At 43.3% G+C, this 131,232-nt stretch overlaps 1 protein-coding gene across 1 annotated transcript; it reads left to right on the top strand.

Moving 5' to 3' along the window:
• The first annotated feature begins 17,095 nt into the window (after nucleotides 1–17,095).
• On the top strand, nucleotides 17,096–85,088 carry CACNG3 (calcium voltage-gated channel auxiliary subunit gamma 3). The gene is made up of 4 exons (XM_069982072.1): nucleotides 17,096–17,306; nucleotides 79,644–79,727; nucleotides 83,575–83,715; nucleotides 84,571–85,088. The coding sequence occupies exons 1-4, from the start codon at nucleotides 17,096–17,098 to the stop codon at nucleotides 85,086–85,088; spliced, it is 954 nt and encodes a 317-aa protein (XP_069838173.1).
• Nucleotides 85,089–131,232: the final 46,144 nt, after the last annotated feature.

Genomic DNA, 131,232 nt, shown 5'->3' with positions numbered 1-131,232 from the left:
ACCCTGATGGATGAAGAGTTATACCTCCCGCAATGGCTTCTAATGTGTCTTGCAGTAACATTTTGCTTTTTTTTTTTTTCTAATTTTTTTATACTTCGTTTACACATCCCTTTAAGGGACGAAATATATGAAAATAAAAAGCGAAAAAATGCAAAAGGTTACTTGAACCAGGCACCGTTCGTCCGCTCTGCTGATCAGGGGGCAAATGGTTAAATGCTCGAATGTCCCATTGATTTCAGTGGGGTTCATTACTTTAGCACTCATTGAGTCTAGCACTCAAGCATTGAAAAATGTTTATCTTGAGTAAAGAGTAATCAAGTATTTCAGTGTTCGCTCAACGCCAATACCTCAGCCTGGGTTTTCTCTTGTCTTTACCTCCGATCTCAACTTTGCCCTGGATTACATCTTATTCCTGAACGTGTAGTTCAACTCCCTGAATACCCCTTTCATGATGCAAGGATAGCTCATGTCCTCCAGGAAGAGAACCAGTGTTATAGTACAGCCCCCAGTTCTGGCTCATAGAGTGGATTTCCTACAGGGGATGGAATATGGACAAGGATGTCATCATGAGACAATCCCTTTAAGGATCCACTTCTCTTGTGGGAGCTGTAACATAGAAGACTTGAAGGGAGTGATATCATGCACTTGTACCTGCCGTCATCCAGATGTACCTACCGTCATGCTATTTTTGAGATGGGTTTCTTGGAGATCTGCTCACTATTAGTGGTCCCACAAAACTGTCCAACATGTCCAATATATATATATATATATATATATATATATATATATATATATTTTCAACTACATCTCAAAAGAAAGCTTACGGTGGTGGCAGAGGCTGGGACTTTAGAATTGGTTACTTTCATAGACTGGACCTAGGTCAGTGGGTAGAGGAATCTCCAGTCTAGGTTTTTTCTGAACATAGTTGAAACCTCTCCATTCTTAACCACACAACTCCATTGAAATGTTGCCCATGATGATAAGGGTAATATAAAGACTACTGGGGAAATAGAGGTTAAGGTAAGTATACTATAAACTCAATCAATTGGGGAGAAGGAAACATCATGTAATGGAGAGGCACTGTGATCTAGATGTCTACAGGAAGCTTTCAGATCCTTCTACAAGTGCCAGTTATCGGCAGTGAGGGTTCCTGCCAGACAAAAAAACAGCTCATATAGCAGGGACAGCGATCAAGAAATCTCTAGTTTATCGGCTGATCACTTCTTTTATGCCAACACTTAAATCATCGGTAAAAGATCTTTCTGTGTAAACTTCAGATTCATCCAAACTTTTTGTGGTTTGTTTAGTACTCACTCATACAGGAACTGGGACTCCTGTCAAAAGACTTGTACAGTAAGTCTCCCCGAGGTAAGTGGCAATGTTATATGTATCTCAGCTCACACACTCACCACCAGGGCCGGACTGGGACTTAAAATCAGCCCTGGCACTCAAACCTCAGCAGCCCACATAATATATCCTCCCCAATATATGATAGATAGCAGTCTACATGCTGTAGCAAATTCTGCTCCTTACTCACTTACTTACTCACTACTTCATTAAATATATGAACCCTACCATCAACACATAAAAAACAACATAATCTGCTGTGGATTTGTTGTTGCATATTTATGTATTTCAGCTGCACCAAATCCACAATGTATCTGTGTGGTCCATACCAGGTACAAAGATGTAGATCCCAGAATACAAATGCGGGGACAGGACCTTTAGTCTAGTATATACTTTTATAATCATCCTTTTCATTACCAGCTAAAGTGTCACAGAGGCGGAGACAAGCCACAGCTGTACCTCCCCCCGTGCCTTCCTGCTCTGACTGATTTACATACACGGCGATGCTGCGGATGTCGCTGTGACACTTGAGCTGGTAATAAAAAGGATGATTATGAAAGGAGTGCTTATAGTGCAATTACGTCCAGTGACTTACAGGAGGTGTCTTCTCTGCATGAATTGCAAGTGACGTTTTTGCTGGATTTGTTCTCTTTTTCTTGCTCGGCTATCATGAAGACTTCTCCGGCCGTGACTCCCCTCTGTAGGATCTACCAGACAAACAATTTAAGATCCGTGCTCCAGCATCATTCTTCACACAGTAACCTTGCTCCCTTTTGACCCCCTTATAAGCAGTTAGGCCCAGTCTGTGTCTCTAAATAGTAGTCCCGCCCTTCTGCACCCCTATATAGTATTATAGTATTAGGTCCCCTCTGTACCCCATATAGTAATAGGAGTCTTCTGTGCTGTGTCTCCATATAGTAATAAAACATTTTCCCCTATAGTAGTAAGGCCCCTTCTGTGCCCCATATACCCTCTCTGTGCTCCAATAGATTACAGGCCTCCTCTCTATCCCCACATAGTATTGGACCACTCTCTGCATGAAGCATAGGCCCCACTGTATTGGACCTCTCTGGGCCTCCGTATAGTATAGCCAAGGCTTTTAATGATATATTAAAAGCTGCATAGCCCTTCAACTAATTTCATTTTGCAAAGAGCGTCATCAGGAAGAAGGCTTATTTCATTTGCTCCCCTGCTTCTGATGACACTTATTTAATTTGCCCCCCTGCTCCTGATGACACTTATTTAATTTGCCCCCCTGCTCCTGATGACACTTATTTCATTTGCCCCCTGCTCCTGATTACACTTATTTCATTTGCCCCCCTTCCTCCTGATGACGCTTATCTCATTCGCCCCCCTTCCTCCTGATGACGCTTATGCCATTTGCCCCCCCTCCTCCCGATGACGCTTATGTAATTTGATGACGCTCCTTGAGGAGAGGTTATCCAGAATTAGATAAACATGTCCGCTTTCTCCCAAAAACAGCACCACATTTGTCCTCAGTTTGGGTGCGGTACTGCAGCTTAGATCCAGGGAAGTGAATGGAGCTGAATTGTAATACCACACACAACCTGAGGACAGGGGTGGTGATGTTTTTCTAATCCTGGATAATCCTTTTAATTTTACAGTAATGGTTATAATTAGAGATGAGTGAGCCTGGCCGAGGTTTGGCTTCATACAAACCTGAGCCATCGGCCTTTGAATTCCGCTGTCTTCTCGTTCCTTGCGGCAGGTGGAGATGGCACAAGTCCCGCCTGGAAAACAGAGATACAGACTATGATCTAGGCTGTATTCCTGCTTAAAAATGCAACTTGTGCTATCTCTATGGAGCGGGATGACAGCGGGATTCAAGGGCCAATGGTTCAGGTTTGTATGAAGCCAAACCTCGGCCAGGCTCACTCATCTCTAATTATCACCTTAAAGTCACTACATGTTTGCATAGGCAGCCATTTTAATATCAAGTTTAATTGAATGCAATAAACTGTAAAGGACCATTTAGGACTTTTTGAGCAGCTACTGTATGGCTTAAAAAAGTGTGTGTGAACATAGCCTGACAGACAAAAGTCCAGCACCTCGTTCTGGTCTATTATAATTCACAGCTTTACAAGAGATCCATAATGCAAGACACCATTGTTACCAACAAATGCAGTATGTGATGGTGATGGCGTCTTGTATCAGGGATTTACTATAAAGTTGTGAATATTAATTCACTGGAAGAAAGTGCTGGACTTTTGTCTACGGAATAATTTAGTCACATTTGAATACAGATTATTGCAGTGGTGTAAGTGCTGTAGGATGTGCTGGTCACCTGCATCCACACATCACGCATTCTATACATGCATCATAAACACACAACACACACTGTGCATACATACATATATCATATATACACACACAAACACACTGTGCATACATACATACATACATACATGAACACACATTGTGCCTACATACATATATCATATATACACACACACACACACACACACACACTAGAGATGCGCGGAGCGTCGGACTTTTGGTCTGACAGGATCTGCGCTCGATCATGATGCCTGTGATCCCGGGTGCATAGTTGCGCTCCCTGGAATATGCGGCCAGGATATTCCAGGGAATTCATGATCCATTTCCTGGAATATCCTGGCAGCATATTCCCAGGATCGCAACTATGCACCCGGGATCACAGGCATCACGATCGAGCGAACTGCTATTGGACCAAAAGTCCGCACATCTCTAACACACACACTGTGCATACATGCATACATTTACACATACAGACAGACATACACACACCGTGCATATATATATATATATATATATATATATATATATATATATATATATACAGACACACTGGGGGAGATTTATCAAACATGGTGTAAAGTGAAACTGGCTCAGTTGCCCCTAGCAACCAATCAGATTCCACCTTTCATTCCTCACAGACTCTTTGGAAAATGAAAGGTGGAATCTGATTGGTTGCTAGGGGCGACTGAGCCAGTCTCACTTTACACCATGTTTGATAAATCTCCCCCATTATGCATGCATACATACATACACACACACTGTGCATACATACATACATATATACATACATACAGACACATTGTGCATGTATATGTATGTATATATATATATATATATATATATATACACACACACACACACTGTGCATACATATATACATACATACAGACACATTGTGTATATATATATATATATATATATATATATATATATATATATATATATACACACACACACTGTGCATACATACATACATATATACATACATACAGACACATTGTGCATGTATATGTATGTATATATATATATATATATATATATATATACACACACACACACACACACACACACTGTGCATACATATATACATACATACAGACACATTGTGCATATATATATATATATATATATATATATACACACACACACTGTGCATACATATATACATACATACAGATACATTGTGCATGTATACATATATACATACATACACACACACTGTGCATACATATATACATACATACAGACAGACACATTGTGCATGTATATACATATATATATATATACAAACACACACACTGTGCATACATATATACATACATACATACAGACAGACACATTGTGCATGTATATACATATATATATATATATATATATATATATATATATACACACACACACACTGTGCATACATATATACATACAGACACACACACACACTGTACATACATGAATCCTATATACACACATATATACTGTACATACATGCATCATATATACACACACACAGTATACATACATACAGAAATCCTTTCCTCACACAATACACATACAGGGCACATTACATACTAAGACACACTATATACACACTATCACTTTGGACACACACACACACCAAACAACAAGAAACAATCACTTACTGTCCATAAATCTGAGCTGCTGACAGGCCCGCTCTTCCTCACAGTCAGCATGGTGCTCCCCTGCCCCTCCGACTGCAGGAAGGAGATGATGACGTCACTGTGTGGGCTCAGGAGACTTGGTTGCCTGGTTACACAGCAGGGGGAGAGGGCAGGCTCCAGCTGTAGCTTGGTGGGAAGGACAGGTTTCTCCTCACCAAGCAGTGCTCTTTAATAGCAGCAAGGGCCCCCTCTGTGTCAGCAGCAGCCACTCTGTGCTGTAGGGGGCAGCAGCTGCTTCTCCTCTCTCCTCCAGGAAGCGGATCCTCTGCGGCAGGAAATGACGTCATCTGGCAGGTTGAAGAGTAGGTTGAAGCTGACGGTGCCTGTGCGGCACTTCCACTACACATGGGAGGGGGAGGGGGAGGGGGAGGGAGAATGTGCCGGCCCTGACCAATCCGGCAGAGGCTGAGGGAACAGCGCAGAGGCCAGCAGCGCTGCTCTCTCAGCCACTGCAGGGGCCGATGTAAGTGTGCAGGGGGACCAGCGGCCCCTCTGATTGGTAATCAGGCAGCCCAGCGGGCATTTGCCCGGCCTGCCAGATTACCAATCCGGGCCTGCTCACCACATCAGCTGGGTCGAGCCACTTTTACCTGGCACAGAAAACTTACACTCAATGTATAGATGCAGGGACTTCTGCTGTTGACAGGTGCTCCTGCTCCTGTATATTCTTTGCATGGGCAATGGCAGGGCATTCAGGGCACAACCAAATGGGGATTTGTAATGAATTTCAGGGGATCATCTCTAGTCACTGGATTGGCAGTATTGTGCAGCCAAATATATTTATTATTGTGCCTGCCCACAGTCTCACATTTACAGCAACAGATGGTTGCAGCAGAATATTTAACATTATTATATAATATTCTTTATTTTCATCACATAAATGAACAGCGTCACTCACAACCTCAGTATATTTCTATATGTTGCCTAGAAACAGAGGCCATAACTGGTTGGTGACTAGTGACTGTGATTGTCAGTAGAAAAAGCCGACCTGGGCCATCTAGTCCGCCCTTGTATTATTTTCTTTATTATTATCTTAGGATAGATACATGTTTTTCCCAGGCATGGGGGTGGGGGGATTGCCTGATTTACATATTAATTAAACTGAGGTAGTAATGAAATGGCGCTGAGGATGAAGGTAAAAAAAATTTTATTCTCAGTGCCCCATGCACTATAGGAACATAACAGCAGGTTAGCGTCATAAAGTCTTTTCTGGACACAGTATTCCAGATGTGATGTCACTAGAAGTCTATACAGCAGGATCACACTCTCCCTTTTCCCACTGGTTATATCTCTAGCTATATAGTCCAGCATACCATTATATATATACACAGTCATGCATACCATTAGCTTTCCCTACTGTTTGGTTGCACTGGTGACTCATTTCAAGGCTGTCAGAAATCACTACCCTTAAAGGGGTTATCCACCTAAGAGCTAAAAAATGAAATGCTAGCTGGTCTTACCAAGTTCCCCTGAGTATTTTGAGCCATCTCCTGTCTTTCTAGCTGCTGCCATTACTGAGTTACAAGTTTTTCTTAAAGCTGATCTATATCCCATACATCATGTTGTCAGAGTGGACATAAAGAAGATGAATTTAGACATCCAAAGTGGGTAAATATGAGAAAGAAAACAGGGAAAGGGTGCAAGATAGGTTATACATGTATATTAGACATAGGGGTATTAGGAATTAAGTATTAGGAAGGGGTATTTTTTAGAATATTGAAAATTTGTTACCTGGATAACCCCTTTAAAACCTTCTCTTTTGAAGTCAAATACAGAATTGCTGATACGATACTCAGATAGCTCCAAATTTTCCTGCAAGTACATGTAAGAACCCCTGAACGTCTCTCCTGCAAGTCTCCATTATTTCTTCCTCTGTCTAATAGAAGAGCTGGCATCATCTATTGATACCCACCACCAGCACCTCCATTGCCAACTGTAAGGGGGTGCAAGATAGCAGTGTTGGATGAGCAAAAGCAAAGAAAATCAACATAATTTCTATGCATTTTTGCATCCATATTATGACCACAAGTCGCAGCCTGACTGTAGGTCTGAGCAGGGGCCCGGGTTACTGCTCTTCCCCCCTATGCTTTATACTGCAGGGCTGCTTGAGTACAATGATTATTAAGCATTTCTAATTCCTGCAGGCTATGGAGACCTGACATCCCTTATAGAAAGCAGAGGATGGTTATAAACCACCAATGAGGAATGGGCTTGCACTGTGGGAACCTGACGTCACATCTGTGCTGTGGTCTCTGTATATTGTGGGCCACCTGTCATGTTTACAGTCCCGGACGCATTGTCTGCAGAGACGCCATAAAGAGCGGTCACTTTCATGCTCTGCTCATTTTACAGGCAACTATTCTAAGAGTCTATTACATAGACATTGGGTGCAAATAATGAATGGACAATGGAGCTGAGAGTGTTGTACTGATCCAGGCAAGGTCACTCCTGACCGCTAAGAGATCATGAATTATTGCTCGTCAGACATAAGCCAACGTCAGCAAAGAACTACAGAGCCTGAGCATCCAGGAGCGAGCGCCTCACCCCTGCCCTGCGGATCACTTAATTTGGTGGGCTTATGTACCCCACCAGACACCATCTCATATCTCAGAAGTGAGATGACAGTGAGAATAAGGGAGAGAAGAGATTTTAAAACACTGCCACCCTTGTGCATAGACCATGAGTGGTACTGCAACTTGGCCTTATTTAAGAGAATACTGCAATACCTGACACATCCTATAGATAAGTGCAGTGCCACACCAGCATTAAGATTATGGGGACTTAGAGGGTCAAACCCTCAAAATCATATAGTGATGCAATATCCTTTAAGTAAGCACAATTACCTTAAAGGGGAATCTATCATGCTTAAAATTCAAGAGTCAAGGAGGCGATGGCGAGTCTCAGCATGCAGGCCTCCTCCCTCCACCTCTTCTCCTTTCCTTGTCAGTGTATAAAACAACTCTCCTATTTGATCGTTCTTTGGTTTCAAATCTTCATCCACATCAATGTCTACAATATCTAGTGTGGGTGCACATAATGCTCCAATGACAACACTGGATTGTTAGGTGACAAGAAGTGTTGACATGGGGATGACGAAGTACTGAAGCTTCACATATCAGGTTTGTAGCATTAATAGTAATGAAATCACTAGAGGACACAGTAGCTTAAAGCTCTTTCCCTGAAATGTCTATATTTCTGGAGATGATGTTCGGTGGAGAACCTGTCATGACTGACAGCCGCATCACCTAACGCCTCACAGAGCCCCTTAATGGTCCTGTCAGCCAATGTCCAGAAAGCTTTCAGTGTCAGAGATGGGATCATCCTATTTCAAAGAACAGACACTTTGGCTTATTTCCCCTGAGCCGCAGTACTTTGAACTTCAGTCGCGCTCTCCAATGCTTTGCCTATGGCTGACCGCTGTAGGAATAGTCCTGTAATATCTTCCACTTGTGTCACAGTTGTGTGACCACATTCATTTTCATTAGCTGCAATGCAGGCATGCCATTCTTTTGAATGTGACCTGTCTTGAGCAAAGTTGCAGTGTAGCCTTAGGCGACCAATGCTAACCACCCATACTTTCATAGTGGGGGTCAAGGGACAACGGGGTTCCGAGAGAGACCTACTTAAAAGCATTAAGTTCAGTTAAAGGAGTATTTTGGTAATAAAAATATTATTTTTAAAGAAAAATATCATTACAGAAAATGTAACATTGGGCAGGAGCAGTAAGAAGCGACATGTTTCCTCTGCTGCCACCAATGGCTATGTTGGGAACTGCAGGGCTACACAAGCCCTGGTCCCAGCGGTTACATATCACTAATGATAGTGAGTCTCCCCTGATGTCTGTATAAGACATGTTAACATTAGAATAGACATTATCCATGGATAAGTTGTCTGTGTCACTAGCGCTGCAGCCATGGCACCCTGTATGGGCCCGTTTACACTACGGAATCAGCGCAGATAACCTCCAGTGGATTCTGTGCACTCGCCCTCCTGCGCTCCCACTTGAACATCTGGCCATCCAATAGGTTTCGTTCTGTGCCCAGGCAGATTCTGCCGTTCACCTAAAGAATTGATATGTCAATTCTTTTTTTGGGCTGACGGTGGAATCTGTCTGATTAGAATAGAGCCTATGGGACGGCCTGATGTTCAAGTGGGAGCGCAGGGGGGCGAGCGCACGGAATCCGCTAGAGGTTATTCGTGGGGATTCTGTAGTGTGTAGAGTAAATGGGGATAACTGTCAATCAACAGGGTGCCACTCCTGCAGCACTACTGACACAGACAGCTTCCCCAAGTGTAATATCTATTCTAATGATACCATGTAATATATAGACACCAGAGGAGGCTCAGTAATCTGTATGCAGCAGTGCTAGTGAAATATACCTGTGTTGGGACCAGGGCTTGTGCAGCTCTGCAGATCCTGACACAGCCATTGGTGGCAGCAGAGGGCCATGTTGCCCCTTACTGCTGCCGCATAAATGTTATAATGTTAAAAATAATTTACCTTTTCTTTAATAAAGTTATATTCCATTTAAAAAATCTAATATTTATTTGTCAGAATACCCCTTTAAGGAGATGCCAGAATACTAGCCTATACTATGCGACTACACCATTGATCACCCAATGAGTCCTGCACTCAACAAAATGGCCCTTAGATTTCCATTACAGCCATATTTCCCGCTGCAATGGCTGCATATTGCACATGTAAATCCGCCGCCGAGAAGAGAATTTTCAGCCACCTTCAGAGCAGTCACATTTCATGGAGAGATTACAGCAATTTCCTGCTCTTTGCCCACAATGCACTGAGTGACAAATGCCATAAAATCTCCTGTGATCTGTACACGCTTTACAGCGCCGCATCCGATCCGCCAGGAAAAGAAGAGTTTATATCAACTGCTCCAATAAAGAGGATCAAGAGGCATGGAGCTACATCGGCACTCAGCTTTCCCAGGCTCCGGAGTGGCCCGTCATCCTAATTCTATAATAATTCATTCCCTGCTCCTGTATTATATTGCTGTGCTGCTCAGGAGTCTGGGAAAGCTGGGTGGCATCTTCATGAGTGAGCTACGTGGGGACATCAGCCTCTAATATATTCATATAATGCTCCGCAGTTTTATAATCCCTATCAGTAAAGAAATTGTAGATTGGATTAGAGCAGATTATAACTATAAGGACTGAGCTTTAATCTGCGACTGTCCAGATGTTGTAGAACTACAAGTCTCAGTCTGGAGGGAAACAAAGGGTTAAAGCCCCCACCTACATAGAGGATAGATTCTATATTACATAACACAGATGTCTTCGATATAGCCCCCCATAACCGGCTATGCCTCAATGTGAGGGTCACCATCCCACCTACGGGTGGCACCCACATAAGCGCCAATTGTTTAGGGTGTAACTAGAATACATGGCTTAGGGAAGACTGGGAAAGATGGGTGATAGTATGGCTTTAATCTCTTAATAATCTGGTCCTGTCTGCATCTCCAAATTGGGGGCACAGACAAAAAATTTGGGATTGCCATACAAGGGTATTGGTATAGCAGGTGCAACCTTGGTGCCTACAGGAACCCAATGGCATAGTGTTATATATGGCACAAGGTAAGCGGAGACCCCATTACATATTGTACATTAGGGCTTCAGATCACATATGGCTGAATATAGGGTGCACGTGGTCCCATATCTAGAAAAGAACACTCCTTATAATAGTATAAAGACTAGAAATCCTCCTCATCCTCCTCTTCCAGATGGCACTGCACCGCGCGCACCGTCACTTTAAGTTTGCAGGATGTGTCTGGACATAGATTAGCGCGGCAGCCTTTACAAGTGATTGCACATTTAATATTCATCAGGTTAAATGCTACATACGAGGTTGTTTGTTTTTCATTATGACGCTCGGTTTCCTGCCTAATTGAAGGAGAAGCTTTTAAGAGCGACTCATGTTTAATTCATGCAAATAGTTAAACAATATGGAAAAGGTAATTAATGAAAGGGGATGGAGGGGCATCCTGCAGGTGAGACTGGGAAGCAGCTGCCTGTACCGACCAATCATCTATAGCCAGCACTGGGAGATTAAGAGCTAAAGCTGATTGGTTGCTGAAAATAAAAAAGGATTGCCAAGCATGCATGCCTCCTCCCTCCCCCACCCTGCAGGATTGGGCTGAGTGCTGGAAGACAAGCAGGGAGGCCTTATACTGAAAGGGAATCTGTCAGCTCTATATCGTGTTCACAGCTTCACTGTCAAGGAGATGGTCACCTGCCACCTACAGAGATGAGCGCAACTCGAGCATTCACACGTGCGATCGTTCAGCATTTAAATACCGATTGCTGAAGAAGTTGGATGCAGTCCTAGGGAGTCCAGGAAAACAGATACAGCCAATGCTTAAATTGTGCTTTTCTCTAGTCACGGTACTCTTTCTCCCACCCCTACCTGCTTGGCTTACAGCACTGAACCCTGTACATCAATAATGCAGGGGAGGGAGGAGGCATGCATGCTTCAGCTTGACACCACCTCCTTGACACTTGAGCATGATCTAGACCTCTCAGATTCCCTTTAATGCTTTTGTTGGAATTTTTTTTTTTTTTTAATTATGCTTTTTTGGAGTAAATATAATGTCTCATCACTGCTGTGTAATGTACACAATTTTTTTTCCCCGAACAAATATAGAAAAAACTATTTTTGATCTTCCTTTCTTATACCGTTCACATTTCACACTGACTAATCTGTTTCATTAATTCTTCAGGTAACTGTGGTCGTGTAAACACCTATTAGACTTTTTTTTGTTTGTTTTATGTGTAAATTTATTTTAAAATAAATAACGTATATTTTTGCACACTCTGGTTTTTTTTTTAATTTAGAGTTTTAATAGATAGATAAACTTATCTAATGTGTATGGTCATCTTCAGTGTAATCCAATCACACACCTCACGGTGTAGGGACCTGCCCCCCAATTGGTAACAGCAAGAATAACAGAGGGACAACACATCACACAGCTATACATATAGGTGGAGTAGAGTTCAAGGGCATTTAGTGTATTTGCTAAAACTGATAGGTCAGGACTGGTCAAAGATTGTCTTAAACAGCGGCCATAGAAAAAGGATTTAAGAACACTACAGGTAGCAATTCCTGCAAACAGAGAATAGATAACATCCAAAAATAGATGAAGAAACAGGCACTCACCCGTCGATGTGTGATCTTCTTTATTTGCAAAAACTTAACAGTAAAACACTGCAGGGAGAGGGAGCATGGCAAACAGGTTTCAGCTGAGATCTATTTGCCATGCTCCCTCTCCCTGCAGTATTTTACTGTTAAGTTTTTGCAAATAAAGAAGAAGATCACACGTCGACGGGTGAGTGCCTGCTTCTTTATCTATTTTTGGATATATATTGGACTTTACTACTATATAACAGAGCACCACCTAGATGAGTGCAGCTACGTGTCTTACCTGAGTAGCGATCCATTTAGGGATCTAGTAGTGCCGGGTCCGCTTGGCTTGTTGGACTGAACAATAGATAACACTCGACTGCATCGGATATGGTGGTACAACAGACCGCGCTGCCCCTTTAAATCACCCCGATCTAGAAATACCCGTATAATAACAGTGCAGGGCGCAGTACACGACTCCATGATCTCATAGGAATAAGAGTGACAGGAAGACAATAGATGAAATCTGCTAAATAATTGCTCCGTATTAAACTGTGAGCTCCATCAGACACTTAGTAACGCGCCTGAGAAGCCGGATAGGGTCTGATGGTACGGAGATATTTTATAAGATTATATCTGGACTTTTTTACAATTAAAACATGAAAAATTCATGAATGGGTTTAGTGTATTTTAATGAAATCAGCGGAGATAAGGAGTTAAGACGCTGGAGGAGATGAGAGCGAGCGTCAGATAATGACCCTGGAGATAAAGAGTTATACGGTATGGGGAAAGATTAGGAAGACGGCCGATTATGACACAAAACAAGGGCACATGTAATAATATGTGGGGTAAAGAGAACCATACATGGAGTAGGAATAGCAGAAACATACAGATGTAGCAGAGCTGAAGTCTTATTTTCTCCAGTGGCTACTAACAACACCATGATGACTGGCACAACTGAAGAGAGACTATAAAGAGTGTTTCTCACCAAGCAGGTCCATGAGATATATAGGCCATTGATTTCAATCAGAACCATGTAATGCCTCCTTTCACCTGTAGGGGCGCTGCAGGGAAACTGAGCTCCAGGTTCACTTATAGATTACAGATCATGTCTGAGGAGCTCAAATATAAGATATTGATATTGTGAGACCTTCTAACAAAAAGGATTGTCCCCTTTAAAATTTATGGCTATATATGACTCATTAGAGACTGTTAAAATTATCCAATGTTGGAAAAACATGGCCACTTCCAGAGATAGTTGGGGTTTGCATTTAAGCTCCATTCACTTCAATGGAATTGAGTTTCAAAACCAAAACCCAAACTGGAGACAAGAGTGGTGATGTCTCTGAAAAAAAGCGGCCATGTTTTTCTAATGCTGGATAAGGATGTGGATAAGAGTCCTTTAACCTTTTTAAAGTGGTGATGCAGCGTTAGAAAAACATGGCCACTTTCTTTCACAGACAGCACCACTCTTGTTTCTAGTTCAGGTGTGGCTTACAATTAAAGGGGTTATTCAGGGCTACAAAAACATGGCCACTTTCCCCCCTCTCTTGTCTCCAGTTCAGGTGTGGTTTGCAATTAAGCTCCATTTACTTCAACGGAATTGAGTTTCAAACAAGAGACAAGACTGGTGCAAAAGTGGCCATGTTTTTGTAGCACTGGAAAACCCCTTTAGGGTATATTCACACGGGCGGGCTCGCAGCGAGATTCTCGCTGCGAGCCCGGCAGGTCCTGGAAGTTCCCATACACTACATACTTGCTGCGGTCTAAACGACCGCAGCGAGTATGTAATTATACCGCCCTTAACCCCTTCTGTTCCCCCGCTGTGTATATACTTTACCTGTCCTCGCTGCACGGGTCCGGCGTCCTGCTCTCCTGTCCGGCCAATCAGTGTGTTGCCCAGCCGCAGCCACTGATTGGCCGGGCGGGAGAGCAGGACTCCGGACCCGTGCAGCGAGGACAGGTAAAGTATATACACAGCGGGGGAGCAGAAGGGGTTAAGGGCGGTATAATTACATACTCGCTGCGGTCGTTTAGACCGCAGCAAGTATGTAGTGTATGGGAACTTCCAGGACCTGCCGGGCTCGCAGCGAGAATCTCGCTGCGAGCCCGTCCGTGTGAATATACCCTTAGGGTGCGTTCACACTTACAAGATCTGCAGCAGGTTTGATGGTGCAGATTTAATGTTGTGTTCAGTTATTTAAATGAAATCTGCTGCGGATCTGCAGCAGAAAACCAGCTGCAGATCCTGTAGGTGTGAACGCACCCTTATGGTGCGTTCACACCTACAGGATCTGCAGCAGATTTTCTGCAGAAGATTTCATTTAAATAACTGAACACAGCATTAAATCTGCTGCAGATCTGCTGCAGATCCTGTAGGTGTGAACGCACCCTTAAGCGCCATTCACTTCAATGGAACTGAGTTGCAAAACCTGCACCCAAACTGTAGACAAGAGCGGTGCTGTCTCTGGAAGAAAGTGGCCATGTTTTTTCAATGCTGGATATCCGCTTTAAGGTAATCCTGCATAGTAGATATCTGTCAGATGAATACACAGCTATCTGTTATGATCACACATACATATATATATATATATATATATATATATATATATATATACGGTAGGGCCCGGAATGCATATGTTTTTGGAGGGGCTTATTACCCCAAAGTGCAAAAACTTTGGGCATCTTGAAATCCAACTACCCAAATCTTTCATTCTCCATTGTCATCTGTTGGGGAAGAATCAGGAGGCCACCATACACAGTATATGGTCCCAACACATTCATACTAGGTTATCTCCCCATATAACAGTGGGTTTGCTGAGACTTCCAGCAATCAATGATAACAACCTGAGAGCAAGTGTGTAATTTCCCTGCAGCGCCACCACAGGAGAAATCAAGCATTGCGCAGTGAAATCAATGAGCCTACCATGTAATATAGGAATACTCTAGCTTATAGATCAGAGTCCTCTCTCCATATTCATAATTCTCTAACAGCATTTGTTTTCCTAACCCTTTTAGGGTGATTTTAGTTCAATTAAATTTGAATGCTTACCCATTCAGTGTATAGACAATCATAGATCATTCATTGCTATGATCTAACGCTTTGGTTTCTGCACTTTGCGGGGTAATGGCTGCTATTTGGCCATCACTTTTATTTAGTGACATAGAGCAGCCAGCTGAAGATGTGCTGACAGGATGCATGGCCATGCTTTACCAATGACATTTGCAGCCCTCGCAGCAGAGTAGGAGACGAGCGCAGCTCTGGAATGAGATGTGGGCAATTATACACTGGACGGGTGTGTGCTGCTCCTCAGATCAGCAGCTCCCCAATCAGAACAGGGACACTGTCCCTTTAAAAACCTGCCTTCTCCAGGGTCTCATTCTCTCTGCATCAGTAGACTTCAGTTTTTGCATAATGAAAGTCTGAGTGTAGGGGCGAGGATACCAGATCGGGAGAATAGCTGTGTAATATTAAGTATCAGAGAGACAGAGAGAGAGAGAGAGAGGGTCAGGCGATGTGAGGCTGAGGGATAGAGAGAGGCTGGATGGAAGGACACAGAGGGAAGCAATGAGTGCACGCAAAGATTGGAGCAGAGGAAAGGAAGAAGAAGATGGGAAATGTTGAGTGAGCAACAGCACAGCACCTCAAGAGTCTATGAGCAAGTGGAAGAAGCAAGGGAAGACCCCCTAAAGAGACGGAGAGGTAGGTGTGACTTGGAAGACCCTGTCATCTTCTGAATGTACACTTTTCCTGAAACCTAAAACATAAGCTGGAAGGAGAAGAACTTGTAGAGGAGCATGCATCCTAGGTGAGCAGATCTAGGACCAGGTGTCATGTCTGCGTAGAACCCCCCACCAGAAAAAAGCCCCCCAGATCCCCCCCTAAGACCATGGAATGCAGACTTTGGAAATATATTTGCACTCAATCCCAGTAAAGAAATTGCAACAAGCTGTAGTAGGTGATGCTATAGTTTCCCCCCATAAACCTGAGGGTGCCAGGAGATTGCAGCAAGAACAACCTGTTTAGCAGCAGCTCGGGAACTTACTATGGAGCAATGGTGTTAGGGATTGACATCATGCACCATTTCTTGCGTCATTTGGGTTTGCACAAGGACAAGGCAGCTGGAAGATTTGTGCAGTGACTGAATGACGATTGGGGAAGGGGCAGAGAGGAGCACATTGCCCAGCTAGGAGCTGTCCCTTCAGCATCATCTCAGGAGCCCGGCTAGGAGCTGTCCCTTCAGCACCTCTATGAACCCAACCATGAGCTGTCCCTTCAGCACCACTGAGCCTGGCCATGAACTGTCCCTTCAGCAGCCCAGTCCCTGCACCTATCACACTGAGGAAGGAACAAGCTTTGCAGCTGGGATCACTGTGGCATCTACTCATGAGACTGAACACTAGGAAACTTGCAGCTCTGCCACTCCGAACCCAAGGAGATCATCGCAAAGTCCATTAGAACTTAGTCCGAGGGTCATAGGACAAGTGCAAAGAGCAAACACTGACTTCTTCTCAAGGTCACTGAACTAGTCCTCTTCTCCAAAGTTCTCCATTCTGGATTATTGTGAATTGCCACCTTTGACCTCGCGTCATCCAGGTTCCTCTCAAGCCAGGAGCCCAACTACCATGACCAAGAATGAGGATGTGTGACAGAGGTGTTCAGATGCTAATAACCACTGTGGGGGCCTTCGCAGCTTTCAGTCTGATGACCATAGCGGTGGGCACGGATTATTGGCTGTATTCTAGAGGGGTCTGTAAGGCAAAATCTACCAATGACAATGAAACCAGCAAGAAGAACGAAGAGGTGATGACTCACTCGGGACTGTGGAGGACCTGCTGCCTTGAAGGTATATCGCTATTATTACCATCATAGTAGACACCTCTGACCTTTGAACCATAGGGCGATTGCATTATAATGTTGTGTAGATAAATATATCATGAAGTTTGCTATTTAACCCTTTGTTTGCCATTACGTTTTATGGGAAAGCATGGTTGACTAACCTTAAGCAGGGGGCATGACGTTGGGTTGTCATAGGCTTGCCTTATCACTCTGTTGACTCAAGGGACTACAAGTCTCAGCATTGCAAGTGAGAACCCTAATCCTTGACACTCCTACCCTTTCACTTCCCCCAGGACTCTGCCCCCCTAACCCTCTTCCATTCCCCGTTCCCGACTCCCAGGCTCGGATCTCACTTTGACAATAACTGATTTCTGTTTCTATGTTGATTTTTTTTTCTTCTTCTTCAGTGTTGGATATCTTCTAATATTAGCTTCTGTGTGGGAGATACCTAACAGAGCATTGCTATGGAGTTCTGTTCAGCTGAAAGGGTTAACCACTTCGCAGCCAGTGTCCAGCTACCCAGCGGAGAATGTCGCCGGCTGCACTTTACCGCAGGCGCTCACTATCCCTATCATATACAGAAATACAAATATAAAATATCTGGGTTAGTTTTTGTAGTTTGGAGTATATACAATCCCTATATGGATCCCTCCGTAAAGCTATAGGATGTATGAACTACTATTCCTATCAGGGAAAGTTATATGATCTGTGCCGTGGTTGTTGCTTAATAATAGATAATTTTTGTACATTTTTTTTTTATTAATTCAAAATAAGAAAATTATTAAAGGGCTGGCGGCACCTTATAAGTCCCCCCCATGGGTGGTACGTAGCCCAGGAGCTATAGTTTGACTTGAGCCGGGAAGGGTTAAGAAGACAATAAAACTCCTTGCGTTGCCTAAGTCACAGATTCCCCCTGAATTTAATCTTCTTTTCATTGCGCAGATTAATCAAGCTTTCTCCAATCTCTCATGTTTCGACTTCCAGATCCGTTCACCTTCTATAGACTAAATAACAGAAAATGGAGCCGCACAAATATAACATGACCTCTACAATATAGGTTTTATACCCGGACTTCAGTCCTAAGGAGGCAATGCTGCACTTGAAGGTCACCCCTAATATCAAAAAGTGTCAATTTAGAGGGATCCTATGACAGGGAGATATTGTCACTCCAGGTGGTTGTTCCTAACCCCAGCAATATAAAAATATTATAAAGTAATAAAACCTCATAGGGAATGGTCTGGCTATGAGGACTGCTGGCCATCCTTCCCTGCAGGGAGCGGACTTGCTGGCAGTGCCTATCAATACACACCGCCAGCCCTGCTCTATAGTGAGTCCACAGTGGTAGGGGTATCCATTGGTGGCTCTCACTGGTGGTGGGCACTTGGTCCACCTAAAACTTAGCCATAAACTATTAGACGGTTTGAAAAAAGCTAAAGTTTTGGTAATGTTGATATAATATTATGTTACATTATTGCTTAGCCCCCCTGACATCAGTCCCTGGTGGGTGCAAATCAAAGTTCCATGACCCGAGAGGACTACAACACATGGGTATTTATTTACCTAGATTGGTGTATTATGGCTGTAGTGGTTGTAAGGGGGGGGGAAGCCAACCATTGTACATGGTTATGGTGGCTGTTGAGGGGTGCACAGCCCCAACCATTGTATTGTGTCTACATTGTTGATAAAGGGTCCATATCCTCAACCTATGTACTATTGCTATAGTAACAAGGGGCCCATAAATCTAACCATTGTACCATAGCTATAATAGTAGGGGGCCCATAACACCAACCATTGTACCATAGCTATAGTAATAAGGAACTCATACCCCCAACCTATGTATTACGACTAGAAAAGTAAGTGGCCCATAACACCAGCCATTGTACCATGGCTATAATGGTAAGAGACCAATAACCCCAACCTATGTACTATGGGTATAACAGTAAGGGGCGCATACCCCCAACGATAGTACCATAGCTATAATAGAAAGGAACTCAAAAACCCAACCTATGTACCAAGGCTATAATAGTAATGGACCCATACCACCAACCATTGTACTATGGCTATAATAGTAAGGAACTCGAAAAACCCAACCATTGTACCATAGCTATAATAGTAGGGAGCCCATAAGCCCAACTACTGTTCTATGGCTATAATAGTAAGGGACCCATTCCCCCAACCATTGTACTATGGGTATAATAGCAAGGAACTCAAAAACCCAACCATTGTACCATAGCTATAATAGTAAGGGGCCCATAACCCCAACCATTGTCCTATGGCTATAGTGGGTGGTAAGGTGGTAAGGGGCCCATAATTTTTGAAGCTCAAAAACCCCAATAAGTTGCCATCCATCCCCGGTCAATGCGGCCAATTGGGATCAAAGTCTTATGTCCATATCTAAAACACAGACAGATAAGGGTCAGTTTCAGAGGATTCCACTAAGCTAAAGGAAGGGCACTCAGAGCAAGGCCAAACAATAAGAGGTTAATCACGCTGCCATAGGTGTATTCAAGAATATAGATGTAAATGGTGTTAAACAATTGTTCCATAAGAATAGTAGCCTCTACAGTAGAGGGCAGACGTATTACAGGTCACTCTGGGTTCTTATTCCTCAGATTAGAGCACTTAGCCTGCGGCCTCTTGTCCCTGCATGGCTATGGAGCTCCTCTGTGGCCGTATAAAGTACAAAAGATGGACAGGCACATGATTCAGCGCATGATACTGTGTCAGGCATGCATTGCCAGGCTGATAGGCTGCCAGCTGGGTACAGCCCTATGGGGGCTTATATTTATAACTGGCAACTACTATAGAGTTTACTCTGACTTTCTGCACACAGTCATAGTCAATGAAGCCCACCTGCCCATGTTGGAAGTGTTACACTGGCACTACTGCCAACCCCAAACCATTATAGAATAACCTGCTAAATATTCTGCAGCACAGGGAAAATCCATCCATCCATCCATCCCATTGTAGAAGGCTCCTAATGTAGTATACCTTCCCAATTAATTGGTTATGATGAACCCTTTCTATTTGCAGGGACCCCTAGCGATTAGTTGTAATCTCTGGGGTGGATCCTGACAGCAAGTGTTCAATTATTCTGCAGCACCCCCACAGGTGAAATGAAGCATTACATAATTCCTAATAAAATCAGGAACATCTTCACTGGCTTAATTCCTATTCCTTTACAGAGCCTAATTCTTCTAGAATTTCCCAGAAGCAAATGTTCAGTTATTCCCTGGTGCCCCCATAGGTGAAATGAAGCATTACACATTTCCCATTTAAATCAATGTGATTGCCATGCAGTGTTCTGGCTCCTCCTGAGTAGGAGATGCTCATTGTAGACTCACTCTACTCCAGCTGGTTCTAGGATATCTAGAATGAAGGAACAACCCTTCTTTGTAGAACATTTACTCATTTTTCTAGAATTTCTTGGCAACCCATGCTAAATTATTCTGCAGCGCCTCCGCAGGTGGAATGAAGCATTACACAGTTTCTATTGAAATAACTTTTCCTGCCATACAATGCACACAAATGCTATCTTATTTCCAGTGTAGGGATTCTTTTTGTGGCCACCCTGGTCCTGCTAATTCATGGACATCCCAAATCCAGAATTTCTACTTATTTCTTATAGAATTTTTACTTTTTTCTTCTTGAATTTTTCTGCAATATATCCTGCCAGGAAGTTTTCTGCAGTTCTGCATTTATTCTGCGCTGCCTCCAAAGGTGAAATCAAGCATTACACGATGGGGTGTGGGGTGGGGATTTATTATCATCATCATACCTATGTCCTTTGATGTAAAAAAAAAAAAAAAAGTTTTTCCGCCTCATTGTGCAAAAAATTGCTTTGATTTTTTTTTTTTTTTTTAAGGTTCAAAAAAGACACAAAATGGCGCAAATCCACACCAGTCTGGCCCACACATACAAATAGCACCAATGATGCCTTGAAATGGTGCAAATGTGGCGATGCACCATTTTAATGGGTGAAATGGCACAGCTACTCTTTTGCTCCAAATGTATGATGGTGTCTGTGCCATTTGGTTAAATTTGGTGCCATGCATGAGCATGCAGGGTCTTCAAGAGTGGGGGACTCTCTGGAGGACATTTATCAAGACTGCCATGATTTCTGTCTATTCCCAGGCACATATCAGGATAAATCAGGAGGCCAAATGAGGGGAATCTCCTCTTCTTTGTAGTACTTCAACTAATTTCTGTTGAAACTTCCTGGTAGCAAGTGTTCAATTATTCTGCAGTGCCCCCACAGGTGAATTGAGGCATTACACATTACCATTGAAATCAATATTCTCTCCATGTAACATACAAATGTGCTGGGTCCTGGGGAGTGGGTGATGTCCTTTATAGCCACTCACGCTCACTGGTTATGGCATAGTGTTTTTTTCACACATTTTGCAGTTCTCCCTTCACACTCTTGGTTAGGGGATGATACTAGTCTGCAGCCCATGTATTCTAGTACCGGCTGAGGGATCGTTTCACTGGCGAGCAATATTCCGAAAATTGCTAAGTTTCTTTTTCTCATATTACAATTACAGTGCTGCTAGAAACAGGGGAAGGGCTGTTACAGTGTTTCATTGATATGCCGCATGTGCCGTAGACTCTTAGGGTCAGTCCAATATACTGTAGATCTCGATATAATCACTTTAGATGGTCGATCGTTATATCTTTTGCTTGCAAAACTGTGTTGCCCCTATAATTATTGTCATTTAACCAACCAACCTTACCCAGACTCCTGAAGGGCAATTTTAGTTATATAGGGGGAGATTTATTAAACATGGTGTAAAGTGAAACTGTCTCAGTTGCCCCTAGCAACCAATCAGATTCCACCTTTTATTTTCCAAAGAGTCTGTGAGGAATAAAAGGTGGAATCTGATTGGTTGCTAGGGGCAACTGAGCCGGTTTCACTTTACACTGTGTTTGATAAATCTCCCTAGAAGTGTATAGTGTATAGCGCCACCACAGGAGGAATAAAGTATTACACAGTGCTTATTCTGTGTCTGTGTGATGGAGGACATGTCAGGTCCTCCAGAGTGAGAGACGCTCTTTGTAGCCACTAATAGATAGGGGTAACTCAGCGGAGCAAATGACAGAAATAATAAATCTTTTTACTTGTTCAAAATTTAACAATTTTTGCTTCTTTGTCTCAAATATCACTAAACGGGAACAAAGCAGCCCCCCCCCCAAAGGTAAACAAGGAGAATGCGCCTGCCGCTACCGTGCGGATAAATACATATTAACTCTGAAATATGACAAACACAATTGACGGTTGTGACACATGAATTATATGGCAGAGCTCGGCTGAAAAGCGAGATGTGCACAAAAGCCGAACTTCTGGCGTATGGGAGTGATCTTTGTTCGCCAAAAACTATTCTTAGATGACGGCAAATTATTTCGCCACTTTGTCTCATCTCCATTTCCATCCAAAGCTGAATAACATATCGTTCTGCGGGTTCCCTGTTACCAGAGTGTGTTGGGGAAGGTCAGATAGCAATGACACAGCTAGGTTGTCAGGTTATGTGCCTGACAAAGGGGTGGAGCTAAACTGCTACGCCGACGGGAAAAAAATTGTTTAAAAAAAACAACCGGTGTCAGAAAGTTATACAAATTAGTAAATTACTTTAATTAAAAAATCTCAAGTCTTCCAGTACTTATCAGCTGCTTTATTTCCTGCAGGAAGAGGTGTATTCTTTCCAGTCTGACACAGTGCTCTCTGCTGCCACCTCTGTCCATATCAGGAACTGTCCAGAGCAGGAGAGGTTTTCTATGGAGATTTGCTACTGCTCTGGACAGTTCCTGACATGGACAGAGGTGGCAGCAGAGAGCACTGTGTCAGACTGGAAAGAATACACCACTTCCTGTAGGACATATAGCAGCTGATAAGTACAGGAAGACTTGAGATTTTTTTTTTAATAAAAGTAAACTACAAATTAATTTACAAGAACAACAGATTACAAAAACTTTCTGACATCAGTTGATTTGAAAACTTTAATTTTTTTTACGTTCATTTAAATTGAGAAATTTTGCAAGAAGTGGAATTACCCTGTTAAAATGTTCAATTTTCTTGTAATTGTGTCCTCATTTGGCAGATCCTGACATGCAGATTGCCTTCCTAGACAACATGTACATACATTGACCTCAAATACCCTGTCCTGGGGCAATCTGCCAGTGTAGTCAGAGGCTATGAGATCTGTTTATACCACACCGGCAGTCATACAGGGCCAAGAGTGATGTCTGACATGGTTCCTTCCAAAGTGAAGGACTCTTCCCTCAGGATGGACTAAGAAGACAGATAAAGACAGACTAAGAAGACAGATAAAGGGACAAACCCTCTTTATTGGAAGGGTCTCTCCATAATCAGCTGATCACGTGCCGAGCCACCAGTGATCGGCTAATGTGCAGGGAAAGTAGGAAGTGGTTAAAGGGGTTGTCCAGCGAAAAATGTTTTCTTTCAAATCAACTGGTGCCAGAAAGTGCCAGAGATCTGTAATTTACTTCTATTAAAAAATCTCCAGTCTTCCATTACTTATCAGCTGCTGTATGTCCTGCAGGAATGGGTGTATTCTTTCCAGTCTGGAGGACAAGAGAGGTTTTCTATGGGGATTTGCTACTGCTCTGGACAGTTCCTGACATGGACAGAGGCAGCAGCAGAGAGCACTGTGTCAGACTGGAAAGAATACACCACTTCCTGCAGGACATACAGCAGCTAAAAAGTAATGTAAGATTTCAGATTTTTTTTTAATAGATGTAAATTACAAATCACAAATTACAAAATTTTTTTTTTTACTGGAGAACTGTTTTAATTTCCCTGCAGCACCCCTACAGGGGAAATGAAGTATTACACGGTTCCCATTTAAATCAATGCTCTGTCCTTATAATGCAAGGACTTACCAGGTCTTCCATAGATAAAGACGCTCCAAGTCAGGGGTAGGAACCTTGGCTCTCCAGCTGTTGAAAAACTACAACTCCCATCATGCTTGGACAGCTGTCCAGGCATGATGGGAGTTGTAGTTTTGCAGCAGCTGGAGGGCCAAGGTTTCCTACCCCTGCACTAGGTGATAGTTTAAGATCCAGAATGTGATGCCTCCCCCTCCTCTATTTACCATATCTTAAAGTGAGTTTTATAAACCAGACATTCCCTTTAATAAAGAGGTATTATCGTCTCTATCAGTTCGGATGAGCGGAGCGGTGGTTTTCCACTATTTACGACCCTGAGGACATCTATGTAAATTATTAGCTGATTAATAAGAATCCGGGGCTGAGATTTATAGAGACAGATCAATGTAAACACCAGAATTCTATTTGCATATTCCACAAGCTGAATTAATCTTGTACGGTGATATAGTAGGGGCCGCTAATAAGTTAATATTTTATATCCGAATTATATACGCAGCGCGGGGAGCGCTCACTGACTCAGCACCGAGGAGCAAACAACACGGCCGTAAAACGTACAAGCCGAAAAGGTTTCACTTTATTCAATTAAAGTAAATGTGGAAAATTATAGATATCTCCCCAGGATGTGGTGACTCCACAGCGTTGGGCTATTATAATCTATTGCTTTCCGGTATGTGGATTTTCATAGAAACATTTCTAATAAAATGGTTCTAAAGAGGGAATGTCACATGACTGCATTAATGAGAACCCCCACCCACATACACACACTGACACACACACATACACATACACACACTGACACACACACATACACATACACACGCTGACACAAGCAAACCTGGCTGTGCCTGTGCCCATTTCCCTTACAGTGGCCACTAGTGGGGACAGGTAGTATTACATGTAGGTATTCAGACAAGTGGTTGTCTATACAGGGAAGCACAACATATGGTCCATTCTGTGCAGCCCCCAACCATCCAGACTTGACTTGCAAAGGTTTAGAATGACACAAGATATAGAAAACCGTATCGTCAGCTCCGTTCTCTTTTCCCTACACTGGCATCATTAACATATATACAGATACGCCACTGACATACACACATATATACGCTGTAATGTGATTACACTAGTGCAGATGTATACACCATGAGTAGACTGTATACAGGGAAATCATCCAGTGTAATAAGAAATACTCAACCAGAAATAAAAGAAAATGCAGCAGATATTAATGGTGGGTTCTTTTATTAGAGCCAAGCATTAATAGAAGCTGCTGCAGAATATCTTTGGGAGCAAACCTGTCAATCACTTGAGACACTACTGACATACACAAACACACACATATACACCAGTGTTACAGACAATACATTTTATATATATATATATATATATATATATATATACACACTGTATATATATATATATATATATATATATATATATATATATATATATAGCCACAGATACATGCACACACTGATATATACATGTACCCAGAGATACATACACTGACATATACATATATACACAGATACATATGTACACTCACTGACACACACAGCACTTACAGCTCCCAGGCTTCCCCCCTCCTCTTCCTGTAGTCCGGGCTGATCTTGACATAGAAGTATTCATGGGTCATGTGATCATAAGGTCCTTCATCCCTCTCCTTCTGTGCCGTGCAGGACCTGGCAAGTCCTGCTCCTCTGTTCCTCTCCTTTTGATGTTCAGCCCGCTCACCCGGCACTATAGTGAGGGGGCTGAACAGCACAGTGGCGGGTCCCTCTTCCTCTCTGGACCCCTGGGGGAGTGGGGTACAGTGGTTGGCTGTCAGTGGCATACAGTACCTACCATGAAGGCAGAGCAGGCTTCCTCGGGCCCCCTTCCTGCAGGGGCCCCATAGCAGTCGCCTTCCCTGCCTTCATAGTAGTTACGCCACTGCTCCTACCTCTCATTGGGGGGGGGGGGGGGGCGGCAATCGGAGCGGCGGGGATGGCGATCGGGGCGGCGCAGGGGGCTGCGGTTGAGCGGGGGGGTGGGCTGCGAGCGGGCTGGGCTGCGGGCGCGCAATCGCAAAACGATATATCGTACCGTCTAAACGCTGATTGTTATAAAAAAAAATTGTTACTTCGAAATCGTTAATCATATAATCGCCTCGTGTAAACTTAGCATAAGGGTCCATTTACACAGAAAGATTATCTGACAGATTATCTGCCAAACATTTGAAGCCAAAACCAGGAACAGACAATAAACAGAGAACAGGTCATACATGAAAGCCTGAGATTTCTCCTCTTTTCAAATCCATTCCTGGCTTTGGCTTCAAATTTTTGGCAGATAATCTGTCAGATAATCTTTCTGTGTAAAAGGGCCCTTAGGCTTCTATTACACTGAGCGATTTTTAACGATTAACAATAAACGATCGCAAACGAGATTGTTTATCGTAAACCTGAAATCGTTCACCATATTACACATAACGATGGTTGTTACTACGATCGTTTATTCCTTCTGATCCCAGCAAAACAATGGACAATGTGCAATTACACTGAACGATAAGTGAAAAAATGCGGAACTTGAGCCAAAGAATGTGGAATTACAGCAAGCGATTAGCGATAATTTTAGGTTTAGATCTAAATCAACGATCAACGACATACAAACGATTTTTCGTTCCCTGCAAATACACAGAACAATCATTGTTTAAATTCGACCGATTTAACGATTTTTCACACGATAATCGTCCCGTGTAATAGGGCCCTAAAACAGGAATAAATTGTGGCCCTTGGGAGCACTATATTCTGATGATCTGGTGCTCAAGCTAGAACGGTCGTGCACAGCGATTTAATACTTTACTACATGGTTCACCAGAAGGAGAGTGGGGGATCCTGAGTGTATGGGGGGTGGCCCTTTAAATAAATAAATTATAGGCCTATGCCCATCAATATAAGATCAGTGGGGTTCGACTTCCAGTGCTCCCTTTGGTCGGCCATTTAAAAGGGCCTGGCACATGTGTGAGCATTACCACCTCTTCAATGTTCACCTGTGTACTGTCACACTTACTGTATATTAGCACTAGTAAAAGGGCCCCTTCAAACAGCTAGGAAGTTAACCACCACAGTGTTAGGCTATGTTCACACAACGTATATTTTCATAAAATCACAGCCGTTGTACAACAGCCATGATTATTACAAGAATATATGTTGCATTGCTGTATATGGGATCCATAGTATACGCTCTGGCCGGGATCCCTAGCGGTGCCGCAAACAACTGACATGTCAGTTTTCTGCGGTCACTATTCAGGGAATATCGGCCGTAGAAAACCCTGTCAGTGCGCACTATGGAGCGAGGTGCTGCGGCTGCTCGCTCCATAGTGTGCTGTGGGGAGTTCTGATGCAGGCGCGCATCAGGACTCTGCGGCCATAAAGATCATCTAGCCCGGTACTGCAGTATCGGCCGGAATGATCTTTTCAGAGACCGGCCGTTCCGTGACCCGGCCGGGTCACAGAACGGCCGATCTCTTACAGCATGTGAACATGGCCTTAGACTATGTTTGCACTACGGAATCCAGGCGGATAACTTCCAGCAAATTCCGTGCGTGCTTTCGCTTAGAGTTCCGCCGTCCTATAGGCTTCATTCTATGAATAGGCAGATTCTGCTGTCCGCCCAAAGAATTGACATGACAATTCATGGGGTGGACTGCGTAATCTGCCTATTCATAGAATGAAGCCTATGGGACCTGCGGAATTTGCTGGAAGTTATCCATGCGGATTCCATAGTGTGCACATACCCTGATATTGATGGGCTATCCTGACAATGTAAGGCTTGATAACTCCTTCACATAGGAGAAAATACCCGAGCGCCGAATCAGTCAAAAATCACGCCAAAGCAAAAGAAAGTAACCTAACATTTCTCACAGCTGACAGTTTGTTACAGTGTATCAGCTGAGACAATCCTCTGTGAGCAATCTAGACCCCGGGCAGAGAGCTTTATACTTTAGGCTTATAGGTGTATAACGTTGCGTCTATGTTTATAATGTATGGGGGGAGGGGGGGCCAGGTAGTCTCCATTTCATTGCTCCTGTCTTCCCATGTCACCCTGTCCCTGTGTTCAGGAAAGCAGGACAAATAGAGCGCTGCTAGTTGCCCTCTATGTCTTGACAGCTGGGTTATTACACTGCACTAATCCCAGTGAAGTCTCATCTCATCTGCACAGTTGTGGAGATTAATACAAATCTTGTTTGAGGTGTATTTGTTGCTGTGTTGCAGTATATATTATAATACAGACGGCTTCTGCTGCCTCTGCCCCCCCCCCCCACACACACACACGTCGTGTTATAGGTCTGCTGACAGATCTGGAGGTAAAGGTGCAGCTCTGACAGGGAATGGCTGCTCTTCTCACTTCTTATGGAAATTACCGCAGTTCATCTACATGCAAAGTCAGGAGAAGCTGTCATCACCGAGCGTACAGGAGAGCAGGGGAGGAGGGCGGCACATCATAACCTGAGCACAAGGCCAAAACGACACAAATTCCGCTAAAATACATTTATCTCAAGGTGTCCTGCTACTGGGACCTCCAACCATCAACTGTATATTGTGGGTGACCCATATAGCAAGTGTCCAGTTTCCCTGCAGCGCCTCCGCAGGAAAAATGAGGCATTACACAGTGCCAGTCAAGATCAGTATGCAATATGTTAATTGCATAGACAGATGGACGGACGGATTGATGAACAGACATACAGACAGGTCTGTCTTATATATAACAGGTCCAGGTATAGGGCTCTCTTATATATAACAGGTCCAGCTATAGGTCTGTCCTATATATAACAGGTACAGGTATAGGTATGTCCTATATATAACAGGTACAGGTATAGGTCTGACCTATATGTAACAGGTACAGGTATAGTTCTGTCCTATATAAAGGAGGTACAGGTATAGGTCTGTCCTATATATAACAGGTACAGGTATAGGTCTGTCCTATATATAACAGGAACAGGTATAGGTTTGTCCTATACATAACAGGTACAGGTATAGTTTTGTCCTATATATAACAGGTACAGGTATAGGTCTGTCCTATATATAACAGGTACAGGTATAGTTCTGTCTTATATATAACAGGTACAGGTATAGGTTTGTCATATATATATATATATATATATATATATGGTACAGGTATAGCTCTGTCCTATATATAACAGGTACAGGTATAGGTCTGTCCTATATAACAGGTACAGGTATAGGGCTGTCCTATATATAACAGGTACAGGTATAGTTCTGTCCTATATGTAACAGGTACAGGTATAGGTCTGTCCTATATATAACAGATACAGGTATAGGTCTGTCCTATATGTAACAGGTACAGGTATAGGTCTGTCCTATAAATAACAGGTACAGGTATAGCTCTGTCCTATATATAACAGGTACAGGTATAGGTCTGTCCTATATAACAGGTACAGGTATAGGGCTGTCCTATATATAACAGGTACAGGTATAGTTCTGTCCTATATGTAACAGGTACAGGTATAGGTCTGTCCTATATATAACAGATACAGGTATAGGTCTGTCCTATATGTAACAGGTACAGGTATAGGTCTGTCCTATAAATAACAGGTACAGGTATAGGTCTGTCCTATATATAACAGGTACAGGTATAGGTCTGTCCTATATATAACAGGTACAGGTATAGCTCTGTCCTATATATAACAGGTACAGGTATAGGTCTGTCCTATATATAACAGGTACAGGTATAGGTCTGTCCTATATATAACAGGTACAGGTATAGGTCTGTCCTATATATAACAGGTACAGGTATAGGTCTGTCCTATATATAACAGGTACAGGTATAGGTCTGTCCTATATATAACAGGTACAGGTATAGTTCTGTCCTATATATAACAGGTACAGGTATAGGTCTGTCCTATATGTAACAGGCACAGGTATAGTTCTGTCCTATATGTAACAGGTACAGGTATAGTTCTGTCTTATATATGTTACAGTGAGATGATAGAATCCAGAGATTTGATCAAATCCCGGGAAATTATAAAATGACTGTGCCGTTCCATAATTCCCTAGGGATTTGATCAATTCACTGACCCCTTTCAGGGAAATTATGGAATGAACGATCGAGTCGCCCGGCTCTATGTTCATTACTAAGAATATGAAGCACTTATGGAACTCCATTTAAAGGGAAACTCTAATGATATTTGGAATTTCTCCTGGTTCCCTGGTAAGTATTCATTAGGGATGCAAGTATTTGTTAGGGCCATTTAACCGCATTGTTATCCTATTTAGATAGGAAGGATACTGATAATTTATGTGGCTATCCGTAGGAAAGAGGGTGATAGAAGGGTGGGCATGTCTGGATGCCGTCTGTTGGTTTACTATAAATTATATTGGTTGAAAAAGTGGCTAGTGTACGGTACCTTTTAAAGCTGTCAGCAATTTTAATCAGCTAACTGCTAAAAAAGGCCATAAAGAAGTCAGTTGGTGGGGGACTGTCCAGCTGTAATGGAACCGTCATACAGTTCTTTCTATGAGTGGAGTGCAGAGAAGGGAAAGAGAGAACTGTGCAGCTATAATTATAGGCACGAGTGCAAGGAGGGGCTAGAGAGAACTGTGCAGCTAAAATTATAGGCATGAGTGCAGGGAGGGGCTAGAGAGAACTGTGCAGCTATAATTATAGGCATGAGTGCAGGGAGGGGCTAGAGAGAACTGTGCAGCTAAAATTATAGGCATGAGTGTAGGGAGGGGCTAGAGAGAACTGTGCAGCTATAATTATAGGCATGAGTGCAGGGAGGGGCTAGAGAGAACTGTGCAGCTATAATTATAGGCATGAGTGCAGGGAGGGACTAGAGAGAACTGTGCAGCTATAACTGTACATCATACAGTTCTTTCTATGATTATAGGGATGAGTGCAGGGAGGGGCTTGTGACACCACCAAGCTTTTGCCTTCCCATTTATTTTTTTTTTTTTTAGAACTACACCTTTAATTTGCGGATCCACAAAATACGAAGCACAATATAGATGATTTTTTGTAGATTACAGATTAAAAAATTTTGGATCACAAATTTCATCCTTGAAAACATACTGACGTGTGAATGCGGCCTAACTGGTTGCACAGTTCAATGATCAGAGCTGAATATAGGGAAGGGATAGAGAGGTCTGTATGGCTACACTGACCTCTTCATGATCTGACAGAGCAATGTATGAATTTTCTGCCAGTAAAGAGAGTTAAAGTGATTCTGTACCCACAATCTGACTCCCCCCCCCCCCCCCCCAACCACTTGTACCTTCGGATAGCTGCATTTAATCCAAGATCTGTCCTGGGGTCCGTTCGGCAGGTGATGCAGTTATTTTCCTAAAAAATACTTTTAAATTTGAAGCCCCGTGCCAAACAGGAGTATCTGTGCCCTAACTTTGCACCACCCCTCCGTCCCTCCTCCCCACCCTCTTCAGCATTAGGGGTGCTCCAGGCAGATTGCCTCCTATTCCCCACCTGTGGCAGCTCAGCACATGGGCTGGATCGTTAAGGCACCTGTGCAATGTTCAGCATGGAGAAAATGTTTCAGTGGCATTCCTAATGCTGAAGAGGGTGGGGAGGAGGGACAGAGAGGTTGTGCAAAGTTAGGCCACAGATACTCCTGTTTGGCACGGGCTTCAAATTTAAAAGTATTTTTTTAGGACAATAACTGCATCACCTGCCGAACGGACCGCAGGACAGATCTTGGATTAAAAGCAGCTATCCGAAGGTACAAGTGGTTTGGGGGGGGGGGGGGGGGGGTCAGATTGTGGGTACAGAGTCACTTTAAGGGTATCAGGATTAAAAGAGTGTCCCTAAATGAAGGGTACATGGCAGAATAACATAATCCTGTCTACCTATAGTCCTTGTTCGGAGGAGGTCACTGTATGTGGATTTATAAACCTGGTAACATGACAGGAGAGGAGTCACTAAGCAGAGATCTATATGGCGGTGGAGGAGAGGGGTGGAGGAGGCTCCTCCTACACATCATGCAGTATTACTCGCTGGGATCTGCTACTTTTATGGCTTTTCTACGAATGTTCTCTTGATGCTGAACCATCACCGTTAACCACAATCGTCTGCTGCATTTTTAATCAAAGACAAGTCATGTTCTCATGACATAAATGGGAAATTAAAGGAGAATCGGATGAACACTGAACGTAATGGAATTCAGTAAATATAAACTCCTGGAAACATATGTCAAGTTTACCATAGCCTGAGGGGATGGCGGGACAGCAGCTGAGGATGTTAGTACCTCACAGAGATGTGTCGCTGACTAACGTGGAATAAATGCATAGGAACGGCACTGATCTGGCCATCAGCATGATATATAGGATAACGCTTCCTATTGAACCATGTGGGGGTCCCCTGCATGATATTCATCATCTATAAGCCAGGGTGAACGGACCAGCTCCTGCTCCAGCAGTCTTAACCAGGCCATGTATTACAATGGGAGCAGCCCCCAATTTTAGCTGCTGAACCCACAGGGATTAATGGGGCTGACTTAGGGTACTATTACACAAAAGCGTTTTTTCAATGATCAATGATAAACAATCTCAAACGACCGCTATTGCGAAGGACCCGAAAACGTTCGCCCAGTTACACGGAACAATGATCGTTACTTATGATCATTCTTGCGGTTGTCTTGTCATCACTATTGCGTTCGCCACTACTGCAAACGACCAAACGAACGACGTCCTATTCCATGTGAACGATTTGCGAACTATCAACAATAAAAATAGGTCCAAACTTTATTAAATGACTAACGATTTTTCGTTGGTCATTTAATCGTTGTCTGCCGACTGCTATTAAACTAAACGATTATCGTTCAAATACGAACGATCTAACAATTTTCCATGTAATAAGGCCCTTAGGGTCCTTTTACATGTACAGCTATATTTCTTTTTCAATTCAACTGGTGCCAGAAAGTGCCAGAGATTTGTAATTTAATTCTATTAAAAAATCTCAAGTCTTCCAGTACTAATCAGCTGCTGTATGTCCTGTATGAAGTGGTGTATTCTTTCCAGTCCAAAAAGCAGAAGAGGTTTTCTCTGGGGATTTGCTACTGCTCTGATGAATTCCTGACAAGGACAGAGGTGGCAGCAGAGAGCACTGTGTCAGACTGGAGAGAATACACCACATCCTGCAGGACATACAGCAGCTGATGAGAACTGGAAGACTTGAGATTTTTTAATAGAAGTAAGAGGGCCTTACTGTGTGGGGGGGAAGGGGATGTATACAGTATGAGGGAAGAAATACAGAGTTGGAGGGAGGTATACAGCATGGGGGAGCCTTGCTGCAGAGGGGGATATGCATACAGTATGGGGGGAACAACTACAGAGGGTGGGTGTATACAGTACGGGTACTACCTGCAGAGGGGATGTATATAGTATGGGGGAACAACTATGGAGGGAGGAGGGATGTATACAGTATGGGCACTACTTGCCAAGGGGGATGTATACAGTATGGGGGAAAAACTAGAGGAGGAAGGGGGTATACAGTATAGGGGGCCTTACTGCAGAGGGGGATGCATACAGTATGGGGGAACATCTACAGGGGGAGGGGGATGTATACAGTATAGGGGGCCTTACTGTGGAGGGGGATGTATACAGTATGGGGGAACATCTACAGGGGTAGGGGGATGTATACAGTATAGGGGGGATTACTGCAGAGGGGAGGTGCATGGTGTATACAGTTTGGGGGAAGAACTACAAGGGAACTTACAGTTTAGGAGCCAACAACAGTGGGACATACAATATGGCGGTTAACTACCACATAGTGTAGGCATACTGTTTTTCTAAACCGTCTACTGTGTCGCTAAACTGTCCCTAGTTTTTCAGCTACTGCATAACCCCCTCCAATAATGACTTTCCTCTTGTCCGACCTGTAATTGCTGACATCCATCCCACGTAGGAGGGTTTGGTTTCTCTTAGTACTCTTTACTAATGTCCTCTATAATCTCTTCTTTAACTTTCGCTTTGTTTCATCCTTGTTCCACTGCGCGTTTCATCCGCACCGTTGTCTTATCCGCATGTGGGATAGTAGGGCAAAACAAGATCATTGCAAAAAGTGACTTCTCCTTCAGGGGAGAACGTGACTGGAGGAGCAGCGAACATCATTAACAAGACATTGGTTGATGGCAATAAAGAATTCTCCCCCCGCTCCATGTAAAGCTGGGACTGATGAAGTCCTTGAACAAAGATGGCAAATGCATGAAGTACATTTGTAGATCGTTCTCTGGACTGAATAATAAAAAAACTAAAGTTAGAAACTTTGATGGTCCATAAACCTATAAACTCATCAATGATCAGAGCGACATAAAAGTTCTGAATGATGCAGAAGTCTCTGCCTGGTGCGTCTGTGTCTCAGGTGTTGAGAATGTCTTGGGTAACTACATAGCAGATTATAATGAAGAATTAGTGCTAATATAAGCATATAGGTGACTTTCTCCAAAAACATATAGAAATTTCCCTATAATCTTGGTTATTTTAGTTAAGACCAAAGAGAAAGGCCCCATTAGGATATCAGGGTGACAGGTAGATAAGATTTAGAGGTACTCTCTATGACAGATCATGAAAATTGGGATGAAGGGAAGTCTTAAAGGGTCACTGTTGTTTACTTTTTTTTTTTTTTTTTTGCAGAAATCCATAGTACAGGCGATTTTAAGAAATGTTATAATGCGTTTATTAGCCGAAAAATGCATTTTCATCATGAAGAAGCAGTTTAAAGCTTCCCCCCTGTCTTCATGGTTCTTTTATGGAGAGAGGAGTGGTGGAGGGAGATGAGGCACCAAAACAGGACAATAAAGAGTTAACTTACAGCTATATCACTGGGCTATCTCCTCTGAAGTCAGCACTGACCTCTCTGACTTCTGAATACCGGCTTTCATACAGCTCCCACTGTGTAATCCTTTGTTCTCTGCTTTCTGTTGGTGACTACTCTCCCTCCTCCCCCTCCCCTCTCCATAGAACAGACAGGGGCACGTCTGATGTAAACAAGACAGGATTTCCTGATAATGAGCAGTGAATGAGAGAGAGGAGGGAGAGGGGGGGATCCCTGGGGAAAGGCTTTTTGAATGCAGATAATGGCATATTTGCCTAATAAACCCAATTACAAAGTTTCTTTAAACCGCCTGGACTATTGATTTCTGCAAAAAAAACAAAAACAAAACGACAGTGACACTTTAAAGATGAGGTGTTAAGGAAACATCCCCTTCCACCTCAGTTAACCCTTCCCTGTCAAAGATTTTGAAGTAGGAGCTACCTATCATTTACTGTGCTGCTTTCTCCCTTTTCCTTCAAACTCTCTGCCATACTTGCGTGCTACCTTAAAAACCCGTCACCGAGGGTATAAGTGATGTAGTGTATAATGTCTCCACCTCTACACACCCTTACCCAGTTTATATATATAGGCAAAATCTAGCCACAGTGCTGCTGGTTATGACTGGACTTCTACTGGCTTGTTAACCTTCTTTTAACACCTAAGGGTATGTTCACACTGAGTAAGTATAGCAGAATTCCACGGCCGAGAGCTCAGTGTGAACATACCCTAAGGCTGGTTCACACTGCACTAATGAAGTCCGCTGTAGGTATACCTTAGCATAGCCAAATGATTTACTCTACACAGGGGACTGCTAGGCTCTATCGCCCAAGGGCCCACAAAAACCTGGATTCGGCCCTGTCTAGGGTACACCTTGTCCACGCCAGGGATCCTTCTCCAGTATTCTCAGGACAGTTACCGGAGTCAAGGAACTGTTCCCCAGTAACAACGTTGCTGAGAGCCAAAGTATTCTACTGACTTACACACGGCTATCCTGTGAAATCTTGGGAAGTCCGCTACAGCCAAAAGGCCTGGGGCAGAATACATGATCGCAGAATACTGTCTTGATAACCCTCAATAAAGGAAATTAATTTGTATTTTTCTAAGGGGCTATAAGTGGTGCCACCTCCATCCACAGTTTGTGTGTGGTATTGCAGCTAAGTTTTGTTGAAGCTGTAAAACCACAAAAGCTTAATTATCTCAATTAGGTTCGGCTTAGGCCTAATAAACACAGTGATGTCACAGAGCAGGGACTATGCATAAAATGATGTCACAGCACAGGCATTATAAACACAGTGATGTCACAGAGCAGGGACTACGCATAAAGTAATGTCACAGCACAGGCATTATAAACACAGCGATGTCACAGAGCAGGGACTACGCATAAAGTGATGTCACAGCACAGGCATTATAAACACAGTGATGTCACAGAGCAGGGACTACGCATAAAGTAATGTCACAGCACTGGCATAATAAACACAGTGATGTCACAGAGCAGGGACTACGCATAAAGTGATGTCACAGCACAGGCATAATAAACACAGTGATGTCACAGAGCAGGGACTACGCATAAAGTGATGTCACAGCACAGGCCTAATAAACACAGTGATGTCATAGAGCAGGGACTACGCATAAAGTGATGTCACAGCACAGGCATTATAAACACAGCGATGTCACAGAGCAGGGACTACGCATAAAGTGATGTCACAGCACAGGCATAATAAACACAGTGATGTCACAGAGCAGGGACTACGCATAAAGTGATGTCACAGCACAGGCCTAATAAACACAGTGATGTCATAGAGCAGGGACTACGCATAAAGTGATGTCACAGCACAGGCATTATAAACACAGCGATGTCACAGAGCAGGGACTACGCATAAAGTAATGTCACAGCACTGGCATAATAAACACAGTGATGTCACAGAGCAGGGACTACGCATAAAGTGATGTCACAGCACAGGCATTATAAACACAGCGATGTCACAGAGCAGGGACTACGCATAAAGTGATGTCACAGCACAGGCATTATAAACACAGTGATGTCACAGAGCAGGGACTACGCATAAAGTAATGTCACAGCACTGGCATAATAAACACAGTGATGTCACAGAGCAGGGACTACGCATAAAGTGATGTCACAGCACAGGCATAATAAACACAGTGATGTCACAGAGCAGGGACTACGCATAAAGTGATGTCACAGCACAGGCCTAATAAACACAGTGATGTCATAGAGCAGGGACTACGCATAAAGTGATGTCACAGCACAGGCATTATAAACACAGCGATGCCACCGAGCAGGGACTATGCATAAAGTGATTTTCCATCACGACTCACCCTATCTCCAACAAGATAATTTGTCGGTGGTTGCTCTAGACAGGCCCATACACCTTAGACTGACGGCCGATTCCGCTGCGACCTCCGGCTATGGCTTTACTCTCAAAGAACAAAAGGGTCAGGAAGTAATTTTCTATCAAGCCCCACCCCTATTTCCACTGAGAGAGAGACCAATACACCTTACATTGATGGCCTACCCAGAGGAGGTTAAAACTGACAAAAATATAAGGTATATGGGGAGCTTTAATGATTCCCTGGTTTTAACCTTTAAGCCCTAAAGGCATCCCATACACATCAGACATGTTACCCAAACCTGCTAATCTGGGTATGACCAAATGCCCATCTAATGTGTATAGGGCACTTAAAGGGGTAGTCCACCGAAAAAATTTTTCTTTCAAATCAACTGCTGCCATGAAGTGACAGAGATTTGTAATTTACTTCTATTAAAAAATCTCAAGCCTTCCAGTACTTATAAGCTGCTGTATGCCCAACAGGAAGTTGTATTATTTCCAGTCTGGAGAGCAGGAGGGGTTTTCTATGGGGATTTGCTCCTGCTTTGGACAGTTCCTGACATGGACAGAGGAGGCAACAGAGAGCACTGGGTCAGACAGGAAAGAAAACACTACTTCCTGCTGGACATACAGCAGCTAATAAGTACTGGAAGACTTAAGATTTTTTAATAGAAGTGAATTACAAATCTCTGGCACTTTATGGCACCAGTTGATTTGAAAGAAAAAATTTTTGGGTGGACTACCCCTTTAAGGCTCTCCCCAGACGCCAATAGATAATATGAGGAAAGAGAAGGCTTAGGCATGTTGAATTATAATTACTAGATCCATTTGTTCTTAGGAAGATAACCCATCACCAATAGAGTCTCACAGCAACTTACCTCTCCTCTCTACACACAGTCAAGCCAAGTATTCATGTGTATGGAGGTATTGGGACAGGTAGCTGTTGTCTAATGGGCGTTGGGCCTAGATATATATATAAGAAGTGTGGTGTACTTGACCGGTCACTTGCTAGATGATACAGTGTGACGCCAATACTGTGGTGGTTGGTCGGAGTATAGCTCAACCAGATGGTAGGTTGTCGTGACGCCAGTGCCATATGGAGGCACACCTGCTTTTATTTTAGAATGGCTGGCTATACCCTTTCCCCTGTGGTCGGTGACCTGCCGGGCTGTGAGGGGGTCCCTTGGGTGCTTATCACGGTGGTCCAGAGTGGAGTTATGGCCCACCCAGACTGTTGGTACCACCACCCACAGAAAGGGGAGATGACTACAGTGTAGGTGCTAGAGCAATAACCACTGAGTCCTGTTATCATAAATAAACTCTTCTTTACTGAAGGAACACTTAATACACCAGCTGACAATAGACTTTTGACTTGACTGGACAGAATCTGTGCTGAGAACTTCACAGGTAGACTAATAGTTCTGACTTGGTTGCGTGCTAAGAAGAGAACAGAGTTCAGAACAGTGGAGAGGAGTAGGTCATGAGAGTTCAGAGTAGTGGAGAGGAGTAGGTCGTGAGAGTCCCAACCCAGTTCAGAAATGTGCTCTGCCCGAACTTTAGAAGAAGAAGCAGAATACTTGAGAATACTTGAAAGTAGACGAATACTTGTGCCAGCGTTTCAACCTCTGCCATGATACCACCTATTGCCCTGCAGTGTCGGATGATCCGTCCTAACAAGGTGACACAAGCCCCAATCCTTGTTACCTGAGTTGAGCAAGGTGGCCAAGATTACCTGGTTACACCTGCGCTGTAAGATAGAGTATGTAGGCTTCTAGAAACTTTGCTCTATTCGGATCAGTTCCTCTAGCTTTAGGATACTGTCCAGCACCTTTAGAGATGTTCATGGCATGGGTTGGGATGATCCCTGACTTGTCCTGTCTTGAGTGGTTTAGCACTGCATAGTTAGAAGAAGGCTTACTTGAGAAGTAAAAGTCTCTGTGTTTTCCATGTGCGTCTATCCACTACCACACTCCAGACTAGACTACACTGGACTTGTTCTCTTGTCCCTGAAAGGGGACCTGGCAGAGCCAGGGCCCAGCTGAACTACAGCAGTTACCCTCTTGTCTTGCTTTCTCTCTCTATCAAGACTTGGGTATGACTGACTAAGTGTTGGTGTTTACTTACCTCCTCTCTCCATGTGACAACTTCCTACAGGGTATGTAATAACTCCTGTGAGTGGTGGAGGAGAAAGTGTAGGAAAAGAAGAGGATAAAGATAGGTGAAGAAAAGGAAGAGCTCTCATTGGTGCACAGATCAAAAATAAACAATTACCCCTTGCTCACTACAGCTGTGCAATATACAAGTACAGAGATACATACTGGCGACATCTAGTGGCAAAACTTAGGCATAACTTCATTACCACTTTACTTTGAGGACAGGCTTTTGCGAGGGGTGCACAGACTAGCAACACCCATGGTGGGACACCACAATCGGCTTAGCTACAAGAACATCCTCAGGTCAAAACACCAAGAATAGGGTTGATGTCCAAAGCGCTGACCCAGCACTAGCGATCAGTTATGATGGGGAGGAAGCAGCTGAGACTGTCTGCCAGTTTGTGGTGCCGAAACTGGGTGAGGTGAGTAACACTATGGACCATCTGATGTATGTAAGCTAATGCATTCCATGTCACCGCTCTGCCTGGACAATCCTCTCCTATTGTTCTACATATACTAGAATCTATAATTCATAAACCACCTCACCGAATATAGGCCACGGCTGAGAAAGCTTCCACATACATGGTTCCTACTAGTGCTAAGTCATGTAAGAGCCGGCTAAGGCATCACATCAAACCCCTGTACAAGCACAACCCCAGTAATGTCACACTGCTCATTAGAGGTGCCAGGCCGGGCACACCGCCAGAACGCCCGTAAATTATTAAAAAACTAATCTAAATGGTTGCTTTAAACGCCAACCATATGTTGAAGCGAGGAGGAACGATGCTCCGGCAGGAAAAGGCTGACGCTATGCGAGATACTTTCATGTCTGATCAAAAGATGCAGAAAGATGGAATCATTGAGAACAAACAAGCGCACAAGCCGGGTAGCACAGCGCCAGGGTCACCGGATCTGTGCGCACATCATGTCAATTATACTTATATGAGAAGAAACTTTGTGCCTGGTGCCCCATGGCAACACTTCCTGTCTCTGTATTGGAGAAGGCACCCTTGTAGTAAGGACATGGATAGATCTACGTTCTTTTAAATGTTTTCTAGTATAGGAGCGGTCCTCGTTACTTATGTCCGGCCACAGCTACGTCCTTTAAATGACTTCATAAGGCGTCCGTCAAACATCACATATGTCAGCTCGACCCAAGTCACTCAGGGATGGATTAATTCATGAGAAAAACGTCAAAATGACTTCAGTGGACTCCATCTAATTCGATTATAGAGTAAATGGAAGAACGAGGAGAGGACAAGTGTCCCAGCTGGATGTGTCATGGTGACATTCATGCTAATAGTCGTCATCCTCGTCTGAGCTCCTAAGAGGGCTGTATGTCACAACCCAGGGTCAGTCTATGGCGCACTATGCACCTGTCTGCACTTATCAGAGAATTAGAAGTCACAAGTCTCCTAAGAGAACAGAGGCTGTGCCTGGTGCCCCATGACAACACTTCTTGTACCAGTACTCTCATAGCTTAGTGGTATCATAATTTATTATCATAATTCATTATTTACATCAGAATAAGCAGAGAGAAAGGAGCCGACTGGTTGTTATGTGCATAGGTACTGGGATAGATAGATAGATAGATAGATAGATAGATAGATAGATAGATAGATAGATAGATAGATATGGGATAGATATATAGATAGATAGATAGATAGATAGATATGGGATAGATAGATAGATATATGATAGATAGATAGATATGGGATAGATAGATAGATAGATAGATAGATAGATAGATATATATGATAGATAGATAGATAGATAGATAGATAGATAGATAGGAGATAGATAGATAGATAGATAGATAGATAGAACTTTACTCTTTTTCTCAATAACATGCTTTTCTAAAGGACATTGTAAACATTGGTTGGGAGGCAAAGGGTTAATGCTTAAAAGAAAATATTACAAAATTGTAGCTGGCATCTTTAATCTCTACCACAATGCCACCACCATTGCCCAAACAGAAAACCAATCTTCTAAACACAGACAGGCACAGCGGACTAAGACTGCCACTAGCTGAGCGCACATATCAGTCAGCTGCAGACAGGTTTTAGGAAATTGGTTTATTTGAAAGTAATTAAGAGATTGAGCTGATCTGATTAGTGGTGGCAAATGCGTGTACGACGGGCGAGGGGGGCACCAGCCTGAGAGCCACTACACACTACACTTACTTACATAGAGACTGCTATATATGCGCCATCTCCTCAGTGACTCAAAACACCAGGATCAGTCTCAGCTACATCACTAATAAGCTCCCATACTGCAAGAACAGCATCTATCTATTTATCTATCTATTTATCTATCTCCTATCTATCTATCTATCTATCTATCTCTCTATCTATTTATCTATCTATCTCCTATCTATTTATCTATCTATCTATCTATCTATCTATCTATCTATCTATCTATTTATTATTTATCTCATATCTATCTATCTATGGTGCCCCCTCCCGGTATGGCCGGTCACTTGCTAGATGGTGAAGTGCGACACCACTTCTTTGGTGGTTGGCTGAGATACAGCTGGGCCCAAAGATGTTGTGTCGTGACGCCAGGGACGGTTGGGCACACAGGTATGATGGCACACCTGCTTTTAGTTTAAAGGGCCTGTTACACCTTGTTCCCCTGTGGACAGTGACCTGCCAGGTTGTTGTGGCGTTCATTGGGCTGTTATCACGGTGGTCTGGAGTGGAGTAAAGACCCACCCGGACTATTGGCACTGCCACCCACAGAAAGGGGAGAAGACCCAAGGAGTGTGTGTTGTGTTGGTGCTTGACGAGGAATCACAGAGTCTCTTTACCATAAATCGAATTTGTTTTACTCTGAAGATACCTTTAATGCAGCAAATAATACAGCTTTGCATTGACATAAGATGTTCACTTGATAAGACACTTAAAACGCTGCATGCTGAGAGGTATATAGAAGAATCAAGAGAGTAGAGAGGAGGCTGTCGTGAAAGTCGCAACCCAAGTAGTACTGTGCTCTGCCGGGATGTTGGAGGTAGGAATAGAAGAATACTTGAGAAAAGAGAGAGAGAATAATTGGGTGAAGAGTGCATATGTAAGAAGTAAAGAGAAAAATGATAGGATAGAAGGAGAAAGTAATCCCATAGGTTCACAGATCCATGTGACATACAAATAAACAATAACCTTTTCAATACTACAGCTGTGCAACAACTAAGTACATATACTTACAATAGCGACATCTTGTGGTGAAACTTTAAAACTACTACATCACCACTTGCATCCAAAAAGTACAGACTTTTACAAAGGGTGTAACTACCAGCAAAACCTGTGGTGGGATACCCCATATCCATCTCCTATCTATATATCTCCTATCTATCTACCTATGTTCTATCTATCTATCTATCTATCTATCTATCTATCTATCATCTATTTCATATCTATATAATTATATCATTATACATTTAAATATCTGTAGTGAAGATTGCACATAAAGGGATACCATACAATTTCAGGACCCCAGCTTTTTTTTTGCTTTTTTGGGTGGAGAGGTGAATTAGTTCCACCTAACAAAATTGACGATTATAGATGTAATATAGGGGGGTGTTTTATACATTATGCTTGTCTGTAAAAAAAATTCTAATTTTATAATGTGAAAGCTGGTGTTAGGTTTGCCCTCCAAATCGTATGGCTACATTGCTTTATCTGCCTGACTAGCAGTGTGGTGTCCCACCACAGAGTGCTGTCTATGGCATCTTAGTAAGTCACTCCCTTCAGTTCACACAGGTAGGAGACTGTTGTGTTTTCCCCACTAGATGTCTCTACTGTGTCTATCTAACTTACTGTACAGCTGAAGGAGCAGAAGGGTTAACTTATTTTGTAACACATATTACTGTATATGCTGACTAGTCACAGGTACGAGTTCTCATTTGTCCTATCCTGTCTTCTCTCTCTTACAAACACTCAGCCCCTATAGGAGGAGTTAGTTCTTGGTGGGAGGAAGAGTGCTATTCAGTGTGAGATAAAGCAAAACCAATTAGTCTCTGCTGAAGTTAAGCCCGGGCCTGGCTTTGGCCAGGACCCTGACAGGGACAAAAGATAGCAGTTACAGACTTTCTTCTCTATGCAAGTAACCAAGACAACTATGCAGTGCTAAGCTCTGCTTAGGGAAGAGAAGCCACCGCCACCTAGGAATCACCTTGCACACGCCAGGAACCTCTCTAAAACGTGCAGGGCAGTTACCTGAAGCAATGGGAACTGAACCCTGGTGGGACAAAGCTACCGTAAGGAAGGGAAACATAGGGAGTCTGCAACACCCAGAAACCGAAGACTGGGGCTCGTGTTACCCACTTAGGACAGGTATCCCGCAATTAGAGGAAATAAGGAAGTTGAAGGCCAGTGCAATCTTCTTCTACACCTGGTGTAGAAGTGCAATCTTCTTCTACACCTGTTCCGGAAGAGCACAGTTACTACATTGGGCAGGGCTCCTCTGGCAACTCCTTACCCTCTCTCTCTACTACAAAGCACCTACTATTGCAAGCACTGGTCCTACCTCAACTGTCAGCACCTACATTCTATGTAAAGATTTGCATTGTTAAAATACGTATACTGTTTGCACTTACTGACTATTCAGTAAAGTATTATATTTTTATTAAAACGCATGGGACTCTGGTCTACTCTTTAAGCACCTGCACCTACACATCTCAGTACACTTGGGCTGTTTTCTCTTTCTGTGTGTGTGTGTGTGTGTGTGATGGTACCAACAGTCCAGAGTGGGTCTACTACCACTCCAGGCTACTGTGACAAGTGCCCAAGTGACCCTAGAGGAAGGGGGGGACCACAACTGCTTCCCAGTTCTCTGATGACTGTTTTCTTATATTAACACTTGATGGCTGGTACTGACTCAGCCATAGTGCCCTTCCAAACTACTGCATGGATGACCTCCTCGCATGTCCTCTTACCTACTGCCTACCTCCCATTCACCATACTGCACAGCTAGGGAATAATCTGGTATATTAGGATCCCAATCAAGGATCCTGCTTTACATCTTAGTCCACACTAAAGACCAAACTTTGGACCACCTGGACTAAGAATTCCTCCTCATATCCCCAAATCAACCTGTATAGCCTCCCTTTAACCTAGACCCTCCACCACTGCCAGGTTACCTATACCGTGTTTGTCCCACCAGACTGAACAGATCTAGCTACTCTTAGGCCCCGTTCCCACTGAGCAAAACTAGCGGACAATTCCGCCACGGAATGCCGTTAGCCTCCCGCTCATAATGGGAGTCTATGGGAGGTGCGCGCTCCTGCCCTGTCCGCCGTGAAGAATGATCATGTTCATTCTTCAGCACGGACAGGGCAGGACGCACGCCTCCCATAGACTCCCATTATGAGAGGGAGGCTAACGGCATTGTCCGCCGCGGAATTCCACTAGTTTTGCTCAGTGGGAACAGGGCCTTAGGCTGACAATGTGCTCAGGGTACAACGCCTCAGGTAGGCAGAGGAAGGACATTACTGCATCTCCCATCACCACCGCTGACATTGTAACTCCGCACATGTCTGGATTCCCCTCTTTTACAGTAGCCTCCCCTCGGAGACCCATCACTGTCGAGCGGCTTGTTTTTCAGCATTGCATTTTTTCTGCCATATTAACCTCGGCCTAGTTCTGCCTGATCGCTGCTCCCGCAGAGCTTCCTGGGTTCACGTGTGATGTGAATTTCACCATTTGCATGAAACACATAGGATTGTTCTTATGGATAAATAAGCATTATTCTTTCTATGTATCTCATATTTATCTGTACTTATCACATCTCTACCTGTCTCATATCTGGCTAGCTATCTTACATCTATCTAATATTTTTCTAGCTCTCTACATGTACTGTATCAAGCAGTTTTCTGTCACTTTAAAAAAAAATTCACAAGTCACACAGACCTGTCAGACCAATTGCTAAATAAAGCCATCAGACTTATTATACAGCTCAGATGGAGCAGCGAGCCATGGATTCTATCTAGTGATCACCGAAAGCTGGAACAAATAGATCCTGACTGATCAAAATTGATCAAAAAGGTATTCTTCTGCTGGGACTCCAGCAATCTGCTCAGAGATCTGATGCAGAACCCATCAGCAAGTGTTTAACTCCCTGCCACCACTTACTTTTAATGAGAAATGCTGGAAAATTTGTTGTCCCTATACACATACACATACACATGCCTGGTGTCAACGAAAATGTATAGTCTGTAAGCTCCAACGAGCAGGTCTCGTTTATACTTTGTATTTTTGTTTTTATTTAGGTTCTTATTTATTCCAATTTAAGGCTGGGTTCACACTATGTATATTTGAGGCTGTATTTGGTCCTCATGTCAGGTCCTCATAGCAAACAAAACCAGGAGTGGATTGAAAACACAGAAAGGCTCTGTTCACACAATGGTGAAATTGAGTGGATGGCCGCCATATAACGGTAAATATCTTCCATTATTTCAATATAACAGCCGTTGTTTTAAAATAACAGCAAATATTTGCCATTAAATGGCGGCCATCCACTCAATTACAACATTATGTGAACAGATAATTTCTGTGTTTTCAATCCACTCCTTGTTTTGGTTGCTATACAGCCTCAAATATACGTAGTGTGAACATAGCCTTACTGTGTATTATGTACCTCTGTACTGTATGCATCGGAAAAAAAAAGCGCTGCGGAATCTGTTGGCGCTATACAAATAAATTTATTATTATTATTATAATGTTTGCTAATCACTTAAAGAAGATGTCCAGTGGATTATAAAATCCGGCAGGCGGCAGGAAATAATTTGATTACAAGTACTAACTTACCTCTCCCTGTGCCTGCGGTGAGCGTTGGGACCAGATGTGGGACTCCTGACGGGATACGGGATCTCCAGAGCTAACATGTGTGATGGACTGATTGCTCATCCAGTCAGTGACTAAAGGCGGCACACCGCTCCAGTCACTTATTGTCTGATTGGCCAGTCCGTCACAGACCCTTCCGGCGAGGGTCCCGCAGTCGGTCCTGCTGCTCACAGGGAGAAGAACCTTAGTACTTGCAATAAATTTCCCCCTGACCCTGACGGATTTTAGAATTCGCCAGACTTTCCTTTAAACTTCACACACTATATAGGGGCACAGTGGTAGGCATAATACTAAATGGAGGCATAGAGGGGACCCAACTGCTATATAGGGTCACAGAGGGGGCCTAATACTACATGGGGCAGAGAGGTGTACATAATACTACCAGGAAGCACAGAGAGGGCCTATATAGGGGTATAAAGAGGGTCTAATAATTGGGGCACAGAGGCGAGCATAAAACTAAATGGAGAGGAAGAGGGGGCCTAACTGCTATATAGGGGCACAGAGAGCAGACTAATACTAAATGGAGGCACAGAGGGGACCTAACTAGTATGTTTTTGAGTAACTACTAACTGTTTTTGTGTTAAGGTGGGCTTAATACTATATGGCGGCACAGAGTAGGACCTAACTACTATATAGGAGCACAAAGGGGACCAAATATATGGGGAGAGGGCACAGAGGTGGGCTTAAATACTATATAGGACACAGAGGTTGGCCAAATTATTATATGAGGGCACAGAGTTGGTAATACTAATCGGGAGTTTGTATATAGGAGAGGATGGTGCTGGAGCAAGGACTCTAAAATGGTTTCCGCACAGATTTTGCAGCAACAAGTCATGGTCTTCATTATTTCATGGGAAAATGAAAAGTTAATGACTGTAATCACTTTTATGGTGTGCAGAGCCTGTGTAGCGCTGGTATCTATGATTACATTGGTCACCAAATGTTATAATAATGGTCTCTACAAAGTGGATTTTCTTCGGTAACAGTGTCGTGGTATTATGTATTAACGTTATGAGGTGGTGATATGTGGTTATGATGTAACAGGATTATTTGCCCCTTGTAAACTGGTAATGTTGGTCTTTGTATACTGGATTTGGTCAGTACTGTGGTAATATGTTGATATATATGAGTTATTTACAGGTATACAGCATTATCATGAGTGGTAGGTTGTCATACCTATGTTAACATTTGAGATTGTGCTGAGTTACTGTATATAGACTTGTAGTGGTCAGAACTCTGCTTTTCTATTCCTATACAGATTACCAAAGCCCCTGCTTAAAGTGAAGAGACAGAGCACACAGCCATCTTCCCGCTCTTCATGCTTCTCCTACTATTTAATATTTATTGGACTGATAATTAAAATGCAACATTGTATAATGAAATGCAATAACTATGTGAGAATGGCGCAGGAGGCGACGCTGCGGCCTCCATCACTCTGTACTGCACCCAATAGACTAGAACAGGCAGGCAGCAAATTGTCCATGAAAACAATATTAGAACGCTGACAACTCTGTGGGCTGTGGTATATGATCCTGTCATTCCGTAGTAATAACCTCACTGCTTTGCTGCCAAACAGCCCTTAATGTGATTGCCAATATGTAATACATATTACACAGTGATGCTATGTATAAGTAGTGCTATGTATGATAAGTAGTGCTATGTAAGATAAGTAGTGCTATGTATAAGTAGTGCTAGGTATGATAAGTAGTGCTATGTATAAGTAGTGCTATGTATGATAAGTAGTGCTATGTATGATAAGGAGTGCTATGTATGATAAGTAGTGCTATGTATGATAAGTAGTGCTATGTATGATCAGTAGTGCTATGTATAAGTAGTGCTATGTATGAGAAGTAGCGCTATGTATAGGTAGTGCTATGTAAGATAAGTAGTACTATGTGCAAGATAATAAGTAGTGCTATGTATGATAAGTAGTGCTATGTATAAGTAGTGCTATGTATGATAAGTAGTGCTATGTATGATAAGTAGTGCTATGTATAAGTAGTGCTATGTATGATCAGTAGTGCTATGTATGATAAGTAGTGCTATGTACAAGTAGTGCTATGCATGATAAGGAGTGCTATGTACAAGTAGAGCTATGTATGATAAGTAGCGTTATGTATAAGTAGTGCTATGTATATGTAGTGCTATGTATATGTAGTGCTATGTATGATAAGAAGTGCTATGTATGATAAGAAGTCTTATGTATAAGTAGTGCTATGTATGATAAGTAGTGCTATGTATGATAAGTAGTGCTATGTATAAGTAGTGCTATGTATGATAAGTAGTGTTATGTATGATAAGTAGTGCTATGTATAAGTAGTGCTATGTGCAATATAATAAGCAGTGCTATGTATGATAAGTAGTGTTATGTATAAGTAGTGTTATGTATGATAAGTAGTGCTATGTATAAGTAGTGCTATGTATAAGTAGTGCTATGTATGATAAGAAGTGCTATGTATGATAAGAAGTCTTATGTATAAGTAGTGCTATGTATGATAAGTAGTGCAATGTATGATAAGTAGTGCTATGTATAAGTAGTGCTATGTATGATAAGTAGTGCTATTTATAAGTAGTGCTATGTATGATAAGTAGTGCTATGTATGATAAGTAGTGCTATGTATGATAAGTAGTATTATGTATAAGTAGTGCTATGTATGATAAGTAGTGCTATGTATGATAAGTAGTGCTATGTATAAGTAGTGCTATGTATAAGTAGTGCTATGTATAAGTAGTGCTATGTATAAGTAGTGCTATGTATGATAAGGAGTGCTATGTATGATAAGTAGCGTTATGTATAAGTAGTGCTATGTATGATAAGTAGCGCTATGTATGATAAGTAGCGCTATGTATAAGTAGTGCTTTGTGTGATAAGTAGTGCTATGTATGATAAGTAGTGCTATGTATAAGTAGTGCTATGTAAGATAAGTAGTGCTATGTATAAGTAGTGCTAGGTATGATAAGTAGTGCTATGTATAAGTAGTGCTATGTATGATAAGTAGTGCTATGTATGATAAGGAGTGCTATGTATGATAAGTAGTGCTATGTATGATAAGTAGTGCTATGTATGATCAGTAGTGCTATGTATAAGTAGTGCTATGTATGAGAAGTAGCGCTATGTATAGGTAGTGCTATGTAAGATAAGTAGTACTATGTGCAAGATAATAAGTAGTGCTATGTATGATAAGTAGTGCTATGTATAAGTAGTGCTATGTATGATAAGTAGTGCTATGTATGATAAGTAGTGCTATGTATAAGTAGTGCTATGTATGATCAGTAGTGCTATGTATGATAAGTAGTGCTATGTACAAGTAGTGCTATGCATGATAAGGAGTGCTATGTACAAGTAGAGCTATGTATGATAAGTAGCGTTATGTATAAGTAGTGCTATGTATATGTAGTGCTATGTATATGTAGTGCTATGTATGATAAGAAGTGCTATGTATGATAAGAAGTCTTATGTATAAGTAGTGCTATGTATGATAAGTAGTGCTATGTATGATAAGTAGTGCTATGTATAAGTAGTGCTATGTATGATAAGTAGTGTTATGTATGATAAGTAGTGCTATGTATAAGTAGTGCTATGTGCAATATAATAAGCAGTGCTATGTATGATAAGTAGTGTTATGTATAAGTAGTGTTATGTATGATAAGTAGTGCTATGTATAAGTAGTGCTATGTATAAGTAGTGCTATGTATGATAAGAAGTGCTATGTATGATAAGAAGTCTTATGTATAAGTAGTGCTATGTATGATAAGTAGTGCAATGTATGATAAGTAGTGCTATGTATAAGTAGTGCTATGTATGATAAGTAGTGCTATTTATAAGTAGTGCTATGTATGATAAGTAGTGCTATGTATGATAAGTAGTGCTATGTATGATAAGTAGTATTATGTATAAGTAGTGCTATGTATGATAAGTAGTGCTATGTATGATAAGTAGTGCTATGTATAAGTAGTGCTATGTATAAGTAGTGCTATGTATAAGTAGTGCTATGTATAAGTAGTGCTATGTATGATAAGGAGTGCTATGTATGATAAGTAGCGTTATGTATAAGTAGTGCTATGTATGATAAGTAGCGCTATGTATAAGTAGTGCTTTGTGTGATAAGTAGTGCTATGTATGATAAGTAGTGCTATGTATGATAAGTAGTGCAATGTATGATAAGTAGTGCTATGTATGATAAGTAGTGCGATGTATAAGTAGTGCTAGGTATGATAAGTATTGCTATGTAAGATAAGTAGTGCTATGTATGATAAGTAGTGCTATGTATACGTAGTGCTATGTATGATAAGAAGTGCTATGTATGATAAGTAGTGCTATGTATAAGTAGTGCTATGTATAAGTAGTGCTATGGAGGATAAGTAGTGCTATGTATGATAGGTAGTGCTATGTAAGATAAGTAGTGCTATGTAATAGTAGTACTATGTATGATAAGTAGTGCTATGTATGATAAGTAGTGCTATGTAAGATAAGTAGTGCTATGTAATAGTAGTACTATGTATGATAAGTAGTGCTATGTAAGATAAGTAGTGCTATGTAATAGTAGTACTATGTATGATAAGTAGTGCTATGTATGATAAGTAGTGCTATGTATAAGTAGTGCTATGTATGATTAGTAGTGCTATGTATAAGTAGTGCTATGTATAAGTAGCGTTATTTATAAGTAGTGCTATGTATATGTAGTGCTATGTATGATAAGTAGTGCTGTGTATGATAAGTAGCGTTATTTATAAGTAGTGCTATGTATGATAAGTAATGCTATGTATAAGTAGTGCTATGTATGATAAGTAATGCTATGTATAAGAAGTGCTATGTATAAGTAGTGCTATGTAAGATAAGTAATGCTATGTATGAGAAGGAGTGCTATGTATAAGTAGTGCTATGTATGATAAGTAGTGCTATGTATAAGTAGTGCTATGTATGATAAGTAGTGCTGTGTATAAGTAGTGCTATGTATAAGTAGTGCTATGTATGATAAGGAGTGCTATGTATAAGTAGTGCTATGTATGATAAGTAGTGCTGTGTATAAGTAGTGCTATGTATAAGTAGCGTTATTTATAAGTAGTGCTATGTATGATATGTAGTGCTATGTATGATAAGTAGTGCTATGTATGATATGTAGTGCTATGTATGATAAGTAGTGCTATGTATAAGTAGTGCTGTGTATGATAAGTAGCATTATTTACAAGTAGTGCTATGTATGATAAGTAGTGCTATGTATAAGTAGTGCTATGTAAGATAAGTAGTACTATGTGTGATAAGTAGTGCTACGTAAGATAAGTAGTGTTATGTATAAGTAGTGCTATGTATAAGTAGTGCTATGTATGATAAGTAGTGCTATGTATGATAAGTAGCATTATGTATAAGTAGTGCTATGTATGATAAGTAGTGCTATGTATGATAAGTAGTGCTATGTATAAGTAGTGCTATGTATAAGTAGTGCTATGTATGATAAGTAGTGTTATGTATAAGTAGTGCTATGTATAAGTAGTGCTATGTATGATAAGTAGTGCTATGTATGATAAGCAGCGTTATGTATAAGTAGTGCTATGTATGATAAGTAGTGCTATGTATAAGTAGTGCTATGTATGATAAGTAGTGTTATGTATAAGTAGTGCTATGTATAAGTAGTGCTATGTATAAGTAGTGCTATGTATAAATAGTGCTGTGTATGATAAGTAGTGCTATGTATAAGTAGTGCTATGTATGATAAGTAGTGTTATGTATAAGTAGTGCTATGTATAAGTAGTGCTATGTATGATAAGTAGTGCTATGTATAAGTAGTGCTATGTATAAGTAGTGCTATGTATAAGTAGTGCTATGTGTGATAAGTAGTGCTATGTATGATAAGTAGTGCTATGTAAAATAAGTAGTGCTATGTATGATAAGTAGTGCTATGTATAAGTAGTGCTATGTAAGATAAGTAGTGCTATGTATGATAAGTAGTGTTATGTATACGTAGTACTATGTATGATATGTAGTGCTATGTATAAGTAGTGCTATGTATGATAAGTAGTGCTATGTATAAGTAGTGCTATCTATAAGTAGTGCTATGTATGATAAGTATTGTTATGTATAAGTAGTGCTATGTATGATAAGTAGTGCTATGTATGATAAGAAGTGCTATGTATGATAAGTAGTGCTATGTATAAGTAGTGCTATGTATGATAAGTAGTGCTATGTATGATAAGAAGTGCTATGTATGATAAGTAGTGCTATGCATAAGTAGTGCTGTGTATGAGTAGTGCTATGTATGATAAGTAGTGCTATGTATAAGTAGTGCTATGTATGATAAGTAGTGCTATGTATAAGTAGTACTATGTATGATAAGTAGTGCTATGTATAAGTAGCGTTATTTATAAGTAGTGCTATGTATGATATGTAGTGCTATGTATAATAAGTAGTGCTATGTATGATATGTAGTGCTATGTATGATAAGTAGCGTTATTTATAAGTAGTGCTATGTATAAGTATTGCTATGTATGATAAGTAGTGCTATGTATAAGTAGTGCTATGTATAAGGAGTGCTATGTATGATAAGTAGTGCTATGTATAAGTAGTGCTATGTATGATAAGTAGTGCTATGTATAAGTAGTGCTATGTATGATATGTAGTGCTATGTATAATAAGTAGTGCTATGAATGATATGTAGTGCTATGTATGATAAGTAGCGTTATTTATATGTAGTGCTATGTATGATAAGTAGTGCTATGTATGAAAAGTAGCGTTATTTATAAGTAGTGCTATGTATGATAAGTAGCGTTATTTATAAGTAGTGCTATGTATGATAAGTAATGCTATGTATAAGTAGTGCTATGTATGATAAGTAGTGCTATGTATAAGTAGTGCTATGTATGATAAGTAGTGCTATGTATAAGTAGTGCTATGTATGATAAGTAGTACTATGTATAAGTAGTGCTGTGTATGATAAGTAGCATTATTTATAAGTAGTGCTATGTATGATAAGTAGTGCTATGTAAGATAAGTAGTACTATGTGTGATAAGTAGTGCTATGTATGATAAGTAGTGCTATGTATGATAAGTAGCGTTATGTATAAGTAGTGCTATGTATGATAAGTAGTGCTATGTATGATAAGTAGTGTTATGTATAAGTAGTGCTATGTATAAGTAGTGCTATGTGTGATAAGAAGTGCTGTGTATAAGTAGTGCTATGTATAAGTAGTGCTATGTATGATAAGTAGTGCTATGTATAAGAAGTGCTATGTATAAGTAGTGCTATGTATGATAGGTAGCGTCATTTATAAGTAGTGCTATGTATAAGTAGTGCTATGTATAAGTAGTGCTATGTATGATAAGTAGTGCTATGTATAAGAAGTGCTATGTATAAGTAGTGCTATGTATGATAAGTAGTGCGATGTATAAGTAGTGCTATGTATAATAAGTAGTGCTATGTATAAGTAGTGCTATGTATGATAAGTAGTGCTATGTAAGATAAGTAATGCTATGTATAAGTAGTGCTATGTATGATAAGTAGTGCTATGTATATGTAGTGCTATGTATGATAAGTAGTGCTATGTAAGATAAGTAGTACTATGTGTGATAAGTAGTGCTATGTATGATAAGTAGCGTTATGTATAAGTAGTGCTATGTATGATAAGTAGTGCTATGTATGATAAGTAGTGTTATGTATAAGTAGTGCTATGTATAAGTAGTGCTATGTGTGATAAGAAGTGCTGTGTATAAGTAGTGCTATGTATGATAAGTAGTGCTATGTATGATAAGTAGTGCTATGTATAAGTAGTGCTATGTATGATAAGTAGTGCTATGTATGATAAGTAGTGTTATGTATAAGAAGTGCTATGTATAAGTAGTGCTATGTATGATAGGTAGCGTCATTTATAAGTAGTGCTATGTATGATAAGTAGTGCTATGTATAAGTAGTGCTATGTATAAGTAGTGCTATGTATGATAAGTAGTGCGATGTATAATAAGTAGTGCTATGTATAATAAGTAGTGCTATGTATAAGTAGTGCTATGTATGATAAGTAGTGCTATGTAAGATAAGTAATGCTATGTAAGATAAGTAGTGCTATGTATAAGTAGTGCTATGTATGATAACTAGTGATATGTAAAAGTAGTGCTATGTATGATAAGTAGTGCTATGTATACGTAGTGCTATGTATGATAAGTAGTGCTATGTATGATAAGTAGTGCGATGTATAAGTAGTACTATGTATGATAAGTAGTGTTATGTATAAGTAGTGCTATGTATGATAAGTAGTGTTATGTATAAATAGTACTATGTATGATAAGTAGTGTTATGTATAAGTAGTACTATGTATGATAAGTAGTGTTATGTATAAGTAGTGCTATGTATGATAAGTATTACTATGTATGATAGGTAGTGATATGTATGATAAGAAGTGCTATGTATAAGTAGTGATATGTATGATAAGTAGTGCTATGTATAAGTAGTGCTATGTATGACAAGTAGTGCTATGTATGATAAGTAGTACTATGTGTGATAAGTAGTGCTATGTATAAGTAGTGCTATGTGTGATAAGTAGCGTTATTTATAAGTAGTGCTATGTATGATAAGTAGTACTATGTGTGATAAGTAGTGCTATGTATAAGTAGTGCTATGTATGATAAGTAGTGCTATGTATAAGTAGTGCTATGTATGATAAGTGGTGCTATGTATAAGTAGTGCTATGTATGATAAGTAGTGCTATGTATACGTAGTGCTATGTATGATAAGTTGCGTTATTTATAAGTAGTGCTGTGTATAAGTAGTGCTATGTATGATAAGTAGTGCTATGTATGATAAGTAGTGCTGTGTATAAGTAGTGCTATGTATAAGTAGTGCTATTTATAAGTAGTGCTATGTATAAGTAGTGCTATGTATGATAAGTAGTGCTATGTATAAGTAGTGCTATGTATGATAAGTAGTGCTGTGTATAAGTAGTGCTATGTATGATAAGTAATGCTATGTATAAGTAGTGATATGTATGATAAGTAGTGCTATGTATGATAAGTAGCGTTATTTATAAGGGGTGCTATGTATGATAAGTAGTGCTATGTATGATAAGTAGTGCTATGTATGAGTAGTGCTATGTATAAGTAGTGCTATGTATGATAAGTAGTGTTATGTATAAGTAGTGCTATGTATGATAAGTAGTGGTATGTATAAGTAGTTTTATGTATGATAGGTAGTGCTATGTATGATAAGTAGTGCTATGTATAAGTAGTGCTATGTATGATAAGTTGCGTTATTTATAAGTAGTGTGATGTATAAGTAGTGCTATGTATGATAAGTAATGCTATGTATAAATAGTGCTATGTATGATAAGTAGTGCTATGTATAAGTAGTGCTATGTATGATAAGTAGTGCTATGTATAAGTAGTGCTATGTATGATAAGTAGTACTATGTATGATAAGTAGTGCTATGTATAAGTAGTGCTATGTATGATAAGAAGTGCTATGTATGATAAGTAGTGCTATGTATAAGTAGTGCTATGTATGATAAGTAGTGCTATGTATAAGTAGTGCTATGTATGATAAGTAGTGCTATGTAAGATAAGTAGTGCTATGTATAAGTAGTGCTATGTGTGATAAGTAGTGCTATGTATGATAAGTAGTGCTATGTATAAGTAGTGCTATGTATGATAAGAAGTGCTATGTGTGATAAGTAGTGCTATGTATAAGTAGTGCTATGTGTGATAAGTAGTGCTATGTATAAGTAGTGCTATGTATGATAAGTAGTGCTATGTATAAGTAGTGCTATGTAAGATAAGTAGTGCTATGTATAAGTAGTGCTATGTGTGATAAGTAGTGCTATGTATGATAAGTAGCGTTATGTATAAGTAGTGCTATGTATGATAAGTAGTGCTATGTATGATAAGTAGTGCTATGTATAAGTAGTGCTATGTATAAGTAGTGCTATGTATGATAAGTAGTGTTATGTATAAGTAGTGCTATGTAAGATAAGTAGTACTATGTGTGATAAGTAGTGCTATGTATGATAAGTAGCGTTATGTATAAGTAGTGCTATGTATGATAAGTAGTGCTATGTATGATAAGTAGCGTTATGTATAAGTAGTGCTATGTATGATAAGTAGTGCTATGTATGATAAGTAGTGTTATGTATAAGTAGTGCTATGTATAAGTAGTGCTATGTATAAGTAGTGCTATGTATAAGTAGTGCTATGTATAAATAGTGCTGTGTATGATAAGTAGTGCTATGTATAAGTAGTGCTATGTATGATAAGTAGTGCTATGTATGATAAGAAGTGCTATGTATAAGTAGTGCTATGTATGATAAGTAGTGCTATGTATAAGTAGTGCTATGTATAAGTAGTGCTATGTATAAGTAGTGCTATGTGTGATAAGTAGTGCTATGTATGATAAGTAGTGCTATGTAAAATAAGTAGTGCTATGTATGATAAGTAGTGCTATGTATAAGTAGTGCTATGTAAGATAAGTAGTGCTATGTATGATAAGTAGTGTTATGTATACGTAGTACTATGTATGATATGTAGTGCTATGTATAAGTAGTGCTATGTATGATAAGTAGTGCTATGTATAAGTAGTGCTATCTATAAGTAGTGCTATGTATGATAAGTAGTGCTATGTAAGATAAGTATTGTTATGTATAAGTAGTGCTATGTATGATAAGTAGTGCTATGTATGATAAGAAGTGCTATGTATGATAAGTAGTGCTATGTATAAGTAGTGCTATGTATGATAAGTAGTGCTATGTATGATAAGAAGTGCTATGTATGATAAGTAGTGCTATGCATAAGTAGTGCTATGTATAAGTAGTGCTATGTATGATAAGTAGTGCTATGTATAAGTAGTGCTATGTATGATAAGTAGTGCTATGTATAAGTAGTGCGATGTATGATAAGTAGTGCTATGTATAAGTAGTACTATGTATGATAAGTAGTGCTATGTATAAGTAGCGTTATTTATAAGTAGTGCTATGTATGATATGTAGTGCTATGTATAATAAGTAGTGCTATGTATGATATGTAGTGCTATGTATGATAAGTAGCGTTATTTATAAGTAGTGCTATGTATAAGTAGTGCTGTGTATTATAAGTAGTGCTGTGTATGAGTAGTGCTATGTATGATAAGTAGTGCTATGTATAAGTAGTGCTGTGTATGATAAGTAGTGCTATGTATAAGTAGTGCTATGTATGATAAGTAGTGCTATGTATAAGTAGTGCTGTGTATGATAAGTAGCATTATTTATAAGTAGTGCTATGTATGATAAGTAATGCTATGTATAAGTAGTGCTATGTATGATAAGTAGCATTATTTATAAGTAGTGCTATGTAAGATAAGTAATGCTATGTATAAGTAGTGCTATGTATGATAACTAGTGATATGTAAAAGTAGTGCTATGTATGATAAGTAGTGCTATGTATGATAAGTAGTGCTATGGATAAGTAGTGCTATGTAAGATAAGTAATGCTATGTATAAGTAGTGCTATGTATGATAAGTAGTGCTATGTATAAGTAGTGCTATGTATGATAAGTAGTGCTATGTATACGTAGTGCTATGTATGATAAGTAGTGCTATGTATGATAAGTAGTGCGATGTATAAGTAGTACTATGTATGATAAGTAGTGTTATGTATAAGTAGTACTATGTATGATAAGTAATGTTATGTATAAATAGTACTATGTATGATAAGTAGTGTTATGTATAAGTAGTACTATGTATGATAAGTAGTGTTATGTATAAGTAGTGCTATGTATGATAAGTATTACTATGTATGATAGGTAGTGCTATGTATGATAAGTAGTGCTATGTATAAGAAGTGCTATGTATAAGTAGTGATATGTATGATAAGTAGTGCTATGTATAAGTAGTGCTATGTATGACAAGTAGTGCTATGTATGATAAGTAGTACTATGTGTGATAAGTAGTGCTATGTATAAGTAGTGCTATGTGTGATAAGTAGCGTTATTTATAAGTAGTGCTATGTATGATAAGTAGTACTATGTGTGATAAGTAGTGCTATGTATAAGTAGTGCTATGTATGATAAGTAGTGCTATGTATAAGTAGTGCTATGTATGATAAGTAGTGCTATGTATAAGTAGTGCTATGTATGATAAGTAGTGCTATGTATACGTAGTGCTATGTATGATAAGTTGCGTTATTTATAAGTAGTGCTATGTATAAGTAGTGCTATGGAGGATAAGTAGTGCTATGTATGATAAGTAGTGCTGTGTATAAGTAGTGATATGTATGATAAGTAGCGTTATTTATAAGGGGTGCTATGTATGATAAGTAGTGCTATGTAAGATAAGTAGTGCTATGTATGATAAGTAGTGCTATGTATGAGTAGTGCTATGTATAAGTAGTGCTATGTATGATAAGTAGTGTTATGTATAAGTAGTGCTATGTATGATAAGTAGTGGTATGTATAAGTAGTTTTATGTATGATAGGTAGTGCTATGTATGATAAGTAGTGCTATGTATAAGTAGTGCTATGTATGATAAGTTGCGTTATTTATAAGTAGTGTGATGTATAAGTAGTGCTATGTATGATAAGTAATGCTATGTATAAATAGTGCTATGTATGATAAGTAGTGCTATGTATAAGTAGTGCTATGTATGATAAGTAGTGCTATGTATAAGTAGTGCTATGTATGATAAGTAGTACTATGTATGATAAGTAGTGCTATGTATAAGTAGTGCTATGTGTGATAAGTAGTGCTATGTATGATAAGTAGTGCTATGTATAAGTAGTGCTATGTATGATAAGAAGTGCTATGTATGATAAGTAGTGCTATGTATAAGTAGTGCTATGTGTGATAAGTAGTGCTATGTATAAGTAGTGCTATGTATGATAAGTAGTGCTATGTATAAGTAGTGCTATGTATAAGTAGTGCTATGTGTGATAAGTAGTGCTATGTATGATGAGTAGTGCTATGTATAAGTAGTGCTATGTATGATAAGAAGTGCTATGTATGATAAGTAGTGCTATGTACAAGTAGTGCTATGTGTGATAAGTAGTGCTATGTGTGATAAGTAGTGCTATGTATGATAAGTAGTGCTATGTATAAGTAGTGCTATGTGTGATAAGTAGTGCTATGTATGATAAGTAGTGCTATGTATGATAAGTAGTTTTATGTATAAGTAGTGCTATGTATGATAAGTAGTGCTATGTGTAAGTAGTGCTATGTATAAGTAGTGCTATGTATGATAAGTAGTGCTATGTGTAAGTAGTGCTATGTATAAGTAGTGCTATGTATGATAAGTAGTGCTATGTGTAAGTAGTGCTATGTATGATAAGTAGTGTTATGTATAAGTAGTGCTATGTATGATAAGTAGAGGTATGTATAAGTAGTGCTATGTATGATAAGTAGTGCTATGTGTAAGTAGTGCTATGTATGATAAGTAGTGCTATGTATGATAAGTAGTGCTATGTGTAAGTAGTGCTATGTATGATAAGTAGTGCTATGTATGATAAGTAATGCTATGTGTAAGTAGTGCTATGTATGATAAGTAGTGCTATGTATAAGTAGTGCTATGTATTTTAAGTACTGCTATGTATAAGTAGTGCTATGTATGATAAGTAGTGCTATGTATAAGTAGTGCTATGTATGATAAGTAGTGCGATGTATGATGAGTAGTGCTATGCATGAGAAGTGGTGCTATGTAAGATAAGTAGAGGTATTTATATGTAGTGCTATGTATGATAAGTAGTGCTATGTATGATGAGTAGTGCTATGTATAAGTAGTGCTATGTATGATAAGTTGTGTTATTTATAAGTAGTGCGATGTATAAGTAGTGCTATGTATGATAAGTAATGCTATGTATAAGTAGTGCTATGTATGATAAGTAGTGCTATGTATAAGTAGTGCTATGTATAAGTAGTGCTATTTATGATAAGTAGTGCTATGTATAAGTAGTGCTATGTGTGATAAGTAGTGCTATGTATGATAAGTAGTGCTATGTATAAGTAGTGCTATGTATAAGTAGTGCTATGTATGATAAGTATTACTATGTATGATAGGTAGTGCTATGTATGATAACTAGTGCTATGTATAAGTAGTGCTATGTATAAGTAGTGCTATGTATGATAAGTAGTGCTATGTATAAGTAGTGCTATGTATGATAAGTATTACTATGTATGATAAGTATTACTATGTATGATAAGTAGTGCTATGTATGATAGGTAGTGCTATGTATGATAAGTAGTGCTATGTATAAGTAGTGCTATGTATAAGTAGTGCTATGTATGATAAGTAGTGCTATGTATAAGTAGTGCTATGTATGATAAGTAGTGCTATGTATAAGTAGTGCTATGTATGATGTGTAGTGCTATGTGTGATAAGTAGTGCTATGTATAAGTAGTGCTATGTATGATAAGTAGTGCTATGTATAAGTAGTGCTATGTATGATAAGTAGTGCTATGTATAAGTAGTGCTATGTATGATAAGTAGTGCTATGTATAAGTAGTGCTATGTATGATAAGTAGTGCTATGTATAAGTAGTGCTATGTATGATAAGTAGTGCTATGCATGAGAAGTGGTGCTATGTATGATAAGTAGAGGTATGTATAAGTAGTGCTATGTATGTTAAGTACTGCTATGTATGATAAGTAAAGGTATGTATATGTAGTGCTATGTATGATAAGTAGTGCTATGAATAAGTAATGCTATGTGTGATAAGTAGTGCTATGTATGAGTAGTGCTATGTATAAGTAGTGCTATGTATAAGTAGTGCTATGTTTAAGTAGTGCTATGTATGATAAGTAGTGCTATGTATAAGTAGTGCTATGTATGATAAGTAGTGTTATGTATAAGTAGTGCTATGTATAAGTAGTGCTATGTATGATAAGTAGTGCTATGTATAAGTAGTGCTATGTATGATAAGTAGTGTTATGTATAAGTAGTGCTATGTATGATAAGTAGTGTTATGTATAAGTAGTGTTATGTATAAGTAGTGCTATGTATGATAAGTAGTGCTATGTATAAGTAGTGCTATGTATGATAAGTAGTGTTATGTATAAGTAGTTCTATGTATGATAAGTAGTGCTATGTATGATAAGTAGTGCTATGTATAAGTAGTGCTAAGTATAAGTAGTGCTATGTATAAGTAGTGCTATGTATAAGTAGTGCTATGTATGATAAGTAGTGCTATGTATGATAAGTAGTGCTATGTATAAGTAGTGCTAAGTATAAGTAGTGCTATGTATAAGTAGTGCTATGTATAAGTAGTGCTATGTATGATAAGTAGTGCTATGTATAAGTAGTGCTATGTATAAGTAGTGCTATGTAAGATAAGTAGTGCTATGTATGATAAGTATTGCTATGTATGATAAGTAGTGCTATGTATAAGTAGTGCTATGTATAAGTAGTGCTATGTATGATAAGTAGTGCTATGTATGATGATACTTTTAGTATTTCCCTTCTTATTATCTTATGATAGATACATGTAGAAGTGTCACTATCATTACAAAAAACTTGTGACATGTTATATAGATATGTCAAAAGTTTTGATCGATCTGGGTCTGAGTGTTCTGACCGTTACTGATCGGGAGTAACAAGCCAGGAGAGGACGCCGCCCCCGCAGCGCGTCCACTTTCTGCTCTGCGTTCGGCTGGGTTAACACTACATTTTTGCAATCCGTTTTTTTCATCCATTTTTTTGCAAAAAACGGTTAAAAAAATGTAGTGCCTTTTTGTGCATTCGTTTTGATGCCTTTTTCCCTTGACTTTCATTATAAAAGAAAAACGGATCAAAACGAATCTGTTTTTTTTTTTTTTTTTAACGGCCACGAAAATGAGGTCGACTACAATTTTGTTTATGTAATGAAATAAACGGAACCGTTTTGATCCCTTTTTTTTTTTTATAATGAAAGTCAATGGAAAAACAGATGCACACAAAGGCATATGTTTTTTTCATCCATTTTTTGTAAAAAAAAAACAAAAAAAAAACAGCCTTATTAAAAACAGTCAGATTTATAACAGAGTTGTATGGAGCCCGACTCTTTTTTTTTTTTTAACTCAGAGCAGGGAGAGGATATGCTTGCAGCATGGTCCTCTCCCCGCTTTTTCTCCTAATCGGTACAAGTCTGAATACTTAGACCCAGACCGATTAAAACTTTTTACATGTCTCTATGAGATGTCAAAAGTTTTTATAATGACGGCGACAATTTAAATTCTGTTGTAGATTCACCTACCACATCTACTGGAAGTTTGCTCCATGCATCTACTACTCTTTTAGTAAAGTAATATTTTCTCATGTTGCTTCTGATCTTTCCCCAACTCAGTTTTTTTTTATTAAAAACACTTCCCTCCTGACCCTTATTTAGTCCTTTAACTTACATAAAAGTTTCGATCATGTCCCCCTTTCTCTTCTTTCCTCCAGACTATACAGATTATAACTTTTTAAATCTAATCCAACAGTAGTCATCATGCTTTAAAAAAAAAAAAAAACTTACCAGAAATCCAAGTCCAGTCTCCTGCAGCTTTTTAGTCTTGTGTTGGTTGAAAAAAAGAGACTAAACACATGAAGTCCCAGCAGTACAGAGAGTCACGGCTCAATGTGTCCATCAATCACATGACTGTCTTCTCTCTGTGAGCGCAGGTGACCTGGAAAGCATTGGATTTCTTGTAAGAAAAAAAAAATCTAAACACAGGAAGTGGAGTTCTCCTTTAATTATTGGGAATACACATGTATAGTACTTTTTAGTACTTTTCAATACAAGAAAACGATTGAATTATACAACAAATTGTGTGGTGAATCCCCCACTCTCTCTCAGGTCCTGGCATACACAGGTCTCATCCTCACGACGCCCACATACATCCCACGGCCGCCCGCCACCCCCAATGCCTTGTCCACACAGGCCGGCTGCGTGCAGCTTGTGAACACGCGTGACCTCCTGTCACATCAGTGTGAGATTTCCACCAAGCTGGCGTATTAAAGCAAAGCTCCTTGTTTCAGAACTGTGACCTTTAAATGATTCAGCCACATTAGAGGATTTAAAATAAAATAACCCTGGGGCAACCTATGCTGTAAACTCCGGCTGTATCGCTGCCGAGAGAGAGAGAGACGGGTGATGGTGAGCACTTAGCAATGTATTGTTAACCCCGAGGTTGGGAAGGAGCAAAAAAATGCATTATATATAATGTACATGGCCGACCTCACATTAAATGCTGTCCTGAGTAATATCTTCTATTTCCTCCAATATGGTATACCTATATATTGTGTGTAAATAACCAAGAATGTCACCCAAATAACAGCGCCATACTACACAGTGGCTAAGCTATTTTTTTTTTCCTATAATAAACTGATGTAATATACAGTGCCTCCATTGTGTCATACATTAACACCGCCATACAGTGCTCAACTAAGAGCAACACCAAATAACAGCCCCATGCATAGTTATAAAGAGTACATTAAGTGTCTTAAAGGGATGAAGTAAGAAATGTTTAAAGTGTGGTTATAAATAAGCAATACTCACCTGCCCTATCTCCCCTGCTGTTGGTGTGATGGTGCCCGCAGGAAATGCCAGCTCAGCCAATCAGTGACTGGCTAAGCAGGCGTTCACTGTGTGTTGAAACATCACCAGGAAGTGGTAAGCAGTGGGGACTTGGCAGTAGCAAGGGATGGGGAAAATGAGTATCATTTAATTTTTTTCTAAGCAGTGTGACCCCATAAAAAGTCTTTAAGGCCTTGTTTACCTTCAAGCTTTTTTTTTTTAAACACTTTTTTTGTAGAAAATAAATTAAACTTTTTCTGGTACTTTTTGCGCTTATTTTCGACACACAGCAAAAAAGAGTCCATATGCTCTATTAGGGTATGTGGATGTCAAGGGGGGGTCTCCCTCTCTGGGTGTGCTCTCTGTAGCAGAACGGCCCTACCAACTATAACAATGGACCTCTGGCTCTTTGGCTATTGTACAAGTGGAAGTTCTGGCAGCAGGCCATGACAGCCTAGGGCATGCTGGGAGTTGTAGTTTTCTAAAAGCTGCAGTGTCATCAGCTGGGCATCTCTGGCCTGTAGCATACTTGCCAACTCTCCTGGGATTCCCTGTTCTATCTCAATATTCACCTCTTATGTGCGGCCACATAAAACATCCTAATGTATTTCTTGATATAGGGGGCCAACCTGGAGTGTGGTATACACATGCTGATGAGGCCTTGTCTAATATCCATATATATTTAGATGTCTGGCGGTTTGTATATATTTAGGTGGTTTGTTCTAGACCAGCAGTAGCGGATTATAATAAGTCCGTTTCGGGCGATAGCCCGGGGCCCATGGCCGCCCAAACAGACTTAAAGAGTAACTGTCATGTTTTTTTTTATTGCAGAAATCAGTAGTATAAGCGATTTTAAGAAACTCTGTAATAGGTTTCATCAGCCAAAAAAGCCTCCTTCTGTCCTCAAGAAGCAATCTCCCAGCCTCTCCCCCTGACTTCTTATCTGTGCATTATCAGGCAAACATGTCTTCATTACAGAGAAGCCAGTGAAGATGGGCTCTGCTCTCTCCATTGTAAGCCTATGAAGGGGGGAGGGGCCGAGGGAGATGAGTGAGCAGGAAGAGGTGACATGAAGGTCAGCTGTTTGTAGACTCTCTGGGCACCTAAAACGCTAAATTTAGGTGTCCGAAAGGTCAGTGCTTATCTATGAACTTACTGAGAGAAGATTGCAGGGTGTTGTGCTGTGCTGAAATCCTCCGTGCTCAGTCATTCCTAACAGCCCCTCCCCTCTCCATAGCCACATAATGGAGACAGAAATCCTGCTTCATCTGATGTGAGGGGGGAGGCTGGGAGATTGCTTTTTCAGTCCAGAAGGAAACTCTTTTAGTACATAAAACCTATTACAGAGTTTCTTAAAATCGCTTGTACTATTGATATTTAATGTTTTCAGAAAAATGACCCTGAAGTTGACAGTTACCCTTTAAACGTTTAGTGGTGTATTGTCTCCTGGTTACAGTTCTGCCATGATTTGCAAAAAATCACAGATATTTTACCGCTATTTTGCACGAATCAGGGCAAAACTGTAGCCAGGAGACAATTCAGTAACATTAAAGAACATACTGAAGGACCTTATCATGTGAATATGATGTCACCACAGGTCCTGTACAGTCTGCACTATGGAGGGGCAATACTAAACATATAGTTACAGTGGGGTAGTGGGGCCCAGGCTTGGTGAACAGCCTATGGTAAAGTTAATCCGCCCCTGTAGGCCGAATCTGTATTTGCTAAGTAGTGATGAGCGAAGAGTGAAATATTCGAATATTCGATATTCGTACAAATATCTCCCAGATATTCGAACGTTCGATCAAATATTCTATCCCATTAAAGTCTATGGGAACAAGTATTTGATTATTGAAAAACATCTATTCGACCACTTGGAGGTTCACCAAGTCCACGATGACACCTCAGGAAAAGGGAAGGGGTATTTGTCCGCTTATCGAATGTTTATCGAATATTTGGGGTACTATTCGATAATATTCTATACGATTGAATACCTTACTATTCGATTAAACAGTATTCGCTCATCACTATTGCTAAGGCATTCGGTCTGGGGTCTGTATTTATTTAGGGAGGATGTTATGGGGTCTTTATTTGTCTTGGTGATTTGGTTTGTATTTGTTTAGAGGGTCTGGTCTGTGGTCTGTATTCATTTATAAGGACTGTATTTGTTGAAGCAATCTGGTTTGGGGTCTGCATTAGTTTAGGAAGTCTTGTCTGGGGTCTCTATTTATTTGGGGGTTTTATTTATAGTGTGTAGGGGGTCTGTAATTACAGGGTGGCTCTAGGTTTTGTCCTTACTTAGAAACTGGTCAGGGGTCTGTACTGGTTTAGGGGTCCAGTCTGGGATCTCTTATTTATTTAGAGAGTCTGGGGTCTGTATTTGTTTAGAGGGTCTGGTCTGGGGTCTGTATTTGTTTAGAGAGTTTGGTCTGGGGTCTGTATTTGTTTAGAGGGTTTGGTCTGGGGTCTGTATTTGTTTAGAGGGTTTGGTCTGGGGTCTGTATTTGTTTAGAGGGTTTGGTCTGGGGTCTGTATTTGTTTAGAGGGTTTGGTCTGGGGTCTGTATTTGTATAGAGGGTCTGGTCTAGGTTCTTCATTTGATTCAGGGGTCTGTTTTTATTGAGGGATTCAGGGGTCTCTAGTTATTTAGCTGTCTGTTTAGTATTTGGTCTGGGATCTGTATTTGTGCAGGGGTCTTGTCTGGGGTCTGAATTCATTTAGGAGATTAAGGGTGTCTGGTCTAGGGTCTTAAGTCGTTTAACTGATCAGGAGTCTGTTTAGTATTTGATTTGGGGTCTGTATTTGTTTAGGGGTCTGGTCTGTGGTCTGTATTTGTTCAGGGGTCAGTATTCATTTAGGAGATTTATTAGGGAGTACGGTCTAGGGTCTTTAGTTTAACTGGTCAGAGGTCTGTTTAGTATTTGGTCTGGGGTCTGTATTGGTTAAGGGGGTCTGGTGTCTATATTTAAGACACCAGACACCAGAGGGGGTCTGGTCATTTAGGAGATTTATTGAGGTGTCTGGTTTAGGGTCTTAAGTCATTTACCTGGTCAGGAGTCTGTTTAGTATTTGGTTTGGGGTCTGTATTGGGTAAGGGGTCTGGTCTGGAGTCTCTGTTTATTTAGGAGATTTGGACTGAGATCTGAATTCATTTTGGAGTGTGATGAAGGGAAAAACCTGTGACTCCAAGGTTGGGGGCGTACTTTCCATAAGTGGCGGGGTATGTGTTAAATTTTTTTGCAGCATCTCTGCCTTCCAGCTATGCCTCCGGCTGGGTTGGTCGTGCACCTGAAGGCCGTATTTCAGGACTTGATTGGTTGAGCCTGGATGAGCGGGCTGATGGGCAGTCCCTGAGTCGTCTCTCCACATGTGTGGAGCTGTCAGAGTCTGTTTGTAGTTTGCGTGTAAGAAAGATGCACATGAGTGTTCCCTAATACATAGTGCCACGGTTGCTATGGAAACTGGCAGTGGTTACCGATGCAGCGTTAACTCCCGGCGCACTGACAGACTCAGCATATTTTAATTAATATTGTGATCTTTCCTCTCCGCCGGGTTGTTACCTGTCTTCTCTTAAATACTCGCCAGCGTGCTCTTTCATGTCGTGTTCAGCGCTCACGCTGACTGGAAGAAAGGAGCGGACCCCGGGCATTGTATTTCAACAATACACGAGTAGGAGAAAAGAGACAGCGCTCTTTGTACCATCTCATACATGATGAACCCAATTATGCACAGTACAATTCCCTTCAACAGTCATCTCCGACATCACTAACAAACAGGGCCCCGTGCCCTCGCTGCATCACCAAAACCTCCTCCACCAGCTGGCGGACTCTTCAAAGGGGCGAGCAGCAACCCCTATTCCCACATGAGAGAGCGCTTCTCTTGTGAGTTCTGTAATGCCAATCATATTGGCTGTCACTCAACTTTCCCAGGCTTCTGAAAAGCCTGAATGGCAGTGCGCCATAAACAGTACATACTCTTTTGGTGGCACTAGGCATAAAAAAGCATAGGGTTTATGCAAACCCTGCCCCAAAAGGGTCAGAATTGGAGACTTAAAGGGGTACTCCAGTGGAAAAATTCTTTTTTAAATAACCTGGTATGAGAAAGTTTTATAGATTTGTAATTTATTTCTCGTCTTCCAGTACTTATCAGCTGCTGTATGTCCTGCAGGAATTGGTGGATTCAGATAAATTGGCTAAAACAAGAATTAGTCGTCGATATAGCGCGTCCTCAGCATTCCATGTGTTGATTCGTAACAATAATCATATGTATTTTCCTAACTGTGATGGCTTGTGAGATCGCTAGTTTTTCCTCCTTAGAGCGTTTACACACCTCCTGTCTTATTTCCACACTTTCCTTCTTATCTTCTAACAACTGGCAGATACCTGGTTACACAAGGGGATAGAACGCCAGCAAATGATAATTTTTAGGTCATCATAAAAGATTAGAACAACGACAAACAAATCCCGCTGATCTCGCTCCACATGTTTACACTACACAATGGGGGACATTTATTAACATTGCGCCACCCAGAAGGCGCAGATTCTTACCTTCTCTGTTGTGTACGCTGGCCGTAATCCCCCCACACACACCTGATAAAACAGGTGTAAACTCTGGCAGAAATCTACCCCTGTTCAGGAGCAGGGGCAAATCTCTACACCCACCTTGTGGCAGGTGGAGGTCCTGCCTGATTTACTAGGTGTAAATCTGACGGGGTTAATGGGGGCAAGAGACAGTACCTTTATTTGTGAGCTCTCTGGCTTGTACTGTTATGTGGACTCTCTGGTGGCTACTGTTATGTAGGCATTCTGTCCATGACACGGTTGTAAGAGAGTATACTCTAACAGGCTACTCTCAGTAACCTACAGAGACATTCTCTGGCAGCCACTGTCATAGGGACAGTAGCTGGGACTGTATTATGAAGTCACTCTCCAAAAAATATTGCTAATAGAGAGATTCTTTGGTAGGAACTAGGGATGGTCCGAACCTGTTTCGGTTCGGGTTCGTATGAACCCGAACTCTCTGCAATGATTCCCGCTGCCTGGCGGCTCCGTGGAGAGGGTGGATGCAGCGGGAGGACCGCCTGGAAAACTGGGATACAGCCATAGCCATAATCTGATGCCGAGCATTCGGGTCCATACGAACTCGAACCTCGGAAGATTCGGACCATTCCTAGTAGGAACTAATATGAGGACACTCTCTGAGATTGTTTTCTGAAGGCACTCTTTGTACAGCACTGTCATAGAGATATTCTCTGGCAGGCACAGTTGTGAGGACATTCTAAATGTGATTATATTCTGAAGGAACTCTAGCTGGCATTGTTTATATAAATATTCCCTGGAGGGCACTGCTATGAGGACACCATGGCTAAAGATTTAACAATAAAGGCACTCTCTATCCACAACTGCTTAAAGAGGGCCAGTGTTGGTCTGGGGTATCTGGGGCCCACCAGAGGAAATGATCCCGGGGGCCCACCAATGAAGAACCAGTAAGAAACAACATGTCAGTCAGTGTTTGTGCAGGTTCTAAAGCTGGGGGCCCTCCAGAGGATTCTCCGGTCCTCTGGTGGGACAGTCCGATACTGAAGAGAGCACCTTCTGGCTGGCACTGTTATTGGGAAACTCTGGCTTTGATGTGAGTGCACTCTCTGACAGGCACTGTTTACAGATAGTCTCGAACACGCACTGTGGCAGAGTCTTATTTGACACTCCCTAGCTGCTCTTACTACATATTTTTGACTGGGACTATTTTAGGAGACACCCTCTAACTGGCAATGTTGATTGTAACATCCTGGCACTGGGTATAGGAATACTTTGCCCCTGTCATACAAGAGAACTCAAGCCACACCTTTGGTTTCTCCCTTTGTAATACAAGGACCCTTCAACAGTAAGCTGATTACATTGTCCTTCTGTGATCCCCAGTGATTGGCTGTAATCTGTGTGTTCAATTTCTCTGCAGTGCCACCACAGGCAGAATAGAGTATTACACAGTTCTTATTAAAATCAATAAGAAGTCTGTGTAATGTAGAAGCTTGGCAGGTCCTCTAAGTAGAGAGGGGTGCTCACTTTCACTGCTCAAGGGATGAGGGGAACCTCTCTATAAATTTGGCGAAGAAGCAGGGCATTTAGTATATATATAAATATATAATAATATATATGTAGTGTCCCAGTACAGGTGTGTCAATAAGCTTTTATTCCACCTGTAAAAAGGAATGTCAGGTGTCACACTCTGGGATGATGGGTGTTGTATTGCACCACCACTTGGTGTCTTACTCCTCCCTGGCCTGACTGCACAGCTGAAGGTATGAAGGGTTAACTGTGTATATTGTACTGTGTTATATGTTGTCCAGTCAATGGCTTGGGTGACTTACACTTCACCTGTTACACTCCCACACTTCACCCTTTCTAGCACTTTGCCCACCAAAAGGAGGTTGGTCCCGGTCATCCCTATATAGGACAGTTGGTTCCTGGTGGGAGGGGGCTTTTACAGTCTTCTGTTAGTTGGAGTTGGAGACAGACAGTAGACAGTTTTGTTGGGAGTATTAAGAACAAGTATGCAGTGCTAAAACAGTGGGGTGACTGTCACCTGGGCACAGCTTGCCTATGCCTGGGATAACCATCTTGGATCTAGTCAGGACTATCCAGAAAAGGGATTAGTCTGCAGTGGAGCAAAGAGCCTAGGCTGAAGTACTCCACTGGAATCTGCTTGACCTACACAGGAAGCCTTGAGGGGCTAGCTATACCCAGTTGTTCAACCCTGGGACTTGTGCTACCAGACCTAACACTCTGTGGGCTCTTCTGGCAAAAGGCAGTCTTCTTCTCTCTTCTTAACCGTAAGTACGAGCTCCTTCTTCTACATAAGTCACACTAGAAGTTCTGCAAGGCCCCAAGACAGTCCCTTAACCTCATCTACTCAAGCTACACTTATCTACACTACGAACACTCAAGCCAATCCTTCTTTGTTGTCCATTAGGAGACAGGACATTGGGGGACATTTACTAAGGAGTCTAATTTATGTGACTCTTCTAATGAGGATGGGTGTGTATTTTGTTTCAATATGTTGTGACTGATTTATTAAAATGTAGCAATGCCATAGTGAATGCGTCTAAGTAAAAAAGTCGCAATATTGTCGCAAAAAATGAAAAACTGCACTAATAATTTCACCTGGTACTAACCAGACGTAGGCCTGAACCAGTTTGTGGGAGTTTTTAAAAATTATAAATTGGGTGCTTATCCTGCTTTAGGAAAACTTTTGGGTGAATACCCAAAACAGGTAGATTAAAAAAAAAGAAAAAAATTTGTGTCTAAAAAATATTCACCCGTCAAATACTGGTTCATAAATAGAACTTAGCCCAAAAATGGGCAAAAAATACAATTATTCACCTAAAAATAGATACAAAGCCTATGATAAATTTCTCCCATTGTTGTTTTGTGATTATCTTTTGCGCACTTTCACCTTTTCTAAGTCTTAACTTGTTTTGCAATGTAGATTCCTAAGTAAGGGTGCGTTCACACTACGGAATCCGCATGGATAATATCCCACTGATTCCGCCACTCGCCCCCTAACGCTTCAGATTGACTCTCCGCCCGTCCCATAGACTCCATTATATCCTCGGGCAGATTCCGCGGTCCGCCCAAAGAATTGACCTGTCAGTTGTTTGGGCGGGTGGCGGAATCGGCTTGAGGTTATAATGGAGTCTATGGGAGGGGCGGAGAGTCATACAGGAGCGTGAGTGGACGAGTGCCGGAATCGGTGGGATATTATCCATGTGGATTCGGCCGTGTGAACATGCCCTAAAGTTCTATTTTGTTTAAGTGCTGGACTCATTCCTCTACACTGCAGTTGCACCCACACACCTAGTGCCAGTATACCCGTGGGTGGGCATCACCAGTCCTGGCCACTGTGACAAGTACCCACTTTGGTATCACCACACCTAACCCACTGCTAACACCTGGTAATCCCAGGTTACGGCATATAAACCCCATATCTATACTATCATATGCGTTATAATACTGGCATTCTTTTGTGTGGCAGATGGGCCGCTGGCATTAGGGCTTCACTTCATCCTCTGCATTCCCATGTTGTTCCTCTGTGTCCCTCTCAGCCAAGACATGACTCACCTCCTTACAGCAGTCTGAGTGCTGACGCTCACATCTTCTTACCCTCTACATGACACTGCTCAAGGCCATTTACTATCCACAATTGCACCCATTAATAAGACATAACATACACACTCTTATCTCAACGGCACCTCCTGCAGGCAGGTCCCCTTTAACCCCTTCCATTACATGCTGCATAGGTAATTAATAATACTTTGAGCCAGGCAGGTACCATAGCATCTGATTTTTTGGCTTCTTAGATTTAGCATTGAATCCCAGATTGTAGATTTTATATACTGCGGTGAATGCTAGGAGTATTATTTAGGGAATAATGGTATACCGATGGTCTGCAATGTCCTGTGGGTTAGGGCCATTCTGTGGGCCCACATCCTAAGCGTTCACCGCAGTGATTTATCTACCATTCCAATGACTGTTGGATGTGAGTACAGGTACAGAATACCCAATCAGTCCCTTGTAATTGGGAATAGTCACCCTGACTTGTTCTTTGTCTCTTCATTGATGTCTCCAATGCTATACATAACAAGTACACAGAGGTCTCGGTCTCCTCTCCTCCTTCTTGCACTGAGGGCACAATTAGAGAAGAGATGAGAGGCACCGATCCTTGGTGACATGCCTTTCCGAGCTGCTAAAGCATCTGCAGTTCACCTAATGGGTTGCAGAGATGTGAGGAGACCGCCGTTCACTGACATGTGCCAGTTATATTGGTCTGTACAGCTAATTTGCCAATGGCAGAAAGTCTCCTTTGAAGCTGCAGCTCAGATAGCTAGAGCGAAAGATAGATAGATAGATAGATAGATAGATAGATAGATAGATAGATAGATAGATAGGAGATAGATAGGAGATAGATAGATAGGAGATAGATAGATGGATAGATAGGAGATAGATAAAAGGGAGATAGATAGATAGATAGATAGATAGATAGATAGATAGATAGATAGATAGGAGATAGATAAAAGGGAGATAGATAGATAGGAGATAGATAGATAGATAGATAGATAGATAGATAGATAGGAGATAGATAGGAGATAGATAGATGGATAGATAGGAGATAGATAAAAGGGAGATAGATAGATAGATAGATAGATAGATAGATAGATAGATAGATAGATAGGAGATAGATAAAAGGGAGATAGATAGACAGATAGCTAATAGAGAGATAGATATTATTTCCATTAACTTTATTGATAAACTTCTCAGAACAGGTAAATCTTTCCATCTATAATCCGCTTGCTCCTCCACTATCAGCGGACACCATCATTTGTCAGTGAACGCCAGCAATTTGCAGCATGCGGTGTATGAAGAGATTATACCAGGGACACTTTAGTTATAATCTGCGGGCACACACCATGATGCCACACACAGATGTAAACCCAACCCAGATAACAGCGGCCGCACTAGGTAAACACTTCCTCTTAATCCAACAAAAATGCGGGGGACTCGGAAATGCTCTCTGCTTCATTATGTCTGCCCTTCCCTCTGGCGAAGAATCGATTTTCCTCTCTTCCTCCCTCACACAATGGAAGGTGCCCAAATACACTCTAACACTGGTGCATTCAAGTGTGTTAACCGTTCCCACCCCAGCATTGCGGTGTTGTGATTGGAAGCTTATTGATATTTGTATAGAATTGTGCAAGGACTTTCCATGCCTCATTATCTTACTAAGCCCCCTGTTTACTATGGAGCATTCATGGCATTGCCATATGATGTACTTACAAAATACACATGGTTTTGAGTCATATTGCAAATATTATGTTCATATTTTACTCCATTCGCTCCCAGAGCTGCATTCAGGACTCTGACTTGGCTGCATGATCTCATATACCATTGCTGATCTCTGCTGACTACAAATCCTGCATATACAATGCATTCAGATAGTCTTCAGAGTCAGACCCCATCATTCTGCACTCAGTGCCCCATAGTGACCAAGTGAGAACAGAATGTGCTATATCTTTTATCTATATTGAAAAGGAAAAGCTAAACCATTGCATGGCTATCAGTATTCAGAGACATAACTCAGCATTAGGTGAAGAAATGTTTTTGTCCCCTTCTCCATATCTGTTCCTGCGTACAATCCTGTCTCTGAGCTCTACAGGCAGTTCTTTCCTCCTCATGGCTTGGTGTTCACTTACATACATATTATCAGCTGTGACACCTTATATAGACAGGGGGCGTGACACCCCAAATCCTATCCAATCAGCTGCATTGACTTTAGGTGACTCCAATGAAGGTTCAGTAACATCTCAAGAGAAATGGGAGGAGCCAGAGATGAATGTCATATGTCTGTAAAGGGTCTGACTACTTATGTCCATGAGAAATTTGAGTTGCAAACTTGCAATATTTCTAAAACTCTGATTGGGGTACTGATTGATATATATATATATATATATATATATATATATATATATATATATATATATATAATTTTAGCTCAAGGCCGCAACATAGCAAAATTTGAATACTTTCTGAATGTATTTTATACTTTGTACTGTAGGGTGCCATATAAACATTTGTGGAGATTTATCAAACATGGTGTAAAGTGAAACTGGCTCAGTTGCCCCTAGCAACCAATCAGATTCCACCTTTCATTCCTCACAGACTCTTTGAAAAATGAAAGGTGGAATCTGATTGGTTGCTAGGGGCAACTGAGCCAGTTTCACTTTACACCATGTTTTTTAAATCTCCCCCATTATGTATATCACCCTTTATTTAGTACATAGAGGAATGTTAATCTTTCCTTTAGAAGAGTGTGCATTGAGCGTCTGTCCTCAGACCCACTGTCCTGCACAGGATGTGTGTATACATGCAGTATGTGTCTTATAGGAGCTCTATGTAGTTGCTATGGGCCCTGTATCATGACATTGGTTGCGCTAAATGTAAACTTGCACGGTGTGCCATAAAGACTAATGCTGGCTCTGGTGTTTCTGTGTAGGTTCTAAACTTATGGGCCCAGATTTATCAAAGGGTGTAAAATATAGACTGGTGTAAACTACCCACGGCAACCAATCACAGCTCAGATTTAATTTTACCAGAACTGAAAGCTGAGCTGGGATTGGTTGCTGTGGGCAGTTTACACCAGTCTATATTTTACACCTTTTGATAAATGTTCCCCATAGTGTATCCAGAAAAAGCTGTAGGAGGTAGGAGGGAGGTCTTGGAGATGAGAGGAGAGAAGTTACATTTAGGCCATGTTAACACAACTTATTTTTTTTTTTTATAAATCATGGCCGTTGTTGCAATTTTCAACAGCAGACGTGATTTATACAAACCATACATTGTCTGTGAATGAATGGAATCCCAGCTGGAGTGTATATGCATAATATACGCTCCGGCCGGGATTGCATCTCGCCGCAGGAAAAACTGACATGTCAGTTCACACAATGGAGAGTGCGGCTCCGGCCGCATGCTCCATTGTGTGCAGTGGGGAATTCAGATGCGGGCGCACACTAGTAGTGAAGATCGTCCAGACGGTACTGGTCATCAGTCAGGTCACAGAACAGCCGGTGTTTTACTACATGTGAACATGGCCTTAGACTGATAGAGTTAGCAAAAGATTATGGGGGATGCAGGCTGGAAAGAAGTTCTACTCCTGTTTTGTAGCCAAAAGAAATTACTGCTCAGGAAGAAGGCTTAGGCTAGGTTCACACTATCTAAAAACAACGGCCGTATTTGATAACAACGGCCATTGGTTGCACAACAGCTGTTGTTAACAAATACGGCCATTGTTTTTACATAGTGTGAACCTAACCTTATACTGTATATGGAAGTGCTAAATCCAGAAGTGGGGATCAAGTACAAAGATTAAAGGTAACATGGTATATACAATTAATAACCACTATAAACAGTAGTAATAACTCTAATATAGAATATAGAGTGAACTGCAACATCTTGTGCATAGTAATAAGACACTGACTCCACGTAGTACAGTACAATATTACATGGCGCCTAAGTCCTCTAGCAGAACAGTAAAAGACATAGTAATAGACACTCTAGCAGAACAGAATAAAACTGAATCTAAAAGGCATGTACTGTATCTATTGGACAAAAAATACTAAATACTGAGGAACAAATAACAGGTTACAATCCATAAGCCGCTAAAACTAAACTCTAATAGGTTATTATATGTTGCCCTGCAACAGGACACTAATAAAGGTAACAAACAGATGTGTTTGGAGTCATATAGGTGTCCTTATAAATGAGCCAATAACCGAAGAAACAGAAGCCAGGCTGTGAGCATCGGACGCTAAGCAACAATAGGTTTGGTAAATCACTCCATGGCGTCCTGTAGTGAGAATGTTGCTATGTGTTACAAGGATACAGATATATTCAGAGCTTAACCTCTTAAGGACAGAGCCAATTTTCATTTTTGCGTTTTCGTTTTTTCTTCCTTGTGTTTAAAAGGCCATAGCACTTGCATTTTTACACCTAGAAACCCACATGAGCCTTTGTTTTTGGAGTCAATAATTGCACTTTGCAATGGCAGACTTAATTTTTGCATAAAATATGCTGCCAAACCAGCAAAAAATTATATGCGTGGTGAAATTTAAAAAAAAAAACGCTATTCTTTATCTTTTGGGGGGGGGCGGCGTTTTTATGCCGTTCATCCTATGGAAAAACTGACATGTTATATATGTTCCTCAAGTCGGTACGATTAAAAGGATATGCAACTTGCATAACATTTATATTACTTGATGGCTTTAAATATTAAACCTTTAACAGAAAAAAAACGTTCCTTAAAATCGCTCTATTCCCATGCTTATAGCGCTTTTATCCTTTGGTCTATGGGGCCAATTAAGGTGTAATTTTTAGCGCCATGATGTGTTCTTTTTATCGGTACCTTGATTGCTTATATGCGACTTTTTGATTGCTTTTTATTACAATTTTTCTGGATTTGATGTGACCAAAAAAGCGCAATTTTAGCACTTTGGCGGGTCTTTGCGCTTACGCAGTTTACCGTTCACGGGATTAAGCACGCGGCGATACCAAATATGTTTAAATTTTTTTCAGACTTTTATTAGGGGAGGTTTTTTTTTTTTTATTAATGAAGACACTTTTTTTTTTTTAAACTTGTCCCTGGGAGACTTCTGATACAACTACACTGATCTCCCATAGAGATCAGTGTAGCTGTATTATGCACTGAGTCGGGATCAGCATCATTCCAACTAGACCCCAGGGAATGCCGCATACAAGATAGTAAGATGCAGCTGTGATGTTTGACAGCTGCATCTAACGGTCTTAATTAGCGGGATCGGCGATCGCCTGCTCCTGCTAATAGCCGCGGTCCCGTGCTGCAGATAGCAGTTGGGATCGCGGCAATTTAGAGCGGGGTCGCGGCGAGGCCCTCCTCTGAACTCCTCTTGCACACGTATGCCGTACCCTTATGTCCTTAAGAGGTTAAGGTACTTCGATGGAAAGAAAAATTTAAAATTATTTTCAAATCAACTGATGTCAGAAAATTATATAGATTTGTAAATTACTTCTATTTTAAAATCTCAATTCTTCCAGTACTTATCAGCTGCTGTATGTCCTACAGGAAATGGTGTATTCTTTCTAGTATGACACAGTTCTCTGTGCTGCCACCTCTGTCTATGACAGGAATGGCCAGAGCAGGAGAGGTTTTCTATGGGGATTTGCTACTGCTCTGGACAGTTCCTGACATGGACAGAGGTGGCAGCAGAGAGCAATGTGTCAGCCTTCACAGAATACAGCACTTCCTGCAGGACATACAGCAGCTGATAAGTACTGGAAGAAAAAAGATTTTAAAATAGAAGTAATATACAAATTTGTTTAACTTTCTGACACCAGGTGATTTAAACTTTTTTTTCCTCTGGCAAACCCCTTTAATGGATCAAACAATTGGATTATTCTTGAGTCCCATTGTCCATAATAAAGCTTATTCTTATGAAGGACGTTCATATACAGCATGTGTTGTCTTCTTCTTCCTATGGGTCCAGTTTCTTTGTCCTAGTCAGTCACAGCTGAGGGAGCTGTAGTCCTATATATTCCTGCCATTCATAGAATTCATTAGCGTTGTGCCCCAGGTGGGTGATTTTCCTTTGCCCCCTTTCCTGAACATCTATAGTTTATCTGGATTCCCACTTTTTAGTGTTGTATATGTTCTTCTATAGTGGCCAATGGGGAACTTGCTATGGAGAAGATGGAGGGCGATCAGTGGAGCATAGAATGAGGATAGATTGTGAAGATACAGAACAGAATACGGTGTTGCAGTAGTCTAATTGAGATTAGAGAAATCCATTCCATAAGCAAGCTAAGTCAATGAAATGAAAAACCCAGATTCATATTAGTGCCATATTAAAGGTGTAAGAAAGTTACTGTAGCAACCAGTGTCGGACTGGCCCACCAGAGGATCCTCCGGTGGGCCCCCAGCTTTAGAATCTGCACTACCATTGACTGACATGTTGTTTCTTACCGGTTCTTCATTGGTGGGTCCCTAGGATCATTTCTTCTGGTGGGCCCCAGATACCCCAGTCCGACACTGGTAGCAACCATACAGAAGGTATATGAGAGCAAAATGGAACCAATACAGTAAGCAATGCAGAGCTCAGAGGGTGCATTTTACATGCCAAGAGTGTGTATAGGATCTCAGATGTTCTCCACCTCTACCTCCGAGTGTCATGGCATAGTCTTTATGTCATCATGGTCTGATGGAAGTTGCAGAGGCCTAATTTAAAGCTGGTGGGCCCCAGTGCTAATTCTGTCACAGGGCCCCTGAACTATAATGCTACATTTATAATACTAGACTCCTAATATGGGGACTTTATAGGCCCCTCAGGCTCCTGGGCCCAGGTGGACTCACGCCATCTGCACACCCTATAACACAGATGTCAAACTGCGGCCCTCCAGCTGTTGCAAAACTACAATTTCCATCATGCCTGGACAGCTAAATCTTTGGCTTTCTAAGCACGATCTGGATTATAGTTTTGCAAAATCTGGAGGTCCGCAGTTGCCCTATAGCTAGAGATGATCGAACTTCGGGAATTGTTAAGTTCGATCAAACTCGAACCTTCTCGAACCTTTGTCATTTGATTCCCGCTGCCTTCCCGTTCCGTGGAGAAGGTGGAGCAAGCCCGAGTACCGCCTGGAAAACAGGGATACAGCCTAGGTAATAGGCTGTATCCCTGTTTTCTAGGCGGTACTCAGGGTTGCTCCACCTTCCTTACAGAACGGGAAGGCATTGGGAATCAAATGACAAAGGTTCAAGTTTAATCGAACCTAACGATTTCCGATGTTCGATCATCTCTACCTACGGCTACACCACCAGGAAAACCCTTGGGAGTGCCACGTGACTAGACCCTAAGCTGACTGGACCTGCAGATTATGCCTAGACCTAACAATATGGTAGGTCGCCAATGGTTGAGGAACGTCATGCTTGATGCCTCAGTGTTGAGTAGAAGGAACCTCTGGAGTCAACCAACAGGGGAAATATAGAAATGTGTATGTAAAATAACAGCTAGACGTTCCCATCCCAGGCTGCTGAGTGTTGACGGCTTCCTAACTATTGTAAGATATGAAGTTGGTGCTTGAGTATAAAGAGTTAAGTAGAAGATGACGTCTGTTTTGCGTCTCTCCATGTTAATGCCTTGCAGGACCCTTCATCTCTGAAGACAGAGTTTTACATCCCGTCATTTTTTTTTTGGCACAGTGGCTGCTTTTGTGTAACTAGTTATCTCTCTCCCGCAGGAGCCTTCAGAGGGATGTGCAAGAAAATTGATCATTTTCCGGAGGACGCAGATTACGAGCAGGACACTGCCGAGTATTTACTGCGTAAGGACTTTACCTCGAATGATCACCCCGTCTGCTCTTCAACCTCAATACACGGCGGTCTAGGCTATTCACAGACAACTCATACATCCTCAGCAATTTCTCTGACAGGAGAGGGACGGAGAATAGAGGAAGGGGGGGGATGGTCCCGAATATCTAGATGTTATTAAAAGGAGGATGGGTCAGAACCTGAATAAAATGAAAAAATCAGCCTACAAGCAGAAAGCCTGTATAACAGCATGAGGGTCCTGGGGGTAAGGTGGTGGGCTGCAGCTTAGACACTGGCCTGCTAAACATAAAGTTCCAGGGAGAGAAGAAAGGAAACTAGCCCACCCATCTTTCCAGAGGGCATCAGATGAGAAGGTCCATGCGTAGTGGCGTTTTGCAGTGACTGTGTACATGGGATTAACTACTGACATTATGGTCAGGTAACAGCCAATGGTATTGTACCCATCACATTGCTTAGTATTGGGTTGAATACATTGTGAAACTCAGTGTATACTCATTGACCAGCTAATTGGCGGCAATATGGTCTATTATCTCTATGTGACTGCATAGTGGGTGGGATCATACTGGTGTGATGTCAGAGTTGTGCTGTGTGGCCTTAAAGGGATAGTTCACAAAAAAGAAAATCTTTCAGATCAACTGGTTCCAGAAAGTGCCAAAGACTTGTAATTTACTTCTATTAAAAAATCTTCAGTCTTCCACTACTTATCAGTTGCTGTATGTCCTGCAGGAAGTGGTATTCTTTCCAGTCTCGGGGACAGGAGAGGTTTTCTATGGGGATTTGCTACTGCTCTGGATAGTTCCTGACATGGACAGAGGTGGCAGCAGAGAACACTGTGTCAGACTGGAGAGAATACACCACTTCCTGCAGGACATACAGCAGCTGATAAGTACTGGAAGACTGGAGATGTCTTTAATAGAAGTAAATTACAAATCTCTGGCACTTTCTGGCACCAGTTGATTTGAATGGAAGTATTTTTGGTAAACTAACCCTTTAGCCATTTAGATGACTCTGCCTACTGCTCCTGCTCCTCTCTCCCATGTGGTGGGACATTGAAACACTGAAAGAAAATTGCAGCTGCATCCCCCTCCTTTCCGCTTATTATTTGATAGACAGAATTTTGAGGACCTAGGGAGTTTCAAAATATTTCCATAGACAGTGCAGACAGGGAAAGAAGAAATATAGGCCGCTAGCAGGTGGGGAACAGATATCTAAGACCAATGTTCCACGAGCTGATCAGCCACTGTAAAAGTATGGGGAGCAGGGGTCTATGAATTCATAAATCACCCATTGGATTCAGTCAGCTTGGAGATCCAAAGAATCCAAACACTATCCCAATCCATTCATCCTACTGACCAATAGGCTAAGTTCACACAACGTCAAAAATAGAGAAAAGGCGGACGATTTTGAGATTTAAAAAAACGTCTGTTTTTGCCGTGATTTAACTGACTGCAATGGCAATGCATTGAAGTCAATGGAAAGACGGACGTCCAATGCACACGATGCATTGAATAACGGACGTCAAAATAATAAACATGATCATTTTTTCAGACGTCTTTTGCAAACAGCGGACGGTTTTCATTAGTTGTTCACACACAGTTCTTTTTTTTCCACCGTTCTTTTCCGTTTTTACTAATAAATTCAATGGACTTTTCAATTAAGCCGCACCCGAAAGAGCAATTAGTAATCCCAGACTAGAATATTGTGCAAGCACCAGTCATTGCACTAAGAGGAGGCCAGACAGCTAAATGACGTCATTTTAGACGGAGCTGAAAAAACGTTGTGTGAACATAGCCATAGACTATATTCACCTGCATCACACATCAGGGGTTTATCTAGAATTTAAACTGATATTATAAATAAGGCTGGGTTCACACTGCGTTTTTTTCAAAAAAACGGATGAAAAAAGGGGGTGCATCCGCTTTGATCCGTTTTTTCCATTGACTTCCATTATTTAAAAAAAGAATGCATCAAAACTTTTTTTTAAGGACACAAAAACGTAGTTGACCTCATTTTTGTGTCCATTAAACAAAGCAGATCCATTCGTTTTTTTTTATACTGGAAGACAATGGAAAAAAACGGATCAAAACGGATGCACACAAATGCATAGATTGTTTTTAGCCCTTTTTTGAAAAACAAAACGGGTGAAAAAAAAAAAACGGATTGCAAAAACGCAGTGGGAACCAAGCCTTAGTGTGGCTCACCCTCTAATACATGCTAAAACCGAAGTCAGTTGTATTGTCCCTTTACCTCAAAGGGTTCAATCTCAAATTATACACAACTGGTTAAAGGAGTAGTCCAGCGGATTATAAAATCCGGCAGCCGGCAGGGGGGGAAACTGATTACAAGTACTAACTTACCTCTCCCTGTGCCTGTGGTGAGTGACGGGACCCCCGCCGGGCTTCGGGATCTCCGGAGCTGACACGTCACAAACCGGCTGATGGACTGGCCACTTAGCTAGTTAGTGACTGGGGTGGGCCTCTGCTTTTAGAGCAGAGTGGTGGTCGGTAACCTAGATAACAAAGCTGTCATCAATGGGAAGGAAATAGCAGCATATTAGGATGCTTGGTAAATGAATGATTGTAAAACTATTTAACATGAGGAGACCTATAAGTATAAGTATATTAGATGAGATAGGAGTACCCCTTTATGTAGAGCCCTGTGACTTATGTGATTACTGTGGCAGTGAGGACACATTACGGTCAGATCCGTCCTCTGATGCTACAATCGCCTACATGAAACCAGACCCAGCAGATGAGTCGCTGCAGAGCTCAGCCACTCGGCGGTCAATAATCAGTGACATCCATGTCAATGCAGCCTGCCGCTCCCCAGCCAATCCGCTGCGCTGCTCTATGTGCCCCGAGCAAGTTGGCTGATGGGAACAAGATGCTTGCTGGGATTCTGTATAAATAAAGATACTCTGTAACAAGTTTCTTGCAATCTGGATGCCCTGGGCATTTCTCGGCCTGGCTAGATAGCTTTTTATTTATTGAGAGACAAACGTCTATTTTTCTTTGTGTCTTTTTATACCCTGGGAACTTTGAACCTGTTCTCTTGCATTAAAGATAGCACAGAAGTAGATACACAATTGTTACAGAGGGAAAAAAAGGAAAAACCTGCAAGAACAAACCGCCATCAGGTAGCACATTCACAGCTGGAAAACGTTAATCAAAGGGACGGGGTTCTTATCCGTGTCACCCAGGTGAGGGATGGCAGGCTACAGGGAAGATGCTGTTCTGTCCTTAAGACTGAAGAAGAAGAGGTGCAAATAAAGGATGACTGCATCCATAGATAGATAGATAGATAGATAGATAGATAGATAGATGATAGATAGATAGATAATTAGATAGATAGGAGATAGATAGATAGATAGATAATTAGATAGATAGGAGATAGATATATAGGAGATAGATAGATAGATAGATAGATAGATAGATAGATAGAAGATAGATAGATAGATAGATAGATAGATAGATAGATAGATAGGAGATAGATAGATAGAAGATGGATAGATAGATAGATAGATGATAAATAGACAGACAGATAGATAGATAGATAGATAGATAGATAGATAGATAGATAGATAGATAGGAGATAGATAGATAGATAGATAGATAGATAGATAGATAGATAGATAGATAGGAGATAGACACAGAATAGATTAATACAGATAGATGGATATAGGGTAGATGAATGGATATATGGTAGATGGATGGATATATGGTAGATGGATGGATATATGGTAGACAAATTTAGCATTGAGGCCCAGTCACACCTCTGTATTTTATATAGTCCCTTCTCTCTGCTCTATATGAACATATAGGTCTTCTCTGTCCCCTGCAGGTGCTGTACGGGCTTCCAGCATCTTTCCTATCCTCAGTGTGGGCCTTCTATTCTTTGGGGGTCTTTGTGTTGCCGCTAGTGAGTTTTACAAAAATAAGCACAATGTCATCCTCAGCGCTGGGATCTTCTTTGTCTCTGCAGGTGAGTGGACACTCAGCATTAACAATCCAATCTAGTGGGTTCCAGTACTACATAAAGGAGACCTATATAATTTTTTTCTGTTCTTTAGAACAGGTCACCAATATAACATCAGCTGTGGCTTCAATATATACATAATGACTGGAAAAGGAAGCAGACAGCCATTACACACAGTGAAGCTGTCTACGTCTGGTCATTGTGTACATGTTAAAACCACAGCTGATGGGGGGGGGGGCCTGGGTTTTGGCACCCCATTGATCAGATATTGATAATTTATATTGAGGATAGGCCATCAATGTGTTTTAGGACAAAATAACCTTTACTTTTCAGTCTTTTTGGCCAATTATGTGACTAGACATAGGCACACTGATCCCAACATAAGACACGAGGACGGGAATAGTGCAAAATAATTGAGAAAAAAAACAGCATACGTAGACCATATTAGACATGGACCAGGAACAGATAACACTGCCAGGACTATTAACACCAACTCTATGTATATTTTTATATATATATATATATATATATATATATATATATATATATATATGTATATTTGTTTGTAATTACTCATTTCTGTTTCAGAAAGAGAAATCCCGACACTCACCAAGTCATTTTAGTAAATATATTCACATGACAGTGGTATACATAACAGTGGTAGGACACGTTTTGGCATGTAAGCCTTCTTCTACTTGCTTGCTGACACACTAAGACGTGTCCTACCTCTGTGATGTGATTAAATCTGCTAAAACCACTTGGTGAGTGCCGGGATTTCTCTTTCTGACTATGGGATTACCCATGCCACCAGCACCACCACTATGCGAAGTACCATCTAACACTACATAATTTCTTTTTCAGGCCTGAGCAACATTATTGGAATAATTGTCTACATTTCTGCCAATGCCGGAGACCCTGGCCAGAGTGACTCCAAGAAAAGCAACTATTCTTATGGTTGGTCCTTTTATTTCGGGGCTCTGTCGTTCATCATTGCTGAAATGGTTGGAGTTTTAGCTGTACATATGTTTATCGAAAAGCATCGGCAAATAAGAGCTAAATCCCATTCCGACCTCTTCAAGAAATCTGCCTTCGCCCGGATACCAAGCTACCGGTATCGTTTCCGCCGGCGTTCCAGCTCCCGTTCTACAGAGCCTCGCTCTAGAGACCCTTCCCCCGTAGGCAAAAGTTTCAACCCCATTCCCACCAGCGATATATCCCTCTACACATTGACCGCCCGAGATCCCACCAAGATGACTGTTGGTTCTTTACTGAATTCCGAAAGGGAGCATAACTTTCTTCAAGTTCACAACTCCATCCCCAAAGACTACAAGGAGTCCCTACACAACAATCCTTCCAACAGGCGCACTACACCCGTCTGAGGCCTATTTTAAAGGTGAAACGTGACCTAATAGAGAATTAATGTGGAAACCGGAGATGGTCACAGAGCTGTTTACTCTTTACGTGTAATTTCATTAAAACCACAAACCACATGGCGGCAGGATACAAAAATTCCACAATACATGTCACTTCCTGTTTGGAATGTCACTTCCTGTATGGAATGTTACAACAATGCTGGAGTCAAAGCAAGGAGCGTATATGATGACGCGTACGTTGTAACTACTGACCTTGTAGGACGTTGGGAAGACTGCCTATGTTATATAAGTGTTTGTGTTTTAGGAAGATGTAGGACCATTTTATTAAAGAATCTATAGGTATGTTTTGAAAGTACCTTATAGAAATCTGCTCTTTCAAAAGGGGAAGTCAACATTTTAAGGGGCTGAGCTTTATCAACAAGACAACCCTCCAATCCAATGAGAGAGTTCAATGTATTAGATAGTTCTGCATAATTTATGCTGTTTTGGGGGAAATTCTGCAATGGGATATGGATACCAATTTTTTTTCTCCCCTAAACTTCTTACTTCTCGAGCGGTGGAAACAGGACAGTAAAATATCCTCCTAATGATTGTATAGCCAAACTTTTGAGTTATAGATGAGTGGCGGTGGATTGCACTGCATGAGGGAGTGTGTAGTGCCTGTCTAGAATATACTATAATGTATCTTAGAGGTACAAAAATACACAAAGATGCAAGAGCGAAGAATCGACGATACCTTGCACAATTGGTGCTATCTACATTCAAAATTTTATTTATTTTCCTAAACCAAAAAAAAAAAAATTATTGTGCGTTGAGAAATGTGATGCTAGGTGATCTCCCCCACGCAACATTCAAGAGGATTTTAAAGTGCTGTTTTGACAAGTGTGGGGGTGGCACTGATGGGTACACTGTTGTTGAAGACACGTTGGGCCAATCAGAGATCGTAGACTGTGCATCGACAATTTTTGTTAAGGTTTCCCGACATAAGTTTTTTTTTCTTTTGACTGGAGCATGCAACTAAGCAAAATCAAGACTTTGTCAGGGATCACACATGTTATTTGGATATTATTAGTCCTAATACATGGTAGTGCAGTATAACAAATTCGATGCATTCCACACAGACAATGAAGGACTTTGTGGCCCGAGCAATGGCTTCTAGTGATCGTCTATGGAATGTCAGCTAGACTTGGAATGAACATCCATTTCCATGGAAATTACGAAGCAGATCTCCATTAGATACTGAACAGCGATGAGTGGGAGAGATTCCTGGTTGGGCTCCAAGTCAACATTCCAATATTTTTTGGTTATATAACTAATTATAATAAATAATAGCAAACATTCTGCTCTGATGATGTGATTTACTTTGCACAGGGAAAGCAGATTGTGAGCGCCATTTTGTGGTTTACACCAATATCAGTCTTCTATGCCTGGTGGTTTTTAAGGGTTCTCCGGGTAAATTACCTCTAGAATAGACTTTCAATGTTTGATTGATGGGTAGTCCAACCTTTATCATGGTGGGTACTGGATTCATACCCCTTCATTGTTTACCTAGACACAGTGGCTTATCTGTAAAACAGCTAACCTGGATACTGCAGCTTGTGGTATTTAGACAGTTCCTTTTATGTAGGAAGGTCACACTACAGTACCAGGGACCCTAGCTAGAGCCAATGTGCCTAGATGCCTTATCTATAGAGGACCAGGAGTGCAGTGATGTAGTGGCTGAGCCCATCAATGATTATCTGCAGAACTTCCCTGACTCATACAGTTTGTCTTTGCCATCTGTGAGTGCAGAATCTCCAGCGGATCCCACGAGATGCAGTTTCACACTGCTTCCCTGCCAGCTGTGTATAAGAGTTGACAGGGAGGAACCTATCATAAGCAATAGGCTGGGAAAGCAGTGGAGGCACCAGACAGAATACTTTGTAGTGTTTAGGAATTGCTATGTCAGTGACTTATCACTTATAAATGAATACCCCAACTTTACCAGTGGCATTCTACACTGTTGACATGGTACACTACATGCCATGCTATAAAAGAAGAGTTCGTTGTCAACCTGCTATATTTCCAAGGTACGTTGAGGGGCCAACTTGGCAAGTGTAAGGTGGAAGTCAAGAGTTCTGGTCCCGCTGAAGTTACTCACTTTGTCGATTAGTGCTCCAGAAAAGCTACACGATCCCCCCTTTGAAACTTCTAACCTGTTGTTAGTTTCCCTTTAGGGTGCCTTCACACGTAACGGATCCACAGCGGATTTCTCGCTGCAAATTCACAGTGAGATCTGCTGCGGATCCCTGCCCTGTGCACTCTATGGGCAGACAAACTCGCAGCGGGATAGATATCCCGCTGTGAGTATTTCAGCAGCCCGCCTCGTCAACACACACCCCTACGTGCGCCGCCAGAGCGTTTACATCACCTTCTCTACGCTCCGGCTTGCTATGGGGCTCCCAGCACGTCCCGCTCGGCCAATCACTGCGTTACCCTGCCGCATTGACTGATTGGCCAAGCTGCAGAAATCCACTGCAGATCGTTACATGTGAAGGCACCCTTAAGCTATGTTCACACTACGTATATTTGAGGCTGTATATTTGAGGCTGTATAGCAACCAAAACAAGGAGTGGATTGAAAACACAGAGAGGCTATGTTCACATAATGTTGTAATTGAGTGGATGGCCGTCATTTAATGGTAAATATTTGCTGTTATTTTAAAACAACGGCTGTTATATTGAAATAATGGAAGTTATTTACTGTTATATGGCGGCCATCCACTCAATTTCAACATTGTGTGAACAGATCCTTTCTGGGTTTTCAATCCACTCCTGGTTTTGGTTGCTATGAGGACCTGACATGAGGACCAAATACAGCCTGAAATATACATAGTGTGAACCCAGCCTTAAAGTGTACCTCTTGTTTTAACCTTCAAAATCTAAATAAACAGTAGATGTGATATAAAACAAGTTTGCAATTTACATTCATTATTTTTTTCTTAGTTATCATGGAAAACACGGCACTTCCTGTTTTCTGACACTTTCTTTTTCTCAAAGAGTCAGAAAACAGGAAGTCCAGTGTTTCCCAGGCCATCTGAGCGCTCACAGACAGAAGGCAGTCATGTGACTGATGGACACATTGAGCTGTGACTCTCTGTACTGGACAGAATTCCTGTGTTTAGTCTGTTTTTTTTCAACCACCAGAAAATCTGCCTTCTGGAAACTGGACCTGGATTTCTGGTAAGTACAGCTTTGTTTTACAGCATGATAACAAAAAAAATAAAATAATGAATGTATATTGCAAACTTGCTTTATTTCACTTATACTGTTGATTTAGATTTTGAAAGTTAGAACGACAGTGACACTTTAAGTCTATCCAACCCAGGGTTTCTGGGATGTAAACCCAGTCCTGTAGATAGGGTCTAAATTAGTCTTACAGGCTTCGACTTCTTGAAGACATCTTTTGCATACAGTCCCACATGGCTTTGTGCTATAGAGAGTACCGAGCATTTGATAGTTATCAGCTGCCAATATATCTTTGTGTGACAAAACAATAGTGTGATTTTGATTTATTACTGACATTGTTGTTCTGTCCCCGCTTTGTTTGCTGATGAAAGCCGAGGATTTGTGTGTGCGCCGTATGATCAGCGCAGCTATCATCAAAAAACATTTTGCTCAGATATGTTTTGGGGGAGGAGGGTGCAGCTGTTCATTTCTTGTTCCTACTCGTAAGATTTCTCTCACCCAATCTTTAGTGTCAGCACAGTGGAGATCTTCCTCCTGGTCCTTCTTAATTTCTGTCGGCTGTTTGATTCTTCCTGCAAACAGCTCGGCTTACTGCAAGAAGCTATAAATGAGTTATTTGTTGGGATTATAAAACTATTTCTTTTAAAGTGGGGATTAAGCTAAAAATCTTTTACGGTGTATCAGTGATTTTCTTAGGCTTTGTATTATAACTGAAACACCTGAATCCCTGCAGTTTTAATGAACCAAAGTTACATCCGAAAGTACGTCCATTTCCATACGTATGCCTATACTATAACTACTATAATACTGCTCCCTATAGAAGAATATAACTACTATAATCAAACACAGGTAGTGAAAAAGTAGCGGGCACTCACCACTCATATGCGTTTTCTGGCCGGTTTATTCTGGGGTAACTATATGTGCAGGGAGTGGGGAGAGTGGAGCAAACACATCCTCACAGGTCTACCTGTGATGACATGTTTGTTCCACGCTCCCCCCTCCCTGCACGTATAATGTAACCTTATAATAAACCGGCCAGAAAACACATGAGTGGTGAGTGTCCGCTCCTTCGACTACATGTGTTCCATGTTGTTCCTGCTTCAGCGGAGCACCACTGTGGATAGCTATACTGGCGGTTAGCTCGCAGCCTGTGTCTGACTAGAGCCCAGGTGCTGGAAATTGCATAGGTGGTCCAGTCCGTCTCTCCCACTATCAGTATAACTACTATGATACTGCTCCTATATACAAGAATATGACTTCTATAATACTGCTCCTATATACAGGAATATAACTACTATAATACTGCCCCTATATACAAGAATATAACTACTATAATACTGCTCCTATACACAAGAATATAATCACTATAATACTGTTCCTATATACAAGAATATAACTACTATAATACTGCTCCTATATACTAGAATATAACTACTATAATACTGCTCCCTATATACAAGAATATAACCACTATAATACTGTTCCTATATACAAGAATATAACCACTATAATACTGTTCCTATATACAAGAATATAACTACTATGATACTGCTCCTATATACAAGAATATAACCACTATAATACTGCTCCCATATACAAGAATATAACCACTATAATACTGCTCCTATATACAAGAATATAACTACTATAATACTGCTCCTATATACAAGAATATAACTACTATAATACTGCTCCTATATACAAGAATATAACTTCTATAATACTGCCTCCTATATATAAGAATATAACCACTATAATACTGTTCCTATATACAAGAATATAACTACTATAATACTGCACCTATATACAAGAATATAACTACTATAATACTGTCCCCGATATACAAGAATATAACTACTATAATACTGTCCCCGATATACAAGAATATAACTACTATAATACTGTCCCCTATATACAAGAATATAACTGCTATAATACTGCTCCTATGTACAAGAATATAACTACTATAATACTGTCCCCTATATACAAGAATATAACTACTATAATACTGTCCCCTATATACAAGAATATAACTGCTATAATACTGCTCCTATGTACATGTTTCTGACATACAGCCATTTCTTTTTATGCCATTCCCTGCTAGAAACGCTGAAGACGGAGTTCCCTGGTATCATGTGTCAATTGGTTTATTTTGGACTCCACCATTTTGGCGGTTCCCTCCGCGGTTGACAATGCCGCAATAAACACGTCCCTCGTCTCCAGCTGCTGTGATTAGTAAAATTAGAAAGGAAATCTGCTCTGAGAAGAGATATTCAGGATCTTGTTTCCTACAGCCAATATAACGCAGCAGCCAAGATCCTGAAAAACACAGTAATAACAGGAACTCATCAAGAGATGTTCAAAGAGGAAGCCGAGCTTCTCGCCATTCAGGGAGATAAATGCATCATTTGCCTCATACAAAAACAAGGATATTTCTTCCCTTTTTTCCCCTCTGCTCTATGTTTGGATTAGCTGCTCGGAGATGTCTTCCGTATCCCATTATTCGGCGCTGTGAGCCCGCAGCACCTTGATCCTTCCTTCCCGCATCGGCTCAGGTCAATGTAGAAAATCATCAAAGGATGTAAATGTCCATGGAATCGGCAGGCAGATAATGATGCGGCTCTTGGTTCTCTTTTTGTTTAGATTTTTTTATGACTATAATGGCCATTTTTATTGAGTAAATGAGTGTTGGATAAACAGAGACATACACGGCTCAGATATACAGTGCACACAATGTCAGGAGAGTGGCCTACAGCCTCTATTGTCTGCATATAGTGCTCACATACATAACACATACTACATTGCTCGGGACGTGTGCACACTTTGCTCACATACCGCCATACTGCATGTTGTCCATATTGCACTAAACGGTGCACAGAGAGCGCCATACTTTTCCTATTGTTTTGATTCTCATTGAAGAAATGGTTCCTTGTAGCACAATTGGTTTTCGTTCTGACTAAGCTAACCTATGGCGACCTTGTATTCACCAAGCCGCTATTACAATCCGTTTTGATGAGAGTAAATCCTTACTGGTTGTCTCTTCTAAAATGCACCCGGTACCTTGGTTAGAGAAAAAAGTGATCTTTTTAATCTGCATACTGTGTCATACTGGCGTGGCCTAGAGTGTCTGTGCCCCAGGTCTGTGATGCCTCTCCTTTCTTCCACCCCACCCTCCTTATCATTAGGAACGCCCCCAGGCAGGATTTGTATTCCTCGCTCATTTAAATTGCACCTGTGTCGCTATGGCACATGTGCACTGTTTAGACAAGTGATGAACAGAAATCCTGCCTGGGTTGGAAGAAAGGAGAGGCGTTACAGACCTGGGGCACAGACACTCTAGGTCACGTCAGTATGACACAATAAAAAGATCACTTTTTGCTCTATCCGAGGCAACGGGTGCATTTTAAAAGAGACACCCGGTAAGTACGCGGATGGAACTATTGCTTTGGTGGGGTGGGATGGTGGATACAGAGTCGCTTTAAAGAGTTGTCCCACAATTAGAACTCATCCCCTAACCACAGGATAAGGAATAGGTGTATGATTGCGGAGGTCCCTTGGAAGCCGTTGCAGACCTTTCATCACTTTTCATGCATGAGTCATCGGGTAGCTTCTCCCTTAATTGATGGATCTTTCTATTTTTATCAATTAATAAAGGTATAAAGGTGTGTAGGTAGGGAGAAGCCACAGGAGGCAATGCCAATGAGTCATGGTTCAGGCAGCATGAAAGTGATGACAGGTTTCTCCAATTAAATCTTATTTGTCCTCAAGTAAGAGATCACGGGGGGGGATATAGTGCTGCACTTGTCACTCTCTGGTGGCTCCACAGAGAATGAATAGAGCCATGGGTCTTGTGCTGTACCCAAAGCTATATCCAAAAGAAAGAAAGCGGGGCCGATCTGGAGATCGCTGGGGGGTAAGGAGATCGGACCGCCCGCGATCTCTTACTTGTCCCCTATCAAGTAAGTTTTAATTGAAGAATCCCTTTAGGAAAAGGGACCCAGATTTCTTTATTTTGATAGGAGACTTTGGTCCTCCTTGTCGAGATTGCTGGGACCTCCTGAGACCATACACTTAAGCCCCTATTACACAGGGCGATCTCCGAGAGCAAGCGAGTGCTGATCTGTCAGGTGAGCGATCACTTGCTCCTCGTTCCCAGCTCGCTACCGGTGCTATTACACATGCTGATAGCGGGCGGGAAAGTCAGTAGTTAGTTATATTGACCCGTAGCCAGTAGTAAGGCCCAATTTGGCAATAATCTGTCCCTCTGTAGCCAATAATAATGCCACCTGTAGCCAGAATGTGTTTCTGTCCATTTAGACTCTGCCCCCTAGAGCCAGTAATGGTGACCCTTACCCCCCAACCTTTACTAACAAAAATCCAAAAGCGCTTGTAGGTTGTGGGCATGAAAGTGACAGGTGCCAAAGTTTTCAGCAGAATCTGTATCCTGATGTCGGCTAATCGTTGTCTTTCAGCATGCTGAATAAAAATGACAATGCCTGCTGGCCACTGCTCTTTGTAATGGGAGCATCGAGAGTAGACCACCGCTATCTTCTATGGGCCAATCAGATAATCTAAAGATCGACCAAGCAGACCCTCCTGCGGCCCGGATGCACACAAATACATCCATTTTTCATTTTCTTCGTCTTTTGCATAAACAGATGGGAAAAAACAGACTGCAAAAACGCAGTATGAACCAAGCCTAAATAAAATAAAATTTGAGTGAATGATCCTGAGCTGCAATACCACACAAAGCCTGTGCACGAGGTGGCACTGTTTTTAGAAGAAAACAGCTAATTCAGACTCCCCCAGTAGGCTGCTGTAAAGAGATCTGTACAAAATTACAGCATCAGGTGACATCAGTAGATAGATAAAACTCTAGCTCCCTGTAAAAAGGTCACAGAGCATGCTCAGTAATGTTTCACATTCATCTCAAGGGGACAGACTCTGTCTATTGTCATCTATGTCTATGAGACTTGCTGTAAAGCATGTCTTCAGATGCTGTAAAAAACAGCTCAGGCAAGATAGATGTCCATTAAAATTCCAGTCAGAAAAAACAACAGGTTTCAGTATCTGTCTCTAATCAGTAAAAGAAAATCTAGGCCATACATGCCCTTTAAGGTAAAGTCACTTTGGGTTCTTTTAATCTAATTTAATCAAACAAGGATCAAGTTAATGGGATTATTACACTGAAGACCAGATTTTCGTTGGCACTAGTGCTTCGTTCCAGTCGAGTGTGCTTATCTTGGGTGTAATTACAGGCCCGGCTGCTGCCATAGTGATTTACTATACGTATTATCCACATTCTATTGTTGTAATTGCTGTATGTGTTACTCCAGATTGGCGAGGATTCCTGAGAATAAACTCCCCCCCATCATTAACACCCGAACCAAAATCAGCGGGCAGATTACAGAAGAGGACACGGCTGCAGCGGAGTCGCCAAGAACGCACAGCAAAGTATACAAGAAAGGTGGCAATCAGCATTTACACCATAGAGACATTTAATAATGCATGGAAGAGAGCTCGCCATGTGCAAAGTGGGTGTTAGTGAACTGCAACTAATGCTCCACAGTCTTAAAGGGAAATGAAAGTGTTATCATACGTGTCCTCTCCTGCATCGCTTCTAGCGTTATGAAAAATTAAAGAGAAGTTCCGGCCCGGAAAATGCAGTTTAAGTAGAATTTTTCTTCTCTTCTCAGTCCCAAAATAAGACATCTGATCGAATGCAGAGGCAGGTATTGTGTGCCAACTGAGATGCCAAGGATTGACACACCATGCTAATGGACAATAAGGACAGGGGTAATAATCCACTAGGACTGGAGAATAGGCACACTGGACCACCAGGGAGGTGAGCATGAAACCAGCAGACACCAGGTATTGGTCAAAACCAATGGACACCAAGCAAAGGAAACCAGGGTCAGGACAACAAAGCAAAGGACACCAGGGTCCGGGCAACAAAGCAAAGGACACCAGGGTCAGGGCAACAAAGCAAAGGACACCAGGGTCAGGGCAACAAAGCAAAGGACACCAGAGTCAGCGCAACAAAGCAAAAGAAACCAGGATTAGGGCAACAAAGCAAATGAAACCAGAGTCAGGGCAACAAAGCAAAGGAAACCAGGGTCAGGACAACAAAGCAAAGGACACCAGGGTCCGGGCAACAAAGCAAAAGAAACCAGGATCAGGGCAACAAAGCAAATGAAACCAGGGTCAGGGCAACAAAGCAAAGGAAACCAGGGTCAGGGCAACAAAGCAATGGACACCAGGGTAAGGGCAACAAAGCAAAGGACACCAGAGTCAGGGCAACAAAGCAAAGGACACCAGAGTCAGGGCAACAAAGCAAAAGAAACCAGGATCAGGGCAACAAAGCAAAGGAAACCAGAGTCAGGGCAACAAAGCAAAGGAAACCAGGGTCAGGGCAAAAAAGCAAAGGAAACCAGGGTCAGGACAACAAAGCAATGGACACCAGGGTAAGGGCAACAAAGCAAAAGAAACCAGGATCAGGGCAACAAAGCAATGGACACCAGGGTAAGGGCAACAAAGCAATGGACACCAGGGCAAGGGCAACAAAACAAAGGACACCAGGGTCAGGGCAACAAAGCAATGGACACCAGGGTAAGGGCAACAAAGCAAAAGAAACCAGGATCAGGGCAACAAAGCCAAGGACACCAGAGTCAGGGCAACAAAGTGATGAAGTACCTTTTAATTTGCCTGACTTTATGAAGCTAGACACTCTCCAGGATAGAATGGTTCCAAATGAGAGTTAGCAGCTGCAGTTCTGCTTACATCTTAAAATCCCAGACACAGACAGCTGATGTACGTATCAGTAACATAAGTTGGGGAAGTGCCCCCTTTATTGTTTTGTGTTAACTTTTATAGACAGAATATGGGGCGGTACTACTCATGCGCAGTGTATTCCCATGAAATATATAAACTTTCAATACAGATGGTGTTTCAAGGCTCAAGACACATACATATCACATACATATCACACTCTGATAGATGGTCAGCAATTTCCTTTCCTGCGCAGTCAAGCTGGTACAACATATTGTTTACCATATATTGTTTATATAACAGTGTCTCTTACTTGCATCTGTATTGTGGCTGCGATGTAAGTTCACATAACTAAGGGTGGTATTACACTAGCCGAGCAGGGCCCGATAATACCTGTAAACGAGCGCCGATCTGCTAGATCGTCGCTCGTTTACTGGGCCTATTACACAGCCGATAATTGTTTAGCAAGAGCTGCAAGGACATCGTTACCGATGTCCTTGCTGCCCTTGCTAAACTGGCATACATTACCCATTTACGTTCCAGGGCTGCTCCTGCCGTCCGCTTCTCCCGGGGTCCCACGCGCGCTCTAGCTTCACAGCGGCCTGTCAGCTGATAGGCCGCTCAGCCAATCACAGGCCGGGACCGCCGCGGCCTGTGATTGGCTGAGCGGCCTATCTGCTGACAGGCCGCTGTAAAGCTAGAGCGCGCGGGACCCCGGGAGAAGCGGACGGCAGGAGCAGCCCTGGAACGTAAATGGGTAATGTATATCGTTAGTAGCCGCCTGTGCACCGCTATTACACGCAGCGGTGCGCGGTCGGCGCCCGACAAAAATAGGTTCTAACCTATATCAACGATCAGGCGATGATCGTTGTCATCGGCTGATCGTTGCATTTATTACACGGAGCGATAATCGTCCGAATCGGGCCAATTCGGCCGATTATCGTTCCGTGTAATAGTACCCATACTCTTCCTCCTTCCTCCTTTCCCAGAACCCTGTGTACCAGACAGTCAGTTTAGATTGAGAAAGGGCCCTCAACTGTGAGAAACAGTTCATGAAGGAAACACTTCTTGTTGTGTCCATGTTTTTAAGGGTAAAGAAATATCCAAGATATTAGAATCATCCAGGTTAACCCTATCAAAAGCAAAGGACACCAGGATCAGGGCAACAAAGCAAAATACACCAGGGTCAGGGCAACAAAGCAAAGAACACCATTGTCAGGGCAGCAAAGCAAAGGACACCAGGGTCAGGGCAACAAAGCAAAGGACACCAGGGTCAGGGCAGGAAAGCAAAGGACACCAGGGTCAGGGCAACAAAGCAAAGGACACCAGGGTCAGGGCAGGAAAGCAAAGGACACCAGGGTCAGGGCAACAAAGCAAAGAACACCAGGGTCAGGGCAGGAAAGCAAAGGAAACCAGGGTCAGGGCAACAAAGCAAAGGAAACCAGGATCAGGGCAAAAAAGCAAAGGAAACCAGGGTCAGGGCAACAAAGCAAAGGAAACCAGGGTCTGGGCAACAAAGCAAAGGACACCAGGGTCAGGGCAACAAAGCAAAAGAAACTAGGGTCAGGGCAACAAAGCAAAAGAAGCCAGGGTCAGTGCAACAAAGCAAAAGAAGCCAGGGTCAGGGCAACAAAGCAAGGAGAACAAGGGTCAGGGCAACAAAGCAAAGGACACCAGGGTTAGGGCAACAAGGCAAAGAACACCAGGGTTAGGGCAACAAAGCAAAGGACACAAGGGTTAGGGCAACAAAGCAAAGGACACCAGGGTCAGGGCAACAAAGCAAAGGACACCAGGGTCAAAGCAACAAGACAAAGGAAACAGGGAACCTAGATGCTAAAATCACAGACCTCAAGGCCTGATACATTCAACTTATGGACAACAGGGATTTGGGGGCCGAACCACCAGGGGCTAAAATGGTAATTCCCAACTTTTTTATCATGAGAAAATACCTGAAACTATTTTATCCCTTATAAGACTGTTACCTTCTGACTAGCCTGAAAAGGGTGGAAATGATTTATAGTCTTCCAAAGAAATTTAGGACAGCAGCAGTAACTTACTAGATACCAAGGGACTGGTACACACTGCACTAGGGTCTGAACACACAATCACTGTATACTAGGAAGCAGGTACTACACTACTGGCCACCAGGAACTAAACAAGCCATTGTATACTGGGAAGTAGGCGTTAAAGGGGAACTCCAGGTATAGGTTAAAAAAATGAAACTTCTGCAGAAGCATATAACATTACGTACCTGTCTATCCCAGTTTTGAAACTACAAAAAATCCATTTGTTTGGGGGGTTATGTTCTGTATTGTGTTTCTGTCCTTCCTGGTTGAGCAATTCCCAGAATGCAATGCTTTCCCTCAGCTGATCATCACAGTCCCCCACCTATCACAATCAGTAAAATTAGTGCTTCACCTGCTTCTGGCCGGTCAGAGATGGTGGATCACTCAGGGGATTGGGGGATCCAGCCAACCTTCCTGTGAGATCACGCCCTGACCCCTGTCTGCATCATCAGTCTGTCCTCAGCAAACACACACAATGTGAGACAGAGGTATGGAAGATTTGTCTCCTAAGGGGGGAGAGCAGAGGGAACAGGAGACAATGTAAATTGGCACAGAGGCCATTTTTTTAACTTCCTGGATTTTTATCAGCTACCAGTGTGGCAGAACTGTACAGGTATGGTAATACATTATAGAGACACATCTATATAACCTTTAATGTACTTTTAATAGAAAACAAGTTTTTCTTATCCGGAGTTCCCCTTTAAGCCACTGATCTCTGAGACTGAACATACCTTTGTACACTAGGGAGCCAAGACTACACCACTGGCCACCTGGGAGTGAACACACCATTGTGTACCAGGGAGCAGGTAGTAAACCACTGACCACCAGGGACTTCCATAAAAGCATTGTACACTGGGAAGTGGGTACTAAATCAATGACCACCAGGGACTGACAATCAAACCCTTGTACACTGGGGATCAGGTACTAAACCAATGACCACCAGGGGGTGCTCATAAAACCACCAACACAGGTGAGTGAGTACTAAACCAATGACCACCAAGGACTGATTATAATACGATTGCACACTGGGAAATAGATGCTAAACCACTGACCACCAGGGACTGATCATAAAACCATTGTACACTGGGAAGTGAATACTAAACCAATGACCTCCAAGGACTGATCATAAAACCATTGTACACTGGGAAGTCGATACTAAACCACTGACCACCAGGGACTGATCATAAAACCCTTGTACACTGGGGAGTGGGTACTAAACCACTGACCATAAAACCACTGTACCCAAGGGTTTAGGTACTAAACCACTATCCACCAGGGACTGACCATAAAAGCAATGTACACTAGGGATCGGGTACAAAACCACTGCCCACCAGGGACTGAACAAAACAACAATGCAAGTTAGGGAACTAGGGCATTAAATCACTGTAAAGCATGATATCTTGCAGCGTATTACACTTTAACGACATGTTAATTTGCTCAATTTCCCCCAACATTAGAGACTGCGCACGTTTCCATCAGTCACACCAGTTTTATAAATGCTCCTCGCTGTCATTACATTACGTCGAGCCTAATGATGAGAAGAGAGACAGATGTGGGTATAATTCTGCCGATTTGGAAAGTCGCCCCATCTCATCCATCACACTTCCCCGTAATTGATTCTAGATGAGCAGTCTGATAATAACCGGGCCCAATACTGTACCCGTACCACGAGGTAGACGAATGAGAGCGATATCTACGTTTTGTTTTTTTTAGGGCCAGATATGCATGAGAAGCAAGAACATGAGCAAGAGTATTCCCTGTGGCGAATGTTTCCTCTGCCCTACAGTTTGGAGAAAGATTTAAGTGCCAGGAGAATACCATATGCTCCGCTCGGGTCAGCTCCCCATCCCCCAGACATAGATTTCACTTTACATCTTGTCAGTCTCCTCACTGATCTCCTGCAGCTCCTGCATGGTCAGCTGAGATTTTTGTCCTTACTGGCTCCTTGCTATGTGTCTATACATATAGTCCTGTGTTCCCCATCCTATAGCTCTCCAGCTGTTGCAAAACTACAAGACCCAGCATGCCCTGACAGCCAAAGGCCACTGTCCTCTTATCCCAGATCTGCCACCCTGTATTACAACTGGAAGAAATTTCACCTATAACTGGTCGCCTATTGGGCATTGTCAGACCTATACATGCGGTACAGGCACAGGCCAAGAGATTATGAGCATGGTTTAATGTTCTATATGTAAATGATAGAAGGTGAAGGTAGGAAATGTGGACACCTGGGTATGGTCTCATGTTCTAGATGTAAATAGTATAGAGACATAGATATCTTTTATGGGGTGTAACTAGGATTTATGGGGCCCCATGGAAAAAAAAAATGTATGGGCCCCACAAATTTTATGTCTGGGGGGGGGGGGGTGTATGTGAGCCCCCCCGATGGCACTCAAAGTGACTCTCGCAGCACCCCCCAGAGTTCTCCCCTCACAGGCCACCTCTGCTCCCCCTTCCCCAGGAAGCAGCTCTCTCAGGACGCTCTGAGCGCCGTTCGGGGGGGGTTAGGTTGGTCGTATGTTCGAGCCACTCTGAGATGCTGCTTGGGGGGGGGGGGGGCGTGGAACTGTCAGCGTTGCAGCTAGTATCATGGAGGCGAGGCAGGCCGTGCTCTGCTGGGGAAGGGGGACCTGACACTTAGGCCCCATAGCAGTTGCATGGTCTTCCTCCATGGTAGCTATGCCACTATATCTTTGGTACAGTTTCATGACCTAGACAGAATGAGTAGGGATGGCTTGGTGTTGAGAAGGGCCTGTGCAGTCTAAGCACCACTAGAAATTGCATGTGAGGATCCCAAGAAAAGAAGTCAACCTCTTACAGGGTAGATAACAATCCTAAGTGGTGGGGAGAACAACACTGTAATAAATAGGTTCGTATACTGCTGGAAACTTACACATCATGTATTGTCCCATATATCGTCCCAGTCTGAGTGCCGTTTGGTCATATGTTGGAGCTACTCTGAGATGCTGCTGGGGAGAGGGAACTGTCAGCGTTGCAGCTAGTATCAATGAGGCAGACCATGCTCTGTGGGGGGAGGGGGGGTGCCTGACGTATGGGCCCTATAGCAGTTGCGTGATCTGCCTCCATAGTAGCTACACCACTGTATCTTTGATATAGTTTCATGACCTAGACAGAATTAGTAGGGATGACAGGTAAAAACGTGGACTACTTTGGTATGGTTCGGTGTTCTAGATGGGAATAGTAATGTACACAATAGTGTGCATACAGTGAACATGTGAGTAACCGTTCAACTTCAGCCGTGCAGGCTAGACACAACACGAGTAAGCGCTTAACAGTAACCAAAATGGCTGCAGCTCACTCAGCTATGGCACCAGACCACCCACTCCAGTAGTCATATGGCAATTTTGCTGATGAATGAAGCACAGCTCACCAGGATGATCAGGTCACATAATCAGGATCACCAGGTCACGTAATCTTCTTTATTAGGTGCACAGACAATGCATGCCGGGATCGGATTCTGATGAAGAGACCAATCTGGTCTTGATCACGTAATCTTCTTTATTAGGTGCACAAACAGACAATGTGATTCAAGACCGGATTGGTCTCTTCATCAGAATCCGATCTTGACATGCGTTGTCTGTGCACCTAATAAAGAAGATTATGTAACCATCATCCTGGTGAGCTGTGCTTTATTCATTATCAAATATCTCCCTACATATGACTACTAGATGGGAATAGTACGGGTGCAGGTCAGAAATGTGGGCACATCAGGTATTGTGTGATACACTAGTTGGGATTACAAGGTAAAGTAAGTAAATAACATTTCATTTTACACTTAATTGTCTTGATTAGTTTAGTTTGACATATGGATAGATAGAAGATAGATCGATAGATAAAATAATATAAGAGAGAGAAAGATAAATAACAGGTGGATGATAGATAGATAGATAGATAGATAGATAGATAGATAGATAGATACAGTGGTTTGAAATAAATTAGAATATTAACAAAAAAAATAAATTTTCAGTATTTCAATTCAAAAAGTGAGCTCATTACATACAGTGTGAACTTTTTCAAGCGTTTATTTCTGTTAAAGTTGATGATTATGGATTACAGTATTTCAAAAAATTTGCATAGTTAACCCAAAACACCTGCAGTAGCTTCCTAAGTGTTATAAAAGGTCCCTTAGTGTGGTTCAGTATGCAACACAATCATGGAGAAGACTGCTGACTAGACAGATGTCCAGAAGGCAGTCATCCACACACACCACAAGGAGGGTAAGCCACAAAAGTTCATTGCTAAAGAAGCTGGCTGTTCTCAGAGTGCTGTATCAAAGCATATTAATGGAAAGTTGAGTGGAAGGGAAAAGTGTGGTAGAAAAAGGTGCACAAGCAACCCGGGAGAACCTCAGTCTTAACAGGATTGTAACGAAAATGGCATTCAAAAATTTGGGAGAGATTCACAAAGAGTGAACTGCTGCTTGAGTCAGTGCTTCAAAAGCCACCACATACAGACGTCTGCAGGACATGGGCTACAAGTGTTGCATCCCATGTGTCAATCCACTCCTGACCAAGAAACAACGCCAGAAGCTTCTTATCTGGGCCAAGGAAAAGAAGAACTGGACTGTTGATCAGTGGTCCAAGGGGCTGATTTCAGATGAAAGTAAATTTTGCATTTCCTTTGGAAATCTCGGTCCCAGAGTCTGGAGGAAGAGTGGAGAGGCAGAATCCAAGCTGCTGGAGGTCTAGTGTGAAGTTTCCACAATCAGTGATGGTTTGGGGAGCCGTGTCATCTGCTGGTGGAGGTTCACTGTGTTTCATCAACACCAAAGTCAGGAAATTTTAGAGCACTTCATGCTTCCCTCTGCTGAAAAGATTTTTGGAGATGGAATTTTCATCTTCCAGCAGGATTTGGCACCTGTCCACACGGCCAAAAGTCCCAATACCTGGTTTACTAACCACAGCATCACTGGGCTTGATTGGCCAGCAAACTCGCCAGACCTTAACCCCAAAGAGAATTTATGGGGGATTGTCAAGAGGAAGATGAAAGACACCAGAGCCAACAATGCAGACAAGCTGAAGGCTGCTATCAAAGCAACCTGGGCTTTAATAACACTTCTTATGCAATAGAAGAGCCTGTGGAGCCTCATTGAAGAGTCTTAAAACACAGGACTAGCCAGATATCCCTCTGGGAAGGACCCAGCCAGGGGGTGGGCTCCTGTAAGGAAACCACCAAAACCACCATATTAAGTGGCCCTATAAGTCAATGTAATGATGAGGGAAAAACCAAGGCCAGGTATCCATCCACAGACAGCTGTTTCGGGGTGTTGCCCCTCATCAGTGTGGAGTAGGATTCTGGCTAGGTGGGAGCAATGCCTAGTAGAGCCATAAAAGAAACAGATCGCTGATCTCAGGGAGACCAGCCAAATGATAACACTGCCGGCTGCTAGTGAAAGTGCTCAATGCAGTGAAATCCTAGGTGCATTGCTCTGTGGGAAACATGAATATGCAAAAGAAGAGCCCGTGGAGCCTCATTGAAGAGTCTCAGCTCTGCAGTGCCATCAGCTGATCGCCTCCATGCCACGCAGCATTGATGCCATCATTCATGCAAAAGTATTGAGGGCATTTACTGTACAGACTTTTCATTTGGTCGACATTTCTGTGTTAAAAACATTTTTTTCCCGTTGGTTTTATATAACATTCTAATTTTCTGAAATACTGACTTTTGGGTATTTCATGGCTGTAATCAGGGCCGGCGTTAGGGGGGGGCAAGCAGGGCAAATGCCCAGGGCCCCCATCCCCCAGGGGCCACCTACCGCAGTTCCAGCGGAGAGGAGAGCACAGACAGCGTCCTCCAGCGTCTGGCAGTGATCCCTGGCTGCTGCTATCAGGGGTCACGCAGAGGCTGCAGGATGCTGGGCTCAGTGTCTGCTCCCCCTCCCTCCAGCTCCTCTCACTGCACGCGACTTCCTGCTCTGGTGTGGAGCTGTCGGGACGATGGAGGAGAGGGCTGCCGGTGAGGATGACAGCCTGCTGCTGCAAGGAACATGAGGGGGATTCACCACTACAACCAGCATGCTAGAGGGAGTAAGTATTCTCTACATGTAGTGTGTAATGTGTGTGAATGCTATGTGTATAATGGATGAATGTAGTGTGTGTTACATGTCATGTGTATAGTGTGTGGACTGGATGGTTTGTATCTGTATAATGTGTTTTCATGCGCGTGTGAGTGTGTGTGTGTGTGTGTGTGTGTGTATATATATATATATATATATATATATATATATAATGGTGTGTGTGTATTAGCACTGATGACTCCAAGTGTAGAGGTGAATAGACTGTATATAGGAGCTGCAGCCATTCTCCGGCCTCATCAGTCCTATGTAATTGCTGCAGCTCCTATGTATAGTGTATGATGACATCACTAAGGCAATACGGTGTATTTTATTGAGAAAAAAATAAGGTGGTATTCAGTCCTTAGGTGGTGGTCACTGTATGGTGGTAATATTGGTCTGTATATAGTGTCATTATGCAGTGGTCACTCTATGGCGGTAATATTGGTCTGTATATAGTGTCATTATGCAGTGGTCACTTTATGGCGGTAATATTGGTCTGTGTATAGTGTCATTATGCAGTGGTCACTCTATGGTGGTAATATTGGTCTGCATACAGTGTATATAGAGTCATTATACAGGGGTCACTCTATGGTGGTAATATTGGTCTGTATATAGTGTCATTATGCAGTGGTCACTCTATGGTGGTAATATTGGTCTGTATATAGAGTGTATATAAAGTCATTATACAGGGGTCAGCCTATGGCAATAATATTGGTCTGTATATAGTGTCATTATGCAGTGGTCACTCTATGGTGGTAATATTGGTCTGTATATAGTCTGTATATAGTGTCATTATGCAGTGGTCACTCTATGGCGGTAATATTGGTCTGTATATAGTGTCATTATGCAGTGGTCACTCTTTGGCATTAATATTGGTCTGTATAAAGCGTATATATAGAGTCATTATTGCCATAGATTGACTACCACATAATGACACTATATACAGTACAGCCACAGTACAGTATATATAGTACAGCCATAGAGTGATCGCCACATAATATTGGTCTGCATACAGTGTATATAGAGTCGTTATACAGGGGTCAGTCTATGGCAGTAATATTGGTCTGTATATAGAGTCATTATGCAGTGGTCACTCTGTGGCGGTAATATTGGTCTGTATATAGAGTGTATATAAAGTCATTATACAGGGGTCAGCCTATGGCAATAATATTGGTCTGTATATAGCGTATATATAGAGTCATTACTGCCATAGATTGACTGCCACATAATGACTCTATATATACTATATACAGACCAATAGTACAGCCATAGGGTGACAGCCACATAATATTGGTCTGTATACAGTGTATATAGAGTCATTTATTATACAGTGGTCAGTCTATAGCGGTAAGATTGGTCTGTATATAGTGTATATAGAGTCATTATGCGGTGGTCACTCTATGGCGGTAATATTGGTCTGTATATAGTGTATATAGAGTCATTATGCGGTGGTCACTCTATGGCGGTAATATTGGTCTGTATATAGTGTATATAGAGTCATTATGCGGTGGTCACTCTATGGCGGTAATATTGGTCTGTATATAGTGTATATAGAGTCATTATGCGGTGGTCACTCTATGGCGGTAATATTGGTCTGTATATAGTGTATATAGAATCATTATGTGGCGGTCATGGTGTGGTGCTAATATTGGCGTGTATATAGAATCATTATGTGGTGGTCACTGTATGGCAGTAATATTGGTCTGTATATAGAGTCATTATGTAGTGGTCACTTTTATGGTGGTAATATTGGCCTATATATAGTGTGTTTTCTTCAATAACGGTATGGAGGTAATATTTGGTCCTGATTATAGTGATTTTTTTTTATTTATTTTTTTAAAGCAATTCATATAAATAGTTCTTGTGTTTACACCACTAGCGGCAGTCCTGACATTTAGCGGCAGTCCTGGCATTTAGCGGCAGTCTTGGCATTTAGCGGCAGTCCTGGCATTTAGCGGCAGTCCTGGCATTTAGCGGCTGTCTTGGCATTTAGCGGCAGTCCTGGCATGTAGTGGCAGTCCCAGAATGTAGCGGCGGTCCTGACATGTAGGGGCAGTGCTGACATGTAGGGGCAGTGCTGACATGTAGGGGCAGTCCCGACATGTAGCGGCGGTCCCGACATGTAGCTGCAGTCCCGACATGTAGCGGCGGTCCCGACATGTAGCGGCGGTCCCGACATGTAGGAGCAGTCCCAAAATGTAGTGGCGGTCCCGGCATGTAGCGGCGGTCCCGGCATGTAGCGGCAGTCCCAAAAATGTAGGAGCAGTCCCAAAATGTAGCGGCGGTCCCGGCATGTAGCGGCAGTCCCGACATGTAGCGGCAGTCCCGGCATGTAAACTTCTGAACTGAGTAAGGGCCCTAATACATGGAGCGAAAATTGTCCGAATCAGGACGCTATCGCTCTGTGAGGACACTGGGGAACATGATCAGGTAGTATATATCACAGACAAGGCCTGAGGACACCAGTGAACATGATCAGGTAGTATATATCACAGACATGGCCTGAGGACACCGGGGAACGTGATCAGGTAGTATATATCTTTATTGTTTACTATATACAGCAAGGATTGCACACACATCACTAATGATATACTGTATACACTCACCGGCCACTTTATTAGGTACACCATGCTAGTAACGGGTGGTCTTCTGCTGCTGTAGCTCATCTGCCTCAAAGTTGGACGTACTGTGTGTTCAGAGATGCTCTTCTGCCTATCTTGGTTGTAACGGTTGGCTATTTGAGTCACTGTTGCCTTTCTATCAGCTCGAACCAGTCTGCCCATTCTCCTCTGACCTCTGGCATCAACAAGGCATTTCCGCCCACAGAACTGCCGCTCACTGGATGTTTTTTCTTTTTCGGACCATTCTCTGTAAACCCTAGAGATGGTTGTGCGTGAAAATCCCAGTAGATCAGCAGTTTCTGAAATACTCAGACCAGCCCTTCTGGCACCAACAACCATGCCACGTTCAAAGGCACCAAATCACCTTTCTTCCCCATACAGATGCTCGGTTTGAACTGCAGGAGATTGTCTTGACCATGTCTACATGCCTAAATGCACTGAGTTGCTGCCATGTGATTGGCTGATTAGAAATTAAGTGGTAACGTGCAGTTGGACAGGTGTACCTAATAAAGTGGCCGGTGAGTGTATATATACATAGGGGGAGATTTATCAAACATGGTGTAAAGTGAAACTCAGTTGCCCCTAGCAACCAATCAGATTCCACCTTTCATTACTCAGATTCTAAGTAGGTGGAATCTGATTGGTTGCTAGGGGCAACTGAGCCAATTCTTCTTTACACCAGTTTGATAAATCTCCTCCATAGCTTTTGCTGTAGTAGGCTCTCTAAGCGAGCTCCATTCTAACAGATTGGCGCTCACTTCTGCAGAATATCAGGCCGTGTAATACGGCCTTAAAAGTGGCCGTATGCTTCCAATAACTGCTGGCTGAACAATCCTTCAGCTGACAATTATCTCTCCCATCCGGTCCCGTCCTCCCCATACACAGAAATTTGGCACATCTGAGTTTTCCTGTGTTTTCTATGAGAGGGGAAAGCCATAGCCATACAGATCTGATGGCGGCTTATCTCTCTTAGAACAAAGAGGTTGGGCATTGATTTTCCATCAAGCTCGACCCCCTATGTCCAATGATATCATCTGTCAGAGGACTGTCCAGAGAGCCCCATACACCTTACACTGATGGCCGAACCCACCACGAGCAACAGGTACCACCAACAAAAGAGTTAAATGTATGGGGACCTTAAATTGTTGCTAAAATATTTCAGCATTTGGGGCCCCACCTTTAACTTTGCCCAGGGCCACATCTAGTCTAAAACCGGCCCTGGCTGTAATCCATAATCATTAACTTTAACAGAAACAAACGCATGAAAAAGTTCACTCTGTATGTAATGACTCTAAAGAATATATGAGGTCACTTTTTGAATTGAATTACTGAAAAAAATTTTTTTGTTGATATTCTAATTTATTGCAAACCACTGTAGATAGATAGATAGATAGATAGATAGATAGATAGATAGATAGATAGATAGATAGACAGACAGACAGACAGACAGACAGATAGATAGATAGATAGATATGAGATGGATAGATTCACCTGTACCTCTTATATTGATATCTAGATAATCTCAGCTGTAGATTTCATGACACGATTCAGTGAAGCTGGGAAAATGTCTTGGATGACGCTGTTATAATGAGAGACAATTGACGCTCGATCGATTTTATCAGTAAATAACTTTTGAGCGCAGCGCAGCTAAACCCTATAGTTTACTGCAAGGTGCTGGTTATGAGCGGTGAAAGGGTAACGCACCATGAAATTACTGCTAAATGTCTGTTCTGTCCACAAAGGAAAATTGCATCACTGCAAACAAAAGGAATTGAGAGATTTAGTTTTTTGTTTTTTTTTGGGCCTGTGCAGTCTAAACACCGCCAGACATTACATGTGAGGATCCCATGAAAAGAAGTCAACCCCTTACTGCGCAGATAACAGTGCTAAGAGGTGGGGAGAACAACACTGTAACAAATAGGGGAGTATACCACATCATATATCATCCCATCAATATGAGAAGGTCCACAGGATCATCATGACCTCTGAAAGTCCACAACGGATCATCCCTGGCCCTTTTATTGGCACTGTAATGTGTACCAGTCACTTTAATAAACTTTGGTGGACATTCATGTTCGGCCAACAGCGTCCTCCCCATACACAGGAAAATTTGTAACCAGCAAACTCTGACTGCAGCTTATCTCTCCCAGAACAAAGGGGTTGGGCAGTGATTTTCTATCACACTCGACCCCTATCATCACCAATCATCAGTGGGCAGTCGGGAGAGCCCCATACTGTTTTTACCGCCATCTGAATCCCCCCCAGACAGCGAGTACAGCTGGCAAAAGTATAAGGAGCATGGGGACACAACAGTATTCAAAGTTAAAGGAGAAGTCTGGCAAAATTCATAATTACAGTACGGGCAGGGGGTGTGGAGAACACAATAGAGAACCTATACTTACTGTTCCCCATGCCCTCACAGCACCACATCACAAGGCTTCAGGACCCTTCCGGATGTCATCCACCCACCTTTTCTTGGTACGTCATAAGGGCCAGCTCCAGGATTTTGCGGGCCCCTGGGCAACAGAGCCTCAGCGACCCCTCATCTATTCACTATGCACTCATTATCCCATCATCCACATACTATACACAATCACTTGATAAACAAACAAACACTCATTATTGACACTGACTAAAGCCCCTATTACACGGGGTGACGGAGAGGAGGAAACAAGCGCTGTCAGCCCTCGCTTGCTCCTCTTTCCCCGCTTGCTGCTGCCTCACTTACATGCCTGGGCAGTGAGTGGGTGAGTACAGGGGGGGCCGTGAAGAGCTGTGGGGGGGCTGCCCGGTGATCGCTTGCCCATAGCACATAGCAGCGGTCTGCTGCCGCCGTTCCTGTTCCCCAGAGCGACGGCAGCAGATCGCTGTTATATTAGTCGTTTGTCTTTCAACATGTTGAAAGACAAACGACAGCAACATCATTCATGTTGGCTGATCGTCGCCTTCTATTACACACGATTATTACCAGACGATTATTGGCCTTAACAGCCGATATCGGACAAATACAGCCGATATCGGACAAATACAGCTGATAATCATCTCGTGTAATAGGGCCTTAACACGGAACCTGATAGGGCTGACTACCACACACTGACTGACACACACACTTACTGACACACACACAGACACTTACTGACACACACACATACACACAGCACTTACAGCTCAGTCCTCTACCTCTTCTTCTCTGTCAGGGTGATCTCCACCCTGTAAGAGGACTGTTGAGGACCTGTGTGTCTTGTGATCAGGTCATTCATCTCTCTCTCTCTGCAGGACACTCACAGGTCCTGCTCCTTCTCTGTCTTCTGGTGTTCAGCCCGCTCACCCTGCACTACAGTGAGGGGGCTAATCATTAGAACACCAGGCCCTTCTCCTTCTCATGGATATAGAGGTGGAAAGAGTGGGAGCCCACTCAGCCAGTCAATAACTGCAATGGTGTCCCGCCCCAGTCAGTGACTAGCTGAGCGGGGCATCCATCAGCCAGGTCATGACACAGTAGGGTAGAGAGATGGCAAACTTGGTGGAGGTCTGGGAGTGGGAACTCTGCTTTAAAGGGGGATACTGACACTGTAAAATACAAAGTCAGGGCTGTGGTCCCCCGCTGGTCCTGCCCACAACTTCCTTTGGGCTAGACTTTAGTCCGTATGGGGTGGGAGTGGGTCCAGGGGGTGACAGTCTAGGAACAAGACTGTGACTTTTTCTAGCCCCAAAAACACCACTAAAAAAAAACCTATACTCGTTGGCTATGGTATTTTATAGTGGAGCAGAAAACTTCCATTGAAGTGTATGAGAGAAAAACACCATAGTTTGCAAAAAAGTCGCCACATCCTCATCATGCTGCGATTTGGAAAAACGTCCACAGAGCCTTAAAAACGCCAGAAAAAGAGAGAAAACAGACACCATAAAAAACACCATGGGGGAGATTTATCAAACATGGTGTAAGGTAGAATTGGCGCAGTTGCCCCTAGCAACCAATCAGATTCCACCTTTCATTTTCCAAAGAGTCTGTGAGGGATGAAACGTGGAATCTGATTGGTTGCTAGGGGCAACTGCGCCAATTCTACTTTACACCAGTTTGTTAAATCTCCCCCCCCCCCCATGTGTGTTAGGCAGAACAGAAAAAAGGAATGAAACTTCCACCATGTTCTGACAGTAAATTTCTAACAACTGGACAGCCACAGGTTAGGGAACACTGGGTTAATGGATGCCCTGACCTAACCACAATGTCTGATCACCAGGGGCCTGACCCACATTTAGTAACAGGCACCTTCGTTCTCATGACAAGGCAGATTTCTTATAGGGCGACCCCTGATCTAGAGTGCAATAAGTGAAATTAAAGTCCTTTGTGATGAGTTAACCTGTCATTGACCTTATATTAATCCCTGTCCTTCTTTTGGGGCCAGGGATCACGGATGAGATTATGTTGGCACTCTGTGTGGATTCTGCGGTGTTCCTCTGCCCTCTAGTGGCAGAGACCTAAATTGACCTATACCAGGAGATGAGTGAAGAGATTGCTTCCTTTAGGTCAGTGTTTCCCACCAGGGGTGCCGCTGGATCCAGGGCATTTTCTAGGCCATTTTGGCAACAGGGCGAATCCTGATAAAAGCGCCCCCCCCCCCCCCTTCCTGGACCTTACTCAGTTCAGCGCAGGGAAAGGAACGGGGGCTTTTATCAAGATTCGGGTCCCTAGGAAGAAGCAGTGTGTACACACTGCACTGTCGGTTCCGTGTGACAGGAGCCGACAGTGCTCTAACTCAGCCCTGGCTTGATTTTTTTAAATTAACGTCCTCTCCTTTTGGTCCCTGATGCCTCATGCTGTACCCCCTCAAGCTGCGTGGCGCAGATTGAGAAACCTGGCTGGTCTAGAGCAGGCCTGTATTTAGAGTTCATGTTAGGCTCCTTGCATGCTGAGACATCTGTATCCAGGGCCGTCTTAACAGAATTATGGGCCCCTGGGCAGAGGTGCGAATTGCCCCCCCCCCCCAGCGTCCGCTGCCATCAAAACCCTCTTATCTGGTAAGGTATATTGCCTATATTAGTGATTGTCATATACTGTATGTTGCACACATACAGTATATCACTATTATAGGCAATATACCTTACCACCTATTTATCTACCATATAGATACAGGTATAAAGGTGGAGCAGTAGGTAGGTGGTTATATAGCCTATAATAGTGATATATGTGTACAACCATATATATATATATATATATATATATATATATATATATATATATGTGGGGTACAGGTATATGTGGGGTATACAGGTGGTGGGTAATAGCCTAATTAATATATATTGGTGCCCCTCTCTATATATGAGACATGTTGCTGTCCCTCTGCATATAGGCCATGTTGTCTCCCTGTATACTGTATAATACAGGGAGTCTGTGTATACTGTATTATACAGTATACAGGGAAACAACACGGCTTATATATAGAGAAGGGCAAAACAACATGTCTCATATATACAGAGGGGCAACAAAATGACTATTATATGTGAGAACCATGTTGTTTCCCTGTATGTATACTGTATACAGGGAAACAACATGGTTATCATATATAATAGTCATGTTGTTGCCCCTCTGTATATATGAGACATGTTGTTTGGCCCTTCTCTATATATAAGCCGTGTTGTTTCCCTGTATATTGTATTATACAGTGTAACGCCCGGAGTAGTGGATCCACTGGACCGGCACCAGCGATGGCACAAACCTCACCAGGGAGCGGAGTCTAAGGGGCCGCTGGTTTTCACCAGAGCCCGCCGCAAGGCGGGATGGACTTGCTGCGGCAGGCGACCCCCAGGTCGCTACCCCTGGCTTGGTTGCTGGTGACGGCAGGCGAGGCGTGACAGGAGCAGGTACTGACAGTGGCGTGTAAGCGTACCGCAGGTGACAGGCTGGACACAGGAACAGCAGAGAGACGGGAAGCAGGAACCAGGGACTAGGAGTAGGGACTGGGTAGCGGACAGGAATCAGGAACAAGGACTAGGGACCAGGTAGCGGACAGGTAACAGGAACAACAGGGAGCTGGGCCAAACGCTATGGGAAGCATGTAGAGGCTCCAACACAGGAGACAGGGCATGCTGGGATTTATAGGGAGTGATTGTGTGCAACTACCAATTAGGGGCGGACTGGCCCTTTAAATCTGAGACAGCCGGCGCGCGCGCGCCCTCGGCGGCGGGGACGCGCGCGCCGGCCGGCACAGACGGAAGGAGGAGCGGGACGAGGTGAGGCGCCCCCAGGGGCCGAACACACAGCAGCGCCGGGTCCCTGCACCAGGACCCCGGCGGCTGCCTGACCTGGATGGCGGTTGCGGCGGCGTCCCGGAGCACGGGACGCCGCCGCGGCCATGACAGTACCCCCCCCCTTTGGCCTCCCCCTCTTTCTTGCCTGCAGGAACCCCTTGATGAGCTCTTTATCCAGGATGTTAGCCTCGGGTTCCCAGGACCTCTCCTCCGGACCAAATCCTCTCCAGTCCACCAGGAAGAAACGTCTTTCACTCGGCTGGAGAGACCCTTCTTGAAGGTGGCTATTAGGGCGGCCTCATTCCAGTCCAATTCAGCTGCCAGGGTGCGGAACTGGATGGCGTAGTCACCGACAGAGGAGCTCCCTTGTGATAGGTTGAGAAGAGCAGTCTCGGCTGAGGTGGCACGGGCAGGTTCCTCAAAGACGGAGCGAAACTCGGCCAGGAAGGCCCGGAGATTGGCAGCAACAGGATCATCACGGTCCCACAGTGGCGTGGCCCAGGCCAGAGCTCTACCCTCCAATAGGCTGATGATAAAGGCCACTTTAGAGCGCTCGGTGGGAAACTGACTACTTAACAGTTCAATATGCATTGTGCATTGAGTCAGGAATCCCCTGCACAACTTGGGATCACCTCCATATTTATTCGGGAGGGCCAATCGAAGTCCCGAGGTGGTTGCAGGTGGTGGTGGGCGCTGGCCTGTAGTATGCTGCTGTAGGGCGGCAGTCAATTGCTGGATTTGCTGCGACTGCTGCTGGATCTGTTGAGCCTGTTGAGCGACCACTCTGGCGACGTCACGGAGATCAGGCACCTCGCCGGGATCCATGGTTGGAGCCTACTGTAACGCCCGGAGTAGTGGATCCACTGGACCGGCACCAGCGATGGCACAAACCTCACCAGGGAGCGGAGTCTAAGGGGCCGCTGGTTTTCACCAGAGCCCGCCGCAAGGCGGGATGGACTTGCTGCGGCAGGCGACCCCCAGGTCGCTACCCCTGGCTTGGTTGCTGGTGACGGGAGGCGAGGCGTGACAGGAGCAGGTACTGACAGTGGCGTGTAAGCGTACCGCAGGTGACAGGCTGGACACAGGAACAGCAGAGAGACGGGAAGCAGGAACCAGGGACTAGGAGTAGGGACTGGGTAGCGGACAGGAATCAGGAACAAGGACTAGGGACCAGGTAGCGGACAGGTAACAGGAACAACAGGGAGCTGGGCCAAACGCTATGGGAAGCATGTAGAGGCTCCAACACAGGAGACAGGGCATGCTGGGATTTATAGGGAGTGATTGTGTGCAACTACCAATTAGGGGCGGACTGGCCCTTTAAATCTGAGACAGCCGGCGCGCGCGCGCCCGAGGGGGGGGGGACGCGCGCGCCGGCCGGCACAGACGGAAGGAGGAGCGGGACGAGGTGAGGCGCCCCCAGGGGCCGAACACACAGCAGCGCCGGGTCCCTGCACCAGGACCCCGGCGGCTGCCTGACCTGGATGGCGGTTGCGGCGGCGTCCCGGAGCACGGGACGCCGCCGCGGCCATGACATACAGTATACAGGGAGACAACAATGGAGTGATATATACACACTCAGGAAGAAGATAAGTATATAATACACTGCTGTATACACTGAATGGAGATATATACATACTCAGGAGGATAAGTATATAATACACTGCTGTATACACTGAATGGAGATATATATACACACTCAGGAGGAGGATAAGTATATAATACACTGCTGTATACACTGAATGGAGATATATACACACACTCAGGAGGAGGATAAGTATATAATACACTGCTGTATACACTGAATGGAGATATATATACACACTCAGGAGGAGGATAAGTATATAATACACTGCTGTATACACTGAATGGAGATATATATACACACTCAGGAGGAGGATAAGTATATAATACACTGCTGTATACACTGAATGGAGATATATATACACACTCAGGAGGAGGATAAGTATATAATACACTGCTGTATACACTGAATGGAGATATATATACACACTCAGGAGGAGGATAAGTATATAATACACTGCTGTATACACTGAATGGAGATATATACACACTCAGGAGGAGGATAAGTATATAATACATTGCTGTATACACTGAATGGAGATATATACACACTCAGAGGAGTTACACCCCCGATCCCTCCCCCTCCCTGTTTACCAGTTCACCCACGGCCCTGTCTGCATCCCTGCAGAGAGCACTCCCATGATTAACACCTTCCCTGCCAGCTAGCCTCCCCCCTCTGGTATCAGCACATACTCACTCAGGCTTTGTGCTTCAGGCCTCCAGCTTCTTCCTCTCAGCGCTCTGCTGGTGACGTCACTCTCCTGCTCCGCACGGGAATGCAGGGGGTGAGAGAGACCTCTAGTGACCGGAAGCAGAATGCAGCTTCCGGCCACAAGAGCGAGCTGTGCACAGCCCCTATCTACCAGCGCTGATCAGGAGCACTCCCAGTTAAAGGGCCAGGGAACATGTCACAGGGCAGGGGCCCCCTAGAACGCATGGGCCCCCGGGCAGCCGCCTACCATGCCCAATGGGTAAGACGGCCCTGTCTGTATCTGTGACAAATGCCATGTGTTTTCAGTCTAACTAAAACTCTGAGAACACCCTACATTTATACAGCTCTCAGGGTATGCTGGGAGTTGTAGTTTCTTAGCGGACAACCCTTTAACAAATCACTGTGTACAGAGGCTCCCGGTAGCGGCAATCTGTGGGTGACAACCATCAGCCCTGAAGGTAGAGCAATAAATCTGTCTACACTGTACTACAGCTCCCAGCATATCCTGAGGGCTGCAGACTGTCAGCATATGCTGGGAGTTGTAGTGCCTGCAGCTGTTGTAGATGGATCCTAGGTGCATTATACACTGGATGCTTTGTGGGAGATAAGAATACATAGATCTGTGGGGGCTCAGTGTAGGGAAGTGACCCCAGAACATCACTAATAGGGGATAGGGGTAGATGTTTTTCTTCTGTCCCCTATTAGTAATGTTCTGGGGTCACTTCCCTGCTCTGAGCCCCCATAGATCTATGTATTCTTATATGCCACAAAGCATCCAGTGTATAGGACCCAACTACAACAGCTGCAGGTACAACAGCATGTACTGACAGTCTGCAGCCCTTAGGATATGCTGGGAGGGCTGTAGTGACCGCGGGGCTGTGTCAGTACACTACCGCAAAAAATACACTGACCCATTTAGACACCAATGGTACACAGGCTCTGCACACTATAGAAGTGATTACAGTGCAGTTACTAATGACTCACAGGTGACGTCTTCTCACTCACTCTTTGCTTTCCTCTCCATCTGGCGCAGCCATCATGAAGACTTCTCCGACCACAACTCATTTGCAGAGGGGCAGCTGGGGGTGACTGGGGGAGCAGCTGGGGTGACAGGGGACAGGGGCCAAGAAAGTAGAAATCCCGGCAACTCACCACTAGATCATCATATAGTATAGCTTTATTTCAGTTCCATAAACCAAGTGTGAACATATTAGTCGCAGGACGCGTTTCGGCGATATGCCTTTATCAACTGCCTGGGGACAGGGGAGCAGCAGGGGTGACAGCGGGAGGGGGAGAAGCTATGGATGCAGGGAAAGGGGGAGCAGCTGGGGGGCAGGGACAAGGGAAGAAGCTAGGGGGGCAGGGGAAGCAGCTGGGGTAACTGGGGGAGGGGGAGCAGCTAGGGGGCAGGGACAGGGAGAGCAGCTAGGGTGACAAGGGGAGCAGATGGAGTGAAAGCGGGAGGGGGAGAAGCTATGGGTGCAGGGAAAGGGGGAGCAGCTAGGGGCAGGGACAAGGGGAGTGGCTAGGGGGGCAGGGGAAGCAGCTGGGGTGACTGGGGGAGGGGGAGCAGCTAGGGGGCAGGGACAGGAGGAGCAGCTGGGGTTAGAAGGGGAGCAGATGGGGTGAGAGCAGGAGGGGCAGAAGCTATGGGAGCAGCTAGGGGGGCAGTGGGAGCAGCTGGGGTGACAGGGGGAGGGCGAGAAGCTGGAGTGACAGGGACAGGGTGCGTAGCTGGGGTGACAGGGACAGGGTGCGCAGCTGGGGTGACAGGGACAGGGCGAGAAGCTGGGGTGACAGGGACAGGGTGCCCAGCTGGGGTGACATGGGGAGGGCGAGAAGCTGGAGTGACAGGGACAGGGTGCGCAGCTGGGGTGACAGGGACAGGGCTCCCAGCTGGGGTGACAGGGCGAGAAGCTGGGGTGACAGGGACAGGGCGCGCAGCTACGGTGAGAGGGGGAGAAGCTGGGGGGGAGCAAGGGGAGCAGCCAGAGGGCAGGGAGGGGAGAGGGAGCGGCCGGGGGGCAGGGAGAGCAGATGGGCAGAGGGAGCAGCTAAGTTGGTAGTGGGGGCAGCTGGGAAGGCAGGGGGGAAGATGGGGGCAGCTGGGGTGGCGGGTGGTAGATTGGGGCAGCTGGGGTGACAGGCAGGGGGGCAGCTAAGGTGGCAGGGGGGAAGATGGGGGCAGCTGGGGGGACAGGCAGGGGGGGCAGCTAAGGTGGCAGGGGGAGAAGATGGGGTCAGCTGGGGTGACAGGCAGGGGGGGCAGCTAAGGTGGCAGGGGGAGAAGATGAGGGCAGCTGGGGTGACAGGCAGGGGGGGCAGCTAAGGTGGCAGGGGGAGAAGATGGGGGCAGCTGGGGGGACATGCAGAGGGGGCAGCTAAGGTGGCAGGGGGAGATGGGGGCAGCTGGGGTGACAGGCAGGGGGGCAGCTTAGGTGGCAGAGGGAGTATAGGGAGCAGAAGGGGGCAGTCTGCGGGGAGGGGGAGGGAAGGCTGAGCAACAGGGGGGCAGGAGGAGCAGTGGGGGGGGGGGCAGGGGGAGCATCCCGGGTCGCCTCTCTGATGCTGTTACAAGGCGGGGGTGAGCTGCTTCCGGCACAGACAGCCTCTGTCAGGCAACCTGGAAGCTCACAGCTGCAGCCCCGCGGTCCCGGCACAAATGACGTCATCGAGCAGGAGAGAGGTTCGGGGCTGCAGCTGTGCGCTTCCGGCTTGTCAGACAGAGGCTGTCTGTGCCGGAAGTTCACCTCGGCGGACCCATCGCACCCCCGCACCAGCACCACTACCCCCCGCCCCCCCTCCTGGGGGGCGCACGATAGCGGCGGGCGATGCGGTGCAGGAAGCCCTGCTGATTTAGTGAGTGCGGCCCTGGCTGGATCCCGGTGGGAAATGTGCGCTGTCACTTTAAGCATCCCGAGTAGCTGCGGCCGCACAGCTTCTCGGGATGCACAGATGACTTTGATGTTCGAACATTAAAGTGAGCATAATGAAGGAGGAGGAAGTGTCAGCATCCTGCTCCTACATTTACTCCCATAGGCCGCCGGCACTTCATGCCAGCAGCCTATGGGAGGCCGGGACGTGACCTCTCCGGCAGGCATGATGATGTGACGTCATCACACCTGCCGGACGTCCCATCCCCGCGGCTCGCAAGATGGAGCCAGAAGAGGAGGAGGAGAGTTTCTGCCTGCAGCCACAGCGCGGATTATGTGAGTAGGATGTTTGTTTGTTTTTAGGGGCAGAGCAGGGGGCATTATTAGTTCATGGGGGGCACCTCTGGGGGCATTATTAGTTCATGGGGGCACCTCTGGGGGCATTATTAGTATATGGGGGCACCTCTGGGGGCATTATTAGTGCCTGGTGGCACCTCTGTGGGCATTATTAGCTCATGGGGGGCACCTTTGGGGGCATTATTAGTTCATGGGGGGCACCTCTGGGGGCATTATTAGTTCATGGGGGGCACCTCTGGGGGCATTATTAGCTCCTGGGGGCATTATTAGCAGGGCCGGATTAAAGGGAGGGCACCAGGGGCAAGTGCCTCGGGGCCTCCACCACTTAGGGGCCCCCACCAGCAGGAACCCTAATAGATCGGTGGGCAACAGCACACAGAAAGTGCTGTGTTCTCACATTGCGTTATTAACACAAACACAATGTGGGAATACAATCTGATACTTAGCCCTCCCCGCTCCTGTCTCTAGGATCTGGCATCTTCCTCTGCACTGCAGCCTCTAGTGACCATCACGTGTGCAACAGAGGAGGATGCTAAGCAATACAGCCAGTAGCGAGGAGGGCCTGTGCTAAGTAGCCTACAGTAAGCTGCCATCTGTATAGATCGTGGCATAGTTAATTTATTTATTGGGGGTGGGGGTTGTCGCCTGGGGCCTCCACCAACCTTAATCCGGCCCTGAATATTAGTTTATGGGGGCACCTCTGGGGGCATTATTAGTTCATAGGGGGCACCTCTGGGGGCATTATTAGTTCATAGGGGGCACCTCTGGGGGCATTATTAGCTCATGGGGCACCTCTGGGGGCATTATTAGCTCATGGGGGCACCTCTGGGGGCATTATTAGCTCATGGGGGCACAGCAGGGGATCCTACATACAAGGGGCATCCCACATTCCTACTCGCTTTACTGCACATAACACCAAACAGCGCAGTTACTATGGGAGCCGACAGGAGGGAGAAAGGAAAGGAAGTTGCTAGAAATGTGCGGAGCCTAAATTGTTTGTCTCGCAGGTTCTGAAAAGATGAAACATATCTGGAAGGAATCATCATGGAGGACTGGACGGGATGGAGAGGAAATGGGAAAGTGACTCCTCAGATCAAAGAAGACGTCACCTGTGAGTCACTATATGACGGTTTTCTTATTTTGTAGAACATCATTTAGTAGGGGTGCCCCGAGGAAAAAAATTTTTCCAAGGGGTGCACCGAGGTGGAAAAGGTTGGGAAGCACTGCTTTAGGTCATAGGTCTCCAAACTCCCGTCCCTCCAGCTTGTGCAAAAATACATTTCGCCATCAAGCCTGGACAGCCAAATCCAAAGCTTTAGCTGTCCTGGCATGATGGGAGTTGTAGTTTCGCAACAGCTGGAGGGCCGCAGTTTGGAGACCATAGTTGCAGGAAGGGTGCAGTGAGTTCCCCAGTACTGTGATCTTTTCACAATGTTTGGTGCATTTAATATGAAAATTTTATTCATATAGCATGATTGTTGTAAAGTGAGTCTCTAAATATTCTCTTTGTATACAGATTTAGATATAGATGGGCTCACTTATAAGAATAGTTACCTGTGCCTGACCATACATGATATACACATATACACACATGCACATTACATATACACAACAGTACACACACACACACACATACACACACACACACTCATACATACAAATAGGCACATGACATAAATACACACATATACAGTACAGACACATGACAGATACATACATATATACATATACTGTACAGACACATGACAGATAAACACATATATACATATACTGTACAGACACATGGCAGATACATACATATGCACATATACAGTACAGACAAATGAGATAGATAGATAGATAGATAGATAGATAGATAGATAGATACATAAATACATACATACCTATGCACATATACTGTACAGACACAGAACATAGATTAACACATATGCACATATACAGTACAGACACATGACATAGATAAACACATATGCACATATATAGTACAGACACATGACAGATACATACGTATATACAGTACAGACACATGGCAGATACATACATACATATATACAGTACAGACACGTGGGATACAGTACATATGCACATATACAGACATGACAGATACATACATATACAGACACATGACATAGATACATACATACTCACATATACAGGACACTCACATTACCTATAAGTGCACACACACACACACACACATATACAATACAAGACAATACAGACACATGACATAAATACACACATATGCTTATACATATGCAGATGTGGAGGGAGAGAAAGATCGGCCATGTTGTGTTCTCAGGGAGAAGAGAGGAGACTGAAGGCCGCTCCCCCCCCCCCCCATCCCTCTCCACTATAAGCACATGCATGCTCCCCACCCTACTATAAGTACATGCACGCTTCCCCCACCCCTCTCCACTATAAGCACATGCTTGCTCCCCCCAAACCTCTCCACTATAAGCACATGCACGCTCCCCCCACCCCTCTCCACTATAAGCACATGCACTCCCCCACCCCTCTCCACTATAAGCACATGCACTCTCCCCCCACCCCTCTCCACTATAAGCACATGCACTCCCCCCACCCCTCTCCACTATAAGCACATGCACTCTCCCCCCACCCCTCTCCACTATAAGCACATGCACTCCCCCCCACCCCTCTCCACTATAAGCACATGCACTCTCCCCCCACCCCTCTCCACTATAAGCACATGCACGCTCCCCCCACCCCTCTCCACTATAAGCACATGCATGCTCCCCACCCCTCTCCACTATAAGCACATGCACGCTCCCCCCACCCCTCTCCACTATAAGCACATGCACGCTCCCCACCCCTCTCCACTATAAGCACATGCACGCTCCCCATCACCTCTCCACTATAAGCACATGCACGCTCCCCATCACCTCTCCACTATAAGCACATGCACGCTCCCCATCACCTCTCCACTATAAGCACATGCACGCTCCCCCCACCCCTCTCCACTATAAGCACATGCACGCTCCCCCATCCCTCTCCACTATAAGCACATGCACTCTCCCCCCACCCCTCTCCACTATAAGCACATGCACTCCCCCCCACCCCTTTCCACTATAAGCACATGCACTCCCCCCCACCCCTCTCCACTATAAGCACATGCACTCTCCCCCCACCCCTCTCCACTATAAGCACATGCATGCTCCCCACCCCTCTCCACTATAAACACATGCACGCTCCCCCCACCCCTCTCCACTATAAGCACATGCACGCTCCCCACCCCTCTCCACTATAAGCACATGCACGCTCCCCATCACCTCTTTACTATAAGCACATGCACGCTCCCCATCACCTCTCCACTATAAGCACATGCACGCTCCCCCACCCCTCTCCACTATAAGCACATGCACGCTCCCCCACCCCTCTCCACTATAAGCACATGCACTCTCCCCCAGCCCTCTCCACTATAAGCACATGCTTGCTCCCCCCACCCTCTCCACTATAAGCACATGCACGCTTCCCCCACCCCTCTCCACTATAAGCACATGCACGCTCCCCCCACCCCTCTCCACTATAATCACATGCACGCTCCCCCCACCCCTCTCCACTATAAGCACATGCACGCTCCCCCCACCCCTCTCCACTATAAGCACATGCACGCTCCCCCCACCCCTCTCCACTATAAGCACATGCACGCTCCCCCACCCCTCTTCACTATAAGCACATGCACGCTCCCCCCACCCCTCTCCACTATAAGCACATGCACTCTCCCCCATCCCTCTCCACTATAAGCACATGCACGCTTCCCCGACCCCTCTCCACTATAAGCACATGCACGCTCCCCCATCCCTCTCCACTATAAGTACATGCACGCTCCCCCCACCCCTCTCCACTATTAGCACATGCATGCTCCCCCATCCCTCTCCACTATAAGCACATGCACGCTCCCCCACCCCTCTCCACTATAAGCACATGCACTCCCCCCCCACCCCTCTCCACTATAAGCACATGCACGCTCCCCCATCCCTCTCCACTATAAGCACATGCACGCTCCCCCACCCCTCTCCACTATAAGCACATGCACGCTCCCCCATCCCTCTCCACTATAAGCACATGCACGCTCCCCACCCCTCTCCACTATAAGCACATGCACACTCCCCACTATAAGCACATGCACACTCCCCACTATAAGCACATGCACTCTCCCCCACCCCTCTCCACTATAAGCATATGCACACTCCCCACTATAAGCACATGCACGCTCCCCACTATAAGCACATGCACTCTCCCCCACCCCTCTCCACTATAAGCACATGCACGCTTCCCAACCCCTCTCCACTATAAGCACATGCACGCTCCCTACTATAAGCACATGCACTCTCCCCCACCCCTCTCCACTATAAGCACATGCACTCTCCCCCAGCCCTCTCCACTATAAGCACATGCACACTCCCCACTATAAGCACATGCACTCTCCCCCACCCCTCTCCACTATAAGCACATGCACACTCCCCACTATAAGCACATGCACGCTCCCCACTATAGGCACATGCACTCTCCCCCACCCCTCCCCACTATAAGCACATGCACTCTCCCCCACCCCTCTCCACTATAAGCACATGCACACTCCCCACTATAAGCACATGCACTCTCCCCCACCCCTCTCCACTATAAGCACATGCACACTCCCCACTATAAGCACATGCACGCTCCCCACTATAAGCACATGCACTCTCCCCCACCCCTCTCCACTATAAGCACATGCACGCTTCCCAACCCCTCTCCACTATAAGCACATGAAGATGACGAATGACAGCATGTGCCTAACGACTGTACACTGCAACGAGACCCAGGCAAGTTAGTCAGTGTGTGTGTGCATCTGGGGGTGCTGGGCTGGTGACACTGGTGACTTGAGTATACAGAGAGGGGGCAGGGGATCCTGTATGACACATTACCCCCCTCACCCATGTACTGCTCAGGGCCTGGTGCCTGTGCAGAAACCCCCCCTCACATTGGGGGGTACAGGATCCCCTCCCCCTCATAATACTACTACTAGGCCATGGTGCAGGGGAGAGGGGAGACTGTGTATTTCATAAAAAAAAATCCCACTCAGATACTGTTCAGGCCTAGTGGATGCCCCCAGCCCTGTGAGGCTCCTCCCCCACAACTTTAGCCCCGCCCACATTTTCCTTACCTGGGCCATGGCAGATTCTGGTGGTCTCCTTCAGGCCCAGGCAGAAGGGGGCATCCATCTTGTCTTGCAGGGCAGGGGGCGGCTATGCAGGGAAGCTATGAGCTGTGCTGCCTGCTCTATCACTAAGGAGCTGACAGAGGTGACCCTCTCCTGGCTCCGCCCCCGCGGTCATGGTCCCGCCCCCACGGTCATGGCCCCGCCCACTATCACCAGCCACCTTGACTTTTTCTTTCTGTGAAGGTGCTGCCCCCTGCGGGGAGCGACTACTGGTGCCTAGTGGCAAATACCGCCCTGGCTATAAGCACTCATTAGTACCTATAGCTAAAGGTGTAGGGGGGGCAGGGGCCGGGGCTTTCCGCGGCAGGGGCGGAGCTTCTCTGGACATACCCTGGACATGGTTTCCCGGGACTGTCTCCTGTAACTATGCTCCTTGCTGCGTTGCCTCTTGGGAGTTATAGTTCTCTTCTGTGACGCTGTGTACCCTCTGTACGGTAGTGTGTCCCTCATAAACACTACATATCCCAGCAGGCCCTGGGGACAGGAAGTGTAGCTCTGGCTGTGACTGAATACTGTCAGTGATAAGGATGCGCTCCTCACCAGTGATGGCAGCGGCTATTTACCAGCTCTGGGAAGGAACGTAGTGCCCCCTGCTGGTCAGGTCCTAAAAAAGTGTAGAGTTTAGCCCTCGCACTGTGAATGAGCAGTTACTGCGCTCCCTTAGGGTAGCTTCACAAGTACCGTATCGCTGCGTTTTTAACGGTGCGTTTTTTACATGCACGTTTTTATTTTCACATGATTTTCATGTGAAAATCAAAACTCACATGTAAAAATCGCACCAAAAAAGCAGTGATAAAAACACAGCGTTAAAAACGCAGCGATGCGGTACGTGTGAAGCTACCTGTAGACTGTATGCACACATTGCGGTTTTCCCTGTAGTCAGGGGCGTAGCTAATGTCACTTGGGCCCTGGTGCAAGAGGTCAACTTGGGCCCCCCCTTACCACATACTGACTAATAACACCACATACTGACTAACACCACCGCTGCTACTGATTAACACTACCACATACTGACTAACACCACCGCTGCTACTGAATATAATCCTCTGTACATAGACCAATATCACTTCATACAGTCATATAGAGGTAGCCCCAGCTCTACACCATATACATTACAGTGCAGTTATATCAGGTGACTCACAGGGGACGTCTTCTCTGATCAGAGTTCTTCCCTTTTCATCTTCTCCATCTGCCCTGGGCCATTATGAGAACTTCTCCGAACCACGAATCCACAGAATCTGCCAGACAGACATATTAGGCTCCTCACCCCTCACCATCCTCATCCCTCTACAAACTGCACATCTGTATTGACCCCTTTACACCCTCATTTAGTAGGTAGCCCTGACAGTGTGTGATCACCCTTATAGTACATATCCCCCTATTGTATACACCCCCTGTGTAGTCCACCTTATAGATGGCCCCCCAATGTTTCCCCCTTATAGATGGCCCCCTGTGTTGTCCCTATTATAGATGCCCCCCATGTTATCCCCCATATAGATGTCCCCCATGTTATCCCCCATATAGATGCCCCCCATGTTATCCCCCATATAGATGTCCCCCATGTTATCAACCATATAGATGTCCCCTATTTTATCCCCCTTACAGATGCCCCCCATGTTGTCCCCTCCATCATCATTCTACTACCCCTTTCATCCTCCTGCCCCTCCATCATCATACTACAACCACCATATCATAATACTACTACCCCTTCATCCTCCTGCCCTTTCATCATCATACCACTACACCCCTCATCATCCTCTTGTTCCTTCATCATCATAACACTACACCCCTCATCCTCCTCTTGTTCCTTCATCATACCAGTACACCCCTCATCCTCCTCTTGTTCCTTCATCATCATACCACTACACCCCTCATCATCCTCTTGTTCCTTCATAATCCTCTTGTTCCATCATCATCATACCACTACACCCCCATCATCCTCTTGTTCCATCATCATACCACTACAGCCCCCATCATCCTCTTGTTCCATCATCATCCTCATACCACTACACCCCCCTCATCCTCTTATTCCATCATCATACCACTACACCCCCCATCATCCTCTTGTTCCATCATCATCATACCACTACACCCCTCATCATCCTCTTGTTCCTTCATCATCATAACACTACACCCCTCATCCTCCTCTTGTTCCATCAATCCACTACACCCCTCATCATCCTCTTGTTCCATCATACCACTACACCCCTCATCATCCTCTTGTTCCATCATACCACTACACCCCTCATCATCCTCTTGTTCCTTCATCCTCATACCACTACATCCCCATCATCCTCTTGTTCAATCATCATACCACTACACCCCCCATCATCCTCTTGTTCTATCATCATCATACCACTACACCCCCATTATCCTCTTATTCCATCATCATACCACTACACCCCCCATCATCCTCTTGTTCCATCATCATCATCATCATCATACCACTACACCCCTTATCATCCTCTTGTTCCATCATCATCATAACACTACACCCCTCATCATCCTCTTGTTCCATCATCATCATACCACTACACCCCTCATCATCCTCTTGTTCCATCATACCACTACACCCCTCATCATCCTCTTGTTCCTTCATCCTCATACCACTACATCCCCATCATCCTCTTGTTCAATCATCATACCACTACACCCCCATCATCCTCTTGTTCCATCATCATACCACTACACTCCCCATCATCCTCTTGTTCCATCATCATACTACTACACCCCCATCATCCTCTTGTTCCATCATCATCCTCTTGTTCCATCATCATCATACCACTACACCCCCATCATCCTCTTGTTCCTTCATCATCCTCTTGTTCCATCATCATCATACCACTACACCCCTCATCATCCTCTTGTTCCTTCATCATCCTCTTGTTCCATCATCATCATACCACTACACCCCCATCATCCTCTTGTTCCATCATCATACCACTACAGCCCCCATCATCCTCTTGTTCTATCATCATCCTCATACCACTACACCCCCATCATCCTCTTATTCCATCATCATACCACTACACCCCCATCATCATACCACTACACCCCCATCATCCTCTTGTTCCATCATCATACCACTACATCCCCCATCATCCTCTTGTTCCATCATCATACCACTACACCCCCATCATCCTCTTGTTCCTTCATCCTCATACCACTACACCCCCCATCATCCTCTTGTTCCTTCATCCTCATACCACTACATCCCCATCATCCTCTTGTTCAATCATCATCATAACACTACACCCCTCATCATCCTCTTGTTCCATCATCATACCACTACACCCCCATCATCCTCTTGTTCCATCATCATACCACTACACCCCCATCATCCTCTTGTTCCATCATCATCATACCACTACACCCCCATTATCCTCTTGTTCCATCATCATACCACTACACCCCCATTATCCTCTTGTTCCATCATCATACCACTACACCCCTCATCATCCCCTTTAAAACAAAAAAAATATATACTCACCTGAATGATTTCTCTAGTCCCCTTGTCACACGCGCTGGCGGGCTTCCCCCTGCGCCGGAGGTAGTTCCCCGCACACAGAGCTCCCTGGGGAGCCGCAAGACAGCCGGGGGCCCGTCCCAGCCTGCCTCTTGTGATTGCAAGCAAAAACATTGCGGTCACAAGAGGGAGAGAGAGGCGGGCAGTGCAGTGGTAAGGGGGGGCCTCGCGGGCCCCCCCTTGGTAGCGGGCCGGTCGCAGTGGCGACCGTTGCGACCGCGGTCGCTACGCCACTGCCTGTAGTATTTCTCTATCTTCCGGTGAATTGTCTCTTTGCTGTGCACCATAAGGATATTTCCCTTTGTTATATACAGAGGAGGTCACACACTGCTGAGGGCCATAGGATGGGATCTAGCAGGATTACATAGAGACGGCCATTATTGGGGACCATCCACTACTGACACATCCTGTACATTCCGGCTCTAGGAAACTTATACAACCAATTACACCTTATATTACATCTCTCCCCACAGGAAATAATGAGGGAGATTTATCATAGGGAGTAATGTAGAGCCGGCTCTAGCAACCAATCAGATTCAGGTGGATTCAAATTGGTTGCTAGGGGCAACAGAGCCAGCTCTACTTTACACCAGTTATTGTGGCCCCTCCCCTGCACATGATGACATCATGCATAGCTCCTGTACTGCTCATGATGACATCACACACAGTATATAAGCAGCTGCAGGGTTCTAGAATTTACTCTCCAGGGCTGGAGTGGTTGGTGGAGGTAAGTCTGCGGTGTCCTCCCTTCTCTCCTATAATAATAGGATGAAACTATTGCTAGAATATCCTGATCCCTACAGGTATATATTATATTATATATGATGTGATTACCCCTCTATCCTGATCCCTACAGGTATATACTATATTATATATGATATGATTACCCCTCTATCCTGATCCCTACACGTATATACTATATTATATATGATGTGATTACCCCTCTATCCTGATCCCTACAAGTATATACTATATTATATATGATGTGATTACCCCTCTATCCTGATCCCTACACGTATATACTATATTATATATGATGTGATTACCCCTCTATCCTGATCCCTACAGGTATATATTATATTATATATGATATGATTACCCCTCTATCCTGATCCCTACAGGTATATACTATATTATATATGATGTGATTACCCCTCTATCCTGATCCCTACAGGAATATATTATATTATATATGATGTGATTACCCCTCTATCCTGATCCCTACAGGTATATACTATATTATATATGATGTGATTACCCCTCTATCCTGATCCCTACAGGTATATACTATATTATATATGATGTGATTACCCCTCTATCCTGATCCCTACAGGAATATATTATATTATATATGATGTGATTACCCCTCTATCCTGATCCCTACAGGAATATATTATATTATATATGATATGATTACCCCTCTATCCTGATCCCTACAGGTATATATTATGTTACATATAATGTGATTACCCCTCTATCCTGATCCCTACAGGTATATACTATATTATACATGATATGATTACCCCTCTATCCTGATCCCTACAGGTATATACTGTATTATATATGATGTGAATGCATAATTTTATTGGATGAGGTGGGAATCCCCCTTTACTATAGATGTACAATGTGTCTGATAAGGCCATATGCTGTGAGCTCCCCCTGGTGGTCATCCCAGGATAAACAATAAATATACAATTCAGTATACCATGCAGCAGTCCCATTAAAATTAATGTCATTTTAATGATCTTATTTCTGGTGTATTACTATGGAGGCAGCCATCTTTCTGAGCTGTTTTGTACCAGTATTTAGTTATATGCTTTATTGTAAGCCCCATAGATACAAAAGGCTGGAGCAGCCCCTATTCACATCAGTGGCATAGTTCACTAGGCATGTTCTGTGGCCTGTGCAGACATCATTGTATAGGCAGAGGGGGGCTGATCTCTTTCATCTTTGCCTTTGGCTCTCCAGACATAATGGGAATTGTAGTTTTGTATAAATGAAGGAGTTGTGGTAATGGATTTAGCCATGTTTTTAAGTGCAAGTACAAGGGGTTATCCAGGATTAGAAGACTTTCCTGCAATAACAGTGCCACCCCTGTCATCAGGTTGTGTGTGGTATTACAATTCAGCTCCATTTACTTTAAAGGCATTGTCCAGCAAAACCTTTTTATTTCAAATCAAATGGTGTCAGAAAGTTATTATAATTTGCTATAATTAAAAAATCTCAAGTCTTCCCATACTTATTAGCTGCTTTATGTCCTACAGGAAATTTAGGTGCTGGAGCGGGGGGCGGTAGTGGTGGATGAGGTGCAGGAGGAGGGATTGGTGGCGGATGAGGTGCTGGAGGAGGTGGTGGATGGGGAGGAGGTGGTGGATGAGGTGCTGGAGGTGTGGGTGTTGTGGAGGAGGTGCTGGAGGAGGGGGTGTTGTGGAGGAGGAGGAGAAGGAGAAGGGTTGGATGAGGTGGGGCGATGGCACTGTAGGAGGTGGGGGAGGCAGACCCATCTTTCACATAGGGCAGAGTAGGCGGTTCCCATGGCTCATAGGGGGCCCATCTGCCTGGACTTAGTCCCAGCCACACATACTCCTGTCAGTGCGGCTAGAAGGAGGAGTCCAAGTGCTCTGCTTCTGTATGTAGGGTACAGTATCCTGCTCCTCTCCACAGCCAGGTCACGCCTCTGCTGCTGTTGGGGACTTGTGTGGAGCCACGTCAGAACAGACTGATGCTCAGGAGGTGCCGACACAGGATGATCTACAGCAGCTACTGAAAAGGTGAGAAGTTTCTCAGTACAGGGGCTAGTTTGTTGCTCACTTAAAGAGGATGTACCACCTGGTACATCCTCTTTAACCTAAACCCACTGATCGAACGGCGCCAGCACGGGGAAGCCGGTGCCGCGGTCCGTTTTTCGGACCGAGGCCCGATTCCCGTGCACGGCGCCTTTCTATGCACCGGAGCCGGCCGGTTCTCAAGCACTGGAGGCGGGCCGGGTCGCCCCCAGTGGGAGGGAATTCCCTCCCCTGTATGAAGCGGCTCCCTTAGAATGAGGGGAGGGAATTCCCTCCCACTGGGGGCGGCCCAGCCCGCCTCCAATGCTTGAGCACCGGCCGGTTCCAGTGCATAGAACGGCACCGTGCACGGGAACGGGGCCTCGGTCTGAAAAATGGACCGTGGCACCAGCTTCCCCGTGCCGGCGCCGTTTGGTCAGTGGATTTAGGTTAAAGAGGATGCACCAGGCAGTACATCCTCTTTAAATCCTGACAGTCTAGCTCAGTGTATGCCGCAGTTACTAGGGCTCCATTATCTGTCAGGATGTTTGCAGACATTGGCTGGACTACCAGGACCAAACTCTACAACCTCTTCATCCACCTTTAATCGTCCCGCATATATACACCCTACCCATGTAACAACGACATAAGACAAAAATCCTTTTGTTGGGCGGTATTAGGCTACAGCTTTATTTGTTATAACTCTTTATCTGTTCCAGTGGTCTACAACATGATAACATGTCGGCCACCGCAAGGATGACCGTGCCTTGTGGACAGGACCCTCAGACCTAACCAGGTCCTTCAAGAAGAGCATCATCGATGGATGAGCCTACTAGGAGTATTGATGCCAGACATACAGTGGGGTCCACTTGGGTTCAGATGACTTCTCCATCACATCGAGGAATCTCTGAGATAACAGCCCTGCCCAATAGTGGTTTTTCTGATAAACACAAAGTTGTCACTACAAGAAAGCCGGCACAAATAACTAACGGGAAGAAACATTCGATTCATCCAGTGACTCTTCCACTCATGCAAGTTCTTATTCTCAAATTAGGCTGAAAGTCGAAAGTCCCAGAATATCCCTCATTGCTTACACCAAGTCAAGATGTTGGCAAACAAAACTAGAGGTGACTCCTCCATCCATTACATCTGTGGTTCCTAAAGTATCCTCTTGCATCATGGAACTCTGTAGATTTTACCAGCATTGTCTGTGTACTATTTAGGAACTGTATTTAAGATGCAAGAAGCAGAGGCAATGTATACAGTTCTATTCCTAATACCCGAAGAATGCCACTTACATCTGTGAAAAACTACAACGAAAACCAAATAGACACACGTTAAAGCAAAAATGTCTTGCGAACATCTGCAGATCAATCTAAACTTTGGGGACTAGTTTTCTGGATGTCACATTACTTGAACTAGATAATTTATTGCCATCATTCTGAAGCCCAGGAGTGAATGATTAATCGTACATAACTTTATTCGACCTAAATGATGACTAACGGTAATATAACCGTATATGTGAATGAATAAAAACCTTACAAACTCTTCATAATTGTCGTTCTAAATATTTAAACTGTTTTTAAACCAGAAATAAAATAATCATAAAAAATAAAGCTCTTTAACTGTTCCAATGCCAGAATGGAGGTATCCACTCAGGGTGTGCCTGCTGCCGATCGCAGCGGGCACTTCTGCCTTCACACCTGAAGGGCTTAACTTCTGATAACCGCCAACAGCTGTGACTTATATTGAAAATCTACTGATAGATACATGTATTAGAACATTTAAACAAAACAACCAGGGCAGGAGGGAGGGACGTCCTTGCTGTCTGGGCGGGAACAGAGGGCTCACTAAGCGGGAAACACTTTAAGACCAGCCCCCAGCTGGCCATCCACTAATCGCAGCCCCTATACACTAAAACAACCAATCACTAAGCAGGAGGAGGAGAATTATCATGGATCGGCTGATTAACCCCTTCATTACCCAAACTCCAAAACCCCTGGCAGTCCCTGTACATCTGCCTTACTCAGCTCGTTGTACCCAATGTCATGATCTGCTGATGCAGTGTCCCAGAACATGCAGACTACTACTCCTATTATGGCCAT

The sequence above is a fragment of the Dendropsophus ebraccatus genome, chromosome 9 (genome assembly GCF_027789765.1).
Source record: "Dendropsophus ebraccatus isolate aDenEbr1 chromosome 9, aDenEbr1.pat, whole genome shotgun sequence".
Taxonomy (NCBI): domain Eukaryota; kingdom Metazoa; phylum Chordata; class Amphibia; order Anura; family Hylidae; genus Dendropsophus; species Dendropsophus ebraccatus.
The sequence above is the reverse complement of the archived record's forward strand: the minus strand, read 5'-3'. Positions and strand labels throughout refer to the sequence as shown.

What these genes read in the sequence shown, in the direction of transcription:
- CACNG3 (XM_069982072.1), top strand. Translation starts at nt 17,096, where the DNA reads ATGAGGATGTGTGACAGAGGTGTTCAGATGCTAATAACCACTGTGGGG. An exon ending in GAGGACCTGCTGCCTTGAAG is followed by an intron (nt 17,307 to 79,643) that starts GTATATCGCTAT and finishes TCTCTCCCGCAG; the next exon opens with GAGCCTTCAGAGGGATGTGC. An exon ending in GATCTTCTTTGTCTCTGCAG is followed by an intron (nt 83,716 to 84,570) that starts GTGAGTGGACAC and finishes TTTCTTTTTCAG; the next exon opens with GCCTGAGCAACATTATTGGA.